General features: G+C 41.9%; 5 protein-coding genes across 5 annotated transcripts; 2 read left to right on the top strand and 3 right to left on the bottom strand.

The window, feature by feature from the left end:
• Positions 1 to 4,611: 4,611 nt before the first annotated feature.
• LOC139302025 (mitogen-activated protein kinase-binding protein 1-like) lies at positions 4,612 to 25,413 on the top strand. The gene is made up of 33 exons (XM_070925577.1): positions 4,612 to 4,713; positions 5,945 to 6,036; positions 7,594 to 7,653; positions 7,758 to 7,815; positions 9,401 to 9,571; positions 9,829 to 9,966; positions 10,120 to 10,302; positions 11,288 to 11,448; positions 11,828 to 12,017; positions 12,501 to 12,644; positions 12,736 to 12,923; positions 13,007 to 13,098; positions 13,210 to 13,335; positions 13,677 to 13,747; positions 15,520 to 15,641; positions 15,730 to 15,805; positions 15,903 to 16,014; positions 16,171 to 16,234; positions 16,610 to 16,720; positions 16,894 to 17,051; positions 17,231 to 17,268; positions 17,984 to 18,184; positions 18,302 to 18,447; positions 18,599 to 18,738; positions 19,516 to 19,698; positions 19,813 to 19,879; positions 21,036 to 21,191; positions 21,700 to 21,872; positions 22,201 to 22,836; positions 22,947 to 23,034; positions 23,223 to 23,311; positions 24,390 to 24,475; positions 25,174 to 25,413. The coding sequence occupies exons 1-33, from the start codon at positions 4,612 to 4,614 to the stop codon at positions 25,411 to 25,413; spliced, it is 4,662 nt and encodes a 1,553-aa protein (XP_070781678.1).
• A 1,474-nt stretch (positions 25,414 to 26,887) lies between these two features.
• LOC139302549 (galectin-3) lies at positions 26,888 to 28,917 on the bottom strand. The gene is made up of 4 exons (XM_070926258.1): positions 28,522 to 28,917; positions 28,219 to 28,307; positions 27,849 to 28,020; positions 26,888 to 27,046 (listed from the first exon to the last, which is right to left on the bottom strand). Exons 1-4 carry the CDS (start codon positions 28,915 to 28,917, stop codon positions 26,888 to 26,890), a joined length of 816 nt encoding a protein of 271 aa, XP_070782359.1.
• Positions 28,918 to 65,999: 37,082 nt separating this feature from the next.
• Positions 66,000 to 99,441, top strand: pak5 (p21 protein (Cdc42/Rac)-activated kinase 5). Its single transcript, XM_070925536.1, has 11 exons — positions 66,000 to 66,218; positions 68,633 to 68,677; positions 86,069 to 86,908; positions 91,387 to 91,596; positions 91,959 to 92,100; positions 92,206 to 92,360; positions 93,598 to 93,731; positions 97,084 to 97,210; positions 97,716 to 97,841; positions 97,961 to 98,095; positions 99,286 to 99,441. Exons 1-11 carry the CDS (start codon positions 66,015 to 66,017, stop codon positions 99,439 to 99,441), a joined length of 2,274 nt encoding a protein of 757 aa, XP_070781637.1. The 5' UTR covers positions 66,000 to 66,014.
• Positions 99,442 to 105,592: 6,151 nt separating this feature from the next.
• On the bottom strand, positions 105,593 to 110,039 carry lamp5 (lysosomal associated membrane protein family member 5). Its single transcript, XM_070926370.1, has 6 exons — positions 109,979 to 110,039; positions 109,233 to 109,411; positions 108,586 to 108,717; positions 108,104 to 108,200; positions 107,347 to 107,535; positions 105,593 to 105,768 (listed from the first exon to the last, which is right to left on the bottom strand). Exons 1-6 carry the CDS (start codon positions 110,037 to 110,039, stop codon positions 105,593 to 105,595), a joined length of 834 nt encoding a protein of 277 aa, XP_070782471.1.
• A 6,451-nt stretch (positions 110,040 to 116,490) lies between these two features.
• LOC139302414 (1-phosphatidylinositol 4,5-bisphosphate phosphodiesterase beta-4-like) lies at positions 116,491 to 143,695 on the bottom strand. Its single transcript, XM_070926092.1, is given in 36 exon segments — positions 116,491 to 116,731; positions 117,410 to 117,446; positions 118,127 to 118,213; positions 118,659 to 118,716; positions 118,841 to 118,942; positions 119,068 to 119,243; positions 119,388 to 119,463; positions 119,789 to 119,904; positions 120,526 to 120,591; positions 121,015 to 121,056; positions 121,139 to 121,303; positions 121,536 to 121,624; positions 122,503 to 122,707; positions 124,363 to 124,527; positions 124,839 to 124,941; positions 125,523 to 125,574; positions 126,650 to 126,774; positions 127,285 to 127,369; positions 127,543 to 127,687; positions 127,846 to 127,874; positions 128,803 to 128,919; positions 129,031 to 129,121; positions 129,221 to 129,305; positions 129,438 to 129,517; positions 129,821 to 129,914; positions 130,098 to 130,308; positions 130,651 to 130,759; positions 131,712 to 131,769; positions 132,210 to 132,310; positions 132,406 to 132,487; positions 132,589 to 132,642; positions 132,822 to 132,901; positions 136,019 to 136,162; positions 138,438 to 138,497; positions 139,168 to 139,248; positions 143,612 to 143,695. Coding segments are annotated over 36 exon segments (3,531 nt in total). The 3' UTR covers positions 116,491 to 116,654.
• Between the last annotated feature and the right edge of the window lie 484 nt (positions 143,696 to 144,179).

Below are 144,179 nucleotides of genomic sequence, written 5' to 3'. Positions count from 1 at the left end.
TACTCGTCTTGCACTATCGATGTTGAATGGACTAAATAAAATACTCCTGCTCATGTCACGTACAGTATAGCTGCCTTTTATGAAACTCATATGAAATTTCACCTTTTTAGGGAAGTCAGATACGCTGATTAAACAGAAGTTGAAGGAGATCTGCGAGAGGCAGAAAATACAAGAAAATATGAGATGGAAGCCTTTCTTTTCCCATCTACTCCAGTCCAGAGCTACTCTTCTGCAAGCCACTACTCCCCTGTCCACACCCCTGTTAAAACTTGACTTCTACGTGGCTCCATCTCAGGCATCTCACACGACTGCAGCCGAAAACAATGTACAGACACCCACTCTCTCGCTACATTCTCTGCCTCAAGCGGTGTCCTCTCCAGCCCAGGCTGAGGTCACTGCACCCTCTCCACAGCCAGGTGATCAAGGTGGTCAGCATCTGGGTCAACAGGAGATACCTGGAGCCACAGCCCAGGTCAGTACGCCCAATTCCCAAACGGATTGCCAGCCTCAAGTCCCCTCAGTGGCAGCTGCACTTGCCCACGATGAAGCCCCACCTGTATTCTCAACACCCATTTCCAACAACTCTGTTGGTCCTGCACAGCCCTTTGCTCTTCCTCTGATTCGCTCCAAGACTGGCAGAATCATACTTCCCTCATCTCTGAAACCAAGTAAGTTAAGATCCTTCTCTGGCCATGATTTTCTCTTCCTTCATATATATTGTTGTATTCTTATATATTTTCTTTTTTCTCACAGTCGGTCAAGGCTTCTATACACTCATGGTTCTGAAAGCCAAGCAGAAAGGAGAGCAGGGCGAGGATATGCAGCCCTCTGATGTGGACTTGTCCAAGAACCAAGAGAGAACTGAATCTGACCACCCGTCAGATTCTGAAAGCAGTCGTATTTTGGAGGACAAAACTGTACAATCCTCAAACTCCGAACAAAACCGTTCAGGTGTAACACCCCCCCTGGCTGAGCTCGCCCTCCTTAACAAATCAATTTCTGTGCCTGCTGCAGAGAAGAGCCGGGAGGGGAGCACAGAGGTGGGTTTGAACAAAGCACTGGCAACGACATGCTTGAGTTTTAAGCACGTGCATCAGATTCCTACTTCTGTGGAGCCAGAGCCTGATCCTAGCCCTCCTGTAGTCCGCCGTCGCAGAGGCAGGCCTCGAAAGAACCCCGTTACCCCTGTTAGTGAAAATGAAAAACGTGCTGTGGTAGAGGACACCAGTGAAAGTGAAACATCTGTTCTGGTTGAAGAGAGACAAAATGAAAAGGATACTTCAGAGGTGACCCAGACACGAGTTGAGGACACCCCAGGAAGTGTTAGTGATAATGCTGAGCCACTCAAACGAGGCAGAGGACGGCCGCCGAAGAAGAAGAAGTCAGCACAACTGTGGAGTCCTCCGGTTACACAAGCAGGAATTAGTCCATCTAAATCCAACGAGGACAGCCCCGTCAGACTCTCTCGCAGTTTTAGAAGCCCTGATGCTAAACGCAAGCAAAGTCCCGCAACAACCACCGTACTCGGGGAGATGAAAACGTCTCGGCCTTTAACACGAGGTTCTTTAGGAAAGGACTTCCCCAGCGCCAAGAAACGCTCCTGGATAGACGTGGAAAAGGAACTGGAACCAGAGCTCGATTCTGAGTAGTCCTTTTATCTTCCTTTCACCACAAAAGCCAATGCACACAGTCATGTGACCTCAGTAAGTGTCAGAGCTTGATGCTGCTCTGTTCTGCACACGTTAGCATAAAACTCAGTGGACTTTTTTCATACTATAGAGAAAAGCTGTTTTTCGTACAAAGAATATAAGAGAAAGCATTAATTGACCTGCTGAATGTATGAATGAAATGAACGGTAACTCCCACATTCAGTTTTGATGTTGTGTTTTCTTAGATTAATTTCTTCTCCAACTGTCACCTGTATTCATGTTTACTTCTCATCAGAAACAGAGATTTATTCAAATTGTGTTTGTTATTGAAAGCATTTATTACCAATCTGTCTTATGCAAATGAAAATAAAACTGTACAGATTGCGTAAATCCAATATGTTAAGCCTTACAGTGTAAGTGAAATATCTGCATCCTGAATAGGATCAGACACATTTGCGTCATTAACTCTGTAATTTGTAAACATTAACTTATGTCTTTTCCATTTTTATTAAGAGCTAGTTTGATGATCTTCCCCTCTGAAATTCTTGTTTTCCGTTACTAACTCAGTGAAAATCATCTGTAGTAGCACTTTATGTTTTTGGTAGAAACCACCCATGATGTCTGATGTGTTTGTGTTTGTATAGTAACAGTAGTGATCTGCATTGTGGGAAGTTATAGTTCAGTAATATGCATTTAAACCTGATGTGTCACAAGCAATCAAGATAAAAAGCTATTAGCCATATATTATCTATGAAAATAACCTCTGTAAATGTTGTATTTCTTTTTCAATACATTTACTTTGTGGATGGTTTTGAAACACTGGTTGACCCGTTACTTCAGTTGAATTGAAAATGTGAAAAATCATGTGGCCTTTAAAATCAATAAAAAAAACTACATGCATTCATTATTATTATCTTCAGTCACTCAAACGAAGGCAAACGGAGTTCTGTGGGTTTGAGACACAGAATTTAGCTGTTTTTATGTAAATGGAGACCAAATATGTACCCAATTGTTTTAAAAAGATCAATTTAGTGATTTTATAACGTCATTGTTTTCTGTTTATTTCAATTAACACTGCATACACATTTTAAACCAATCCCATCTTCACTAATTACTGTGCTGAAAAGCAACAGTAAGGGCCCTTTAGTGTGGACAGGGCGCGCCGTTACCCTGAATAGACCATATCGGTAGTCTATTGTAGTCGCGTTATCATGGCAACGCACCACAGTAACCTGTACTAACTGACAGCCGTTAAAGCGGACCTGTCTGCTGTGATGGGCTACTAAGTTTAAAGTATTTCCCTACATATGGAAATGAGTCTTTGCCTGCCTGCAAGGTCGGAAAAGCAGAGTGAAAAATGTGGATCGAAGTGGTCTGCTATAAAAGGGTCAAAAAAGCACTATTTATCTATTTGTAAATTACCTTTGTAGTAAATGTGCTAAAACATGCAGTCTGGCATGAAACGTTTCATTAGAGAAGAAACTGAATGGAACCTGAAGAACCACATTGAGTTGTTGCAATTTTATATATTATATTATTATATTTAAGCGACAGTACTGCACACCACTACTTTGTATCACAGATGTTTGACACTTGTAATCTTTGGCCCTGACATATAATGGCTGTCATTAAAAAGTTGGACACACTGGGCGGGAGACACTACATGAAGGTCTTATGGTGAAGAGCATGACATGAATGTCACCACAAGCTTATTTTCAATGTCATATTATTTGAGTACAGCTAAGGTGTTCCTACTAATGACTGGAACTAAATGGTTGCTCTTAATGATATATATTTCTTTTATTTTTACAATGAGTTACTTAGATACTAACTCCAGGATGCAATAAGCAGCTGCAGGTTTTCTGCCATATATTTGCCAGACTCAACGAGAATGAAGAGGTTTGAGTTACTGCATAGTTTGATGTTAACATGAGTTAACAAATGTTAACAAACTCAACAACAAAATATACATTCCCAAGTTTAGCAGAAGCTAATGAGGCTAATAAGAGAGGGAATTTTGTACTACCCACTTGATTTGACTGCTGAAGCCTCATGTGTGGGGCAAGTAGGCTAATCATCCTCATAACTCATTTTATTAAGTGTTAATATTTTGTCCTCCACCTTTTATGTCTTTTATGTCTTTTATGTTTATGTTAGATCAAGGAGGACAGTACTTCTCAGGCAAGATTGTTCATACTGAGAAACTATAACTTTTATTGGGGAAAAAAGAAATATATATATCATATATATATATATATATCACCAGATTAACCTTCTGATTGATTGCCCTACAGCCATTACAAGTCAATAATACATCGTAATAAAAAAGAAAAGAAAAGAAAGAAAAATACTTTAACTTAAGCAAATATGCATATAAACGAACAAATGGACCATTATGCAAATATTTTATCTGTCAGCAGCCAAACAAAGAGGTACTGAACACACACCATTCAGCTGCCCAGTCTCTGTGTGTGTGTGTGTGTGTGTCTCTCTCTCTGTCTCTCTCTCTAATCCTATTAAATCAATTAGGTACAACTGCAACAAAAGCACTCATTGATGTAATCATGAGACCGGTGCCGGTTGAGATTAAACTAGTGAGCAAACAGCTGAGCAGCGCCCCCCCCCCCCCCCCTTGTCAGTGCAAATCACAGCGTTGAGACGAGGCGACATCAGTCCAGAAGTGGCGGAAAGCTGCGGGAGAGGTGCGTGATGTGAAGCGACAGACGGCAGAAGACAGCAGAGCAGCAGAACAGCAAACCCACTCAAGAGATTAGCGTCCACATGTCCCTGCACCAGGGACACTGTCCGACTCTGTAAACCTCTGTAGTGTCTCTGGGTGGTGGGAGGATCATTACGGCCGCTCATTAACTTCTGACTGCGGCCAGCACGCACACTTGGCCGGTGGCTTGTCACAGTGGATGGTCCGCTGCTCTCAGAGCAGTGCCGCCGGGCTGCAAACAAGATGCCAGGAGATGGATTCACGATTAAAAGTCGCATCAGGAACTTGCTGCGTTCTCCATCAACCAAGCACAAGAAGAACGGGAGGGAGAACCTCTCCAGCAAGGTATTCATGCAATGTTGTACCTCTCTATTTGTAGTGTTGCAGAAATCTAGTATAAATTCTGCAGTAATTATTGATCCAAACATCAGAGGATCAACAGGTACAACTGTATAAAAGCAAGGCACTCTTTATAAAGGCTGTACAAGTTGTAAGTTATGACTTTATTAATGGTTAATAAAAATGTACTCATGCTTCATACAGTAGATTAATTATAAACCATTTATAAGAACAACTTTTGGGCAGTCAGTTTGCAATCTATAACTGCATTATATATATATAAATGCATTTTTCACAACCTGGCAACCCAAAATTTGTTCATCTATTAAGACTAGTAATTGATTTATAAACCATTAATAAAGCCACTGGTTCCAACTTAGAAACTGTAAATAAAAGGGGATACTCTGGAAAGTATATAACTTTAATATATGAGACTAACTACAAACCCTGCTTCTGATTGCTTGCCTGACTTTGTCTGATTGTGCTTTTTATTATTTGCTATTATAATATATGTGTTAGTAGGACACTGTAGACTCTGGTACATTCATGTTACTCCAGACTAATCAATAGAGCAGACAGCTGCTTTATAATTCCCAAGACAGACAGACAGACAGACAGACAGACAGCACAACCTGCCTTCTGTCACATCTTGTGTTTAATTGCTAGGTTAAACCTTTTACATCTTTTTTTTTAAACATCTCTTTATACCCTAAAGATAAAATGATAATGTTATTTATGATAACAGCTTGGTTTCAAGCTTGTCGTTTGCTCTGCTGCATGTGAGCCTCGTCAATGCAAGACTCCCTAGTTTATCACAGAGAATAAAAAAGTCGTCACAACAAATACAAAATGTTTGTGCAGGTGTGCACAAACTAACTAAATAATAAATCAATATTATTTTACATCTGGCCGCTGTCACAAGTTGGAATAATCACATTCCAGGGAGATGATTGTTTTTTTGTATCTTGTCTTTTGGAGACATAACAGCAGAACTACTTTAAATCATTTAAAGTGGACACATTAGCTGACCCTTAGCCATCGTCTTCAAGTGTTGTAACCAAACCAATCTATTTCTGTCTTTGATTCATTGACGAGGGTGCTTAGTTACGTCACTGCTGGTTGGAGTTGGGTATTTATCCCTCCGTCAACTAACTCTACTTTTACTTCTTTCTGGGATGAAATCCTCAAAGAAAAAAACAAAACAACTAAAAACTTAATCCCTGCGTTGTCTCTCCAGGTGACTTTGGAGAAGGTGCTTGGGATAACTGCTTCAGGAAAGGCCTGTCTGGCCTGTGATCCCCGATCTGGACTAGTTGCCTATCCTGCAGGGTAAGATCTGCATCCTTATCTCGACATCTGACCTGTGCACTCGCAGCTTCCTTATCATATCTACCTCACGCAGATGCTTAGTGTGCAAATTTCTGTGTTTGTGTGTGTTATCTCTGCACTATCTCAGAGGAACTGAGGAGGAGAGCTCTGTGGGCTTTTTCATCAGAGAAACTCCAAAGCCTCTTTTTATCCTTGCCTCAGGGAGGCTTCCTTTGACTCTCTCAGTGATATGCCGACGTAAAGAGCGTTGTGTAGTATTATTAATTCTGTTCAAACAGTGACACTGGCTGTGTTAACTTGCTCAGTGCAGACTTGTTTAAAAATGAGACGTGTGAGCTGCAGGTTGGAGGATTTAGATCTACAGTGGCGATGCTCGGGGGCCACGGAGCTGCTGCTGCTGCACCACGAGGGTGAAAGCAGAGTTTCAAAACAAGCATGTCGGGTAACAGAAACATTGCACTGAGCCTCTTTTGTGTTGTTCTCAAATCTTCTGACAAAGCTGTATTAATACTTAGAAGGTCAATGGCTGTTTACAGTATTGTTGTGTCAAGGAGTGTATGTTGGTGATTGTGCAACGTCTGTGCATGTGCAGGCATGGGCATTTCTGTGCATGTGTGCGTGTGCAGGCTATATCTGGTTCCGACGGCCATTTTAGCAGGTTTTATACTCCCCAAATGTGTGCACAGTTTGGCAATCCACCTACTGTCTCAGTTCAAAGCTGCACAAGCTGTAGCACCAGGAATGCAGTTTCCTGGCACGGAGCTAAAGAACTAGCAGCTCACTAACAGGTGGATCGCTGATCTCTGTGCTGCTCTTGAACAGGATGTAAAGAGGAAGTTCGGTTGGCAGGGAACAATATGGTTGTGGCTGGATAATTTGAATATGGAAAGAACAATTACATAAAAGATGGATGAATCATGATTCAGTTATTCCACCGTTGCACTTTAGTCACACAATTTGGTCACACGCAGTTTGGCGTGTTTGAAGCTAAGTAATCTACTTTGCTTCAAAGTTCAGAAATGCTTCTAATTGGCATTCAACCTTTGTAACTTCAGCACACTGTGAAGTGTTCTTCAGTGTTAATAAATATTATTATATGAATGAGTGTTATTGCATTTGGTGCTGTAATCTTCTGGAAAATACAGGTCACAGAATAAAGTTTAATAATGGATCAACTGGAGATTAGTCAATTTTGGCTTACTTCTGAACATATTAGAGGCTATTAGAGTAATGCTATATGGATTTCTGTGTTACATCAGAGTCTAAATGTTTATAAGGTCTTGGTATATAATCAGTAAGCATCTGTAAGCTATGCCACGAGTATGCACTGTGGAAAGAGAGTTCAATTATTCATTCGTTGATTGAAATATTTGTTATTTTATACACAGTCATGGACAAGTATTGACTAAATAAAAACTGTTACCTCAGCAGAGGGAATACATACCAAACATGACTTTCTAGATTTGTTCCAATTCAAATAACATATGTGTATAATTATTATTATATCATACAGTGAAAAACATGTGGCGAACTTTGATTCTATTTTTCCTTGTGTAGGTGTGTGGTTGTCTTGCTGAACCCCAGAAAGAACAGACAGCACCACATTATCACTTCAAGGTGAGTTGAATACAAATGCGATCTGCATTTAAACATGGACAACACTGAACTGTCGAAACTACCCAAACATGTGTCCACGCTGAGCTGTCTTTCAATTTTCACAGAAAGACCATCACAGCTCTGTCCTTCTCCCCCGATGGAAAGTACTTGGTCACAGGAGAAGTAAGTCGGCCTTATTCTCTGGCTCCGCAGTTATCTGTTCTTCTCAGCTTGCCTTATTTTTCTCTGCATTTGGACGCACACACTGTTCAAATCACACACTAATAATGTTGTCCACAAGAGTAAGCATGAGAGTATCCCAGCAGGATGGAGGCCTACAGTTATGTGTTAATGGTGATCATGTAGGTCTTATTGTGGGCGGGCCCTCGTGTTCCACTGTAATGTGTCAGTCAAGTGTCTGCAGTTATGTTGTGGTTACAGTGTGTGCCTCAACACAACACACTATCTTGATCCGCCCCAGCCAATCAAAACCGATTAAAGACTTCTCTGTGTAAGTGGATGAGCATGCAGTGGTTGCCATGACAGCAGAGAGCAAAGTTCAAAAGACCAAATACAATGAGGGCAGGCTGTTCTGCTGCCATTTAAAAGGAGCCAGATGCCACATTTTATAATGTTTAAACTGATTTTCATATTAAACTACTAAATACTGACGAATACTGAATACTGACTAAGTTCTGACGAACTTACATTGACTTACATTGACAAACACTACTTATACGTTATATTAACGTACATCACCCCTGTCCCCTCTGCGTTACATTAACGCACCCACCCCCTACTGGACACCTTACCTGGATACTTTACTTTATTCTGGTCACTGCACTGTTGTCATTTATCTTATCTTATTTTTAATTTTTATTCTTATTCTTATTTTAGCTTTTATATTCTACTTATTTGTTATCAAAACAATAGCACCTTCAGACCACAGCAAATTCCTTGTAATGTATGTTACTTGGCAATAAACAGTTTCTGATTCTGATTCTGATTCTGATTCTGATTCTGAAATGTATACAAGTTCACAGGTCAACCATCCAAGCCAAATGTTAATATTATAGTCAGCAAGCAGAATTATTATGGTTCTCTTTTTAGCTGCTTTGTGTCCGAGATCAAACTGAGAGTATTGCAGCTCTGTTAGAGGATTTCCTAAAAGCCTTGAAAGAGGAGAAGAGTTAAAGATATTCCAGAGTGAATAATCTGATAAGAAATGCCCCGCGCACACACTCATTCACCAAACAGAGGCTAATTTGCATCAAGGACAGGCCCCACAGCAGACATGCATATCTTTTATTTATTTGTCTTTCTTTCTTCTCTCCGTCTCCTTTGTATGCAGCTCACTCTTTAGTTGAATGTCATCCATTGCCAGCGTCCTTCAGGCCGCCTTTTCCTCTCACCTTCTAACTCTGACCTTCGCAAGGTCGTTCCACCACATTAAAAGAAGAGACTACACAAATAGCCCGCTGACCTTCTGATCCCTGAGAGAGAATTATGTGAACAGGCCGAGGGACAAGTAACTGTACACAGTGAGCAGAGGTCAGAGGACAGAGAGGATAATCTCTTAGAGAGCTGGATAGACTGCACTGACAGGTGACTACTATATGTTGCCTGTTCCAGTGGATTTAAAGCCTGGAGACAAAAACAAAAAAACAGAGCTTAGACACAAGAATGAGCCCTTTTCTTTACTAACAATCAACTGTTTTCTCTCAATTAACTCTGTTAACCCCCCCCCACGTCCCTCTTTCCTCTCCAGAGCGGTCACCTTCCAGTGGTGAGGCTGTGGGACGTGGCCGAGCGGAGACAGGTGGCGGAGCTCCAGTCGCACAAATATGGCGTCTCGTGCGTGGCTTTCTCCCCCAACAGCAAATACATTGTCAGTGTTGGAAACCAGCATGACATGATGGTCAACGTGTGGGCGTGGAAGGTACGTCTGAAGTTCTTAGCCCCAGTCAGCTCCTCTTGCGTATTGATGCAATACACGTTCCTTGTTATGGTAAAGGAATAGCTCAACACTTCTGCTTATTTGCTGTCTTGCTTAGATGACAGGATTGGGGGAAACTGCTAGCTTGGCTCTGTCTGGTGCATTAAGTACATTTTGTAGATTTTGTAGGAAATCAAAATGTGCTTAAACTCACAGATGACTATAATTTGAACCTGTGTTGTTGTATTGTTCTCTTGCAGAAAGATGTAGTGGTGGCAGCCAACAAGGTGTCCAGTAAGGTGACAGGCGTGTCTTTCTCTGAGGACAGCTCCTACTTTGTAACTGTGGGGAACAGACATGTCAAGTTCTGGTATCTGGACCAATGCAAGGCCAGCAAGGTATTCATTTCATAAAGTTTATGTCAATCATGCAAGTAGCAGTAAAGACCGGATGGGGGTGTAATGCCGACATACACAGACAAATGTAATCAGCTTTTTTAACCGCCAAGTCTGAGCTTCATCAGCTAACCCGCACCTCTCGGTGGTATTTAGGCCAGTGCTCCTGTCCCTCTGCTGGGCCGCTCGGGACTACTGGGAGAGCTGAGGAACAACTTCTTCTGTGATGTGGCCTGTGGACGGGGCTCTACCTCTGAGTCCATCTTCTGCATTACCTCCTCTGGCCTGCTGTGTGAGTTTAACAGCAAGAGGATGCTGGACAAGTGGGTGGACCTTCGGGTGAGTTATTCACACAGGAAATATTAAATCCCACCTAATGTGGGTGCGAACATTCATTGCAGTGTTTTAACCACAAAGGTTATATCTCTGAAATAAGAGATCCACTTCTATTAAAATTTTATAGGATGGTGGATTTTGGCATGTTGTTGGGACTTTGAAGAAGTGCATTGATTGGGCTAATGAGGTCTTTCATAAATGATAAGTCCAGATCTTTAGCTCAGTCATTGTCTTTGACTATCAGTCTTTGTGCTAAGCTAAGCTAACAATCTCCTGGCTGTAGCTTCATATTAAACAGACAGATATGAGAGTGGTATCGATCTTCTTATCTAACTCTCGGCAAGAAAGCAAACAAGCATACTTCCCAAATGTTGAAGTCCCTTTCCTATCTTCGGAGCAATCATTTTGCTGCCAATCATTATTCAGTTCATTATTAGATTGATATCAATGAGTGTGGCATCCTGGCATTAATTCAAGGTCGGGTCAGTTTTCTAACTTTGAAAGACAACAAGTGCTCTGCTGCTGGTTTTAATGAAATGCATTTTGTTCTTTATTGATTCAGTAGGTGTCTACATCGTTAATGGGATGTTTAACTCACCTAATTTGCCTTTACGAGTTAAATCGACAGTATATTTAGGTATGCATTACTGAGTGCTGTCCAAACAATAGTGCTTATAATGGTCAGTGTCCAGCTGTGGTGTTTAATCAGGAGGTGAAGATGAAGGTGTGTGTGTCCTGCTCCTGCCGTCTGTCAGAGGATCAAAGAGAGATTAGCTACAGGGACAAGTACAGGATGTGTTTGGAAGTATTCCAATAAGGACGTATTTATGTTCCACTGCAGCCTTCTGTAACCTTTGTCATTACTGGCAGGCAGGACTGTTGAGGACTCACCTACACTTCATTATAATTTCATTTTGTTTATCCATCTGTAAATGCTGGAGCTGTGAAATGAGCTGATGTGCCTGTTGTGTCGTGTCTTGCCTTGCAGACGGGCGTGGCCCAGTCTCTGTCCCTGTCTGAGGATATGATCTTCTGTGGCTGCGCTGATGGAACGGTGCGAGCCTTCAGCCCAGTCGACCTGCACTTTGTCTGCACGCTGCCGCGGCCGCACCCCCTCGGCTCCAACATTGCGGCCGTCACGGAGGCCAGGTGAGGAAGAGCTCAGGGGAAACACAACCTTTCCTTGGCGGGGATCCACCGCAGGATCAAATGTTCTCTATTTATAGTGCTCCCTGTCTCAGGCGGCACCATTTCACAGTCTAAATAACTCCTAAATGTTAAAATCAATAGCAGGATTTGTTTATTTATATTTTAAAAAATCTGATTTAATATCATGCATTGGGTTATGCATTCCTACAGTGTTGTGTTTCTTTGAGTTTGGAAACAAAAAGACTAGTTTAGTGTGGTGGATTAGTGGTTGTTATTAAATGATATGATGTCCCTGCTTAAAATGTTTGACTATCTTTAAGAAAATCATTGCTGTTGTTATCCCATGATCATGATTATATCCCAATCTCTCTTCCATCAGCCACCTGTTCTCCACCAAGACGGACGCCCGTTACCCAGACGCCATCGCTGTGACCTATGACCCCGTCAGCCACTGGCTCAGCTGTGTATATAACGACCACAGTCTGTATGTGTGGGATGTGAGAGATGTCAACAGGGTGGGGAAGGTGCATTCTGCCCTCTTCCATGCTGCCTGTGTCGCGGACCTGGAGGTAAACAGGCAGGAGGAAGTGACACCAGCCCCTGATTCAGTGTGTAGTTAGTAATGATACAGTGGATTGAATGTTGGATTCAGGGAACATTGTGGGATTGATTAATATCACCCCAATGCCAATGGGCCGCTTTGGGCAGTTCATTACTCTACTGAACATACTAATATATATTATTATATATTGGTATTCTTATACATTTGTATTCTTGGTAATTACATTGTAAAAGCTATGTATGTATTATTTAATATCATGTATTATAGGTAGAACTTTGCAGTTTTTGAGCCGTGATTTTGACTTTTTTGACATTTTCACGACCAACAACATGCATTTGGAATGGAGAAATACCAAAGTTTATGATTATAGTTCATGACAATGCTCCATAGTGAGGTAAATATATGGCACAGCATGGGTATTTTATAAATCTGAACTGTTTAGCCTATAAAAAAGCCTATAAAAAACACCTTCTCTCTCGCCCTTCCTCAGATGTTCCCAGATGTTCCCGGGGAATTGGGAGCTGATTTGTCATCAGGTGCATTCCTTAGTTGCTCAGCTGACAACACCATCAGACTCTGGCGCATGAATGATTGGACACAAACTCACGTTCATTCTCAGAACATCCTCAGCAGTGTGAGTTTGGCTTCAAATACCATACGTCTTCATGGCAAAGTACAAATTCTCCCTGTAATGGGTAATTTCTCTATCTGCCATCGCTTTGCAGGATCTCCTGAATATAATCTACATAGATGGAAACACTGGCGCCTTGCTGGATCCAGAGTGTGCGACAAATGCGAATGCAGACAAACCAGGTGATGGACAGACAGCAGAAAGCAGGACGGGCATCAGGACCATCTGCGTCAGTCCAGACGGCAAACACCTGGCATCTGGAGATCGCAACGGGATGCTGAGGTAGGACAAGAAGGCTAATACTGACGCTAACGGCTGACTGAGGCGACCTCCATCCTAAAAAAACGTGAATTTATATTCTGCAGGGTTCATGACCTCAGCAGCATGGAGGAGATTCTGAAAGTGGAGGCCCACGATGCTGAGATCCTCTGTCTTGAATACAGTAAACCAGAAACAGGTCAGTGTGTTTATGGGACTGTGTGAGTGATTATAATGATGGCACGCTTGAAGAATATTTGTGCACTGGCCTTGTATACGATATGTGATTAAGTCGCCTTATTACTGTCAGGTCTGAAACTGCTGGCCACAGCTAGCAGGGACCGTCTGATCCATGTCTTGGATGCTGAGGATGACTACAGTCTGGTGCAGACACTCGACGAGCACTCTTCATCCATAACAGCTGTCCGCTTTGCTGGTGAGCCACTTGAGATACTGTCAACATCTGACAGCTAATCTTTTCTTAATCCTCGCTTTCATCTCCATTCAGTCCCACACAAAGTGCCTCTTTTATTCCGCTTGCAGCACTGCTTGTTTAGATAATACATGACAACTATACATGTGTAGTCAGGTGGAGCTTTGTTGGTTATAAGCAAAGGCTTTTCTTTTGTGTACTTTTTTTATTTTCTTATTTCTTTTTATTTGTAAATTCTTTTGAAAACACTTGTCGTAGCTGATTGATGGAGACTAGCATCATTTCTTGCATTGCCTACAAGCCGTAATAACTCAGTTTTTTAATATGTATTTATCTTTCTTTAGCCAATGACAACAAGGTGAGGATGATCAGCTGTGGGGCAGACAAGAGCATCTATTTCCGCACTGCACACAAGGTAAGAAACGTCTGAGCCAGGTTCAGTCCATCAGCTCCAATCATCAAACGTATCTTTCCACATCTCTTGTAGAATTTCTTATCAACACAATATTGTTACTATAACAATGTTAATGCACTAAATAAAAATCATGCCCCTAAAATGGAATTATATTACTTGTTATGTAATAATTTATTTTGCTTTTTTGAGTTAGATGAGAAGATCAATGTCGCTCTCACGTCTGTACACTAAATATGCAGCTGGAGTCAGCTTAGCACAAACAATGGAAACATGGGGAAACAGCTTGCCTGACTCTGTCCAAAAAGACACGTTAAATCTTGTTTGTTTATTCTGTACAAAAACTAAAGAGACATGTAGCTAGTCAGGCTAGCTGCTTCCCCCTGTTTCCAGTCTTTGTGCTAACTAAGCTAAGTGCCTTCTGGCTCCAGCTACATATTTACCATAGTCATGAGAGTGGTATTGATATTTTCCTCCAACTCCCGGCAACAAAGTGTTTCCTAAAATGCCAATCTATTCTTTGAATATGACAAATTTATTTGCATTCCTGATTCCTGCTTAATTTTGGTACAGAGGAAAACTGAGTAAACAGCAGAGTGTCTTGCTACACCAAAAACATATCACAATTCTTTCTGGCCATAAAGGACACAACGAGGAGCTAATCTTTTCTGCTTCATTGCTTTTGATTAAGATTCTTCATTAATTCATTGAAGGACTCACTGTGCAGCACAACAGTAACACAATCCATTTAGCTTTGTTAGTTAGTTTGTGAACTCCACAGCATGTAGCACAAAAGGGGCGTTTGGACTGCAAGTTGTATAACAAAATGCGATGAAGGAGACTTCTACATTTGCTTCTGGGTTTCTGGGACAATGTTTCTGTTTGGTCATAGTTGCATAAGTTACAACATTCTCCACGATTCAGGCCACTGCGGTGACTCATGAGCATTAAGTTTTGTGGAGCACAATAAACAATGGCTTGTTAGTCTTCAGTAGAACTTCTCCTCAGCGTCCAGACATTTATGGAGTGTTCACGTCAGAAACTTGTTGTGACAGCTCTGTGCTCCTCGCAGAACCTAAATGAGCATCTTCTGTGCTGTCTGTTATCATGATCTGTGTTTTCAAGGATTCTAAATGAACCATAATAGCCTTTTCTGACCATGTGTGTATGATTGGATGTGCAAACACTGACTTTTTATGGACTAAACTTTTAAAAAATGACATGATTTATTTTAACACACATTGGGTCTTTACCAAGCGTATTCATTACATCAAACTTTAACTGAGGCAAATACATCATGTTGTTCCTTTCATGCATTTTAAAGCATATCAGCTATGTGTACAGTATATACCCTTTTTTTAAGATACATATATTGATATTGATTCAAACTGATCACTGCAACTTTTAGATGTCTTAATGCGTGGGCCATCTGCTACAAGATGAGCTGCAAGGTGGTGCTGCTTGGAATAAAATCAAAATGACGCCATTCCACCTAAAGTGTTCCTTTCTTGTGTGTTCCTATAATACTTTGGAAACAGAGACAGTCAGGTGGAATAACTCAACTAATGCTTGTTGTGCAGCTTTACTTGCTGCACAAACAGGTAAATTATTAGTTTTAATCAAATGACGTTAGCCATAATGATAGCTATCAGTATAATGGCTATCATCTATTATAAATAGATTGTAAACATATATGAAGAATGATGAATGTTAAAGCTACAGCAGCTCTTCCTCCCCGGCACAGAACTGACTGAGTGTTTCGTTTTGTTCCACAGACTGACAGAGGAACTGAGTTCAAGCGTTCTCACCACATGGTGAGGAAGACTACACTGTACGACATGAGCGTCGACCCCACCTGCAAGTACGCTGCTGTTGGCTGTCAGGACCGCTGCATCAGGTGAGTGTGTGGGCACGTGCAATGGGAAACGAATTTTAGAAGAAACTCAATTCATTATTTTTGAGGTTTCTTTTCCTTCTGACTGCAGGATTTTCAACATCAACAGTGGCAAACAGAAGAAACTCTACAAGGGATCACTGAGTGAGGACGGCAGTCTGCTCAGGGTAACATTTTACTTCCACACGGTCCACATTCCAAATGCCATTCCCTTCCTATATACACACACAGTGTATTGACTATAAAACTCTTTTGTCCTGGCAGGTTCAGCTTGATCCGTCAGGTCAATACGTGGCCACCAGCTGCTCCGATAAAAACATCAGCATCTTTGACTTCTACACCGGGGAGTGTGTCGCCACTATGTTTGGACACTCTGGTAACAGAACACACACCTACACCTCACATACACAGATTTTATGTTGTCAAACTGAGCTGTGAGTAAATTACCCTTTTATAGCAGTAGGGAATATGATCTTTCACCTAACATTGCCAGGGACCATAATATCATATCACCATGTTTCTTGTTTTGCAGAGATTGTCACTGGGATGAAGTTTACCAACGACTGCAAGCATTTGATATCTGTGTCAGGGGACAGGTGAGAAACAGTCCTGTGTATGGTCCTACTAGGGGCTCCCTTGGATTCACTTAGGCTACAATAATCTGGAATATACTGTGGAAAATCCAGTATTTAGAATATTATAATTCAGGCATATTTCTAAAAACATAACAAGTACTGGTTCTATATTTTAAATCAGAGCTCTAACAACAATGAGATATCCAAATATACATAGTGCACTAAAATAAAACTACTGTAGAAAAGCAGGAATGGAGCAGCACCCAAATTAAAATCATCTTCAGCACTGCTGCCAGAGGAAATGAGCGGGGAAATGTGTTTGCAGACAGTCTCCTCAATAGTCAAGCTGAAATGAAATGTTGAATTTTTAATGCCTGAATGCTTTTTATCTCCCAGCTGTATCTTTGTGTGGCGACTGGCCCCAGAACTGACAATCAGCATGAGAGAGAGGCTCTGCCAGCTTCGACAAAACCCAAACTCACCCCCCTGCAAGACCTCCAGTCTCAGGTGACGACACACACGCTGCCTTCAACTGCTGAGGACCTTTCATTGATTGCATTCATTCCATAAACGTTGCGCTGGTGATAAGGAGAAAGTGTACTCATGTCACATATAAAGGCTGCCAGAATACTCACAGAATGTTCATCATTTTGTCCGACCTTCTGACTGCGTCACTCCAGGCGGGAGGTGTATAGTGCCCCCACCCTGGGCGGTCTGTCCTCTGACAGCGACCGCGAGCACGAGGAGGAGGACGGAGCAGAGAACGACGACCCCAACGACCCGGAAGACATCACGGCCAACACTTCCTCTGACAGCAGCCATGGAGAGGAGGATACAGGTAGACGTTGTCCATTTAGGTGCAACCCACGTACGCTGGAAAGTATCTGCCATCTGAAGTAATCCTGTCCTTTATTCTCCCTGTGGAGGGTAGCTTTTGATAAAAACAATCCAGTGATCAAACTAGTATTATTTAATTATGTTTTAAGCTTCTGGTTGTTGTGCTCTTTCACACAACAGGTGGCTCAGATGAAGGACAGGACTGGGAGCCCACAAAGGTTGGTGGTTATATTCAATGTGAAAAGACTGTTCAGATGAAATGAACGGACACTGGAAATGCCTTTTAATGCATTTGGACCAGAAGTATTAAATATGAAGGCCATTGTCACAGCAAATTATCATTAATTGACATTATGACATTTTTGCATCTTAATATTCCCAGATATTTTTCTTGTGTGTGTTTTTTTCTTATATCATTGGAAGTTAGATCAAACAACGTTACCAAAAACGTTTTGTCCATAATTCAGTTCCTGACAAATACTTAATTATTGTTAGTAACAGCGTATAATAATGAGTACATGCTGCTAAGTATGTAGAATGGACAGCTGATGAACGCTTCAGCTGCTACTGTCTCTTTTAGTTTTCTGTCAGTATCGGTTCAGAAGGACTGAAGTGGTTTAAGGATCTAGGGCTTCACTCTGCCATACATGAGATTAAATCCTCTGTGATGTACCGGGGGGAAATACCCTGCTGAGTCTTAACAGTGATGAAAAGCTATGTGAAATCCATTCTGAAATACACAGCCAGAGCAGGGCTACTAAAATCTAGATCAGACAACCTCATCTGAGATGTGTACATCTGTAGGGAAACTGACACTTTTAGTATTTGTCAGCTTTAATCTCCAGAACTGCTGTTTGACATTTTTCATGTCTTTTACAATAGAAATTACGGTTCACTGTGTCAACTTGTACGTCTTCTGTATGTCCTTTCTAGCACGGAGTCGCCAGCCAGTTGACTCCTGACTCCTCTAAGCGTCCCCGGAGGCGTTGGTCTCACCGTATGGGCTCTCTGGAGGTGATGGTCAAATCCATGCTGGACCTGAGGCAGCTAGAGACCTTTGCTCACAAGAAAAATTCCAACTGCCCCCCTCATGACAGAGAGAGACAGAGCACGTCCAGCCTCCAGGAGCCCATGGTATGCATGGATCTATGTCTAAGAGAGAGAGAGAGAGAGAGGGAGAAAGAGCTGTCCATATGGATCCATGTGTGTGTGTAATTGCACTGCTAAGTCACCTATGCTAATTTTCTGCAGCTGCAGTTACAGGAGAGAGCCAAGAGGCATCGGCCCTGGCCACATGCTGACTGGCTGTCCTCACACCCATCCAAGGGCATCAGGGGGTCTGACGGAGCTGTGCTGTACCCCGAGGAGAACGAGGACGATAAAAGTCCACGGGGCAGGTAGATCCCCACTCAGTACACACAGTTTCACTCAAGTGATCACCGTGACGCTGAAAGAGAACAAAAGCGCTCTTCTATTCTCGGTTTAATGCATACCCTCCACCCCTTGTTCCTCATTGTTTCCCTTTCTCTCTCTGTTTTCATACGTCAGTGATTACATGGTGAAGGAGCAGCACTGCAGGATCCAAGGGCGAGGGATCCGCAGTGAGAGCCAGGAAAGCCGCAGCCCAGACAGTGCCTGCTCTCTGGGCTACAACAGCAGGGAGTCCAGCCCGGATCGTGTCCTGAATGGTGAGGCCTTACTCGGATGGCAACAATGAAATACATTTTAACAAAAACAACTGTTAAAACAACACACAATTATGATTGACATTCATTCCATTGTAATTCACTTTTGATAGCATGAAAAACAAAAATTGAAGATTAGCATTTAAAGCTACTTCCTGTATGTGTACAATCTGAAAATTCGCAACTTTAGCACCCCCCAGTGGCTCTATCAGAAAAGACACTGTGGCTGCCAAGACGGCGCTGATTTCGGTTTCTACAAACTAATGCCTCAAAGTAATTATTAATTTAAGATGCTAAATGTACAAAATGTCAATGAAGGTATGAGCGTGAATATAACAGACCAGTGTCTGAGGAATTTTAAATAAATATCAAAGTCACACTTGTGTGCTACATTTAAGTATTTATATCAGTCTAGATTTCTGTTTCAAGTTCTAAATGTCTTCTCAAAGTGTGTCAAGTGCTGGATTTAAAATGAAAAGCTAAAATGTACATGAAAGCCATGATATCTCTTCAACGTACAGTAAAGCCGATACCCGCCAAGAGGGATTTGTGCACACAGAGGCTTCAGATTTTTACAGTTTCAGACCTGATAGAAATGTGTCAGATAATACTACCACATAAGCCGCAGTGTTCTGGCTGGTCATTTGTTTAGGATTATCTGGCACCTACCTGCTGTATGCAGTAGATGTACCAAGGTCAAGGAGTTTTTGGAAAGGGTTTTTTTCTCTTCATTGTGCCTCGGCTGTACCTTTTTCTCCTTCGTGACTTCAGATTCTGCAGATGTGGAGTCCCTGAGCCAGGACAGCTCTGATGAGGAGAATGAAGAGAGGGAGGAAGAGGAGCAAAAGGCAGAAGTGACAAGTATGGACGAGGCTCTGAGGACAGTGACTGGCACTGCTGACCGCAGTCGAGAAGATTTCCTCAAGCAGAACTTTGAGACGCTGGCAGAGGGATGCAGCATGGGTAGGAGAGGCCAAACAGTCTCATCTATGTGTCACTGTGTTTTTCGTCTCTCTCTCTCTGCGACTGTCTCCATTTTCCTTTTTGTTTTTTCTAACGCTTGATGTCTGTCCACAGCTGAGCAGCGAAGAGTCCCAAGACTCAGTATGTCTTCACGCTTCCTGGCCAGAGGACATAATAACAGGTACTGTTGACCACTTCAGACCAGTGTGGACTATAAGCTATAATTACAAACCCATGTGGACTCACGCACATTGCTCTGCTAAACCATCTGTGTACCTCCCCGATCTAGCCAAGCTGTCAGTTCAAATGAGATTGTTAACTATGTTTGGGCAATTTTGTGTGTGTAGGAAGATTGTTTTTTATCCCTGGAAGTTTTTAACTTTTTATTTGTATTAACAATGAATGTGCAGCGAGACATTTAACTGTAAATCACTGTATGATTTAAGGATTTTGAGAAATATGCTTCTTTGCTTTCTTGCAGGGAGTTAGATGAGAAGATGGATACCACTCTCATGTCTGTGTGCTAAATATGAAGCTACAGCCAGCAGCTGGTTAGCTTAGCTTAGTACAAAGACTGGGAACAGGGGAACAGCTTTCACTACGTTTGTACAGATTAAACAAATAAGATATAATGTGTTATTTAATGAGCTTTAGAGGGTAGGCAGATTTTATTGCCTTTGGACAGAGCCAGGCAAGCTGTTTCCCCCTGTTTCCAGTCTTTATGCTAAGCTAAGCTAGCGGCTCCAGGCTGTAGCAACATATTTAGCGTACATACCTTTAGTTGACAGGTTAAGCTTAGCTTAGCATAAAGACTGGAAGCAGGGGGGAAACAGCTAGCCTGGTTGTGTCGAAAGGTAACAAAGTCCACCTACCAGCACCTCTAAAGCTCACAACTGACATGTTCTATCTTTTTTTGTTTAATCTAGACAAAAACTACATTATAAAAACAACATGCTTTGGTTTAGGGGGGGCAATGAGCTGGACTATTTCTTGGTCGAGCGCAGTAGGTAGCCAGGCTAGCTGTTTACCATTTCTAGTCTTTGTGCTAAACTGTGATAAATGGCTAACTGGCTCAAGCTTCATATTTAGCGTACAGACATGAGAATGGAATCAATCTCCTCATTTCACGTTCACTGCAAGAAAGCGAATAAAGTGTATTATGTTCAATTCAATGTTACATATATAGCACCAAATCATAACAGAGGTTACCTCAGGGCACTTTTCACATAGTGCAGGTCTAGACTGTAATAGTATTATATTGTATATACTGTAGAGGAATACATTGTGCCTTTTACTCGCCTGCTCCCCAAACCCTGTAATGCCTTCTGTCTCTGTAGGGGCATGCCTCTGTTTGCCAAAGTGCATGGGAAGGAACAAGGCAGCCACTTTGCTAAGCCCCCTGTGTCAAAAGTACGGCCTTTGATGGAAGATAATCAGAGCAGAGACACAGAACACAAGACCCCTGTGTCCCCTGGCAGGAGCGAAGGGCCAAAGTAAGATGAAAACACAGACTGGGCGCTGCATGGGGTTTCTTTTTAGACAAGTGCTGCTTTGGCAGACTTAGATTAATGAATCATAAATGCAAAAGATGAAAAAAAAGCACAAACGGTACTCTGTTTGCATAAATAAATGATAAGAAAACATTAATAAGTCCACATGGCAAGAATGCAATATAACAAACAGGACTTTCCTGAGGTCACGCTAGCCTACAGTGTTTTTTATGCTGTTTACAACCAGCACATTTCTGCTGTTACTTACAGGTTAATAATGGATAAAGGTAAACAAAAGAAGGGAGAAAGTGAACTCTCATCTAAAGTAATTATGGACATGCAAATAAACAAGACTGATTTACTACAGAATGGCCAAAATGTAGCAAAGACACAAACGAAAATGAAAACACGAGTCAATACAACTTTTTACTTTGGCTTGTTTTTGCTACGGATTATTGTGACTGGATTATTGAATGCGAAGTTACCTTAAAGCTGCTGTGTTGTCTCTCAGCAGGGTAGATGCTCCAGAGAGAGACTGCTGTCCTACCCTGAGACCCCTGAAGAAGAAGACCTCAGGGTCCCACCTGTGGAGGGTGTCCAATCCTCCATCCAAAGCTCTGTTGCTGATGGACAGAGCGACGTGTTTACAGAAATCGCACTCTGCCCAGAACCTATCTTCAGACTGTAGGTTTCATCATCATTTTGTGAATTTCTTACTTCATATTTTCTGCCTTTTCTGTAATACTTGGGTCTTATTATTCGATGAGCTCCATTAGTTCCATTAGGTGTCCATTGTGAGACAGTTAAACTGCCTCAAGAGTGTATTTAAACATAATTTGCATGGGGTTCTTCTGTGAAATATGTGGAGAGAAGTCAGAAGTAATTAATTTATATGATGTAATTCTGAAAGTAATTCAGTTAATTCATAACAATTTGAAAGAACATAATAAAATGGACCTCTATTTTCTGAAAACAAGTCTTTAATCTCTACTTTTACATTTTTTTTCTCCAGCTCTGAACTCCCCTGTGCCCTCTAGTGACGGAAGGGAGTTGCGCAAGAGACCTCAGCAGCTTTTCCTGGATCAGGACACTACCATGCCTTCCTTCCACTTTTCTTCACCCTCCTCTGGGTCCCCACAGACTCCCCGGTCGCCCCTGCCCTGGGAGAGCCCCAAACTCAAACCCCAGCACTCCTACATGAACCCCACTGCCAGCTCCATGGCCAAAAGCAGCCGCTCCTCCTCGGTGGGAGAGTGTATCCAGATGGGCTCCCCACCTTGCTCCCCCTCCTTCCACAGGGCCAGGAGGTCGTGCGGGGAGCTGGAGGTCGAACCTCCCCTCCTCGCCTCGTCTCCTGTTGCCGCTTTCCCCTCCACTGTCTCATCAACATCATCCGGCTTGTCATGTCCTCTATCAAACAGTACCTCCCCAACTCCTCCCCATCCTACAGCTACAGTTTCACCCTCTCCTTTTACCCAGAACATCCCGCCCTCTCGCATCCCGCTCCCCAAACAGCCTCTCAGCCCTTGCCGCAGCCTCTGCCTGGATGTGGCGCCGAGCTCAGGTTGTCCTGGAGGCCCGCCGAGGGCCTCTACTCCTACCATAGACCCTGAATGTGACGTTAAACCTACTCCAGGAAACAGTCAAGGTTAGACAGCCGGCCATATACTGTAGATGTGACACAAGGAACTAAAAAGCAGATCGCCAAATGTGTGATATTGTATATGTATGTGTGATTATGTATCTTGTTGTCTTCAGCACTGGGCAGGACTCTGTCGCTAAGTTTGGATTCTTCCTTTCCAAGTTCACTACCAGTCAAGCTGAAGAGAGGCTCGGTTTCAGAGAGGTACAAGGTCTTTTTTTAACTAGTCACTTATTGTCTTCAATTAGCCATTACATAACTGCCTTACACAGGGGGGTGTTGCAGTATTGAGCAGATTTTATTTGCTGTGTCTTTTCTACTCTTTCAATCTGATTTCTAAAAAATCAGCATTAACACAGTAACTGACACACATGTCTGACGTTTCTTCCCAGTGCCATGGAGCCGGGACAGGTGGCTGTAGCCAAAGAGTGCCCTCTGGTGCCTGAACAGACCCACACATCGAGCGCTGACCCCCAGCCAGGTCTGGCCTCACCAGAACTCTGTCATTAACCTATCCTCCTCTTCCTCGCTGCATGTCTTCACATCCTGAGTGTTTTGGCTATTGCAGTAATCAAGCCGTGAGGAGATAAAAGCATGTAAAGTGGTCTCCGTGTCTTTGAAGATTAAGATAGATTGTGTTTTTGAAACATTTCTAAGATGATGAAGAACATGATTGAACAAGCTTTGTGCCACGCTGCTCTAAACTTAAATTACTATCCAACAAAACAGCGAGATTTCAAGCAACAGGTTTGATATTCCATTTGAACACTCATCAAAATCTAAACAGGTGATTGCTATAAAATTTGCTAAGCACATTCACACTTCCTCAAAGGACAGACCCTTTACATGTTGGACCCCTCACGTCATCCATGTCACAGGATGCACACAGGATGTTGTACCTCATAATCTCATAGAAAGATTTTAACACATCAATGCTCCCTTTTGATGTTAATACAGTATTTGCCTATTATTTAACATTGTGCTATGATATATAGAGTGCCACTGCAGATTGTTTTCCTCCCATTGCTCACTTACTCAGTAAACAAAGGTATCTCGTTGGAGTTCAAATGCTGAGCTGAATCTTAAAATAACTTCCTCATCCTGTTCTTCATGCTCCTGTGCCTGCTGTTCTGTGGATGATAACTGCCTCGCAAAGGCAACAGACTTTATTTCAATTTGAAAACAGAGAAACCGTAAATGCCATTAAGTGATATCCGGTCCACATTTGTACCTACAGCTGTGTTTTGCCGGAGGATGTAAACTGTGAAATCATTTTTCCCCCAGTTTCACAGCTCACACAGCTCCTGCTCTCTGGCTTTGTACAGCAGCCTCCTCGTGGGCTTTTTCTATAGTTTTCTTTTCTGCCACCAAGTTTATTCTTGTTTTTGTGTTGTTTTTTTCTTTTAATGCTCTTCAACCTTTTGCTCAACATTTACTGTGGGCCTACTCCGCTCGATAACTGTGTGTTTGTGTGTATAAGTATGTGCGTCTTTGTGCACACTGCTGGGCTATACTTGAAAGAGTCCCCTCTCTCTCTCTCTCTCTCTCTCTCTCTGCAGATCACTCTATCACCTTGGAAACTTGTAGGCAGGCTGTTTCTGAGCTTCATAACAGTCTGAGGAAAACCATCATGCTCTACACTACGGTCAGTGAGTGTGTGTGTGTGTGTGTCTTTATGTGTGTATGAAAATGAGAAAGAGGGGAGATGTGGGGGGTTGAGAGAGCCTCAAAGGAAAATATATTGGGAAGAAAGATAGGGAGGATAAAAGGGGAGTAGATACATGGACTACATTTACATAGCACTTTTCTACCTTAACAGACAAAGCGCCCCAAGTCAGGGTTCAGTTGCTCGAGGACTGCTGATCATTTCCCCGTTTCATCATTTGGTCCATAAAATGTCAAAAAAAAGTGAACAATGACCATCACAAGTTCCTAAAGTCCAAGTTGACCTCTTTAAACGTCTTCTTTTGTCTGACTAACAGTCCAAAACCCAAAGATATTCAAATTACAATGAAATAAAACAGAGAAAAACAGAAAATCATCATGTTTTAGAAGCTGGGACCACAAAACGTTTTTCCTTGAAAAATGACCTAAACAATTAATCTTATTATCAAAATAGTTTTCAATTCATTTCTGTTGACTGACAAATCTGTTGACTGATTCATCAATAATGAAAACAATCGTCAGTTAAAACCCTGCTTACATAGACGTATGTTTGAGCACTGGCCGTTTTATCTATAATCTGATGATCAGATCAAAGGGAAAGACACTGTCTGTCTGTCTGTCTGTCTGTCTCACTCGCTGCCTGTCTGTTTTTTATATGCATGTATTCATTAAAACCAGGTGCTACAATCCGGCCAACAGCCCTGTGAAGATCAACAAGAAATAAGGAGCATCCTGTCTGAAGCTCTGTTCACGGTCAAGGCTGAGCTGGACTCACTGCCTCACCCCACCACACAGTGTGAGGGGCCCCGAGTGGACCAAGGGGTCACAGGTGAGGGAGACAAGGCCCTGGCTCTCCTGGAGCAGTACGCTGAGCTGCTGCTGAAGTCTGTGGAGAGGAGACTAGATACCAAGACTTGAGACGGACTGATGTTTGCTATGTGTTTGTACTGTATGCACATAACCTAGTAGGAGCCCGACACATGCACATACAGTAGCACTGTGAATTGCACACTTGTTATTTGCACATCTTTTTTGGAGCTGTATTCATGGACTGAATGCAGATGAGATGTCATTATGTTTGGAGAAGCTGAGAAAAAGTGAATGTTGAGTATTATGCACTGAAAGAAGAACGAGTGAAAAAGTTTGCCTTATTTTTCAAGTTGCCATAGCTCTTCTTTGTCTGTTCTCCACTCTTTGAAATCAAATTTCATAAGTGTAATGAATCACGATTGTTAAGAAGGGAGACACCAGAGGGACAAAGATGATGAAGTTACACGAAGAGCAGAGGTTAGCTAAAAACTATGTTTGGGTCACAAAATTCATCCTGTTTAGGTGGTCATGTTAAAGATGGTTTTGTTTTGGACAAGGTTAAGTAGTCTAAAGCCTCATTAGCATCCCCTAGAGGCTGCAGGCTTCAGTGATACATTCCAAAATGTAACAATTAAAGGACAGAAATACTTTTCTAATGATTTTTCCTATAATTTGAAATTTGTCGTAAGGTAAAGTATGTAAAAGTGGGATGTTAGAGGAAGTTAGATTAAGGTGTGAGGATAGAAATGGTCATATTGAGGTATGAGGTAAGTGTCAGATGACGGACCTGGGAAGATGTTTTGTTTAGGCTGTGTAATTCATGTTTTTGTGCCGATGGTGTCTCCCTGATTGCAGAGTACTGCATCGGTGACTTTAAAGCAGTTTTCTTTGCTTTAAGCAAATCATAACTAGTCTGTTAGTCTTCTGTACATTTATGCAAGTTTTTGTAGTGCTGATTTTAATGTTCTACTGGGATTTTATATTTCTCTGAAAGAGATTTGTCTTCTGCTGCTGTCATACAGTTTCAAGCTGTTGCACTGTTCTTTAAGCTCTCTTTAAAAGAAATAAATAATGAAAACATTGGACCAGATTTCTGATGATTTTATTCAAGAATCACTACAGTTAACAGAGCCTAATGGCCATCTAATAGAACTCCTCATTGTTGTTTGGCAATATAGTTACATTTATAATTCTCAGTTAGTAGCACTTTAATTAGATGGAAAATATTGTACTCAATAAATACAGTAGCATCTTCATACTGAAAAAGAAAGCTTTTGTCAAATGGTTAAAATGGTAGGAAGGAGTTTGAGCTTATTGAAGCATATTATAGAATGAGCTCAGCTCATGTCAATATCAATATTACATCACATACTAACACACATAGTAGTTCGAACTTTAAGCATTGTGATAAATACATGGTAAAGTTTAAGTTCTTGCAAGATCCTATAGGCGGTGTGTGTGTGTGTGTGCAAATTTCTATTTGACTTTGTATGTATTTCTGCTCATATGCATTTACAACACACTCATATACATCTGTGTCCTTGATGTGTCGGTCCATGTGCTGTATGACTAAATGTGCTTCCTATGGAAGTGTCTCCACATTGACGTATGTGAGAACGACGTCGTGCAGGATGTTGATTCTGTCAATCTGGTTGAGCTCTCTGACGCGGTATCGGAACTCAAACAGAGGGATGTTGTTCACTGCCACCCTGAACGCCTCACGAGTGCACAGGATCTTCATCTGTACCAGAGCAGAACATGAATAATGTATTACTTCCATCAAGACTGAATTGGCTTACATGCAGGGCACATTTACAAAGAAAAAAATTAATTTTTTCATGATTTCATTTAGGAAAAGTCATTCTGCAGGGCCAAATCTTCTAACTGAAGAACCCCCTAAAAGTATATGTATAGTATAATTAGGGTGATTTAATATCAGTGCAAGTTCCAGAAAATTAAACTTTACTAATTGAAAAATACTAAGACTGAAGGAAAAGTGTATGAACCTAGTTGTAATTGCTGTCAGTAAACATGGACACAGAGACTGTTTGACAGAATTAACCTCTTGGCGATGCCTGTAAAGCACACTTGTTATTGATGTTATTGAGCAACATGAGACCCCCACTGACCTCCAGGAGGCATCCTGCAGTACAGCAGTTCCCTTATCTAGGACCCGCCTGCACATACGACTTTCCAACCCTTTCCATCTTTTCCAAACGTTAGCCTGACGTTAACCATGAGAAAGTGACCTAGATTCAGTTAAAGGCCCCATGTGTAGCATTTTGAAACATCAACACATCATTGTGAAATTCTTACCACAAACAAATGAGACTAAAGAGAGTTAAAAGGATTAGTCGCTTCTGTTTATGTCATTTATTTGTGGTAAAGCTACGGTGGACACTCACACTTTCCTTCAGGTGAACATATGTCTCCAAATGAATGTGGTAATGATTTATTGACGCTAACATGCTACACATAGCATCTTTAAGCATTAATCACTTTTCAATCCCCCCCCCAATCTGATTCCTACATCTTACACTCACCTCAAATGGGCTCCCAAGAGCAAAGGGAAAGGGTCCCTTCAGGTCCCTGTCCTCTGAGCCCCAGCGCTCCCCCATTTTGTGGTTACGGACCAGCACCTGTTTGCCCCCCTCGCTGAAGCGGGGGTTGATGTGAAAGGCAATGTCGTTGCCTCTCAGAAAGTTCACTGTGAACCTGTGGAACATCAATGCTGGTTAGACCTTCACTGACGCTGTGTCGTCACTTTTGTGTACAATATGTCTGTCCTTCACCAACTGGTCAGACTTTTATATTTTGTATGAATTTTGAGACTAAAATGTAACAATATGAACTTGGAATATGGAAACAATGAGTATATAGGAAAAAGAAGCAATCTAAGTACACATAGTTTACATTTTAGCATTAGGTTTGACATGGCCCAAGATGGTCATCATCATCTTGTCGTAGACTCCTCGGGCCAGGTTCAAGTTGTATGGCACACTCTACAAAGCAAGAGAGAGAGAATACCATTAAAACAACCTGAATTGTAAAGCAGCAAGTGCGCAAACACACATCTCTTTAAGTCTCTGTCTTTCCTGCATGTTTGCAAAGAGGATTGTTTGACTCACAAGAGGTCCAGATGTGGGTGGAAGCCAGTGTTGAGGCATGAAAGATGGACTCTGACCAGGCCATCCTGACTGTCCTGGGTTATAAGGCCAACCAGGGTGGGCAGGCCACCCTGGTACATTTGGATGGATGCCGGCAGCAGGAGCAGGTGCTGGTACTGGGACTGGAGTTGGAGCTGGAATTTGAGCAGGGACTTGAGCTTGAATTGGAGCTGGTGGCTGGGGAGGCTGGTACTGGGTGCCTGGCCAGCAAGGCTGGCAGGGTTGCACTGGAGCCGGAGCTGGAATTTGAGCTGGAGCTGGAGCTGGAGCCGGAGCTGGAACTATGGTTGGGGTAGGTGCAAGGGCTGGTGTTACAGCTTGAGCCGGGGCTGGGACTGAAATTGGTGCAGGGTAAGAGAACGGAGCAGGTTGTGTCCCAGGCCAGCAGGGTGTGTTCGATTGGCCAGTCCAGCATGGTGGAGGCTGGGTGGGCTGTCCCGGCCATGAAGGGAACCCAACTCCAGACGGCGGCAGGCTGGGCCAAAGGCCGTTAGCCTGTGGGGCAGAACCAGACGGGCAGCTGCCACACAGAGCATCAGAATGCTGAGAGGGAGGAGGAGAGGGGGAAGATGGAGAGGGAGAGGGTTCAGGGGCCAGGACGGAGATACGGGGAAGAGAGAGGGTGGACAGGATGGAGGACACCAACTTGCATTTGCAAACATGGCCAGTTGACATAAGCAAAGATTTACACATTTATATTTATATGGAAAAATGTGGAGAACAATGATTTGTTTCATTCTCACCAGAGTAGAGATCTGAGGATTTAATGAGGTACTTACATCCATGCTGCCTGCAAGAACAAGATCACTTTTATTTAGTTTACAGCTTTCGTTTTATAACAAACAAGTCTCAGAGGACTCAACAGAGACGGAAAACTAAAGACAGAACAAAACCTAAATAGATCTGAGTCTGTGTAAAAAAGGAAATAACATGCGATGGAAACTAAAACTAAAAAAAGCTGCTTTTTAACTAAGGTATTGAAACATATTCATTTATTTATTTTACAAGACACAGAAAATGCACTGCAGTCAGACTGAGCTGTGATGAGCTGCAGAGGGAAGAAATTGTTCTCTAGGTGACCACCAGAGGACTCTACAGCTTTTCAAGATGTCAAAGTATCAGCAAATGGTGCACTGGATGACTATCTGTCTCCATATAGATATACATTGTTAACTAAAGCTCATTGGATGCCGTGGAATGTACCAATTGAATGATGAGCACAGAAAACACCCTGAGTCATGCAGGAACATAATGGCATATTGATTCAGGGTTATATCAATGACTTCTGTGCACTTAGAGAGGAATGTGCAGTAACAATGATTCTTTCGTGTCTCGGCCATACCACTGATATATATTTGTTCTTGTGACTGCAAATTAAATTACTGTTACTACATTATTGAACTACCTAGTCGTGCTATTTCATGCTTCTTCTTAATGTTTGATAATATGAAATACAACTCAACGCAGAAAATACGTTTCTTTTTTATCAAAGGTGTTTTACTTGCAAAATATTATTAATGCAAAAGATCAATTCATATGTTATAATTAACTACAGTGTATATTCATCAATGAATGTAGATTAGGGCTTTTTAAATACACTACCAACCAACCAATAGCAATCAAACTGATAAGCATCATATATGCACATTAAGATAAATGATATTCTCATATTTAGATAAAATGTTATGACCCATTTGCTTAGTGCACCATTAGCCCACAAACCAGACTGGCAATACATTCTTTCCCTGGTACTATGAAGTCTTGCAAAGAATATTTTTGGTTCTGATCCACAGAAATATAAATCAATATGTATAAGCTCCCGCAGAAAAGATTAAGACTAGAAGTTACCTTTTGTTGTCTTTAGTCCTCAGGTGCACACAGGAGCAAGCTGCAGGCCGTGGTGTAGTTTACGTGAATCTGTCGGCTTGTAGCCAAGCACATCGAAACACTCTTTTATAGCCCCAAACTCTCTCGCCCCACTTGGCCACTCCTCACCTCATCACTGTGAGAAACAAAATGTCACACCCTCACATGTCTCAAAATATATGTAAATAAGATATAGTTGGTGTTCGATTTCTAAATATGCAACACCATTTTTTTGCTTTTTCCATATTTTCTTTATTGCCTTTTCCCCAGGAGACTGCATTCCCAGACCTCAGTTGGTTATTAAAGTTATGATGGTGTGATGAAATAAAACTAAAGGGAAAAAAACTGGAAGAAACTGGGAGAGTGTGTGAGTCAAACAGTTGGCTGGGTTGGAAACAATATCAAAACATTAAAATGTTATATTCTCCCTTTCTTTACCTAAACTAGATTCACTGACAGCACACTGACATGTTTTTGTGCTGATGGTCCACTTCACTGTTGAGCAGTCATGGGACTGTGTAAAACTCATGCGACATCTGTCTAGGCCACACAGAGTAACACAATTACAGCAGATAGACAAAGAAGTCAGGACTCAGTGCTGTTTTCTGTACGTTCCGATGACTCAAGCATTGACAGCCAGTCAGACATTACTGCTTGGTTCACCCTCAGGTTAAGTCCCTGCTTAGGGTGTGTTGTCAAACTTCACATTAAATATTCCTCTCTGGACGATTGTTGAATGAATTTACAGCAGCAGAGCTAACTATCTGACCTCTAGCTGCTATTTTTTGATAACATTAAGCAGAGGAGATGTCAGCATCAAACTCAGCCAAATAAATCTTCAAATAATCATTGAATAAATCTCCGGGGCAACAACTTCACAACAAATGATGCTCACATGTGTGGATTCTCACAGTTACACTGGTTGTCCTGACACCATTATTAGATTAGCCATCATCTGAGCTGAAAAATGTCAGAAATGGCTGAATCTCTTAGAATGCTGAGACTTAATCCTCCAAGAATTCAGCGCCTGACATTTATCCAACTGGGTCTTTAATTTTAAACTCCATCTGGAGACAGAGAATTAAACGCATCTTTTATAAAGTATAAAACGTATACAATTCACTGTAACTCTTGCTAGCAAGCTTGACCCTTTCCTTTCACACAACTAGCCACTTTGGGTTACAGGTAAATATTTCACTTAGTAAAGTACAATTTATTGCTGCAACATAGATAGTCAATAGACAAGATGTGTAAAAATACACTCATCACTGTATTGTATTTGGTCCAGCTGCAGCCCATTCTACTTCTCACAAAGGTTTTTTTTTCTGTCCACGGCATTTCTGTGGGCCAGTAGTTAGCTGTTTTAAAAATAGACAACTTACTGTTAGCAGGTTATTGGTCACACACAACAATACAAGTAAGAAATCATATCTGTTATTTGTATTCACCAAACACCTACACTCTTTAGCAAACTGTGCTTTTGCTAACATTTTTACAGTGTCTTATCAAAACCACTGGGCATTGCTAGCTTTAAAGCTAGCATACCATTTTTTCTTTTTGGCATTGCTGTGTTCGTAAACATAACAAATACATTACAAATGCTGTGACATTTTCAATCTACAGTACTGTATGTCCTATGAGGCAACTATTTTGCTATTATGGGCTAATAGATTGACCAATTAACCACGGAACATCTCTGCTGTTGTGGCTCTCCTCTGTTGTATTTTGTTCATGATGCTGTATGGAGAGGTCTGACTCATCTTAATAATAATCAATGCCTGCGTTTCCGCTACCAGTAAGTATATACACCGCACTAACCGGCTAATACTGTATTATACTGTGTTATTTCTTCATGTAAGGCACATGTGCACACACACTCATTAATTCTTCATGAGTGTATGAGAGCACCCGGTAGCCTGACCTCAGGAGGCCAGCTGTGGCTCACAGTGCCACACATTAGGCAAGTGACGGGTGTGGCCACGTTGGAAGTCGGAGCCTCTGGCTTTGTACATAGGCTTGTGTTTCTGTGGCAGCGCTCGAATCTGTTAAACTGAGCATCTGGGTAGATTATATCCAAATGTCTCATCATTTCCAGTAAGCCGTTACAAGGCAAATCGTGTTCTTTAATTGTTTTGTTTTTTTTCAATTGATTTTTAATTGTTTCTGGAATTAAATGATGAACATGTTTGTCGTTTTCCCATGCACAACAGGGACCTTTGTGTATTACCGCAAACAGCAAAATGTGTGGAAAATGTAACAGCAGTGATCATATAGTTGCCAGTATATTGATTAAATGATATATTTACCACTATATCAAATATGGCTTATGTTTCACTTGTGATGATTAAAACAGCATGACATTTTTGTTGAGTACAACTTAAAGCTTCACTAATCAATATTTATGTATTAACAATGGATCAAATCACGATGCATAATGTGAATAGGGTTGCATGTAGTGCCGAACAACAGAAAACTATCAACAGACTTTGCAGTTCCCCTCAGCTGCTCACGAGACAGTCAGACATACTTGCTCTTTGCCACTGAATCCCTTAATGAACTTACTGAATTGACAATATTACTAATTTATGTTTGCCCTATATCATCCTATATCTTTATCATGTTTTGTCCAGCACAGTGACCAGGCTTTAGACAACCACAAAATGAAGCTTCCTGTGAGGATGGTAGGGAATTGTTTTGCTCGGGCTGCATATTGTCATATTTCTTGCCAAGAAACAATCCAGAACATTTGGTCCGTGGTTTGTCTCCAGGTTGGCCTGTCAGCCTGTCAAGAGCTGGAACTGGCAACACTTGTTTCCTCAACCCTTCTATGCACTCAACCCAATCTGCTCCTATTGAATAATGTGGTAATAAGTTGCAATAAAAAACATCATACATGTGCAACAAATAACGCTCAAGTAGAACGAGTTGCAGTGCTTTATTCGAGTGGATGTTTACCATGTGGTCATGACACATTCTATCTGATGGGAGAGGGAGTAATGACATCACTTGAAGGAGATCTCCTTTTGTAGTTTCAACCAATGAGGGAGTTGAGGAAAAAGGAGGCGACCGTGTGGCGTGCTGCTGTTAGGCAGAAGAGAGCAATCTGGCAGGAGCAGGGTTTTCCAAAGCGACAGCGGTGGCATTAGGCTCTGATAAGCTCTGGGCCTTGTTCCAACACTTGTAAACTGCAACCTCCCTTTTCCCCCGTTTTTTCCCAATCCTCTTCACCACTTCTTTCCTATTAGTGGAGTATAAAAGAAAGAGTTCTACATGGTAATCCCCATAATAGGTAAAATTTCTGAGCGCTTACCTGAAATCAAAGCAGTGGTTTTCTATGAGAAAGTGTTTTTCAATAACCTGTGGCTGTGTCCAAAGATGCTTTTGTGCCTTCAAAGAACGAGTGAACAAGAGAGATACAATCAAAGAGAGTGTGTAAGAGAGAGTAAGAGTGAGGGAGATGGTTTCAAAGAAAACAATATTGCTACGGTTGCCATGGGGACAGCAGCACGTTTTTACAGGGATCTGATTGTGTTCATGTGTGTATTTGTGTGTGTGTGTGTGTTAAAATCCTTGTCATATCTGGACCACTATGACATCAATCTAATATCAGAAAGGATTATATTATTCACCCAGAGATGCTGTCGCTTCTGTTTCAGACACAACCAGCACCCACTAATACAACAGTTGGATGCACTATAGTAACCTGTGTGCTCCCACAATGCACCACTAGATGGAGATGTCAAATTCTCACAGGGAGATAGTGGTCATGTGGTAGGTACTCCTTCTTCCATGAAAGGCAAAAGGATTGTATGAGTCTGTAATCTATGGATATATCTGGTCAGCTGACTCCTTCATAGACATCATAACAAACCATAGTGACCATGACCAGGCCCACATGCAGCCTAAGGAACTGATGAAGCACTGTGACCAATTAAAGTAGTCCACGCAAAATCTTTAGTTTGAGCCTCTAAACAGGTAGGCTTGAAAGGTGTAAAATTTTCTTCAGTAGTTACAATAATCTTGTAGTTTTAATGGTAGAAGTATCAAAAACCACTCATGTAGCATAATCCACTTCAGCAATCATCTGTATGATCATCCAAATACGGCTTCTGCTTCTGTGTCAAGCTACCAGTCTCCTCAAAGCTTTGAAGGAACTTTTTAATGAGACCTTTCAGCAGGGTGTCTATTTTGTCTCTCAAATATATGTTTTGGGTCACTTCACAGCTCTTTTGTATCCCACAAACATTTCTAAAAATGCAACATGCTTCATCTCAGAGAGGTAAAAACATTCACAATCACAATACACAAAGTATATTGAGCCCGTTCACTAAAATGCCTCACTAGGCTTCCCCACCTCCCCCCTATGTGGCTATATGAGACTGGTAGATGTGGCTGTCCATAAAGCCCATAATAAGTGTAGCACAGCCTGGAATAGTCCAGAGCTGAAGGGGTGTTCCCACTGCGTACAGTCTGGGCTCACATTTCCCAAGGGGATTTATGGGTGGTAGGGAGGCTGCAAAGGGAGACAGAGCAGGCGAGGATAGTATCATCACAAGAGGATGACTTATTGGAGCAAGGAGAAGATCCAGTAGTGAGGAAGAGTGTGTCTGTTTGCAAAGTGCATGCCTACTTTTGCAAGCATCTATCTATACTGGTTATGTTGCACATGTGTGCATGAGAGCATTTCTCTCCACCTGTATGGCCAGCTGGTAAAAGACAGAAGGGAAGATGTATCCTTGCAAGCAAGTCAGCTGGTGAGATTTATCAGGCTGATGAGCCTTAGGGAAGATGGTGAAGAGGAAGGACATGTGGTAGCAGCTCCCTCATTGATCTCTATGTTTAACAACAACACAAAGAGCTAGACCTTGGCATAATAATGGATACTCAGCTCACTGCCTCCCCTCTCATTTTCTTCCTCAGTTAACCAGACAGTCAGACATGAGGGCTTTCCTGTCACAGTGGGAGAAATTGACTCGTGCCCTCGCACATTCACTTACTGTAGTCTGGGGAAGAGCCCTGTGCTACAAACAGCATGTCAGAAACAGAGAGGGGGGATCAATGAGGGCTGTGACACTGTCAGAGCTGGCAGAGGCTGTCACACTGTGTGTACCCCCAGTGCTCTGGGCTACAGCCTGTGTCTGGCTTCACTTGAGATACACGTATACTCACAAATGCTTTAGAAGCAGAAAAATCACAACTTGATAGAGTAATGCACTTAAAAGAATGTGAGGCTTTTTGTCTGAAGCAACAGATCAGTTAAATATCAAGCCTCAGCAACAAAAATACATCAAATATTTCAAGTACTATTATGCCTTATTATCTAATCTTGAGATCCTGTCATGAGGAGTGTCTGTGTCAGTTGTAAGACCTCTGTATTTACGTGTTGCAAATTCTTAAATCGGTGTTGTCAGTGTTTAATCAAATTACCACAAAGCAAATCTGAGGCCAGATACTATTCCAGCATAAAAAACTGTACACATTGCAAAGAGATTGGGAGGAGAGGGGGGTAAACAGGCACCCTACTGCTCATTTTTGCCCTGGGACCGCCTAGCAGGTCAATCCAGCCATGTGTGAATGTATACAAATAATCTAAATCATGTCCTGTAACTATCAGCCCTACCCACGTCTAGATTTAAGATTAAAACAAAAAAAAGATATATGAATTGTTGCCACATTTTGCTGTCCTTCACCCTGGAGTTCCCTGAATTATCTCTGGGGGTCCACAGGCCCCAGATTGGGAATTACTGACATGACCCCACAGACCTGTCAGATGTAACCCTTTATCAAAGCACTTTTTAAACTGGATGTTATAAAACACTATTAATTATATAAAAGTGTATTGTTACAATATTTCAAACAGTGAACTGCCAGTGTTTAGGTTGGTTTAGTTAAGTTTGCTTTTGTACAACTACAACCTGGCGTGGCTGAAGCTGGACGTTATAACCATTTAGCATCTATTTCAATTACTTATATTTTATTTCAACCATATATCCTTTACTTTTAGATAACTATTTCAACTGTTTATCCATGACTTTGAGCTAACTATCAATGTAAACCATTTATTCATTATCTTTAGTTATTTCAAGCATTTTTAATTATCCACATTAGGTTTAGCTATCTATTTCAACCATTTATTCATCACTTTTAGCTAGCTATCGCTTTCAATCCATCAACACTATTTACCCAATGCTTTGTCCTATGGTAAATCAACTGTTTTTAACATTTGGCCATCTATTTTAACCATTTATTTACTTTTAGCTTGCTATTTCAACAATAGACTATGACTTCAACCATGTATCTAGTACTTTTAGCTAGCTATTTCAACCATTTATCTATTGTAGCTAGGCTATCTCTCTCCATTATTAATCCGTCATTCAACGTTACGCCATTTAATTTACCCAATGCTTTTAGCTAGGCTATTTGTATGGTAAATCCATTATTTTTTAGCAAACGTTTCTATTTCAACCATTTATTAATTACTTGTAGCTATCAATTTCAACCATTTATCAATTATTTTATCAATTTCAACCATGTATACATTACTTTTAGCTATCTATTTCAAGCATTCATCTATCCATTACTTTTCACATAGCTTAGCTGAGTGCGTTCTCCGTTAGCTTGCTAACTACGCACTCCCAATCGCAACACTAGTGTTCAGGTGCAGGTAACTGTCACTGTATTTTCTAACGTTGAACGAACGTTACTCCATAATATCTTCTGGTATCCCCTGGAAACGGCAGTTCTGTAACGGACAGTGAAAAATAACTCTCAGGTGGGAGTTCCCCAGGAAAAGGTCTTTATTACAAATGTAAGTGTGGGTCTGATTGAGGCACAGCACGTCGACGTGACTGAAAGTTGTCCCTGCTCTGCTGCACAGGTGCTCTACATATCCAGAGCCCTCTCCGCCCTCTCCGCCGCCACGAACTGCGCTCATTCGCTCTCCTCAACAGCCCGGATGTAGCGCACAGGACCGCACAGTCCTCCTCTCAGTGATAATAACATGGCGCTGGCAGACACATAGCGGTGCCCACCGTAATAATAATATCCACAATAACAGACCAAAATAAGCGACGGGACATGTGAGCTCTTCGACCCCAGGACAAGCAGGTAGGTGCAGGGCTTTTTATTCGACAGACGCGCTTTGACGATGCAATTTGGCAGAAATGTGGCTGCTGCTGCTTCTTGCAGGGGGCAAAAAAGCCGCTCTGGAAAGGCGAAATGCTTGTCTTAGGGTTTAGTTTGTGTCTCTGTCTCTGTGTCCGCGGGTTTAATGCCTCACACTGAAACAGTAGTGTCATTCAAGGCAGGTTTGTGTCGCTGCTTACGATGCATCCGTGCAGAAATAAATCTGTCATTTTGTAGTGCATGTGTTGTCATGGCTGTCAGGCTCGCCGCGCGTCGACCGCTGTCCTTGGTATTGAACTGGGTGGGCATCACACCTATATATGCATGTTGCAAAGAGATTCTGAAGGCCTGTTTGTGCCTGGTTTTCTTAAATGCTGTGATTGTTATTTATACGAGGAGGAATTGTTGTCGATGGATAGTGGTCGAAGGAAAAATCACTGTAATGCACCTACAGCCTTATAATCTGGCAGGGGCTCACAGTGTGTGTACGGTGCTCAATGGTGACTTTATAGCCTTTTAGCTCTCTTATGTTGTCATATGTCTTTATTTCTACCGTGACAGCATCTCTTTTATTGCAGCACTACTCCTTATTTATCGCTCCACTGTATGACTGTGATGATGACAGCGCAAGACATTAATTTGCACTGCCTCTGTTTTTTTGTTGTCTTGCAGCCAGCCAGAGTTTGTGTGTGCTCAGGCTAATGTAGGCCAGGTAAGGGCAGGAACAGATGGCTTGTTTTCAAGTTCAATGTGGCTCTCGGATTAGAATGTGTAGACGAAAATGAAAAGTGGTGGCTAGGCCCTGTGAGCTGGGGTTCCCCTCCTAAGCTCATAATCGCCCTAACAGCAACACTCTATTAATAGGGGTAATAATAACATGTAGCACAAAACCTCTAAAGCTGTCAGGATGCCTACATTTTGCCGTAGAACATGGATCAGAGGCCAGTGTTGCATACTAGTGTTAGGCCTATGTGCCTACTGTGATACAGTTTGCAGTATTTACCTATTTGGCAGGACTGTATGTATAAAGGGTGCTAACTATGACCTCCAGGCAACAGCCATCCGAATGCAACGTGCTGGGGCTGAAACAATTAGTCCATTAGTCGACCCATGGAAAAATAATCGACAGCTATTCTGATAATCAAAGTCAAAAATGCAAAAAAATATCTTGATCTTGCTTCTCTAATATGAGGAGGAGGATTTGCTGTTTGTCTTCGCCTTATGCGATAGAAGCTGAATGTCTTTGGATTTAGGAACAAAACGAGACGTTTGAGGATTTCGCCTTGTGCTTTAGGAAACTGTAATAGTTATTTGGCAAACACTTAATCCACTATAGGCTGGATAATCATACCTGGGGTTGTATTTCAATAGTTGGCCATTTTTGGTCTGGCACTGCTGGAAAATGTGTGGCATTTTATCTGCAGATTAATGGTTACTGTCAATTACAGTATATGCTATAATATATCCTACTATAACTTACAATATCAGTTTATATACAATAAATATACATCATAAAAGCCTAAAATGTTGTTAAACTCTATTCTGCAGAAAACTATGGTGGCTGAACTGACCTTAAGAGGTGTTACCTTCCACTAAACTGCTGCTCTTTTGCCTCTGTTCTTATGCCAACTTATTTTTTTGTTTTTCTGACTTTCTGTAATACATTTGTCTCCAAACCAAAGCTGAAATTATATCATTATTTTCTCAAAACTTAACAAAAGCCCTCCAGAACCGAAATATACATTATACAACTGTTTCATAGGCTGTGTAGTACTTCTTGTGACTAGTACACTGATCCTTGTGTGTAAAATTGGTGGAGTGCCCCTTAAATATCATTGATGACAGTGTACCGTCTCTCAATCCGTCTGCATCTTCCTGACCAGATCACACGTCAAGGTGAGATTAGATAAAAGCTTTTCTTTGTTTGTCCTTCACAAATATTGGGATGGGCGTTATTTCAAAATCAGAAGTAACTTAGAAGCTGAGTCAATGTGTTGGTCTGTGTGGCGCTCGCTCACACACTCCCTGGTTACCCACTCTGTAATGTATTCAGTGCCAGCACCAAGCACAACAGCTTTACATAATGATCAAAGCTTGAGGGATGCCAGAGCATGGCTTCAGCCTGCAGTAATAATAATAATAACCTTTGAAGTTATCACAATCCCACATCCTCATTCCCTTCCTATTCTGCCTCTCTCTCTCTCTGTTTCTGATTCTCTCTCAACCTTGTGCGCACACACACCCACACACACTCGCACACACAGACCCACTCGAAGGTCCTCTCCTGTTTAATGTTTCTGGATACGGGGTGAGCACTTAAAAGAGGATAGCGATAATGAACACATGACTAACTATTTTAGTCCTCATGGCTCTGCACTAGACTGCTCTCGCTGTCTATGAGGAGGCAGCCTCCATTGCCTGCACAAATTCACAATTACATAAGAGTCAGAGGGACTCGTCATCATTGAATAATTTGACCAGAAGAAGAAAATCTTGCACACACTGTATTACGTCTTCTCGATTGGCGTTACTTCCTCAACCTTCAAGACTGACCTCATGTGCCGTGGGCCAACATCTCTGTCGCACTCTCAGTCGTTAAATAGTGTTTGAAATGCAAGGGTGGGAATGTGTTATCTGTAATTGAAGGGTCTGATTCAGCCCTCTGTTTATATAGGAGCCTCTCGAAAGGCTCATTGACCATTTTAACCAAGTGTCTGGCCGACTTGCGGTGGTCGATCTTGCTAATCAAGGAGCGGAGTGAGGGGGCATGCAAACAAGGTTTGGATAAAGCAGAGGAGAGGAAAGATGAAGAAGTATAGAGGGGGAGGAAGAACAGCAGAATAGATGAGACGTGAGAAGAAAGGTTATGAGAGGACAGGTGACCGTAGGAGAGAGGGGGGATGAGGATAGAGATATAAGCTGCAGTCCAGAGGTGGGGGTGGTTTAACAGAAGGGGAGCATGAAAGGAAAATACAGATGGGTAAAGTATTGGGATAAAAAAAATGGGGATAAAGGGGGGAGTGAAGAATAAAGATGAGGGGAATAGAAGGGGGAGAATAAGAGGATCAGAAGGCCAGAGACTAGTGAAAAGAGAGGAGTCAATAGAAGGAATGAAAATATAGGAGTGCCTGTCTGTCTATCTGTCTGTGTAGGGGGTCTTGCTTTCCCGCAGTCTGTCGCTCATTTCAGCTGCCAGCGAACAGTCTGTCTGAACGCCAGGCCCATCTTCAGATGTCAGCACTTTTGTCCCAGGTTATTGCATTTTGCTGTTTTTGTCCCGGGATTAAAAAAAAAGAAGCTTCCCTTGTGTTTTCTGCATGACTTGGCATGTCAGTAACAAAATGAGGTGTGTGTGTGTGTGTGAGAGAGAGAGAGAGAGAGAGATAGGAAGACAGGCAGAGATCGAGCATATGAAAGAGACATTATGACAGAGGAGAAGAGATGAACATAAAGCAATTTAGATGGATATAGGAAGATATAATGCGTGTGTGCATAGGCTTCATGTTAGAGTCTTTCCGAGCTGTAGAGTGGATAAATTCCACCAGTACGCTACCACGATTTACATGTTACATATACATCATGTCTTTATAATGTGATTTATAAATCCACCGTGTAAACTGGTGGTGAAATTACGATTAAACATCACAAATCAAAGTAGATCTGCACAACATCTGATGTTATCTGACATCCTGCATCCCAATTAAAACGCTGTTTGTCATGGATCTGAAATGTTGTGCTGACCGTCTTTGAGCTGTGTCATGTCTGTGTCCTTTCCCAGGCATAGAACACACACACACACACACACACACACACACACACACACACACACACACAGAAAGAGTTAACCTAGATAGTCCCGTAGCATCAGAATTAGTAGAAGAGACACAGTCCACCATAACCCACATCCTCTACAGTCTTTTCAGTCTAACTTGTGTGTGTCTGCGCTCAACGAGGCTGTTCTATTTCTTTCCCAATTCCCCTCTTGTACGAAAGGCTGGAAAGGCCTGACTGACTCTGTGCTCGACATGTGTGTGCGTGTGTGTGCTGTTGGTCATGGGGCTAAGGCATCAGAGGGCACTGATGAAGAGGCCCAGTGAAGCTTGAATACCCAGCGATGCCCTCAGGCTACTGAGTGCTGCATCTGCCTCTGTTGCTGCCCAACACAGAGCTGGCCCTTACAGCTCTGTCACCCACCCTCCGGGCTGAAGGAGTTACGCTATTTCTGTGGAAGTGTGTGTGTGTGTGTGCGTGCATGCGTAGCGGTGTGTGTTTGTGAAGTGTTAACATGCCTCAGCTTCCCTGTATGTTGGCAAAAAGGAGGGTGATTCGGCATGGGTCTAGGTGTGCAATAGAGGCCCAAATCTGTTGCAAAGCATTTCCTGTGTGTGAGTGTGTGTGTGTGTGTGCTGTACTAGTAAACTGCTGTAGTAACCAGTTGGAGCCTAATTCCAGTTTAATCGCTATTAAAGCGATACCTGTTTAGCATGGGCAGCCTTAGAAAGCCAATTGCTGTGTCTGACTATGAATGGTGAAAGTTTTCCTCATCTGTATCAATGCAAAAGAAACTCAGTATTTCATATTCACTATATTACAGAGGCCAATTCTGCCCTTTTAAGGACAGTCCATAAAGAAATAAAGAGGCAGACTGGGAGTATAATATATACTATAAACCCTTAAAATGAATTTAAGTAAGTGTTATATAACAATATGTTATTAAGATGTGAATGAGAAGTCATTTTAAGGCAATGAATGACTAGAAGCTGACTGAAAGCTTCAATCTGGTTCCTACCTTGTTATATCCCTAATTCTCAACTTGACTCTTCTTTTGGTTGAACTCTTAAGTGTAATCCTCACACAAACCTGATTTTCACTGTGGCTTAAAAGGTAGTTTTACTGCAGTGTTACAACTCCAGTTAAACACCAAAAGTTGCATAGCAAACCGTCATAAACACAACTCATAACCCGAAGCAGCAGCAGCAGCAGCAGTTGCTGCTATGCACAGCTAAATGCTGTTGGCAGTCTATTGCACGCTTTGTCTATGAGATCCCTCTCTATAATTACTTACTTCTTTTGTTACTCCTGGCGGTCTTTTCTACTTACCTTGAATACCGCAGGCTTCCAGATGGGCCCCAGACTTCCACAAAGCGTGTCGACAGTGTGGCTGCACTTCATCTCATATGAAGTGTGAAAAAGCCATTTCTATGGCCTAATGCAGCACACTGGCAGTGATTTTGCAGTGACTTGTCGGATAAGCGATATTGCAGCTTGTAATGTATTCATTAGGTAAACTTTGTTAACAGGCTTATTGTTCTACAGTGAAGATGTTTCAATGTGTTTGATGTATTCACACAATGTACTGTTGAATGGACAAGGCTCACACTTGGTAAATCACTCTATAGGGCTCTTGAACATCGTAATTGCTGGATGTGTGCATATTTGTAACACCAGGACCCAGTTCAGGATCACAACAATAAATAATGTCTCATTTGTTTAAATTCTCCTCTGGGTGTATTGTATTATAGATGCAAAGAGCATCTATATTGTAGAGGCATGACAACCATGCAGGAGTGAAGACTTAAACATTAGTGCAAATGTAGACACTCTCATCAGATTTCATCCTACTCAGTGGTCACAGAGGAAGTAGGAAGGAAGCAAAGAAGAAGCAAAGGGAAAAAACAGGGTAAAGTATCCTGAAGGGATCCTTGAAGTTGCTCAGTGCTCTCCATCATATTGCCAGCCAGTATAGCTTTCATAACAGTTATCAGCAGGCTCTCGCTGTTTTGTTCTGTGATTTGAGATCAGTCAGGTGGAATTTCTTCAAAGCAGACTTGAATAAGGACATTCATTATGGCTCAGCTTGATTCATTACCAACCCCCAGCTCCCACACCCCCATGGGGAGACTTCAAAGGAAACTGAGAGGTTGAAGATGCAGGCTGCTATTGCATGGAGGCTTACATCACAGCATCCTCTCCCCCATCCACACTGTATCCACCATCTGAGAGGTATTTATGAGACGATGTGCAACAGTGGCCCAAACCTGACCCTCAGTCTGACCTTTAGACCCTCTCACTCAAACATTCAGTAGCACATGTGCATTTTACCGTTGTAATGGTGTCACTTGTACCACAAATTCATAGTGATTTTTGAATTGGCTGAAATGACAACTGCCACTGTCAGATTTTAACAGCTGTACCCAGCTAGTTAATATTCAAAAATATAAATTTAAATTTAGCTAATGTTAACTCCATTAGCAAGCTGAAAATGCTTGATGTTTCCAGCTTGGCTTCTGGGGAAACTCCAGGTGAGGATGGATTTGGTGCAGAATTTACAAATGCTTTAAAAAATCCCCCATGCTACTTTTACAGTATGAAGAGATTGTCGAATGTGAAACTATGCCAAGACTAATGGCCTAATTCCTGAATGCTTAAATGTGGTGTAAGGAAAGGGTCCCCTGTCAGTCCCCTACTATTCATCATCACTCTTGAGCCTTTTGTCTTTAGCCTGAATATACATGGCATGAACCTATATGGATATAATTATAACTTGAACATGTATGCGGATGACATATTACTCATCCTTAGTAGACCAGTATCTTCCTTATCAGCAGTTCTCAAATTAATCGATACCTTTGGAGGATTTTCAGTGTATAAGATTAATTGGAATAAAAGTGAGGTGATACCCCTCTATTCCAACACATTTAGGACTGATCTCGGGGATACACCTTTTTTTGGCAAATGAATGGAGAGGGGATCTCTAACCAAAAAATGTAGTCGTAATGGTTCTGTTATCCTCTGTGCAGCAAAAGACGACATTAAGAGATGGACAGCTTCACCACTATCTCTATGGGGCAGAGCTGAAATTTTGAAAATGAACACATTATCTAGGCTTAAATACAAAATTTCTTCCTGACAATTGGTTCAAAGAGATACGTTCCCTCTTCACTCAATTCCTTTGGAACAAAAATAAACCCAGAATTGCATACAAAAAATTATCCCAAGAACTAAAGGGGGCCTAGGAGTTCTGGATGTGTTTAACTACTACATCTCGTATAATGCTTGGTATCCAGGAACACTAAGTGGGCAGTTTGGAGAATTTTGGCTCAACATAAGGGCATAACACTGGCACAATTATGGTACCATCCCAGACCACCTGTTGCCTTGGATAACATTATTATTAGATTCTCATGCTCCATTGCTAGAATTCTACATAAGAGGTTTAACATTACCAGTGCGCTATGTCTTCCATCTTGTCCTATTTGTCACAATCCAACTCAGCAATAGACATTTGCAGCATCATAATATTAAGACAGTTGGTCAAATCATTGATGGAAGGAGTGAAATCCAGTTTGCTTCTTAAGGGAGTCATGACTGGAGGATTACCTAGACTTGCTTAATATGGAGAGAGCAGCCAGTTTACGGAAGACTTTGATAAAGGTCTGAGAGTGCACTGAGTGCGCTGAACTTTGTGTATAGTTCTTACTACACCCCCCGCAGTACTTTCAACAGAAGTCAAAAAGATGATGGTTTCTGAGCTATGATTGGATAATCGCTGTTCAGGGGAGGGATTTAGTGAATCGTCAGTAGGACCAAAGCTCACTACTGTTAACGTCTGATTTAAATAAACATCCCACCATAATTAATCAAATCCTCTGAGCTTAAACTGGACAACTGTATTCTCTTATTGACCAGCAAGTGCTTGGAATCTCATTTGTTCTGACCAAATGAGTGAAAGTCATTCAATCAGCATTACAGAAGACAAATAGCATCCTGTTTCTAAGCTAATTATATAGAATAGATGACTTTCTGATCGGACGCAGTCAGTTGACAATGATTTATATGAGCCAAGACAATCTAATCTATCCTAACATTTGGTTTGTGGCTCTATAAAACCTGGCTTCAGTTCCCAGAGTCAATTTCGCAATCAAGATTCCTGCCGTGCTTTTGGTCAACACAGTGGATGTGTTCATGTATCAGCCGATGTGGCATTGCAAACACAGACATGTTTTACTGGACAACTGTGTCGAAACAGTATTAACACTGGCGTTCTGGGATGAGGATGTTGTGGCTTGTGGGGATCTCCTGTGGAGCTCCATTTCTTTTCTCACCATTTCTCCTTCCCTCCTCCTTTTTTGTGACTATTTAGTAGGTTATTTCTCATCCCTCGTTAGTCAAAAGCAACAATCCGGCCTAAATTTAGCACTGCTTGGAAACTTTACCATCACATAGATTAGTGTCTGTGATGTGATGTCTTGATATGGCCTTCAGCCGGGAACCCAACACAACTTGGGGCATAAAAAAGTCCCTCATTATCCTCTCATGTCATCTTCTGTGTGTGTCTTTGTCAGTGTGTATATTGCATTTTTAGCCTGGTTCCTGCATGAGAGCACACGCAGACATGTGAGAGCACATATGCAGCCAGACTCATACATACTGTATGTGTGCATGACTGAATGCACTCACATGAATAGTCACATAACTTTAACCAGCCACACACACACAAATACAAAAAATACACATATTATGGCGGGCGGCTAATGACGTAGCACGAGCACACAGATGCGCTGGGTGAATAGATTAAAGCATTCATCCAATGACACAGCTGTGCTCTCTTTGATGCCTGGGCATGAGACTGCAGGAAATTACAACAAAAGAGGGATGCAGAGACTTAGCTGATATAAAAAAAAGAGAGATCCACTCTGACGTGTATGGCATGTTAACACTGTGTAACTTGTCAGAGCAGCAGCTGCAGGCAAATGCTCATATAGTGTACCCATTAGATTGATTGATATACTTCTCTATTTGTGGAATACTTGTAATGCTATGACAACAATATGACATCTTGAACTATTTGTTATTATATTATTACTGGCCAACTATTCAAAATTTACAGCTACATTTTGCACCTATAAAGTCATTGTTTGTCGTCTTAAAGCATTAAAAAGCAAGATTGTGCATATGATGCGTTTGGACTGACTTGCTAATTCGTAGATGGGTTAAATGTAGCAATCTATTAGTGTAAGGAGAGGCTAAATGTGCAACATATAGGCTTGTTAGCTGTATGTACTCCTTAGGGGTTTGTTGTGTGCCTGCTTGCCAGGCTGTTTTTTTTCGCAGGAGTTCCAGCAGCCTTGTAGGGTTCTGGTTGTGCAGCATTCACAGCGCTGCCAGCGTAGCTCTAATTAAGCCAGGCACGAGTTTCTTTTAAACCCCCCGTGTGTTTAAGAAGAAAAAAGACAACTCCCTAAGTCAGCTGTGAGATGCAGGAAAAGGAGGAGGAGGCGGAGGAAGCCGCATGCTGCTGAAATATAAATGGGCTGCACATCTTTGTTTGTTGTGAGTTTTACTGCAACAGAGCAAACAAAATGGTGGACCCCTCTAATGGCAAAAGTTGAGTCCAGATTTTTAATTGGTTAACAAAGGGATCCTGTAATTCTAAAGTGATTATCTTTGGATTCATTTGGGTAGATTAGGCAGTTGTGTTGTCACTCATGCATTAACATTCCTCATGTATCACCATATACAGTGGTCAGTTGTTTCTGTTTACATTATCTGGTTAATAATAGCATGACCTCCTTTACCTAAAAAGCCAACAGCAGAAACTAGGTCCTTCCCCTCTTTCAGCCCTGTAAGCAGCTGTCTCGTCTCTTTTGTAATGCTCCAGGAAAAAGGCAGTTCTCCTGATTGTGCAGTTATGCAGCATGCTGCAATGCATTATGAATTATTTGGCTTTGTTTTCCCCCTGTCGTTCTATTATCCTTCTAGCTAAGCCTCTTCATTTCCTCTGCCTCGGACGGCTGTGCCACTGTACATTTCCCTCCCTGTAATTTATCCATCTGCAGAAATGGACCATGAGTGAGTGTGTGTGTATTTGTGTGTGTGTGTGTGTGTGTGTGTGTACTGAGTAATAGGAAACGTGTTAAAGGGTGATGATTGCTCTGGTTTATAAGCAGACAAGGTAATGATGGCTGCTACTTTCTCAGCTAGCTCCAGTCAATCCCCCTGAAGTGAGTTAGTGTGTGTGTGTGTGTGTGTGTGTGTGTTTGTGTGCCGTGTAGTAGGAAATGAATCTAAGAGCTGCCTTGGTTTACACACTGTAGCTTGTGATATTACTGGACATCTTCAGGAGCAACATTGTTTCTGAATGTTTCTAGCTTTACCGGCTATATCTAGCTAGCTAATTAAGCTAACGTTAGCTTCATGACATCTCCAACTGACTTTTTTATGTGTCTTGGGACTTATTTACGTTGATGTAACCTGTAACCTCACAAGCTACTGTAGATGTTAATAATGTCCACCTGCGTCCTTTGAAGTAACGCTTTCTAGGAAGTAACAGTTACTACTGTAGGTAGTAAGCTAGTTAGTGGGACATGCTAAGGATTGCAGTGTATGTCACAGCAGATAAACACAGTGTTTGATCCATTCCTTACATTTTTGCTGTTGTATTTTTGATTTTGGAAAGGCCAAACAAATGTGGAGAAATCTCAAGCTTGACAGACTTGTTGTCTGTGTGATCTCTTATATTATCAAGGATTTTAAGGATCTTTCTTTTAGATAAGTGGCATTAGTTAAGTTAGTTAATCTGACATCTCACAGGAAAGAATTTGAAGTAATTTGTTGTACCTTTAGATGGCTCGATATTGACATTGTAAAATCAGTACATTGCTCGTAGCTATCTTTTCCAGTAGACTGTCCTTGAAAGAATAGACATGAATGATGCCTGCTACATCTCATCTTGCTCATGCCAATCATTGTCTGTCAGTAGATCTGTATGAAGTGTATGTGGATGTGCTACAATGTATTTATAGCATGTTTATTAAAATCCTGTTTATGTAAAACATGTATTTGTATATACTTTGTAGTCAGATGTTATAGAGAGACTCCAGAGCACAACAGTTTCATAAAGTCATACTTTAAATACTAAAATGAACTGATGAGACAGGCGAGAGTGAAATGATGAGAAGAAAGAGAAAGACAGAAAGAAAAATGAATGAATGAAAAGTAAAAGAGATATAAGCTTAGTTTTACTGTGTGATATCTGAGACTGATAACACACCCAGTGTCAATTCGTTTGAGTTGCACATCTGATTTTAACAGGCTGTGACTGTATTATCTGCCTCTACTTCTTCTTCCTGGACACAATGAGTTAGGCTGGAGTAGTTAGAGAAAAATAGAGCCAAAGCAACCAGGCAAGTACAGAAAAAGATTTTACTCCTTTTATACTTCAATACCATTAAGAGAGGTTAAGAGCCGCTACAGGACACTTTTTCCTACACTTTTTTACTCAAAATTAGTGCTTCACAGCATTTCAAATGTCTATTTTTGGCCTACATCATTTTGCATTTATCTTTTGTTAGCACTGAGCAGTGACCTTGTATCTATACTTTTCATTTACCTATTCTTTCATAGTTACTTTCTTCAGTGATGTAAAGCTTTTTGTCATTCTGCCATCTCCATCAAAGGTCAACAGTCAAGTTGGTTTGTGACCCTTTGATACAAAAAATGCCTACTTCCAAACAAGAACAAAGAAAAGTCAAGTCTAACAAATAAGCCTAATTTTTTGTAGAAGGATTTTTTTTTTCATGCCCTGGTAAACATCTCGTGACCCCTTAGATTCATGTTGCGACCCCTTAGGCCAGACTGGGAACCAGCACAATAGACACTCACTGGAGCTGCTAGTGGATGTCGCTGACAGGAATCAGTGGCTAGATGGGGTGTGCATATCTGTGGCTTTTCCACGGATCTTAAGCCTGAGAACTGCACTCGGACACACATACACATTCATGTACACACTCACATATCGACACACGGTGGCCCTAATCCCGGCCCGTTATCAGTAAGCATCAGTGTGTGAAGTCATGTGGACTGGTATGAATCAGCGGCTGAGCTTCAAACTCTGTGCAGCTGAGATCCGCTGATGAGAGCATCTCCACTGGACACATGTCATCCTTTCACACCCCGACTCACCACTGCCTAGCAGCCCACATTAGCCCAGAAGCTGTTTGTTGGAGAGTGAAGACTATATATATAAGGCTATATTTAGCATTTCCTGTAGACAAGCGACTCTGTAGTCAGGAGACCAGTCAAAAGTCACATGTAGTCAAAAATCTCAGCTTTTTACAGTTATGACTGCTCCTGCCCTACTCAGCTGTTTCATAGAACAAGAATGACATATGCCATTTGTTTTATCTTCCAGAATACAAAGAGATTCTTTGTTACATGCTCTGGAGACTCTGGATAGAGAACAGATTTTGTTAATCCACAAAAGTTTGTTTCAGCTTTTACTACTGAACTTTATTTCATTGTAGAATATGTTGGCACAAACCACAAAATGAGCCTGTCTCTATCAATGATCATTTTGCCATCAATGGAGCAGGTCCAGGATTTGTTCCACACTAATATTCATATTCAACTGCAGCAGTTCAGTTTATACCAAGTTAAGTATTTGAGAGCGGATTTTATTGTTTGAATTGCTCAACATGGGACACAATAGATTAATCTGAAGGCATTGTCTCTTTCATGTCTGTCTGTATTTGTTTGTTTTTTCTGGAACATGACTCACTTTGTGTGCTCCACAAACCCCAGCAATGTAGACCTGTCGCCCAGTACATGCAGGTCAGTTCAGGACTATCAATGACATTTTTGTAAAAATGTGCTTCAGCTTTGCTATTCTATAGTGCAGCTTTATATAACGCAATAAAGTGTCAAAATGTACCAATGCATTCAAAGTGCCTACACAAACTAACAGTAAAGAGACAAAGGGCTGAAGCTCTTTTAGAGAAAAGCAAGGCTGCCGAAATGAAAGGGAATATTTCAAAGACAAAGGTAAAGTGAACATCAGCATTACGTTTTCCAAGATGAAAGGGGACAGAGGGGCGATGCAGATGTGTCTTAATGAGTGCTGCTGAATCTGGTGCTGTTTTTTGGAACTGGTTGAGTTTGCTACTTAGTTGTTAGTCTGCACTGAGTGACTGCATTATTATTTTGGGCGAGTGCCTAAATTACTGCTTGTTAGATCAATAGAGCTGATGCTTTTTCTCAATGTCGATGTAAATGTTTCTCTTTGTCTTTTTCAGTATTGCTTGTGCCAAATCCACTGAAATATATTACACAGTATGTTTGATACATCTGTCTAATTTACTGTACATATTACAGTCTCTGTAGACATAGTTTTATATTTCCAGACCTGTATTATGAATCTACACTGAATTTGCACTGAAGAAAGGTCTTATAGAACCCAATATCATTCTGATACAGTTATGTCAGACAACAGATAGAGCCTGTGGGGAACATTATAACAAACAGAAACCAATGAGCATTGACGTTCTGTCCATAAATGGCACTGGACCTTGTTTTCATAGCGATCTGGGAGATAGTTTCTCCTCTTATGAGAGTCAGTATAGATGTAGGTCAACATTTTTAGGGTGCTGAGCAATGTTCGCTGCCCTACAACAGCTACTGTGGCATAAAATGTGTGAAAGAGCATGTGGATAACTGGTCTTACTAACTGTCAATTACTTTTTAATCCGGTCAGGTGTAAACATTACAAAATCATATGGATCTTACTCCAGACACTTTGTTGGCTGAATCTTTGACTCTTGTCGATGAAAACCATCTTACCATTTGTCATCCTCCGAGCTCTCACTCTAGATTCATTCACCTCCTGCGGTACCAATCTTACCTGCTAGTTTGTAACACAGCTTTTCCTCTTTGCTTGGTCATGTTATTTGCTGGAGGGCAGTTAATAGTGGTGCATTTTGCACATAACTAACTATACTGTCTTGATAATCACTTCAGACAGGAGGGGCTTTGAAAAAGACAACAGTAAGGAAAGCAGAAGGAGCCAGAAAGTGGCCAGTGGGAGGCTTATCCTGATGGTCTTTTGTTTAGTTAGACTAACTTTGACATATTTCTAATGGGCAGCACTGAAATTCACCTGTTATTTCATTTGTAGTTGTTTCTTGCCTCTAAGAAAAAAAAGCGTACTTGTCATACAGTATGCGCTTCATTGAATCCAATAAGTCCAGTCAAAGGATGACCCGTCTCCTATACATTACTGGGCTCTCTATAGGGTAGAAGCAACGTCCTCTTTTCAGGCCCGGCAAGACAGTGGTAATGTAGGTCAACAGGTATAAGCTTCCATCTACCATTCTCGGCTAAAGACAAGCGGGGTGGAAGAGGAGGCAGTGGGAAGTAAGCATCATACAGAGAGAATGGATAGTGGAGGGGGAAGAGGGAAAGAAGGCAAATGATTGGTCCACGGACTGTAGTGGTGGTCCGATCAATGTTTTATCAGTATCACTACTCTGTTTGCAGGTTAGACTTATCTTTCCTCTCCCATGTGTGGGCTAATGGAGGAACTGTGCGTCATACAGGGCTGTGTTGTTGAGATAACCCCTTTTTCTTGTATTGTGTGTGTGTGGGTTGTTTTTCCAATACAATTTACCAGCAATACAATCAACCAATATTACTTTTAATTTAGAAAGCATGAAACCATTTAATTTATGAAATTTGAGGCTGTTTACGTTGCTATGGTTGCAGTCCTGCTGTAATGTAGAGCAGACACAGATGTGTTTACAGATGCCTTCCTGCTGAAGTATTTTTTTTATTGTTTTAGCTTAAGGTTGCAAATGACTCAAGACTTCTATGTAAATTATTTCACATCAAATGGTTGATATATTTGATAAGTAGCAGTGTAATAAGTCAGATGCTGCACATGAAGCTGGTCATTGTTGCAAAATCAAGACCAAGATGTCCTGATTCACCTGCTTGCTTGCTGAACATTATCTCCTCATTATTCCCCTGTTTCCTCGTGTTCTTTATGTTTTCCTTTCTGTCCACAACTGCATGGCCACATGGCCTTTTGGTCTTTAAAACGAGGTCACACTGGTGCCTCTCTGCTGCCTGATGTGTGTGGCTTTCTGAGGATTAATAGTGATACTAGAAGCAGTGGTGTAAACTGGATAGTCCTCTGCTGTTATGGTGAAAATTCCAGGCTGCATCATCTGTCAAAGCTGACGTTTTTCTTGGTGTCCTTGGCTGAAATGTGAGGGATTGATATGCTGTCAGAGCCATGTTATCCAGCTCATAAACAGCAGGCCTTGCCACAGCTTTTACAGAGGCATGACCCCTTGTATATATATGTCTCACACAGAAAAGACAGAAAAGCTGTCAAATGGCTGTTGGATGAAGGGATGTCTTCCTTATCAATTGACAATTCGCTAAACCTCTCCCATGAATAGCAATTTTCCAAAGCATAGCAGCTATGCATGGCAGGCCTGTCAAGTACATGGCAACACATGCTGAAGTGGTGTGCATGTGGCCATAGTTAGAGCTATACTCAGCATTTAAAGAGTTTGGAGGGTGGTGTCCGGTCAACTAGCTTACTGCCTACAGTAGTAACCTAGCCTAACTTCCAAGGCCAGGAAAATTTTATTAGGTAACTACATATTGTGGGGTTACTGGTTATGTTATAATATGATATTATATTATATTAAATCTAACCTCTGTCTTGCTTGTCCAAGTAAGCTAGGCAGCTAACAGTTATACATGAAATACGAGTCCGATCTTAATTGTTTTTTCTTATTATACCAATACCAATTAGCTCTACATTTCCATGTCTTCTACATGGATCATGGTGAGGATGCTGACTTGCCTGGGACATGGAGCTAGCCTCAGTCTTTTGAGCTCGGTATGATGTATGTAGCCATCAAGTGCATATTTAAGATCCCTTTACAGAGTTCTCATTAACTAAGGGGGGTGGGACTTAGTGAACGATCAATTGTAAGAGATTATTGTGTTCGTATAGAAAAGACTCAAATGATTTTGACCTCATTATAGGTGTCTTACTCCAAGCACCTTGGGCACTATACCTCTGTAAAACACATGCATGACTTCCTTATCCACACACACACACTTACAAATTACAGGAAGCATGCTGGGCTGTCCACTTTAACGCACACCTTACCCCTGCAGTTTTCAGCTGATGGATATTCATGCACAACAATAAGTCCCACACATGAACATGGCTCATGCAGCTCTGCCCAGTCGACGGCTGCCATGCCGTGCAGTGGCTGGATCCACAAATCCTTAACCTACATCTTTTACATCTCAGCCTTAACCATTTTCCCATAACACCAGGAGGGAAGGCTTCTTGCCGAGCTATCAATAATAAACGATTAAGTCGAGGGTTTAACATGCTTGTGTAGATAATGGGGTGGAAAGGAGGAGGCTTTCAAAGAACAGAGTGCTTTTAGTCCAGAAACCCACTAGCAGGAAGCAGAGAGTTTTTAATGGTTAGGACCTGTAGGCTGTGGGTTACTTTTCAACCGTCATCTGTCACAGATGGTTAATGACTTATTTAAGGTAGTAGTCATTACCGCTAATGTGCAGTATTCTTTGAATGTAGTTAAAAACATTTCTTCCAGTAAATATGTAATTTAATATTAACATGAAATAAATGTAAAATATACGTTATTAATTGTTTTTTTTTGGAACATGACTATAAATCATAAATACACTGATGATAAGAATTTTGTGCGGTTCCATGTATGATCTTTTATTTATTGATTACAAGAGCTTAGTTAATCAATACCCAAAACTGGTCAGTGCATCTTTCTCTAATGCAAATCAAGTCTGTCACATTTTTCTAGTCCAGAATATCTACGGTGAACACACTTTGCTCAGCTTCCCTGAGCTGCAGACTCATATTTGACTCTGGTGTAGACTTTTTTGCCAGTTTTTCTCAGATTTTCCTTGTTGTGAAGACAGGTATATCTCTTCTTCCTCTTTGGTTGTTCAGGTTCCCTTCAGTTGACGGAGAACTACTGTGGATGTACTGTGTGATACATACCCAGTAAGAGAGGATTTTGTCATTACCAGGTAAAAAGCGTCCAAGTATCTAGGTTGACTAAGATTGGTTGGAAATTAAAGTATTTATACTTCTAGATGGTATCTAATGATTTCTTCAACATTATTTTAATGACTTCATTTCAATGTGTCATTAGGACCTGCTACACGTTGAAATATAGTCATTTAAGTGCTTTTGAAACAGTGGAAGGTACTTTTCAACCAAATTTAGACCAGTTTCAACCTAGACATCTTGACCTTCAAAGCGTCAAATCCTATGTACCTGGTGACTGGAGGGTCTTGGGTTAAATTTGTAGGACAGTTGGGAAAAGTGAGTTAGGCAGGGCAATCTTATGAGAAAGACTGGCGAAAAGAATGGCATTGAGATATCCCCCAGGTGTGAGTGCTTCAGCCTGTCTGTTGGAGGAGTATAGCTTGCTGTAGTTTATTGCTCTAAACACCATTTGAATACTTGATAACAATGTGCACTGGAGCAAATCAGCAATTGTAATAAAACCTAATCAAGGGCGCTGGATACTTTTGCACTGTGAGTGGATATGTACAGTGCAGGCAGGTAATAACAGGGAAGATTCTATCACCATTAACACATATTAATAGATAAAGAACACTGAGCTCTTATTGAAGAGAGGATGAAGTTGCATTGTTTCACCAGATGCCATTTTGTTGTAATCACACAATCTATAATCGCATCTTATCTGCCATCACCTGTATATTGTCCAGGTTTATAGACATTATAGAAATGTAACCGCTACAGCTGTGGTTCAGTGGGCATCAATAACTGACCATCACACAAATCCACACAGACAGACATACCCATACATACACACACACTCACCCAGATGCTAACATAAACAAATAGTCACAGAGTGCCCTGCAGCGTTGCCAGTCAGTCTCTTTATGTCTGACTGCTTCTCATTGAAATTGCAAGTCTATGAAAAGACTGCTCTCAGTTTTTGAAAAAAGAAACATTTGTCTCTTGAGTCTGGATGTGGACGCTGTCTGCATACAGATGTTCGCCCTGGGGCACTGAAACTAATACCATATGGCAGAGCCTTCTTTTCACGTGCTTGATAGTGTTGATAGCAGGACTGAGTAATGGTTATTCCTTCTTTCTTTATCAGTGTAAAGGTTCTGTTGTGCAGAATAGAAACATGGCTTTATCTAGTCTTGCTTCTTGGCTAAGGCATACAGTGTGGTTATTTTATATGCTGTGTGAATAACTAACAACCACAAGGAACAGCAGCTCTCACAACAGGTGTTAAGGCAAGATATACTACTGTACATACTGTGTACAATTGCATTGACTTTTATAAAAAAAAGTCTTCCTTGCTGTTTTATTTATTTGGTTTTTTTTTTCATTTTGGTTCACTGTGGAGGTTATTGTTTCTGTTGTGGCATTGTGTTATTATTCCACGCCTCACACCCTGCAAATTCTTTCTGAATGAATGTGTTGGAAAGCTGCATATTTCAAAGTCTGGGCCCCGACCAGGAGGTGGGTTGCAGGGAAACAATGCACCACTGGAGAATTGAAAAAGAGAATCTTTCACAAATAGATGCCTTTAGCTGTGTTGCTGTTTGTTTCAGTGAAGTGTTGGCTGTAGAAAACATTGTTGGCAATAGGTAAATTACAATTAGTTTCAAGTATAGTAAACCTCAGAAAAGGTCAATGCTCCCCAAGTATTTTTTTATGGAATTGTGAAGTGTATGTAGAAGTCATGCAGGACTGAACCTCCAGGGTCTGTGTGAGTCAGGAGTTATTGAAACAATGTCCAGACAAAGGGTATCTATTCTGTAAACCAGAAATTTTCAAACTGTGAGACACCCTTCCCCCATGATGTCGTGGATTAGTTAAAAGGGGGGTGCGGAGGGAGAGACTGTGTCAGGTGAAAGGTACAGGTGTATGCCGGTATTCTAAAAACAACAGGAAGTTAGTTATTGTAGTTTGGCCCGCATACGGTCAGCAGTTGGAGCTGCAGCAGTGGATGTGGCACACAGCCCATGGAGGCAAATAAGGTGCTTTAAAACCATTAGTGCCTGAATTTGCTTCAAAAATCATACTCATACACTTTCCTAGTATTATTTCTGATGTCCATCGTAAATAAACGTTGATTAATCTGCTTTGAAATCATAGAAAAACAACCCTTATAATTCCCGAACTTGCACAAGAATCGTTTTGCTTTTAAGTTTTCTTCAGTATCCAAGTGCTCCAGTGATAGTTGTCTGTACATCCATGGGTACATTGCAAACAGAGGCTGCTAATAGCCAATTCAGCATACTTTTAATGTTGCCAATTTGCCAAAATGCACAACAAATATTGGCTAAAAAAAATACAAACATAGAGCGCAGTTGTCTTTGAAGACCCCTGCTCTAAACTGGTCTGTGTTTTTCACTGAAGTCGCTTAGAGTGCATTCGACTGCACAGTTACACTTCCAGTAAAGAATGAAGTGGAAATGAATCATTTGAATGATGACTGCGACAGTGAGGTTCATGACTTGACAATCTGTATTCCAACCTTAGTGAAAGGGTTTGGAGCTTGGGTATCTGGAAGTGAAAGTGCTGCTCCTTCGTGTTGAAAGGTCTGTGATGGTATTTCAGACACTACTAACTGGAAGCAGACCCAGAAACATGCTGGAGGGATAATATATTCCATATAACCTGGGAACGCCTCAGGAGGAGCTGGAGGATATGGCTGGGGAAAAGGATGTCTGGGCTAATCTAGTGGTCTAATCTAACTAAAGTGTCCAGCAGAAGACCAGGACCAGGATAAGTGGCAGAAAATGGAGAACACTGGTCAGCCATTCTCCATTTAACAAAATCCCAGTCTCTCAAATTACATGTGTAAAAAGCACGAGCCTCTCATCTGTGCCAAAATACTGAAACACTGTTACTCCTGTGAGATTTCATCTTAGATCCACATGAAACTCACACATGAAACATGAATAGAAGAGACACTATCAGAGACTTAGTTTCAGTGTGCTTTCGTTTGCCTTAATGTCCTTTTTAAAGCCAGGACACACAGCTGCACACGTACCCATGGTCACACATGTGCACACACTCTTTCTCAGACAGTGACACACACTCTTCTGTCCTCAGGACTGCAGAGATCTCATTTAGATAGCTCTCCTGATCTCCCAGTACCTCCCAGAGTCGCCCTTCCCTGCCATATTCATCCATTATGTTACCACATGAGGAGATAGTAACAACTTTAGCTGATGTGTTCACTCGATAGTGAAAGATCAGTGTGAGACTTGAAGACAGCGTCTGAACTGGATATCTCCCTTTCACAAATTCTCTGACTATCTTTTCCAGTGATTTTGATGTTGCTAAACATTACGCCGCCAAAGAATAACAGCCTGTACTTTGCAGTAAAATACTTTGCAGGAATTATCATTAATCTCTCTAACAAGCATTCGTCGTGTGACAGTTATGGTGTAGCTGCCCATTAGCCATGTGCAGGGTGCTGTATTGATGCTTTTAAAGAGTGGGGTACTTAGCATAGCCAAATCAGCCTCAACTGCCATAATTCTAGTTGTCTCTTTCTCTATTTAGTCTGCAGCTGTCCCTGCAGCTCCCCACCTCCAGAGCACTTACATTAGCCCTCTGCATGTGTGTTTGTGTTTGGCAGAAAGAGGGAGAGAGAGAGAGAGAGAGACTGACTGCCTTGATAAGACCCTTGAAGGTGGCATGTGTATTTATATCCAGTAGTACTTGTGGAGGGGTGTGTCTGTTGCTCAAGTCTTTTAACCATCAAACACATTCTCTCTTCCCATAATGCTAAAGTAGCTATAAGACACAGTAGGTCAGCCACAGGCCACCTCCAGATATGCATTAAGATTTTACACTATTTTAGATTTAAATTATCTTAAATTATGTTAGTCATTTATCAATTTGGTCTTAACAGAGGATCTCTACAAAAACATTCATCTTTTCTTTTGAATCAAACAAAGAGACTTTCCTCTCCTAATGTCAGATGGTGTGTTTAGGTGTTTGGATGTTACAGAAGAAGTAGATTTCTAACTTTTATGTCTCATGCAACATGTTTTGCTTGCAAGTGCTTTACGGCTCATTTATGTTGATGTTTGTGGATTTTAAAACATATAACAGCCGAAACTGTCAAAAATCTGTGGTCTGGTCTGGAAGTTCATCATAATGTCCTGTGTGTGTTTTAGTTTGCCACTCAATGTTTCTTACGATATGAGCCGATAAATGAGACAATGTAAGACCCTCGTAAACTCTATGTAGCTATGGAACCTGGGTTCTGTACAGAAAGCAAACTCTTCACTGCAGTCAGGTTTCATTCAGAAAAGCAGATAAACTCTTTCTGCTTTGCTTTTATCAGTGCCTTAACAGGTAGTTATCCAACTACCTGTTTTGAACAGGTGATTGACTGTTCAATCAGAATGCTGATTGGCTAGAAAGAAGGTCAGGCGTTCGTACTTCTTGTCAAAACATAGACAATGCCAGTGACATCGCTGGCAGACAAGACTGTGAGTAACTGTTCTTTTATTTAGTTTATCAAAATAAATATCTTCCAATGTTTTATTAATTTGCTTTATTGTAATTGTATTGTATTGTATTGTAACCGTGTAATTTCCCATGCACCCTCTTCTCACCAACACTCTCTCTCTCTCTCTCTCTCTCTGTGAGGGAAAATGCGTCCAATGTAATCCTTGCAGCCCAGCACTGCTTGTGTGAGAGTGTGTTTGCCCTCAGCACAGAGCCCGTCCCTGGCTGCCACCGCTGAATGTCCCCTTAGCATCGGCAAATGGCCAGACTCTGTCACAGCTGCTGACTGGACCAGCTGTTGTTTCTCTTTCTTCCATCTTATCTCCTTCGTCACACTATCTGTCTTCCTCTCTGTGAGAGAGGCAGTGATAGGGCGCCCGGTGGTGCAGCACTTGACACCAAAGTTGATGTCCACACATGCTGGCATCAATGGGAGACGGTTGTGTGTGTGTGTGTGTGTGTGTGTGTTTGACAGGGTAGCCAGGACACAAGCACCATCCTGTAGATTGTGGGAACAGCGAGGATACTTACACTCTGTGTTGTTTTTTGTGGTACTGGTGACAGTCCGACAAGTGGGAGGAGGACAGTGAAGGTCAGTGGGTGCTCAGTTTCGGACGAGGCTGGTCAAACCCAGTTAGACAAACAATGAAAGTGAAATGGGATTGGTCCGGGCTTAAGCTGTCTGGCCGTGCCTTGGCTCAGGCTGCTGGCGTAGGCACTTTTTTGTGCCCTGTGCATCTCACATTGGGAGTTATCAGAGCGTGCAGGCAGGGAGAGTCATAGCAGCAGCAGGCTAGCAGTAGTAGTAGCAGCTCGCTGGGGGCTGCAGAGGGTCCTGGATCTGACCTGATTTGTCAATTCAATAACTTCACTGAAGTGTCGCTCCTCCAGGGAATCATTGGCTTGTATATTCAGCAATCACAGTTCGTGTAGGGGACTCGCTGTTTCATGTTTTGTTGAAAGAAAATTGAGGTGCATAATGGATTTATCAGGAGCGCAATTTGACATCAAAGCGCAGCATCTGAGGAGGCTCTGATTGTCCTGGACTGTCTCGCCATGGCTTATCCAGAGCACTTTGATTGGTTAAAAGAAACCATCAGTTTTTTGCCAGGTAAGAGTAGTGATTTAGTGAGTTTGCATATGGGTTGAAATAAAAATGTGAGAGTACTCATCAGAGCTATGATTTAACATGCTGCAGCTCCCTGATCGTCCCAAGTCTTGAAACATGATTTGAATGAGGGATGTTACGAACTTCTCAGCGTGTTGTACACACTGTTGATAAAACGCCTCTTCTTCAGCTGAAGTTGTTTACTGCTCTACAAATACATCTATGGGGAATGGAAGATGAAATGCATGTCTGTGTAAACAGTTTTTTGAGCCAATTAAATTATCTGAAGGAACAAGGTCTGGAGAGAACAAGTGAATGCAAATGGGACAGAATTGAACAGCAGACAACAGAACAGGGCAGGACAAAAGAGGCGAGGATGACAGAACCAAGACACTATTGATGAGGACGTAGGAACACATTTTGTCTGTCACTCAAACTAAGTACAACTGCAGTCAAGAACATTGGGGGGAAAAGGATAATACCTTGAATAAAAATGGTAGCATCAGGTTTTGGTTTTTGCCTGTGAAACATTTGACCTTTTAATTTAATTAGGAACTCCTCCTCTTCCCTGTAGGGGCAAATGAAGCAGAGAACATTGCCCCTCCCACAACTTGTTTATCAGAAGGAACTTGTGTCCTTTTCATGTTGCATTTTAAATTATGTATGAAATGTATTTGCATATTTGTGCATGAGTGAATGCTCTGCATTTCAATATCAATTTATGCTTCTAAATTACAATCTAAGGGATACAAAATTAATGTGTTGTTTGGAAAACACATCAATACATCATGCTGCCGCAGAACGTTAACATGCGCTTAAGAACCAAAAATAGACACAATATATATATATATATATAAACACCAACACACACACATGCACAGAGTGCCTGTTTTTGCTTTAACGTGAGGCCGGTTTCAGTGAAAGTGTGTGTGTTGAGGTGTTGTTGTACAAAAGGGGAAATGCCTGTGGAGGCTCAGATGGTGACAGATGGTTTGGAGACAAATCAGCCTGGGAGTCAGGATCTCTGCCCTGGGACTAGTAGCCCCTTTAAGTATGTTTGTGTCAATGTGTCCGTATGTATGTGTGTGCTCTTATAAATGTCATGCTTGTCTATGCGTGGCTGAGCATCTTGCTGTTTTGTGTGTGCAGTACGTTAAACCCATGGTTTGCTTATGTAATGCGCACCGAATGTGACAGTGACATCAAAATATGTTGCTGTCACATATTCAAAGGATTCATGTGGCAGAACAATATGCATTTTTAGTTATTCAAGCTTCACTCAGCTCTAGAACAACTTAGAGCTGTGGTTTATGGGTGAACACATACAACACACTCCCACACACACAGTCACAGCTCACTCCAGTTCTCACACACCTAGATTAATGGAGTTCATAATCTCTGCCATATATTACCAGGTGCAATTTCTCATCAGAGTGACATTGTTACTCTTTGGCAGAATAACCTTGCAGGCATTAGTCTGAAACTTCATAAAGTGCTTTACAATCTGCCCATAAATTACAGCTCAAGAGGTGCTTATGTGGCAGCCAGGAGAAGCTGTGCAGGAAGTAGTTCCTCTGGCCTCTGCATGGAGGCAATTCCCAGAGGCCCCCACACTTCAAGTACATCTCAGTCCAAACTTGTTTCGACTGGTGTGAGAGGCCAGCTGCTAAAAGCTCTGCAGAAGTCAGTTTGGACTGTGTGAGTGCAGGAACATGCACCTCCATCTGCTGTCTTACATGCATTCAGTGGTGTGTACGTGTGTGTGTGTGTGTGTGTGTGCATGTGTTGTTGTGTCTCGTAGCAGTTGAGCTTGGCCTAGACGACTTAAGCCTTACTAGCCTTTAATAATCTCATTCCCAAGACGTACCATCTAGGTCAGGGGTTTCCATCTTCACTACAGCTGCTTACAGACCACAGAGAGGGTGAAAGGTGGAGTCCCACTGTCACAAAAAGAAAAAACCACTCAAAATGATGTAGTTAGCTAATGACATGCCCCGTGCCTTTGGAAATAACACTAAGATTGCTATTAGTGGTAAGTAGTAAGCTAGTTAGCTGAGCATGCTAATGTTTGCATCAGATAAACTCATTGTTTAATCAGTTCCTTACACTTTTGCTCTTGTGTTTTTGGTTTTGTGAAGGCTAGCCTGGTTGGAGCACACCTACAAACATCAACAGTTTCTAGACCCAGTCTGATTAACACTTCCTCTACACTTCAGATCTGGTTCTTAGTTGGATGTGGCTTTGTGGGATGTGTTTTTGTTTTTCTTTGTACATTGCTCTAACGTAACAAGGGCTTCAGCTACCGCGTGTGTCAGCTGATGATTCAGTGCAAGACTGCGATCAAGCCCCGTTTAGTCACTGTGTGTGTTCACTGCAGTGACTGCAGAAGGCAACTTTGTAGTCGATATTTACAAAATATTTGAGCATTGCCTTCTGTCAGACTGTCCCTCTCCCAGGAGCTGCTTTTCCGCTTCATCCTTGGCCTTGTCTTCATTGACTTTATTTTGGGAATGTCATTTCTAATCAGCATAATGCCTGCATGTCAGTGTTTCATCTTGCAGAAGCCATGTTGTGTACACACTCTGAAAATAGTAACAAGGTCAGAAATCTTGGGTCGATTTGTAGAGGTTTAAGTGGACATCAGCCAAAAGTGGAAGGGGTGGCTGATGTGTCCGCATTGCATAAGAGATTTGCAGCTCAGCACAAAAGGGAAGAGATAAGGGCTCAGGGTTGTTAGGTATTTGTTTTTGCTGGTTATCTAAGAGGATACCTATCGAGAGTCTGAAGTCATGTGTTTTTGTGAATGAGACCATGTGATGGATCAGGAGAAAGACCAAGAGCAATCGTGATTCTTTTGTGACCTAACCCTCTGCTAGATGTGTCTAAAGGTTTAAAATGTGATATGCTGCTGTGGTTCTTGTTGGATGCATCCTACACTTGGATGTAGTTTTCTGAAAATGTATACGTCTCACAATTTTAAAGATAAAAGTTATATCTCAATATTTCGCACACGTGAATTTAGATCACATCATGATAAATATAAAATGATGTGCTTTGATTTATATGTAAACCATAAAATTGATGCAATACATCCTTGAGTCTTCACAGTGTAAACCCAGGCTGACAGGGAATGCAGCGTAGAAGGCAGAGTTGTGTAAACACGCCTGTGGGATGAGGTTTCTATCTATGACTTAACGCCTTTTTGATCCAGTATTGAGCTTTCTAAAGGCAGCAGTGTGCTGCATAATAATCTGTTGTGCTATGATTGTGCATCACAAAAGCCTTAAGCCTTCTCAGCTTCCCTCCTCTCTCTGTAACTGTACATTTTTGTCTCTTTCTCTTTCCCTCATTTCCTCTATCTGTTCATTTCTCGATCTCTCTTTAACCTCCCCACCATGCTCCGCTTCAGTTCTTATCTTCTGCCCCCACCCACCTTTCTCTCGCTGCCATCAATCTATCTCTCCATCTTTCCTGTTTGAAGCCACTAATTTGGTCTGTCTGGCTCTCCTGCAGGGCAGCAAAGGAAATGATTGAGACAGATTTCCATGATTAGGCTAAATTCTTTGCCTTTAAAGTTACATTTAGAAATAGACTCTTTGGTGACTTCTGTCATTGCATCTGCTCAGGAGGTACTGCCAAGTCAAAAGAGTCTTTTTCACAACTAAAATGGGTTTAGCACAGTGCTCTGCAGACTTCATTAACACTTTTTAGCAAATAACCTGCATGTATGTAATGTCTTATATCAATTTAAGGAATGGACTAAACATTGTGTTTATGTGCACTAACATAAGCTGCAAATTTTAGGATTCCCGGCTAGTGTAATTAGCTACCAAGGCTAACTAGCTCTACACTGACATACACAAACAATGTTTTCTTATTTGACATGTCTTCTACAGAGAGCATCAGTTGGTGAGGATGCAGATTTTTTGCCTGGAGCATGTAGTTAAGCCTCATTCTTTTAGCATTATATTATGTATGTAGACATCATGTGCATGTTTAAGACCTTTTTGCAAGGTTCTTGTTTTAAAGCTCAGCTGGAAACATTAACAATACAGCTGGAGACGGAGTGCTCAACCAACTCATATTGTCAGTGTTAGCATTAGCTACATCTCATAAAATCTGCGAACATACAGTTTTCATTTTAGCAAACAGCCAATCGGCCAGAAATGAGAAGCCTGCTTTTGTTTACTTCTGTCTGAAATTGAAGACCCACTGTTTTCAGAAATGATGAAGTTGTAAATATACCACCGTTATCATTGTAAAGCTTGACAGCTACAGTAACTAAGGTGGTGGGGCTTAGCCAAATGCACAGTTACACAGTGTTTGCTACGGTACAGCCAGTGCAAATTATGTATATTTTTTCAGGAGCACTGTATGCTTCTTTTCCTTCAGACAAGACATTAATCCTCAAGTGGTCTTCCAATGTGTTTGCTTAAAAGTGAAGATTTCTTGCTTGTTTTGTGCACAATGCACATGTACTATACACATATGTAAATTAATGAATGTTTGGTATGGACCGGCACAGCAAACATTATCTGTGCAAGAGCCATGACAGAGGGGGAGAGAGAAAATAAGAGGGGGGGGGGGGACTTTGTTTTTGTCTGAGGACAATGCCTCCTAGAAGGGAACGACACAATAGACTCCATTCACAGCCACACCAACAACATCATGACATTTTGTTCCTATGACTGGACATCATGCATCCACCCAAACCACCAATACCACAATGGGATTTCCAAACACTTCCTTTTGGTGGTGGAGTGAAAGCACAGACAGGAGCAGCCGCCATGCACGATGATTGTGGCTACATAATGTATCTAAATCACCATGAAACCTTATATTAAAGAAAACACAGTCCTAGCTTGGCATCATTTTTCTTTTTTTCTCTCTTCGCTTCAGTGCATCGTTGTTTATGTTACGCAACCAAAGTGGACACTTTGGACATTTTTGCTTGTTCTTTCCTTGTTTGTATCCTGCAGCATTAGAAGGCTGAGTTTAGCATGCTACAGAGTACATAACAGCACAGCACAATATGGAACATCACCAACCAATCAGTCTGACTTATTTGGGATACTTCAGCAGCTTGGAGGCATGGCAAAACTGACTGCTATACTGATTTTATAATAACCAGGGTGATTATCAGGTCTTATTATTGTCTGCTTTTAAATTTGATATAATTTGCTGTTGTATAAAAGTTTTAGTACCTTTATAGATGGTCAAAGATAGATCATACAGTGTGCCATATGTAAGGCTCAATATTGGATTTAAAGGCTGGTGAGAGATGGTTGGTGAGGTATTGAAAGATCCTGAGGCATATTTAGATAAAGGTGTATTTATCAACTCCGTCAGCTGCATTTACCGTAAACAACTCTTTACTTGGAAACATCATTAATCAAAGCTCTGAACATCAGAGCTTCAGTTTAGAGGTTCAGTTTAACCTGAAATGTGATTATTCACGTTCTCATTTGGGAACATTTCATAAGGTGCTGATATTAACAAACAACTGTTCAATCTTTTGTCAATGCAAAATGGTTGTGAGTTAAAGCAATGCAGTCTTTGTCGACTTTCTGATAGAAATTAGAGCCCATCACTGGTTTAAGGACGTACCGTAAAGTGTATTAAGGTTTATGCATGGCACATTTTCACCCTGCAACTGAAAGGCATCTTTAAAGACCCTTAAACAGTGCATGCTAATTTAATGTATGCATGCCTTATGTTGTATTGTGTTTTCAGAGGAAAAGTGCACTTTTGATAATGCAAACTAGATTATTAACATACTCTTCTGCATCCACTCAACCTGATGTAGTGTCGCACCTCCCATATACATGTAGATATAATTGAATGCATTCAAGGTCATAGTGCTACACGGGCTGAAGTGGAGCACAGGCTGAGGAAGACAGATTGAAAAACAAAATTGCAAACCACTGAAAGGCAAGAACTTGCACTGCCCTTCAAAATAAGAGGATTCAGCCTATAGTCCACATTACAGACAATGTAATCAATGCTGCACTTAGAGTGTTAATCTACAGCTATCTTCTTTGCTTTGCCAGGTTTGCCAGGGTTTTCCAGCATGTTTGGGAAGAAGAAGAAACGGCTGGAGATCTCAGCTCCGTCAAACTTTGAGCACCGGGTACACACGGGCTTCGACCCGCGGGAACAGAAGTTCACCGGGCTGCCGCAGCAATGGCAGAGCCTCCTGGCGGACACTGCCAACCGCCCTAAGCCCATGGTGGACCCCTCCTACATCACCCCCATCCAGCTGGCACCAATGAAGGTAAAATGTGAATGGACAGAGGGCATCGAACTGGGGACAAATCATTATCATTTTCTGTCCTATTGCTCAACCTCACCTTTCATGCATCTTTGCGACTCTCTTGTTCTCCATCCCTCTGTTTCTCCCCCGCTTTCACCCACATCCCTGCTCTCTCTGCCTATATGAACTTATATCTGTACATTCCCTTTTTTTCCCTCCCCTGTTCTGACAGTCTTCCTTTAACTTTTCTATCTATGCCTTCTCACTCTGTATAGTTATCTTTCACTTCAATGTCGCTGCATCTCACCACGCCATCCTCCACTTGTTACATTCTGTTGTCTTTCTTCTGAGGCAAAGTAGATCATTCTCCAGTGCCATCTGGCCACTTCACACTATTCAAATTACCCTAGTATATGAAATTATAGTCATATCATTGTACATTATATTGCTTTAAACCTGCATTAAGCAATTTTGTGATATTAAAGTAACACTGAATGACTCCCTCGTAGCACCAAACTCCCTGAGAATTCAAGTAAGACTAAATAACCTTTAAAAGAAGAAATAACAGTCTTCTTTTTACAAACGAAAGGTTGAATTCATAAGCAATAAACTGAACCCTTGATCAATGCAATGCCCTCATGGGTTTAGCTGCTACAGTTTTACTTGGTCTGATACTATGTGACCAGTAGCTTATGGTGGCTAATGTTAGCAAACTTTAGATTAACTGTGTAACTGAGGCAGTTTGTTGACTTTGTGACTTTTCTCTACTTGTGCTACTGTTACATTATACTTTAGCATGTCATATTTCAGTAAAGTGAGAAGTAACACCCACCATATCTCACCAGGAGACATGTTTGTTGTTTCCTGCTTGTGGTTCCACTCCCTGCCTGCCAGGTCCCATGTTGATGATGTCTTTAAAGTAACTGACTCAAGACAGTCTTGGGAAATGAAGGGAAATTTATTCTCTGTGGCTTCTAGTTTTCTTTTAGCTCATTGCTTTGGTTCCACAGCTTGTAACGGTCAGACTTTAGTAGTGTGGCTCTGCTGTGATTCCCCTGCACCAGCCCACTTTACAGGCTGCACTGTTTGGTTGAGTCTCACCACTCTCAGCATCCCACCCTATAAAACAAGAAACACCAAACAAGCTGGCTGTGCGGTAACTGCCAAGTGCAAGGCGGCCAAGAACAGAGGTAAACAAGAGTGTCAAAAATTAGAAAGTTGAGCATCTAGCAACGAAAGACAGTAATATGTGTGTCACTCAGACTAGTGGTCATACAGTAGAAGCATATCATTTACTGTAACATGCCCCATCAGCCTTTGTTGCATGTTTATACCCCTAAAATTGTACAAAATAAAGACCTGGATCATTTTTTTAGCAGTTGAGATTAAACCGTAGGTCAGTGAATATGACATAGATCTTATGATCACAGACTTATGACACACTACATTCTCAGACACATGACTTAAATGGGATGCTCCTATTGTTCTGTGTCTGTATATGTAAGTAGACAGAACGTTTTCTAACATGTTAGCCAGACGAACTTGATAAACCCATAGACTTTCTGTCCCCTGATGGTCAAAAATTGCTTAATGCAGTTTCAAATACAGTATCTTATTTAACTTTTCCATTAAATAATGTCACAATCTCAGAAACCGTAATGCAAACTGATGTTTCTTTTTCATTCGGCTGTGTGATTTCTACTTCTTACCTCCCCTGTGACTGTGATTGTGTGTCTCCTCTTGTCTCCGAACCTTCCGAGTGTCTCCTCTGATGTGTTGTTGTTCATTGGTTCTTCTTAACATATCGCATCGACACATTTGATCAACTGAAAAAGGGGCTACAGCTAATTATAGTCATTTATACAACAAGCTGTTTGATAAAATGCTCCTTAATATGTCTGTGCACCTTTCTCTGGGTTGTAGCAGAACATATGATTGTTTTTGCAGCCCGTCTCATGCATACTGAAGATATTGGAGGTTGTATTAGGCCTCATGGGTCTTCACAGGGGCACATCTTAAAATGTGGTGTTTTTACTCTTCCATTGTACTGTCTGTGGTCCCATCATACTGCATGTGTGACCCACTGCCCTTCAGCTTTCAAATCTAGGACCCTTTCCTGTGTGTGTTACAACACCTGCTTACACCATTTCTGTTGACCTTGATAATACTTAAAGAACACTCGCCTCATAAACATGTCAATTTCAAACAAATTTCTAGTTCTTGATGTTGAAAGTTGACATAAGGCATTGATTCGTCTAAGACAATAAGACTAAAGGCACTGTTGTGAGCATTAATTGTCACTTACAGGTACCGCTGACAGGAAAATACACGATCAGACATCCACAAACATCCTGTAACAGAGAACAGCAATATGCCACAGGAGATATCTCTGAAGAGGGGGAAACAAGAAAATAATTCTCTTGCTCTCTTCACAGATATCTCCCAAGAAAGTCCGGTCATCCGAAACGCCGTTGCCCAAAGTATGACTTCCTCTTCCCTTCTGTTTTTAACCCCCCTCTTTTTTTTCTTTTTTGGTTGGTCGCTCTCACACAGTCACAACTCCGCTGTTTTGTTTCCACATCTCTCCTCCGCTGCCTGCTGCCATGCGTTCAGGTGGAGGTGGTGTGTCAGCAGGAACAGGGAGAAGCACTGAGAATGACTTCACACATGACATAACTACATCGCTCTGCCAAGTCTTTACTTAGGCCTCATCTCCACTCTCCTTTTGTTTCATTCGCATGAGCCTCCCCAGAAATGACAAAGATTGACTGTCGCGGCATGTTCCCTTGTTTCTCCCCCTTGCTATGGAGCGCCATTGATAATGACAGTGATGATGATGATGATGATGATAATCATGATGATGATAATGATGATGGTGATGATGATGGGTGCTGAGATGTGAAGTGCATGTTGCCATGACAGCTGATTCTGCTCTGCTGTAGGCCACCACTCTGTAGAACATAGGTCAGAAAGGGTCTGCATGTGTTTAGAAGGACCCTTTCTGCAATCCACCTCTTGATCTGACCCAAACCAGCGTAGTTGGGCTGAGGCAAACTTCCTCTCCTCTCCTCTCTATAATCATCAATCAAATAAATCAGACATGATGAAGTTTCTCAGTTGTAAAAGTATGACTTGGTCTGGATAGTTTGAAGCTACTATCAACACTGAGTTTTTGCAAATGTAAAAAACAAACTTGGGTACATCTGGAATCTTTTTAGGGGGAAAAAAGTACATTTATTAATGACAGAACTATTGACCACGCACAAAACAAGTCACTCAAGTCAAGCTTTGAGAGTGTGGCGCTGGTGCAAAACAAGTTGTGAGAGTAAAATTCAGATTTCTGTGCTCAGTTCTTCTCCAACTGTTTGCTGACAGTTTCTGAGCACTTGACATAGTTACAAGGTGCTTGCCAACAGTTTTTAATTAACAGACTTAAACAGGTCATATCTTTTTATAGCTCAATATTAAAAGGCCTGATAATCAAGGAGGTGGATGATAAAATATTTGTCATGCTCCTCAGTGACTAAAGGCATTGCGTCAGACAACCTTTGAGCCACTGCCAACTTTCAGGAGGCAGTTTGTAATAGGCAAGGATATTTCAAGGGGAAAATCAAGTGACCTTTGTCACACAGAAGTGATGAAACCCAGCAGGAAACAAAAGTCTTCATGTGTAAAAACTGAGAGATAATCTTTAAAACACAAGGAGGACCAACAGTTAGCTGATAAAACTGGGACTGTAATTAGTACTGGGGGGTGGAACCACAGACATATGATCTCTGCACTGATCAGCACATGCAAATTTAAAATCACCCAGCCTCCCCTAGAGGAAAAAAATAGGGCTGTAGTTGAAGTCTTATAGACAAATAAAAAAAGCTGATCACAGACCACTGTGGAAAGTAGTTTGATGTTACTTAGAAGTCGGGGTCAGTTCACTCCCACGTCAAATCCAGAGGAATTTGCTTTTCTCTCCCTCGGAGTGTGCATGAAGAATACAAACTAACACATTTGTGTGTGTCGTGTGTGTGAGTGTGCTAGTTTGAAGAAATGAAGGAAGCCCTGCTGTTTGCTCTAATTTAGAGACACTGATGACACAATTCAGGCTTTGCCTTTAGTCCACACCTGTTCTTTGACACTCAAAAAATGTTGACTTTCAGATCACTTTTTTTGGTGTTTTGTTGCTTCTCTGACCTTTTGTCAATCTAATGAGAGTATGTGTTTATGCACATGCATTAGTGTGTGTGTGTGTGTGTGTGTGTGTGTGTGTGTGTGTGTTTGACCCTGACTCCCAAGGTGGGCAGGGTTATTTATAGGGTCTCACCCATGAACTGATATACTTCTCCCCTGGTTGCCCTGACACTTGATTGACATAAGGCTTCCTCTACTTGGCAGACTCCCCCATCTCTGTCTACTAAGTGTGTGTGTGTGTGTGTGTGTGTGTTTGTGTGTTTGTGCACACACCAGGAGGCCATGGATGAAGTGGTCTCCAGTCTGGCAGACCTCCAGTGCTGTCCTCATCAAACAGTACAGAGGGACAGAGTGCAGTAAAAGGTCGACATGGTGTGTGTGTGAATGTTTGTCAGATATATAGATATATAGATATCTTGTGTGTGTGTGTGTGTGTGTGTGTGTGTGAAATAACTACTACCTCTGCCCTCTGGCTTTATGCGCTCATCGTTTATTCACAAGGCTTGTAGCCTTGTTGTCAGACCGCTCATCTCAGCTGAGCATTAGTATTGCTTAAAGCCTTGATTCTCACCACCCCACCCACCCCCCCACCCCCACCCTCAGCAAACATGCTAATCCAGAAGTATAGGCTAACACCATGCCCTAACAGCATTTCCATGTTTTAAACATTGTGCTCTTAAAGCTTCTGCAGTCTGACAATTTGAAGTGTGTGTGTGGTGGTGCATGAGTAAGTGCACTATAACTTCCTCAGCGCAAAACCTCTCTTGTCTCTGTTTTTACGTTGCATGTCTCGTTTTGATGTTGATGGTATAGATGGTTCAAATGTGTGTGTATTTGGGTGGGTTGTGTGACGCGAGGCTACATGTGTGTTAATGTGTTGCATTCATTAGCACTAGCAGGGGCAGTGCCGTGGCTGTTATTAATGGCAGTCTCATGTTGCACCTTGACTTTGACACCCTCAAATTGCCTACTCCTATGGAGCTGAGGAGGTAATTTACCATGATGGTGTGTGTGTGTGTGTGTGCTTGGAGATGGGTATGTGTAAGCACAGTGTGTGTTGGCATGCATGTGTACGTGTGAGTGCCTTGGCCTGCTAATGCTATCTCCTTGTTGCTATTCTCTCATGTTTCCTCAACCGCGGGCCAACATTAGATGTCTGGGTTCTTGTAAATGAGAAACAGAGTAACCTGTGTAGGAAAGGTGACACATGTAAAAGCAAAGATGTTTCGTGGAAGCAGATTCCACTGTTTCTACTGTATTTCCCGCCTCAGTTGAACACTTTGCTGCCTCTGTTTACAGGATACCGCTTTCCTCTGCTTGTGTCTTAAGTATTACTTTGCATTTTGGGCTTTTAGACGGTGCAGAGAAACTTACAATGTGTTCAACAAAAGAATAAGACTTATTTATACATAACCTACATAACCAATTCTGCAATCAATTAGTAGAGTTTAGAGAACGGGTCAAAGCCAAAGTAACCTGGAGTGAATTAACAGCAGAATTGTTATAATGGGATGCTATTAAACAACAGCAGTAAAGTTTATATCCTTTACACAAGCTCAGGACATTGGCAGCCAATGCAAGACTTTGCCAACTCAGACAGAAAATATGGTAAAATCCTGAACATATGTACATTATTGGTGTCAGTGTGTTGCAGAAAGAGTAAAAAAGCTAAATAAGAAATGCTAGTTCATTTCCACTTTTACCCCAATGCGTGTTTTATTTGAAAGCAGTTTCAATTCTTTGTCTTGATCCCAGGGTTGTCAAACAGCCCTGGAGGCATGGACGTCAGCATCAGTGGGCCAGTTAGAGAGAAGGGAAAAAAATAGTTTACAAGTATTTCATAGAAGACCGACCCATCATGATTCCTGAGACCAACTTCAAAGCTTATTCCTCTTAATTCTACACTAGCTGTAGAAGATAGATGTTCATGTTCGCAGATGATAAGTGAACCTGGAGGGATCGCAGGAATAATAACCCCCCACCCCCCCATTGTATCTCCTGATATCTGAATTCCTCTTCCTCGTTCCTTCTGTCTGCAGGACAACAGGAATAAGCACTGACTGCTTATTTTCTGAGAATGAAATGAACATTAGAGCGCTTCATATTGCCACCTAAGGTAGTCCATTTTCAGTTTGAATTAAGTGTAGTATGACACTTACAGTATGGCTTCATGATAATATCAACTTCAGTCTAGTTTTAATGTCTTGAGCTGATCCACAGGTTTTCCACAAGTTAATCAGATAAAGGCAGCGAGGAATGAAGACATTTGAAGGCAGCTGTAACAAAATCAGACGTTTGAGATTAATATTATAGACAGATTAGATGCAGGCAAATTAAAGCTGCCTGTCTGCATTTAGATTACATATTCAAAGTAACATCTTAGACAGTTTTCTGATTCTTAGTGAGGCTCGGGGAAGATGGCATTAAGGATGATGCTGGTGCTTAGGGATAAACTGGTGTTTGAGTCAGGATGTTGTTACTGCTGCAGGGGCTGCAGGAAGGGAACCATGTGGCGAGTGAGAGTACGACGTGCAGGGTGTGAACATCGCTGTTTTGCATTAGAACTAACATTTACGCATGTACTTTGGTTCAAAGCCATTGGAGGCACATGCATATGAATCAGATATGTGCGTAACGATATAAAGACTTGGATAGACACATTTTCAGATATATCAATCCATGCTGAGCAGTGCAGTCCTGGAGTTATTATGCGATGAAGATGTACTTTCTTTCATGTGCCTTCCTCCCGTCAGCATGCCTTGTCTTTCTCTTCTCCTGTTTGTGATTCCTTGCATTTCCCAAAACGACTGCTGACAGCCCCCAGAGTGCGTGCCTAAACTTCTTGCATTCAGCTGTGGGTTACATGTACTGTAGGTAGTGTAGGTGGAGAGAGCTCTGTGATATTTTAGGTAGCTGAACATCTCTGTGCTGTCAAACCCATTATAGCTGCACCAAAAGTATCTCGCCCTTACATCACATTGGAAGAAGAAATAATGCAACAAAATGCACCCATTGCCAGTAGCTGTTATAAAAAGATGTTTAATGTTTTGGTTGATTTGTTCATTTTAGTTTTAGATGTTTTTTGCACAGTTTTGGTGTCAGATGACATGACATACAGTCTTCTTTACTGTAATTTATCCACATAAAATATTTCATTGACTTAAACGAATCTTCATAATTTGACATTGGACATGTATTCCAGACAGTAGCAAGCCTATCACAGTGTGTGTGTCACAGTGTATGTGACAGTGAGACAAAGGAATGGACTGGCACGGTGAGAGTAAAAGGCGCGTGACAATGGGCATGACATGCAGGGTGATAACTGGTACAGTGCTGCTGTAAATGTCAGTGGGTCAGTGGTAGCAGAGCACAGCCGCCCACCTTCCCCCACCAGCTCTTTGGCAGGGGACAGAGGAGGAAACCCGATAGTTGGGTCTCTCAGAGGGTAGTCGCTTTGAGTGCAGAGGGCCACACTTCTAGTCGATCCGAGCTGGATGCAGCTGCAGCAGTGAGTTATGATGGCGGGGGGGCGAGGAGCGGCAGAGATCGAGGCCGGAGTAAGCAGGAGGGCCGAGTGGCGGACTGAGACAGGGAAGCTGAGGCAGCTGAGGCAGGTGGTGGGAGCGGTGAAGACTGAGGAGGCGATGGTGTTCCAACCCCAGGCACAGACGATTCGTAAACAGTTACAGGTGGGGCGTTCGACTGTTTCTGTTTCTGGTGAGCCAAGACTGCATGCTGGTATGCTGGCTATGCAGATTTGTCTGTGCAACAGGTTTTCAGCTCTCACTGCCAGCAGTTCCCAGCACTCAGTGAAAACATATTAGACCAAACAGTGATAGTGCAGGTGAGATAGTAGCTGTTCAATTCAGCATTTGTTCTGTTGTTTTGTGCTGTGTTTATAGGGTCACATATTTGGTCACATCTATTTTTGCTGCATTTTTAACACTTAACTGTGACACGCCATGAATTATAGCTGCACAGAGTGCAGGTTGTTTTCTCATGTTTCCGGAGAGAGGGCAGGTTTGTGCTCCAAGCACTGCATGGCCGAGTTATTTTGGTAGCTTTGCTGGGTTTGCTGTATGTATACATATGGAAATGGAGCTTAGAGAGATAGTGTTTCTGATTGAACAGGGTCACCCAGTCCTTGCTTCAGGGGCAGGAATGCAAACCTGTGTCTCTATTGAATAGGGAAGGCAGGCTATTATGGTTCTGACATGTACATGCAGAGAGTCGCTAATTTGAGGAGGCATTTTTATTGCACTGTGTATTAAAGATATTGGGTGAGCTCCAAGGCAAGTGGACTGTCCAGACTGAGAATGAATGAGGTCTAGACAAATGCTTAGATGTGGAGCAGGTCCAGAATCTGGAACATGTCCCCTCGTTACGTTAAGTTGTTGTAACTCAAAAGCCCGTCAGATTTTTTATTTTGTTTTGATGGACGTTTTGAAAGAACATGAAATGAGACGATTTAGCGACGAGTGCCTCCTCTATCAGCGTATACATACAGATACACACATACAGTATTTCTTTGCTCCAAATCTGCCAAACTGCATTCGTGCTCTAGCCTGTCACGCACAATGGCTGTGGCGTTCATTCAACTTCTTAATGGACAGAGAAGAAAGTTGGACGCTGTGATCGACATGCCTTTAATTTCAAGTTTAATTTGAATTTGACTCAGTATGTATTCCATCCTACATTGATCTAGGATTAAATTGGTCAAAGCAGAAATAGACTTGAAGGAAAATAACTCCTGATTGATGTGTGTCTGTACAGGCATGCGCCCTCTCACACACACACACACACACACACACACACACACACACACACATACACACACACACACACAAGCAGACAGAGAGAGCATCTGTCTTTCTTGGCAGTGAGCTGAAGTGGATGGCATTGATTTAGGCCTCTCTCATTCCTTCCTCCACTCTGCTCCTCCTCCTTTTGCTTTCTTACTTTGTCTCCTCTCGCCCCTGCCATTCACAGTCACACTCTGCAAATCACCTCTCGCGGAGGCTTCGGAGCCACAGTCAGCGGGGGAATGTTGGCTTTCGGCAACGTGCGCCGTGCTTTGCCAGGGCAGCTCAAAATGTCCTGGCTAACAACCATCCTTCAGTGTCTGAATGTGGGTTTTTTTGGAAGGACATTTAGGCTGTGAATTTTAAATAGGGAAGGATTGAAAAAATGATTTGAGATGACTGGTGTGTCATACTTTAAAAAGCTGCAAGTTTGAAATGGATTGGAAGTGCTTTCCAATGTCTTGATGAGAAACTGTAGGGTGACTTTTCAAAATCCTGATCTTCTTGAACACGTTAATACTTTGTGCCCTGTGGTGTGAGCATAAATATGCTTCTTTTTGTCCCTTCATCACTCTAATGTGGATATTGGCATCCTATTGAAGTGAACCACTGCATTCAAACATCAGTATCATCACTGTGGACAAGCTCAAAGTCTCTTAAAGTAAAACAACATGGCTTTTATAAACATAATTTGCTTTCTTCATTACTCAATCAGCAGATGCTGTTTTACACTTGGTGAGAGGTGATTTAATGACTGGACCTGCAGTATCCTCGTGTGGCCAAATAGTAAACTACAACTCAGAGTTCAGTGTTTTCCAAGTCTTTCATTGTGGACGAATACTGAATGAAAATCATGTTGTGATCCATCTATCAGCATGTTAGGGGGCGGATTGGAGTGAGCATCATTTTTATTATGCCATAAGCCTCATCTGCACTATTTTTAGATCTGTTTTGATGGGCTATACCAGACCAGAAAACTAATTTTCATACACTCAGAAATGTGCAAGGATAATCAGGGGCAATTTAACAAGCAGATTTGTTAATTTTCTCATATTTTCAAATGTATCACAGAAAATAATATAATTAGTTTGGCTTAAACTGTGACTTTTTTTTAATGAGAATTACTGTGGAATATAAATATTACCCCAGGATTGAATGCGATATTGTTTTTTGATTCACATTTACTGTCCAGAAGACAAGGATATCCATGCTTTAGAAATAGAAATATGAGCTAACTCCTTGCTGACATGTATATTTTGATGCTTACTACAGGACCTTTACTGTTTCCATTACCTTTTTTGACGTTCAATTACAAGCTGTGATCTTAGTCTACTGTCGTGCTAGCAGCTCTGCTTGGCTGTACTTCTGCACAGCAGTGCGTTGAGCTGAACGCTAATGCCAACTTGCTAACATGCTCAGAATGACAATGCTAACATGCTGATATAATGTTTACCATTTTAACCATTGTAGCACAAAGTAGAATTCATAATGATATTGTACAAACTCATTCACATTCATAATGTAATATGGCTTCAATCTATCTTTTGATAGTGACCTTGACAAATGTATACAGGATGAAAGTGTGTGTGTGAGTAGAAATGAGAGCAGGGAAGACAACAGGAGAGCAGTTTAATGAGTGGAAAAGGGAGTAGAAACTGAATGTTGAATGAGGATGGTAGGGGCGGCGATGTGATGCATGGGCCTATAACTGGCTGACGGGGCTCAGATTAATGAGCGCTGGTGTGTAATTAATCTATAGTGGGCAGCTGTCTGTTTATCTGTCTCAGAGTTGACAAGAAGATAACTGAGGGACATCTAATTGATCCTCTCTTCTTCTTCTTCTTCTTCTTCTTGCTCTCCGTCTCCACTCCTCTCTCCTCCTTTAGATCTGAAAGTTTCCTTGACAGTGACAGACTCACTCGCTAAAAGGAAGCCCACACCAAAAACCATTTAGATCACATAATTAATCACACTGGCGAAGACACTGCACTGCTTTTTATTTATTCTGCTTATTATTATATTTTCTAGACATTTCTGCCGGCCATGTTTCTGAATCAGCCTAAATCTGCCAGTGCTTAGAGGGATGGAAAAAAGAGAAGGGTGTCCAGGCTTTGCTGCAGTAATATGCTTAAGGTCGGGGATTTGGTCCGACTGTATGTTTGTATTTCATTATGCTTCCACCACTAATCCATTTTGCTGGAAATCATTCCTCATTTCATGCGTTGCACCCTGTGTGACTCATGGATCCTGGAGCTTGTCGTTGAGGCTCTACCCAGCTGAGGTCAAAGGTGACTGGGTCACGCTGGTCTGAGCTGCTGGCTGGGGGAGCTGTGGGGGTCGGAAGCATCGCGTCAGAGGAGGAAAACATAGCTGCAAATACTCACCATCTTGTGTGAGGGGCTCCACAGTCTGCCTTCAGCAGCATGATACACATAAACACACATACACACGGTACATTGGCCAGTGCCATACAAACTGATACATGTGCACACACATTAAACCCATTGAACCCCACCAGAGTCACAGGCTTCCTTTTTGCTTCTGACCCCTTAAGATAATGTCTACTTTTGACCCCTCGTACCTATGAGTTGTATTAGCGGTTTAATCGACTGGTTTTCCGTTTTCAGACTGTTTCATTTGAGTAGCCCTGAAGAGGTAAAACTAATCAATATTTCAAAAGAACAAAACAGAGATTAGTTAATTGTTGTCACAATTGAGATTTAGTGCCATGCATAAATGGTTCTATATGTGTTCAGCTCCCAAATTACTTAAGAGAGCGCCAGAGTCAGTTTGGAGTGAGTGGTTAAAAGACACAAAAGGTCATGACATGATGGATTCAGCATGACTACAATCAAAATGTGCAATAATTATTACATTATTTTTTGTTAGTTAAACTTAAATACAAGGATTCTGTATTGTGACAATAGAAACTACAAATTAAACTGATTCTAAATAGTGTAATGTTTCATTTTAAGGTTGACCCTTATGTTCTCTATTTTGACCAAACAGAAACTATTAAAATATGTATTTGAAGAACATAAAAAAATAATTTACCAGACCTCCACAGATGAATATCACTTAAAATGGTTCATACAGCCTTCTTTGACTCATTTAAGATTTTTATGAAACAGCATATATTGTTAACATGTGTTTGGGAAAAGGCTTTCCTCTTGCATGTTACAATATATAATGTTGGATACAATGAATGATGGGTAGTCATTTTTTAGACTTTTTATACATACCAGCCCTGTTGTTGCCGTCCCTCATGTTGAAAACCACTGCAAAATGTAATAACAGTGAACCCTCTTGATCTCACTTTATATTTTATGTTTTAAATGTTTCGTTACTTCCCTTTTCCATATTCTTTTATGCATACAAACATTTGCTGTAAGACATTGTAATCAGTTTTTTGCAGAATCATTTCCAAGTCAACTTTCATTATTATGTATTGTATGATGGTATCCACCTATTCAATGACACCCTCATTGTAGAGCCTCGTCTCAGCACGTTGAGATGATGGTTACTGTAACTAACAGGCAGCAGGATGGCCTGAGGAAACAGGTCAGCTCACAGCCTATTAATCATGGAAATGCTCCAAAATCCGCTCCTTGAATAATCCTGTTCATGTTTGCTAAGAACTCATCTGTAGCTCCGCTAATAACATGTCAAGAAATCAGTGAAACTGTTCAGTGAAATCCTCTGCTAAGTAATACAGGTGGGTCAACCTGTCAGCCTGCGTACTGATCTGAGGTCATATTCGACTGGGTTTTGAGGTCAGGATTAGTCGTTCTAATTAATAACTGAGATCCGAGATATGTGCCTCAGGGAATCTTATTACCAGAGGCCTCACTGTGCTCTGTCCCTTAATCAGTGAAATTAACATCCACATCGTTTTAATTCACGGTTATTTAATTGACAATGAAATGTGCTGGTTCAGATATGAAAGACCAAGTCAGACCAGCAGAGAGCAGCAGAGCACAAACAGAGAGAGCACAAGACACTTCCTGCTTCTCCCACATTACCACACACAAAACATTGCTGCTCAAGATTTTTGACACTAAAACATTTAGTTTAGGTACAATTACATTTATTCCTGGCAAACTGCCGTAACTACTGTACTGATTAAACAATCTGGTTTTAATTGTGTAGCCAAAGCCTGATATAGCTTCCACCTCTGTACTGTAGAGCTCCATTGTTGTTGTCCAAAAACTATTAAAACACATGAGTGAGTCTCACTGTTGCACTGGGTGACACATATTCCTTCATTATCATAAACAAGCGCACCAACTGTGTGTTATTCCACAGCTGAAAATAGTCCCCAACAAATGCGCCATTTACTCATGTTTGAGTAGCGGTTGCTAAGAACTATAGTGCCCAGCTGTTTTAAGAAAAATAGGAAAATTAGCCTTTTTTTTTTTAAATTCTGAGGTGTATGTAAAGATTTACGTTTTCAGTAGTAACTAATGGGCTTGGAGAACTACAGCCAGGGCAGAGGAGTCAGAATTTTGGTCTTTTTGTGTGATTTATTGACAACAAGAAAAATATAAAATCCCACCAGATTTATCCTTTAATATTTATTTATTGTATCATGAATTATTATTTATGTCCCACCACTATGTCACTTGGTATTACTCTCTATTAGAAGTCATATGTTGAAATATTTGCAAATGAACATATAAATTAATTTGATAAATGACTTTAAAAAATATTAATTTTAATATATCATGCTGACTCTAGTGGTAACATTAGGCTTCCTTGTAGACTTACCTTAAAGTGTTTTATTAAGTAATGGTAGTAGTGGATAGTGGAGCAAAAATAACATGTTAGTTTAAGAAGTTTTTTTGTTTTTACCACTTCTATCCAGCAGAGGGAGCCAGAGGATAAGGACCCCTCAATCTTGCTGCTTACCTGAATCATGTGAGATTAGATTTAAATCCATGTTATGTTTGCATGTTATGTATTATTATAATTATAATTATTATAAAGACACGAGTCTTGTACAGTATCACCTAGTGGAGGCTGATGCAGAACACTGACAATACACAGTTGTTGGGTTTTTTTTCACTCTGTGAATGATGGATGTTTCATTTTGAACAATATCACTCACTCTTTGTTTATGCGTCAGCTGTGGTAGTTGCTTTATTTGATCATTCATCAGTCAGTACTGTAGGTCATGTTTGCTCCTTAAAGAGACACTCAAAGGAGATTCGTGAGTCATCTCTTTGTCTGCTGTCTCAAGGGCTCTCTGATGTTATCTTTCTCAGACGGCCGTGAATAAGCTTCTGTTCACAAATTGGTCACTGATGCAGAAGGATACTGCACTTCAGGAGCAGCGGTGACGGCAGTAGTAGTAGAAGTGTGTGCTGACCGTGTTTGTGTGTGTATATAAAAGTACCCACCGTGCTTGTTCTCTGCAGTGTGAGTCGTGACAGAGAGATTCACAGAGTAGAGATGGGATTTAATACAAAAAGAGGGAGAGCGAGTGCGATGTGGATGGAGGAAGAGAAATGTTTTCTGTCGCACTAAGACATGTACAATAGTATATTACAGCATGTCAGCAACAAACATGACCCAGTCAAAAAAAGACGTAATTTCTATGTGGTCGTGTTCTGGCAGGACTGAGAGTTGAGAGTGGGTGTGTTGAGTAGGCGATGTTCTGCAGTGTGTGTGTGTGTGTGTGTGTGTGAGAGAGAGAGAGAGAGAGTGGGGGTATGGTAGGTGATGAGCTTTCATGTTTGACTGAAGTTACAAATCTGCCTCCATTGTTGTGCATGTGTGTATCTTTTTAAATCTGTCAGGCTATGTACTGTATGCAATTGTGTGTGTGTGTGTGTATGTGTGTGTGTGTGTGTGTGTGGGTGTGTGTGTGTGTGTGTGAGAGAGTGTGTACAGATGGCTAGTTCCCATCCTGTGTTTAGACCATGCAAGTGCAGGTTAGCAAAAGTAAAAAGTGGAGAATATCCACACACCAAACATTACTGGACCAAAAGAGGGAAACCTTTCAACAGGGGCTGAAACGATTGGTTGATTAATCAGTCAGTGGCTCAGCAGAAAATTAATAAATAAACTATTTTGAGAATCGATTAATCATTTAAGTCACGTATCAAGCAAAAAAGCCAAACATATGCATATTATAAATGTAATATATTTTGGGTTTTGGACTGTTGGCACTATTTTCTGACATTTTATTGACTAAACCTTCAATCAATTCATGGATAATGGATAATGTTAATTGCAGCCCTAGTTATGACCCTCATCTTTGGACAAATAGCTAACATGGTAACAATGGACAATGTCCATAGGCCCAAAATTGATTACATCTCACGGACATCATGGTCATGTTCTCCTAATGAAAACCTGATAGGGTCAAAATGTTGCCTCTTTTGGTGCAAAGAAGTTTAGGAGCTGTAATCCAGTGTGCAGTGTGTACTCTCTACTCTGTCCTACACTGTAACTTTACGAAACCAATAATCCGACATCCACACCCACTTCAAGCCGTGATTGGCCAGCTGTGCGGAGGTGAGAAAGGAGCCAGGGTTTGAATGTCACTCTCTCAATCCGTAATGGAGGGTTTTCAGTTAAAACATGTAAATCAGCCAACCGTCACCTGATGGATGTGAATACTTCTGCTTTAAAGTGTGGAGAAAAGTCTGGAAAAAGCAGCTTCATAAACTCAAATGAAACAGCAGTGCGGAGGAGCCGTGCAGCAGAGGAGCAGAGCCGCTCCTCCTCCTCCTCCTCCTCCTCTGGCCCCTCAGTTGTCCCGGGACCCTGCTGGCCAGTGAAGCGCAGCCTCCAAACCAGGGTTCTAGCTGGGAGTCACAGGAAGGGCAAGCTCATTAATTATCTCTCCCTCTCTTCCTCCCTCCATCCTCCCATCACACCCTCCCTTCATTACCAGCAAGGTTAATCCCCCCTTATCTCCCAATGAGCCTCATTTTTCATGGCTCCCTGTCTACGACACTTCCTCCCTCCCTTCCCTCGTCACCCCTTCTCCATCCTTTTCTCTCTGTGATTCCTCTTTCTCTTCCTTCACAGCTGCTTTTCAGAGTTTCTTCTTCTGCTTCTCCATTGCTTTTTTTTTTTTTTTGCATTTTGCATCAACCCACCTACTTTGTTTTCCGTCACCCACCCATACTCTTCATTTCCTTTGCTCTTCTCCCATCTGACACCCTCCCATTTCCCTCTCTCCTGTGCTTACCTTGAACAGGCCGTAGTGAGTGGAGAGAGTAGATCTATTACAGCTTATCACTAAAGGACAGGCCAACGCCGCACGCCGGTGAAATATGGCTCCTGTCACAGCTGCCGCCAAACACGACCCGTGCACAGGGCTCGCAGAGCTGTAAGGACAGGGGGAAGAGGGAAGGGGGAGGGGGGCCACGGACGCCAGTATCAGCCCCCTAATTCAAATTAATGGAAAGATTTTCAGGCTTGATGCCGACCGTTTGACAGTGATTTGGCACACAATTAACCTTGTCTCCCTCTCCCCTCTGCACTCTCTCATCGCCTCCTCGGTTTCATCCGCCGCCTTGTTTTCTCCGACTCTCTCTATCCCCCTGTACCTGTCACGCTCCTTGACACAGTCTTATTGATTATGAACCAAATGGGGATGATGATGTTTTATTAGATAACTGACACTCCCTACTGTTGTATGCCAATTGAATTAGCTCTGAATCACCAACATCCACATAGCGTAACACGATGTGACTTGGCCTCATTTTAGGTTTCACACAAAGCACACTCATTCACAAATTCATAGCACAGTTTAGAAGAAGAGTGGGAATAATTCTCATGCAATACCAGCAGCAATCATTATTTATAGCAATAGTTTTATTTGCATCGGTTAACAACATAAATGTCACATGAGTATTATTCTTAATGAAAATGCAGCTTAACAACATGAAGAGTAGACCTGTGTGACTTATGATTTATTTGTCAGCCCCAGCCCACTCTATGTACTGCCACATCTGTCCAAAGCATGATAGATTTCCGCTCACCAACCTGTTTAAAAGACCATCCGTCCTGCAGCCTCAGCCTTTCAGCTAGACTTTACTCACTGCTTTTATAGGCCATTTCACCTTGGGTTCCAGGTCACGGCACCAAACAGCCTATAGCTCTCAAACAGGGGAGAGCAACTGGAGTGTTAAAGAGGGAGAGGGGAGGTGTAGCAAGTAACAAAATAGAAGGGGAAGATGATGTGTGAAAGAACCAGCGTTAGTAATAGTCAAGATAAAATCCAATATTAACACTATTACAATTGATTCAGCTAATTTTATACTGTTTGTATGTGCTTCACTTGGTAACGAACTTCTACGAATGTCTACACGTTAGCAGCTGGCAGGCTTTAGCTTCAAGCTAAATGCTACAGTGACAATGCTGACATGCTGATTTTAAGCAGGTAATATATTTTTACCAGGTTCAGCCTGTTAGCATTTCCTAATTAGCACTAAACATAAAGTACAGTCGAGGCTGATGAGAATTTGTCGTTAGTTAGGTATTTGGTCATAAACCACAGTATTGGGCAAATTGATGATGGCGCTATATTCAAAGTCAGGGAATCACCAAAGTCTTTAAAATTGATCCTCTAGGGACCTTGAATATATGTAGCAAATCCATTCGATATTTATTGTGATATCCCAAGAGCCACGCCACTAGCATGGCTAAAAATGTGGAACAATATGGAACAATCAGGCAACAAGGGAGGTTGGCGAGCCCTCAGTCAACACCTCTGTCAGATATTTATTTTGGGGGAAAACTCAGACCTTCTTTGATGGGTGAAATGGAAAAGAGAATGTCCTGAATGATAAGTGATAATGTGATAATAGTAGTTATGATAACTGTGGTAGCCTGGATGAGCCGCAATCTCATAGATAAATGATATGAGTGGAAGGGAGTGTGTTTGCACTTTGCAGGTAGCTAAGTGAAGGAGTCGAGATGTATCCCTGTGTCAGCACAATGTTGAGAGTTGATGATTATCCCGGCTTTTCTGAGACTGCCTCAGCACATGTGACACGGACAAACTACAGCGGAGACAAGTATGACAGTTATGTGACAGACAGCGAGGCATGAGCGCTGTCAGTGGGTGTCAAAGAACTTGCTGATGTGACATTGCCGGATCTAAGAGTTCAGCAAACACCTTCAGAGGTGGAAAAGACTAACAAGTGTACATGCGAATAATACAATGGGTTTACTAGTGTGAGCCTTCTCAAAATTAACATGTTTTTATCTCTGAAGAATCGCACACATTGTGGTCAGTTTAAGATTTTATTAATTTCAGTGACATCGTTTCAGGTCTCAGATCTTATTCAGACTCACTTTGAAATAATAAAAAATCAGAAAACACACACCTCTAAAGTGAAGCTTTAGCATCAGTATTTGTTCTTTTATTTAATCTGTTGTGTACTGGCAAGTAGCTTCACCTACCACATACCCTATACTACACTACCAAGTGCCTCACATTGTGATGAGTGTGCGCAGTACATTTCTAGCAATGACCCCCCCAGTGGGAATTAAACAGCTGTCCCTGTGGAACAGGCATGCTGGGTTACAGTTAGCTAATTTGGCTAAAGCCACATGAGTTAGCAGTGACAGGTGGGCGGGCCATTTTTGTGGATAGGGAGCTAAGAACTGACTGAGACCATAAAAACATCAAGGTGCAAATAGACTAAATGCCTAAAGTATGATGGGCACTTTCATGAAGTACACCAAGGATATTAATCCAGGTAAAAGCAAGGAGAGGAATGGAAAAAGCATGCAAGGATTTGTAAAACAACTGAAAAATATAATAAATGAAAAGATGTTGACGAGAGAGATGGATTTGATGCTTGAGGAAAACACAGAAGAAACACAGTCAGACATACGAAAATAAAATTTTGCGGTTTTGTTTGATCACAAAAAAGCTCTCAGATAGATTATGTAAGAGTTTGAAATTTAAATAATAATCTCTACAGCCCGGCCGCCTCTCAGCACTCAGTCACGCAACACGTTTCCATTGTTCTAATGCAGTGTTGTGGTGGAGAGACAGGTAGATAAAAGCTGTGTGTCTGGCGTTTGCCATCACTCTCATGATTTTCACTGTATGGAGGTGGTGATCCTCCCAGTCCGCACCACGAAAACAGCATACATGCACGCACACATCATGCACGCGCACAGAGTGTAGTTCAGCGAGTGCTGCTGTAGCACCAGTTCCCCATGACTCACGACACATCCGTGTAAAGGGCTTAACACAAGGTAGGAGGGGATAAGCAGCACCCCTGATGTTTAAGCTGCCTTTGCTTTGAAGCAGATGTGAGCATGTGTGTTCGGTCTCTCTCTCTCCTCCTCGCTCTCCCTCTTTTGTGTGTGGACGCGCATGCTGGTGTGCTCATGGGCCTCACGAGCGCTAAACCAAACATCACGACTATTAATGTATCCTGATCAGCCCACTGAAAATGAAGCTAATCTGTTGCGAGGGAAATGGGGCAGGAATTAGCTCCTTCAATCCACCACTGGCTTCCTTCTAGCATCTGAGGTATCCCGCCATTTATCTCCATGCATTTTCCAGCTGCATCCCAACTCACAACAACTAGTGGTTGTGTAGACTGATGCCTGCCGTTCTTTCAGATGACCAATACCGGCATTCATTTATCGCAAGTGATGATTAATTTCATACTTGTTACGAAGCCCTGATACACATGAATTGAAAATCCAGCCTGAAAATTGTTTTTAGTTAACTGAAGTTGATTAAACAGGAATTTCAATTCATGTCTTTCAGTTTTCAGTCAGGAATGATTAAACTGAAATTGAATGCACTGCAACCTAAATTATCAGGGCTATCTCCATCAAACTCTCAGGCAGCAGACTCTCTTGTGTGTTTAAGTGTAAATGTGTTTGTTCTTCTCGTAGACCATTGTTCGGGGGAACCGGCCACCCAAAGATGCGTCCATCAATGGCCTGCTGGAGGAGTTTGACAACATCTCAGTAACGCGCTCCAACTCCCTGCGGAAAGAGAGCCCGCCAGGCCCCCACCAGGCTGGAAGCAGCTCCAAACCCTCCAGCAGTGGTCATCCCAACGCACCTGAGGAGAATGGATTCAACCATTACTACTCCCGCTACTCCTGTGATCTAGACACCTCCAGCAGGGACTTCTCTCTTGATCCCAGCAGGCCAGGCTTCTCCATAGATGGGGACTGGGCAGTTGGGAGGCACTATCGATTCACCAAGCAGAATGGTCACTCACACCCCATACGCAGCCCCTTCTATCCGGACGCCATGCCCCAAAAATCAGACTATGGCAAGCTTCCCCCGGACTACCATGCCTACTTGGAGAGCAAAGGGCGCTCCGCTGATGAGGTGGCCTCCACGGTGGGGAGTGGGGTAGGTTCCAGCGGCTACTATCGGGCGTCTGTGGGTGGCTCGTCCAGTCAGGACTACCGGGACACTTCAGTGGGCACGCCATCTCGTGCCTCGCTGCACAGCGAGCAGATCAACTATCCAGACAGCGAGTGGAGCTACGGCGGCCTGCGGGACGAATACGAAAAGCGACCCAAGAGTTCCTATGTGACGCAGACCAGCCCCACGCCTGCTATAAGGCAGCGATCTCGGTCAGGCTCTGGGCTGCAGGAGCCAAATGTACCCTATGCAGCCAGCGGGGCTTTCAAGAATCCTCCACAGGCCCACCCATACAGCTCCTACACCTACCCTCGCCTCTCGGAGAGTCTCGGTAACTCACAGACCCTAACCAAGGTAACTACACCAAACACAAGAACTATGCATTCTAGTCATAATTTCAAATAAAAATCTATTCATCCATCAATATAATTGTGACAGGGACTGTCTACAGTGGCTGTCCAGGAAGCATGTTTCCACACAGCACTCACACACACCCCTGACAAGCCTGTAGAAACATTTCAGAGAAAATTACACAGACGTATCTCCACATTTAGTCCCACCTCCCATCCACCTGCAGTCCCTTTCCTCTTTTCTCTCTATCTATCTCTCGTGATGTGTCTAGTTCACTCCCATTCTTGCTCCATACTGTTTTTTGGCCGTCCTGCCAGATAGATGGTGTCAGCTGTTAATCTACTCTTCCTTGAAGGAGGCAGTCGCTGCCACATACAGAATTACCCCTCTTCAGAGGCCACTGTCTCTGCACACAAATCAATTAATGCTCATGCTGACCATCGACCAGAAAGCTCTGAATTACAGAAAGAGTTACAGAGACTAGACACAGGCACAAAGGAATCTAGATGGGATGTGAGAGGCAGTGACAAAGTGGGAAGTAAGTGAAGAAGAAAAAGAAAATACCAGAAGCAGGTAAAATCAAAGTAGAAATGACTAAACCAGAGCAGAGCCTGAAAAACTGTGTAATAATCTGCAAGATTTTATTATGAATTGTGTGGTTTTGCTATGATCAAATGATATGAACCTAAAAGTACTGAAACAAGAGCATTAGACAAAAGTACATTTTAAAGAGTCATTTACAAGAGAATATGCATTTAGCTAGCTTAAGTTTTGGGGCATGGTGTTCCTAGGGTTCCACGAGCAAAATGATTTATAATAATAATAAAAATAATAATAACAAAGAGAGACTTAAATTGGAGTAACATGTCTTGCTTTTCAGATTTGTGCAGAAGCCTTGCATTTGTATTTTGCACTACCTTCCCACAAAAGAATGATTTCTGGCCACAGTGGAAGGAATTACAATAATAATGATGCGAAGTGATAAAGGCATTGATAATCTTATCAAGGCTTGCAAAAGATAAGAACATCATTTATTTTATATGCTGAACATCCTTTCTACATTAACTGCCATGGTAGTCCATGGTAGGATTCCAGCCACAGACCTTTGTTGCATGTCAGCCCCACCCCACGTTTCCTGTCTAGCTCTGGACTTTTAGCTATCACATGAAGGCACATGAAGGCAAGGTTAACCTACAGTAATTAATAATTAAAGTAATCTTTAAAAAAATGTATATAAATATTTATTTTTTCTTTAATTATAATTCCAACAACAGCAAGACAATTATATTTGCAGTTACTTATGATGTGAGCTTGCATCAGAAAGAACAAAAATTGCTGCTGTTACTCAATGGCAATTAAATATCTAACAGGCAAGCCTTTGGTCAGGTTAAACTGTTGGAATCATAATGATAATCATCTGTATAGAAGTGATATGTTGTGCTTGCAAATGATGGCGAGAGGATACTTGCAGTGTTCTGGGTGCAGAGAACAAAACTAGTCCTCCTAATCAAAGATGTCACCAGAAGACAAAGAAACATGCAAATTTCACAGCACCTCAAGATGATGAAAGGGATGTGCAGATTTCCAGGTTAAATTATACTCAGCAGATAGCCAGTAAAATATTATTGACATGAGAAAAAAATGTACAGTAAATATTACCATTTTGATTGTTGGTAAAAATGTTGTGTTTCATAGCGTATAGCTTCCCGGTGTGTATGCGACACCTGCACTGTAAGTATGTTGGAGAGTGTGATGCTCCAGTGGAGCACGTCACAGGCCATGCATTAGTTGCCGTATAATGTAACCACATGTTACCAGTATAAGTTACTCGTGGTGATTCTTTTATGTCAATATTATTAGACAGAACTGCATTTGCTACAGTTGAAGATATTAGAAGAGGTTATTCTGTAGTAGAAGGCAAAAGAAGCTGTTAGTCAATGCAACAGCAGGGGTAAGAGTGGTCATTCTATAAAGTGTTCTTCATATCATTTCTTTATATATTCTTTATATCATTCTCCAAAGCTTTCAGAGCCCCATTAGGTCCATTACACAGGTGTGTGTACCGCTAGCACAGCTCTCCACCACCCCTCCTTCACACACACACACACACACACACACACACAGTGAGTCCAGCAGCTGAGAGGAAAACTGGGTTTGCTGATGTAGATCCCAGGGTGCCTTGATGAAAAACCATTTAACCTGCATGCTTCAGTAAATAGCCACGGAGAATGCAAGAGTAGCAGGATTGGAAGTGATGCAGGAGAAGGTCATTTTTCTCACATATTGTTTGTTATTACCACTTTCTGAGTTGTTGTGCTTGAGGAGGCACATTTGCCTCCCTGGAAATGTACAGTATGTGTAGGAAATGTAACGATTTAAGACTTGGAGGATGCAGCCTCATCCAGAGTTTGCATTTTGATCCAAAAAGCTTAAAAATGCCAAAAGATATGAACTCCGTCAGACTATATTTGGTGTATTGTTAATATTTGATATGATGTTCTATGTATTGTTTTCACAAATTTTACATCAAATTAAATATAGGCCATAGTGAGAGAGCTGAGGAATCAATGCACCCTAATTTGTCTTGTGATGTTTGTAGATTTTGCAGCAGTGGTAAGAAAAGAAAAAAGAAAAAACAAGGAATCATCTGGCAGCTTAAGAATCACAATTCTTCGCGGCTCATGGACCTTGTAACAAACCCACCCCTCTCTCTCCTCTCTCATTCTCTACCCTTTCTTCTCTTTCCCTCATTCAGCCCACTCACACAGCTGAAGTAAATCCTTCTTTTTCCCTGCTGTTGTCGGGAGCCGGTGGGGATGTAACAGTAGACAGCACAGAGACTTGGCCACACACACACACACACACACACACACACACACAAAGATACGAACACACACACTCCCTCTCTCTCTCCGTTCCTCTCTCTCTGTGTTTTGTGGGGAATGGGAGCTCAGTGCCGCAGCTCTCGGTGACAAATTGATGTTGCGGCACTTTCCCTTTCTGCAGCCTTAGCATAAAACTGGCCGAACGATGTTCCACCGCGGAATTCAATTTCACAGTTGAGTTAGGTTGTTGATTACCCTGCCAAACTCAGATTAATGCGCGTTTAACCAACATGGATCAGGAGACCCTTGGCTGACAGCCAGCCAGCGGTGCCGGCCAACGATGGGGGGGGGGGCTCGAGACTGGGCCATCCCAGCAGCACAGCCCCCCTCCCCCTCCCTACACCTGCCTGAGAGTGATTGATTAAAAGAGTTCACACCATGTAATTATACACCATCCCAACACATCAGGGCTCCTCCTCCACCCCTGTCAATGCATGTGTGTGTGTATGTGTGTGTGTGTGTGTGTCTCTTCGTCTAAGTGTGATAGTGAGTGATAGGGACAGAGAGAGAGAGAAACAAATAAAAGGAAAGAGAAAGAGAACTCCCTCTCTCTCTCTCTCTTTTATCATCCTCTTCATCTCTTGAGAATTTATGAGAAAAAAAAAGAATGCTGGTTGAAGAGCATTTTTGTGGCAAAGTTAATTTAATCTCTGCAGGGTGGAGGCAGCTTGATCCACTACTGTCTGTATAGTTTTTTCTGTATATTCTGTATCGTCCACCCATGACTATTGATATTTACACTTTGACTTTTAAACAAAATGAAATACGTGTAAAAATATTTTTTTTATGCATGCCGTAGCTTCATTTCTCTGCTAGTGTTAATGCGTGTGTTTATATAGCTGCTGAACATGTGAGATTGATTTCATTACTTCAACCAGTCCAGGCAATCGGGCCATCCATTACACTGTGCATTAGACATGCCAATGAGGATTGAATACCATTAGCTTTTTCCACACATTTTTAATGTTTTTAATTAGCTAGAACATGTTCCACGTTTATATACTGACATAGTATGATATAGTACTAGAGGGTGACTATAACATACTGAGTTATGAAATCATTTATGGTTTGAGATTCTCCTTAAGGTTTGTCTGTATATCCGTGTGCATGCATCTGTGTGTGTGTGTGTGTGTGTGTGTGTGTGTGTATGCCAGGCCTATTATGAGTCAGACCAGATCAGCTGAGTCATACAACTCAGCTTTTAATAGGTCTCTCTGAGTTAAGCTCTAGTATTCTTGCTCCTGCACTGCTTTAAAGGAGACTCAGGTGTTTGTAGGATCTTAAGGAAGAGGTGTGTCCCAGATCCGGACGCTCCCTGGGCTCCTGGTTGATGAATGGAGTAGTTGAGGAGCATTGCGGGGTGGTAATGATAAAGTATGGTCCCTGTGCTGTGGACTAAATGTCCTCTGTTAGATCTGTCTGAGGCTAATGTACCTGCAGACGTACCTGGAAGTAGAGCTGGCTTTTTACTGTGGACAGAGTGTGTGGTCATGCATTTACATTGATGCATCCAACGCAGTATACACAAGTCTCAGAGCCTGTGTTAAATTGTGATCCACCAATAAAATAACTTTGTCCTTGTGCTGTCTTCTCCAGGGTGACTACGAGCGTCCGCTACGTGACGGCAGTCCCCAGGTTATGGGTGGTGACACCTACCCCCGCGGGCCTCTCAAGCAACCTCAGAGCCACACCAAGCCGCCTGGATACCCCCCAGCACACCTGCCCTACCCTCCTGTCTTTCACCATTACAAACCTTCACCCTACCACCATCCCCCCTCTCAGCCCAGCCCACCGTACACCCCTCAGGTACAGTATATTCTCTGTGTATACGTCATACAATTGATGCTCCTGTCAAGCTTTTTAGTTCCGATACAGTTTGAATACATTTAATATCATTTGAATGGGATAAGTCCATATTAAACTGGTTGTCTCCTGTTTGTAAAAACCCATTGAATTGTCTGACAAAATGCATTTAGTAAAGCTGAAAATAGGCCTGACAAAGCTGATGTTTTGGAGATGCATTGTTTTCACAGGACGTCGACGATTGTACTGTAGATTAGGATATAAGTCATTCATTTTATGTTGTTTTGGAAGTCACTGTAGTTTAGTTAAATATAGCCTCTGTCTGTTTCTCTGTCACTGTACGTCTGTGTGTGTTTTAAACAAAGGGGGCCTACTCACAGCCTTCATCACCCTACATCCCCCCGGGGGCCTACCCACCTCCTTCCTGGGGGTCCAGCTCTGACACTCAACCCTCCAGAGTCTCTCATGAGCAGTTCAGAGCTGCACTTCAACTGGTGGTCAACCCAGGTGAGAACCGGACAGCAGAAAAGTGACACTAAAATGCCTTACATAAACATTTCTGGGGGGGGGGTTCTGGTGTTGCACCAAAACTGACTTTGTGTTTGCCTACAGGCGACCCTCGGGAATACCTGGACAGCTTTATCAAAATCGGCGAGGGCTCCACGGGTATCGTGTGCATCGCCAGCGAGAAACACAGCGGCAAGCAGGTGGCTGTAAAGAAGATGGACCTCAGGAAACAGCAGAGGAGAGAGCTGCTCTTTAATGAGGTGTGAGGAGACTGACAGAGATGGGGCGTAACTGCAGTACACTTATCTCAAACATGCTCACACCTACAGCAGTACATTTCAACACTAACATCCCTTGGTGTTATTGGTTTATACAGCAACACATTTCACTGTAGTTCTGGTTTTGTATGTGAGAGTATGTATTAATTTGGAGGCTGGATTAAAGAGCATGACGCCCACTCCCCACACGTGAGATCAGACCTTTGTCACCGATTGTTGATTTCTCAAACAAGCAGCGGCAGCAGAGATGAAACTGGTTTAAATAGCATCATTAAACATGGCTCATTTTGTGCCAAATAGATAAAAAATAAATCTCACCATCTCACAACAAAACAGTAGCTACTTATTAACGGAAAAACAAGTTCAGTTTGCCTCTATATCCCTGACATATATCCATGGCTATCAAACCACTAGCACATTTTTACATCCCTAGTTGCATTTATTTACTAAAAATGTAAGTAGTGTTCACAACGAAAACCCTCAGCAAGAAATATATTCATAGCTGTTTCTATTCACGGTATGCTAACTATTGAAAAATGAGCTCCGTGTCATTTGCACTTGCACTGAAATAAATCATATTTGCAGACAAACTATATGATCGCTTGTTTAGCAGAAAAACGTGAAATGAGTAAAGGGCGAACCTGGGATCTCCTTTGTCGAGCAATATTGCACTGATTCTATTTTGGGTCTGTGTGTGTGTTTGTCGGAGAGAGAGAATGAATGCATGCATGCATGTATGTTAACACGTGTGTAAAGTGATGAACACAGATGTGACGCAGTGGGTGTTCAGTTGGGGACTAATTTGCGTTGTGTAATCCTATTTATTTCTGAATGTAACCCTTTTATAGTTAAGCCTCCAGAACATGTTCACATTAGACAAAGGAAAGTTAGATTAATAAATAATTGAAATTACATGAATACATTTCGTAAATAATTTAAATATTTGATTATTAACATATATATATATATACATATAACATATTCAACATGCGTCCATACATTTGGTTTGTACAAGTAAATACAAATAAGTCAATATTAGCAATTGATAATGATGATAATAGAACAGATCAGAATATATAATGTATAGGTCAAAGTTCGTGATAGCTCTGTATCATGTGACATTCCAATAGAAACAAATCGCGTCAATAGAAATTGAACAAGTAAATATATAATGAAAGCAATTTCCTTCTCTCTCTCTCTGTCTCTCTCTATGTTTTAGGTGGTGATCATGAGGGACTACCATCACGAGAACGTGGTGGACATGTACAACAGCTACCTAGTGGGAGACGAGCTGTGGGTTGTCATGGAGTTTCTCGAGGGCGGGGCACTCACTGACATTGTGACTCACACCAGGTAACCTCTCTTGAATATAGAAATATAAGATACTGAAGTGCACCAAAAACAGCAGTGTAAAATACCACCACAGTGGTTCAGTGTTTGTTTAATCCGTACAAAAAGTGAAGTGCAGTCTCTGCTGGCTGCCTGGCAACCTCATGAAAAACCACAGCTTGTCATTTTTACACTTTTTTGAGCTTTAGAGCTGCTGGTAGGTGGATTTTGTTACCTTTGGACAGAGCCATGCTCGCTGTTTCCCTGTTTCAAGTCTTTATTCTAAGCTAAGCTAACCTGCTGCTGGCTGTAGCTTCTTATTTAACAGACTGGTCGAGAGTGGTATCGATCTTCGCATCTAACTCTCAGCAAAAAAAGCGAATAGGTACTTTTCCCAAAATGACAAACTATTGCTTTAAAACCCTAACAGTTGTGTTTTGGGCAAATTGTATGCAGGATGTATGAAAAGGGTGATAAGAGCTAAAATAAAGAAAGAAATAAAATGAAAAGAAACTGATATAATGTATTTCTGATACCAAGAAATAAGGCTACAGCTTTATGTGTGCCAGTTGTGTTGAATGACAAGACAGACAGAGGAAGCAGTCTCTGAATGACTTACTACATGTGATGTTCTGGTGATGGTGGTGACATCAAATGGCTTTAACTGGTAACCGGCAAGCAAAGATGAGTTGAAATCACAAGGTCATTTAATTGGCTCTACACATCAGAAACTTCTCAAAGATGGATGATTTCACAAGACAACCAGGAGAAGCGAGCAGATGGGCTGTAATCCAGTCCTGCGTTTGATAGTTTCAGGATTATTGTTCTCCAACTTTTCCTAATTGCTTCTCTGTCGTTGAGTCGTGTTTCTAAGCTGCCGCCTCATTGTTTTAAGCTTACTTTGTGCTTGGTGTTTAATTACAGTCATTTGCGTGGAGTGTCAGCATTAGCACTGCGCGGTGTCGGATGCTAATAACACGCTTTGGTGAGGCTGAGCACCGCTGCTACCGTGAAGTATTTTGAACAGTCTCCCACACAGATGTTTGCCTGTTTGTGTGTTCAATGTGTGTGTGTGTGTGTGTGTATGTGTGTGTGAGAGAGAGAGAGTTTCAGTATGCACATGAGTGCTCTTGGAAGTACTAATGGAAATCTCAGTAAAGAGGATATTATTGTGCACACATGTTCTCTCCTGAACTCCCCTTTTCTCTTTTTCATGAGTTTGTTGAATTTTAAGTGGAAGTAAATGTGTCATTTCTTTGTGTATTTTTTCAATATTCTAATTAATATTCTTGCAAATATCACCAATCAGAACAAAGACACAAAGAAAGAGGGAACCAACCTGTTTGTGAAATAGATATTAGTAGCTAGATTCCATTAAAATCTAAATTTAGTTTGGTTAGTAACCATACAGATTGACCACTTGATGTAATTATTAGGCATTATATATATCCAAGGTGACAATAAAAGCACTATTGCAGCGTGTCTTGGTAATCTCAGCCATATTTGTCCAGGTGAAAGCTTTGTGCTATTTCTGTTATGCCTTTTGTTGTAGAAATAACTGCTGCCTGCCTCACGTTGTGCAAGCCTCATCAGGTCGCTGGCTTGTTGGCAGCAAACACACACACACACACACACACACACACACACACACACACACACACACACACACACACACACACCGAGATACGTGAACACACACACATCTAACACAGTCAGCAGTGGCAGAGTGGGCGTCCGTGTTCCTGAACTATTTCAATCACGTTCAAATTTCAATTATATACTTATATACTAGAGTTTGTTAATGAGCTGCACTTCACAGGGGTTTTATCCAATGTAAGTGCAAAAGCTTATGTATTTGTGCTTGCTGGGCTGTGTTGGGCTATGTGTGTGTGTGTGTGTGTGTGTGTGTGTGTGTGTGGATGAATGCCTGCACGTTTGTGTGTGGGTAGGTGCGTGTGTAATTCTCCTCCCCTCGGCAACCTTTACAGGCTCATTAAAATTGTTTTTCACTTTGTGTTTGAAACAATTTTCTATTTCGCTGATCCTGTTTTCATCTCAATTGTGTTTGTGTGTATGAGGGATGGAGCAGGGGGGTAAAGGGGGGGGGGGGGCAGCAAGAGGTGAATTGTTTTTGCGTACACGTCTCCATCCTGTTCACTTTGAGTTAGCCAGTTGTTTCTTATTAGCAGAAGGCTCATTTATCTCTTGTGATTGTAAATGCATGCATGTGTGACAATAAAATCTGCTGCAATCTGTGTGTGTATCTATATATATATGTGTGTGTGTGTGTGTGTGTGTGTGTGTGGCCTGGGGGTTGTTTCTCATAATACAAGTTTGTAAGTGACTACTCCAACAGTTGGATCTTTTAGATGGAGCAATAAGATGAAGAGAGAGGAGTATGTGTGTGTATGTGTACTGTATATGCATGAACATGTACATGTATTACATACTGTATATGTACGTTTCCTTGGTCTATGCCTGCAAATGAGCGTGTTCCTATTTCTGCACATGTACTGTATGTGACGGCAGCTCAGAGCACACACACACACACACACACACACACACACACACTCATAAACACACGGCCTGGCCTGGCCAGCTGGGTCTAGATGTTAATGTTCAGTGGAGCTGTGAGTTTCTGTGTGAGCTCAGTCAGACGCACTGCATCGCCCCATCTCTCCATATGGGACCCTCCTGCCCGCTCTGCACATCATAGCTACAGCCGCTGCAGGCTACAGGGGGATATTTTCAAACCATAGTTGTATTGAACTATAATCTCTTTAGAATGCCAAAAAGTCATAATAATCTGGTCTTCGACCCTCACGGCCACCCGTCTTACCTTTCTCTTTCTTTCCCACAATGCACCACGGAGAAAGAAAAGTACAGAGAAAATTACAGAAAACACATAAAAAGGAAGAAAAGGAAAAAAGGAAAAGATTAATACAATGGACTACAATTTGATAAATATTGTGTATATGTAAGTGAGAATAAGTGATTAGAATTAGGATGGCATGACATAGGCTAATACAGTTACTATTAACTACATCACAGGAGAGTGCTACAATACAATTCAGCGTAAGAAAAAAAAAACTAATATATAATAGTATAAAAATAAAAAACAAAGAATTAAATAGTAATAAAAAGACCCTCCGCTGCTCTTCCATAAAAACGTTTTTTCTCTACAGTCCCTATATGCTTCTCACATTTTCAGTTTGTAGGTTTTAGAAGGCATGAAAAACATCCATTTCATGTCCTTTATAAGTCGTTTTTAAAGAAAATCTTTTTGCTCTTATTACATTTCAACATGTCAAATATGGTCCTACATACTCTTCTACTTTCATGGTCATTGCTGACATGTATTCGTGTCTCCTCGCAGGATGAACGAGGAGCAGATTGCGACAGTGTGTTTGTCGGTGCTGAGGGCTCTGTCCTACCTGCACACACAGGGCGTCATCCACCGCGACATCAAGAGCGACTCCATTCTCCTGACCAGTGACGGCAGGGTAAGTGCACATGAAGAGTGTGTGTGTGTGTGTGTGTTTGGATATATTATTCATTCACACTCCTCCCTTTGGGATGTTATTAAACCGGAAGATCCCCGTATTAACAGGGATTTTTCTAATACCCCAGGTATTAATAACCAATGCTACCACCCTTGTTCCCATCACTGGTGATTTCAGTATAACACACACACTCTCACACACTCACTGACCTTCTCCGTGGTTGCCACTCGTCAACAGCCAGTGCCAGAAACTCATCATCATCAATTACCTCTCGTGCCCCAGTAATTAAATCCAGCCTAATGCCTCCTAACGAGCTGATAAGACATGATTAATTGAAGGATGATTAACCGCTAATACAGGAGATTAGTGTCTTCTATGAATGCTCTTCATCACAATGGGTCAGTGCACTTCTCGACATCAAACACAGAGGTTCTGAACTAATACAAGCGCTACTGTATGTCCACACACAGGAGTGAGACAGCATGGTGTTTGTGTGTGTTTGCAGATCAAGCTATCAGACTTTGGCTTTTGCGCCCAAGTTTCCAAAGAGGTGCCCAAGAGGAAGTCCCTCGTGGGCACACCCTACTGGATGGCACCAGAGGTCATCTCGAGACTACCTTACGGGACCGAGGTGAGGACGGCGCACACATGGATTAATGTTGCTCTGCATCAAGTGACAGAGAGTTTGTATTTTTCACTGTGCTGAGTTCAGCTCCAGTAGACAGAACGAATGTTTTCGTGTGTGTCCAGGTGGATATCTGGTCTTTAGGTATCATGGTCATCGAGATGGTGGACGGAGAACCCCCTTACTTCAATGAACCCCCTCTGCAGGCCATGAGGCGGATACGAGACAACCTGCCCCCGCGGCTAAAAGAGTCGCACAAGGTAAGAAAGACTTCAATCCAGGCTTTTTTGGACAGTAAGTATAGAGGAAGGAAATTTAAAATCCAGGATCTTTTGACTCTTTGTCCATACCTGTGATTGAAGTGGGAATGCATTAAAATGACACATGTAGGCAGTTTGTATGGTTTCTCTAAAACACCAACATTTGTGTTGACATAAACATTTGTACTGACATTAACTAGTGGCTGTGTATCTGGTCATTTCTGCTGCATGATACACTGCATTATCCCCTTCTGGAGCAAAAACAATAGTCAGTATTTTGTGAGGGGCAAAGAGAGTGGAGACAAAAGTACTTTACTTACTGTATATTTGCATTTTAAAGAAAACATTGAATGATAGCTTTTCAATATAACTCAACACAGAATCACAGGTTTCTTCTTCATAATTATGGCTAGGCATATTTTTATGTTAAGGCCATTACTTATACATTAAAATTTCAGCTTCGTTGTGAGAAATCCTGTTTTTTCTGTGAGTTCGGTATGTCAGAACCTGAGGTGGAAATCTGCTTCATCGCTGAAATCTGCAACAAAACTCTGAATCAAAGTGGCTCTATTAACCCAGAATCTGAAAAGATTAAATTTACTGGATGTATTTAAGAAATTGTAATTAACAGAGCACTGAACTGAACTCAAATCTCAGGGATTGCTTCTTACTGGAGTGCTGCTTGGGACTCATAGTTTTCTTCCACATTAAGGTTTTTCTGTACACAACCTTGCACTCTTTATCAGTGAACCAGTGTCATTAAAGCTTCGTCACTCTTATTAGTTTACAGCCACACTAGCAGCTCTGTGACGCTGTACTTAGCTTTGAGTCAAATGCTTATGTCAGCATGCTAACATGCTGATGATTATCAGGTATAATGTTCACCTTCTTAGTTATCATGTTAGCATGCTAACATTCGGTAATTAGCACAAAACACAGAGTAAAGCTGAGACAGATGGGAATTTCAAATAATGTTGGTATAAACCAAATTATTGGACAAATTAAAATTTGACTTGATTATGGAAAGTAACAGGATCACCAAAGTGATTACAATTCATCCTGAGGAGGACATGAATGTGTGTCCCAAATGTCATGGCAATCCATCCAATAGTTGTTGAGACACTTCCCTTTACGATCAGTGATCATAGATCAAATGGGACCAGAATGAAAGCATTTCATTTTGTCTTCAGGTGTCTTCGGTGCTGCGGTCCTTCCTGGACCTGATGCTGGTGAGGGAGCCCTCGCAGAGAGCCACGGCCCAGGAACTCCTCCAGCACCCCTTCCTCAAGCTGTCTGGACCCCCTTCCTGCATCGTCCCCCTCATGAGACACTATCGCCACCGCTGACCTGCTGGCCCAAAACCTGCCCTCCTCTACACTTAAAAAACACACACATACACACATTAGCAGGGTGGCACTGCCCTCACCCAGCCAAAACACCCCACCGCTTGGTGGCGCGCCACTAACACTCACACCTGTAACCGTGAAGTAGATTAGCTAGAGGAATATCTAAGAAATACATTTAAAAAAAAAACACGACAGAGAAAAGAAGAAAAAAATCGTCTACCATTTTGTGGGCTGGCTCGCCCTGCTGCAGTCTTCTTTTGTCCTAAACTGTGAGTCTTCAGCTCCATGTAGAGTTGTAGAAGCCATCGGCAAGAGCTTCAGAGGGGTGTCGCGAGCTGCTGACGAGGCAGAGGGACCACGGGGCCCGGCGCTCTGCTCCAGACCAGAGCAGCAGAGGGCAGAACAATCAGATGTGTGCAGAGAGGGGTCTTTGGCTGGTGGCTGGTCAAACAGAGACGAGCTCTGTTGTGTCTCTCTTCTCACACACTAACAGTGAAAATGTATTTTAGAGAAACTTGTAAGTTTTTCTGTACAGTTTTGATAATTTGCAGTATTTTATCGTGTCGTAACCATTGTGATATGAGCAGTATTAAATAGAGTTTCTGCAGAGATCTTTCCTACTGTTTATAATCCACTTTTTGCTTAAAGATATAAGAGATCCAAATAAACCCACCTTAACCTAACTGTTACTAAAAATACTAAATATATTTATTATCTTACATTTGTAGACAGAACTTCCATTAAATGTTGGGAAAAAAGGGGTAATGTCAGAATTTTGTATGACGTTTTAAAGTATTTATTTATTTATTGGAATTGAAGGTTTATTTTTTGGTAGTGTGGCCTTTTTTTTGTTTATTTTGTTTTGTTTTTGTTGGGTTTTGATTTACATTTCTTAAAGCTCATCGGCAGACAGTGACATCAGTTGTTATATCATCCAAGCAATACCCCACACCTATTTATGAAACCATGAAGCCCTGTATTTATGATACTGTAATTACACCATGCATTTAAATGTAGCACAGATTGAGTGGATTTGATGAGAAAAAAAAAGACGATTTATTCTACGCAGACCTGTTTTCTTTTATATTAGGAGTCTCATCCTGTTTCTCTAAATGCTAAGAGGCGCCCATCCAAGACGCCTGCCCGCCCGCCTACCGCGCAGATTTTAGGATGCTGATAAAAGGTCTCGTTTTCTACTCACATCCTCATTGTCATCATCTCACTCCTTATCCCACCTCAGTCAGACACACTCGCTATCACTGGAACTGTGCTGCCATTCTCATCTCTGGTCGGACCGGGAGAACAGTGTAATCCTCCTCCCCACATCGTTTTTTTTTTTTTTTACCCATCATTCACTGTGATATGTAAATATGACTGTGCGTACGTGAATGTGAGTGTTTGTGGGTGCGCGTGTGTCTGTGTACGTCAAAGAGCAAAAGAGGTAGAGCGTGTTTATCTCTGTACAACATCTGAAAGTGTGTGTGCCTGCGTGCGTGCGTGTGTGTGTGTGTGTGGCGGCTAATCCTTGACAAAGTGTCAAGACTTGAATGAGTAACACTTATCTGTGGTGTTGGCTTGTACAGTGATATTGCATGTTTGTTATCAGTGAAGCTGGTTTCAATTAAAAAACGCCCATAAAAACATTGAGATGTGTTGCATGGATTTTTCCTTCATCCCCCTCTACAGTCTTCTTCTTCTCTCTGTGTCTCATATCAAGCAGAGATTTTTTTTTTTTTACCAAACAGCACACTGTCAGATTATTCAAGGGAGTTTCGTTCAGTCATCAACAGTTTATTTTCTCTTTTGTTGTTTTGGGTCTTCCATATTCTCTAAATTCAACAGTTCTCATTTCCAACTATTTCACCCTAACTTCACCTCCGAACAGAGAAGCAGAAAGACACATCCATGGATCGGTGTTGCCATAATATATGAGGTTATTTCTCTTTCTTTCCTCTAAGCCATTTCCCTCTGAAACACTATAATGGGATATTGATTCGGCTCGGACAGAGAATGAAGCTTCTTTCTCAGAGAAAGATACCTCTGCCGACGGCCCAGTAAATAAAAGCACAAGTACTGGGGCCAGAGGGACTGCGGGGCGTCAATGAGGATCAAACTCAAGGCTGTAGAGTCATTGAGTTACCATTAAGGTGAATAATGTAATACATCCACACTCAACTGCTCCAAACACTCAGCATCACATTAGAGGTACACAAAACTGTGAATTTGTACCTAAACAGGTGTGTTGTGGTCTTCAAATGGCATCAATGACTATTAATTGCCCCTATGCCTTTTATTTTTTATCATTTTCACAACAGACCTTCCACTAAAGGAAAAGCACAGGTGTAACTGATAACAGTAATTAATAGCTTTATTCAGCGTCATAGCAACCATTGAGGATAATGAGGTCATGTCCTTTGATTTTAACAGTGGTGGAAAAAAGTACTCCGATCCTTTACTTAAGTAGAAATACCAATAAAACAATCTAAAAAATATACTTGAGTAAAAGTACATAAGTATTATCAGCAAAATGTACTTAAAGTACTTGTTTTGCAGTAAAATGTCCCTGTGTTTTACTGTGTGACATTATTAGATTATTAATACATCAATCAAAGCTGCACCTAGTTTTAACTACTTTATTCACAGTTAGCTAGTTTAGTCCAGTGGTTCCCAGTCTGGGGGTCGGGCCCCTCCAAAGGGTCACCTGATGAATCGGAGGGGTCGCGAGATGATTAATGGCAGAGGAAAGTGAAAACATTGGATCATTTGAACTGTTATTGAAATGAAACCATGTGTGATGTTTAGAGCGGACGTGTCTCTTTGGTGAAACTGCTAACAACTCATAGACATGACAAACCTCTTTTTTTGTATGGGGCCACGGTAGCCCATTTTATAAGCTTTTTTGTCTAAAGTAACTAGTAACTAAAGCTGTCAGCCAAATGTAATGCAGTGAAAAGTTCAATATCTCCATATGAAATGTAGTGGAGAATAAGTATAAAGTAGTAGAAAATGGAAATACACAAGACAGTACAAGTACAAGACCCTCAAAAGCAGTATATGATTTTACCTTCCACCACTGGATTTTAACAACCTGAGGAGGTGTTTGCGAAATGTGACTGTTTGTAGGCAAAACAATTAAGTTAAATTAAAACAAAATGAAGAGATTTTGTATTTCTTCATCAAAATTATATATTTTTTTTTAGCAGTGTGGACAATTCGTTGAGGCAGGATTTTGACCACGGCTGTTGCTTAGTGGGTCTGTAGTAGTCTGTGTAGTGTTAAACAGCAGCAAAGACTATTGCTGGAGAAAACTGCCCACGTGGCTGAATTATTTCACCATTTAAAGTCCAAAGAACTTCTTTCCAAAATGAGGAAGAAAACGGATATTTGTATCCAGCGCGTATTTCCGCCACACCCGGAAACAAAACAAAGTGGACCGGCAGCAGCAGCAGCGGCTCCATGTTGGACCTTTTTGTGAAGCTCAGCAACAGGTGAGTGTTTCCACATGAACTGTGAGTTGGCAGCGACTCTGTGTTTCTTTATTTATTGTAGTTTTTTTGGGTGGACATGCAGGCTAAGTTCGTGGTAGCTTGAGCAGCTTGTTGGCGTCTCTAAATAATAAGAGTAAAAATAACAAGGCCTTCCTCTCTCTCTGCTACCGTTTGTTGACAGTCATGGGTTGAGTATAAGCTGTTTCATTTCTCAGGTGAAGTCTACAGTATTGTTGCACAAAGCTTTGGTTATATTTGGCAAGTGGTTCAGGCTGGTTCATCTCTGGCTGTAAGCTAGCTCTGTTGGCCTCTGTGCGCCATTGTTCATGTATTGTCATAGCAACCAATGTGTAGTTTTGTGAGTACTTCAGGTCACCTGCATTTCAAATGTCTGTGGACTTCTTGATTTTATTGACGTTTAATGAATGCGCCCCTTCTGCTGTCTGATTCTGAGTAAGCGCTTGGTTCATTTTATTATTTATTTTATAGTTATTTGATGGTTTTTGTGTAGCATTAGATACTACATATATATGAAGCTGTGCATGTAATGCTACACAAAAATAAATTTAAAATGCTACACATAATTATCCAACCTGGTATACTGTAGATTTTCCTGTTGTTTTGGCAATATACGTGTTACACCGTGATGTTTATTGGTGACAAAATGTGTAGGAGTCAATCAGCCGATGTGTGTCCACATCATATAGGTGAAACTGGGGAGGGTTGTTATGTCTTACCCCTGTCACTCTAAAACATTACAACATAAATCATTAAAACATTAGGGTGAGTGCTAGCTGGGGATATAGAAATATGGCCCACTTTTGGATAAAAGTACTTGAATAAGCTACATTTTTACTAAAATGAATACGTTTTTTTCTTAAATCTGTAAAAAATATTTAGTATTTTTAGTTGACTGTGTGTTGACTGTCAGCATGTTTGGTATGGAAGTTAATGTTACATTCAATTTTAGTAGAGAAGATAATTTACTGATGATGCCAAACAATCTACAATCCTGAGAGTACCAACTAAAGTATTAGCCGTTTTTAAAAAACAAAACAAAAAAAGCACCTCTTACCTCAATCTGTTACAACCCTGCAGATCACACACAGCCCTGAAGCTATAGTGAGCTCACAACACAGATGTGCGTGATACAGATGTTGTGGGATTAATCTGTGCTTGGTCTGATTTTTTTTTAACTTGACAATTATAGACAAATGGGAGATCAGAAAAAGTTAGAATGGGCGTCTCAGATCATTTCCAACTTTGACGTGGCCAGTCCGAGTGAAGAACTTGGATTAAGGGCTCTGACTTTAATGTCCTGTGACTGAGGATGATGTATGACGTCCACGCTGCTGAAACAAATAGGTGTAGCCGACACAAATGCTCTATTTATTTTCAATTAGACTTGTTCATATTGCGTTTCCTTCGAGGGCCCGGAGTCAGGCGACAAAATCAATACCTCATCCCTGCAGTGTCTCCTCTGACAGGAGTATCAGTCACCTTTTTACAGTCGCCCTATTTCATGTGAACACTGTAGTCTTGTTTGGGTTTTTTTTTTTAACAATGTGTAGGGAGGAAATTGTGATTTTTATTAGGTTTGAAAGATTGAAGAGAGTGTATTGTAGTAATGTGATGGATAATAAATCACTTGACAGGTGTATAGAGATGATTCCAGCAATTTATTTCAATGAACAGAAGAATACTGCACAAGATTGCATCAGCAGAGGTTTATGCATAGACTTTGATTCTGAAAATATTATACACATATAACTTTTTTTTTTTTAATTGAATAACCTCTTTGCATTTTCATAAACACTCTCATATGGCATTCTGATAAATTCTTCACTATTTAGTACAGAATTTTTGTCAGATGTTTATGTATTTCTTCCTTCCTTGTTTTGATATGTTCCATACATTGGTGTGGAGAAAAGATTTGTTGAAGTCAAAGCAAAAACATTGCAACTCTGAATGCCACTGCACTGCACACACTACAAGACTTCCACTGTGAAACACTATGATTGCATTCAAAAATGAAATAAAAGGGACTCTTGAACAAAAAAAAGAGAATATCAAGATTAGCAAATACAGAACTAACGATAGGTATTGAAATTATTTAGCAGCAGTTTCAGAGAGAGAAAGAGAGGAGAAGACAACAAACTCTTGGCAAATGACAGCAGAAGCTCTGGCAATTTTTTCTGAAATTTCTTTTAAAGAGAAGTTGGATAAAAATGGAGTGATAAACTGGGTCCCAGTGATGTTATGGAAAAAAATAGGTAAACTGTAACCTCAATTTGGTGATCCACCAATCTGAACAAAAATCAATTCTATTTTCATGAAAGCAAAATTATTATTTATTTTTTTCATTAAAATTCTAATAAATGTAACGCAGACTATGAATTTATGGCATTTAGATTAAATTCAGCAGCCGGGTAAATATGTTTTGGTGGATTTACCCTCCAACTACATCCATGCTAGGCCCCAAGCTGTCCCATTAAGTGGTTCCAGTGGGCCTGCAGTACAGGCTACACACATTTCTCCGTCAGGGATTCAGTCCATCGCGCGGCACTTTCCTCTGTGGTGTTAGGCCTGGGACATCGAGGAGACAAGTCTTTTTATCAGGTTAGCTTTGGAGAGAGCTGAGGGAGCCGCCACTGTGCCACCGACTACATGTTCTTGTACATGGAGCGGTCTCTGGGGAGCTGGGGCTGGCTCGCTGTCAGCTTCAGGTGGAAGTGGTAGACCGTGAGCGTGATGACGATGATGAGGGCCAAAATGAAGCCCAGAATGAGGGGGAGGGTCTCCTCCAGGCGCTCCCGCTGGTCGGTGATGCACTTGTAGGCTGCAAAGAGTGGAATAATGAACACAGTCAGCATGTTGAGGTGACTGAACATGACTGACAAGGGTCCCCAAGGGCCTCGGGTAGTGTGGAGATTCATTCAGAATTCATGGGTATTGTATTTTTGGGCTCAAGGGAATCGTAAGGTGATGATATGATCATATCATCTTATCATCTAACAAAATTCTGTCTAAATTATGGTTGAATCTGCCAATAGTTTTCTTGATTCATTTATTAATTGTCTATAAAATGTGTTTTTTTTTTTGTCCAACAAGTGGTCCAAAGCCCAAATATATTGAGTTTAGTATTGTGAAGAAACCAATAAATATTCACATTTGTGAAGCTGGAACCTGTGAATTTTGGGCATTTTTGCTAAAAAGAAATTACTTAAATGATTAATCAATTATCAAAATAGTTGCAAATCGATTTCCTGGCAATTAACTACCGATTAATCGAGTTTGTTTCTTTTAGTTTGGTTTACTTTAATGATTCCAATGAATTTACTAAGTAACTAAATGAGTTGTTAAAGTTTTTGTTACATGTGTAAAGACTTTTTTTCTGATGTAATGCCTACAGTGGAACTAGTTGCATTTAACTATTTGATAATTTTGTACAGGATTTAATTTCAGTCATATCACTCAGCCCTGCTGTCTTGGTTACCTTCAGCAGTTGTAGATTGCAGTATGAACCGTACACTCACCTTGTGGCGCCTTACAGGTTTAGTCAGGCGTCAGTATAGGCCGATAGAGGTATGTGTACCTCATGTGTAGCGTACATAGTTGTGGTTTGTGCTTGCATATCTGTGACTAGCATGTGTGTGAAAAATGGAGGTAGCATCTGTGTGTGTTTGCACAGAAGAAATTTCCCACAGATGCTTCTTCTCTCTTTCAGTTATACAATCAGTCAGTTTTTTTTCCCTCTCTTTTGTGTTTTAAGGGGGAAGGAGGACACCTAAACCACAACTGGCTGTACAGTATGTGTATGTGGTTTAGAGCTGAAGGTGTTTCTCCCTGTGGACAGCAGTAATGCACATGAGGAGGGAAGGCAGTGAAGCATAGCACAGCCTAGTTTACAGCAGCTCAGAGCAAATGATTCTTCCAAGGTGATTGGCTTCAGAGGACGCTCCAGGTACATTGAGTAGGTCTATAAAAGCTGCATTGAGGACAAGGATATGACTGCACTCATAAAGTCCTAATGACCCCCACCCCTTCTTTCCTCTCTCTCCCTCTCTTTGCGTCTCTTTCGTCTCTCTTGCATCCCCACCTCCTTTTCTCTTGTTACCCCGTCTCCCTCCCTGCAGCCCTATACTCCTCATACTGCAGCATTATGTGTGTGTGTGTGTGTGTGTGTGTGTGTGTGTGTGTGTGTGTGTGTGTGTGTGTGTGTGTGTGTGTGTGTGTGTGTGTGTGTGTGTGAGAGAGTGAGAGAGAGAGAGTCAGAGAGAGATGTAAAGTTGTACACCCTCACCCCCCCCTCATCTGTTTTTTCATAATGTGGGACTTAAAAACAGTGGCAGTGTGTGGCAACGGTTGCTTTTTCGTGGTGTTTCTCAAAAAGGTATCGTAGGGAAGTTGTTCTTACGTTCACTGAACATGAAGTCAGAAGCGATGTCGAAGGGCTGGATCTGGATGTCGTACATGGAGACGGTGATGCCCTTCTGGTGGTCGCTTGAGATGAGGGTGAGAGTCTGCTGCGCCGTGCACACAAAGGAGTGCCCGGCTGGGGTCACCAGGGCCGACAGGCGGTGGGTGCTAGCTGTGTGCTTCCCGGCTGGAGAGAGAGGATGAGTCATGAGTGATTATGAAGTAAGCATGTAGGCATTATGATGTTTAAGGTGTGTTGTGTGTGTGTGTGTGTGTGTGTGTGTGTGTGTGTGTGTGTGTGTGTGTGTGTGTGTGTGTGTTGGCCTCCATTTAGGCCTATGTGAAAATGAGACCACGACCAGAAGCAATAGAAACAAAATAATAAAATAGAATTTTACATTTTTCAAGTTGACACTAAAATGATTAAACCTGATGAATTTTAATTTATGTAAAGGTCATGTGGAGTGAATGACGGATGAATGCACCCGTTTTGTTTTTCACATTGTAGGAATAATAATGAATACAGTTTTGTATATTTTATTTTTCAGCTGAAAGGTATACTGTAACTTAACCCGCACTATCCAAACTCTTTAATAATTCCAGTAAAAACTCTTTAAAATGCGTGCGTCATAAATCCTCACAAATCCATGCGTGAATCACCCTCTGCTTCCACCTGAATGCAGATGTGAGATGAATGATGGCGCGTTGGAAATGTGCTGAGTAGCTACTGTACACAGGCTCGGCGGGAGACTCACGGTTGTATGCGTTGATGAAATGCGATGTCTCCGAGGTGTCGTAGACGAACTGGACCTTGCTGATCTTCCACACCTCGATGTCCTTGTCGCGGAGCTCCTGCAACACGCAGAGAGACACACGCGAGCGTCAGAGTGGGCTTCCCCACAGCACGGAGAGGCCAGGATGGCCTGCAGCTCAACATGTCCAGCTGGACGAGTCTGTTTAGGCTCCTGTTGAGGTCTTAAGGACACGAATATGCCTATTTTCTAGCAATGAACTCAAATATTTCCCTTTAATTCACGACGTCAATGTGCTACAAAGGAAAAAAAGCTCTTATTTGAAACTCAAAACTGTATTTCCTCACGTCAGATTGCTCAACAAAAAAAAGATTCTAAGTGATTCGTGAAAACGTATTTATTTAGGTGGCGTGTGTTTTTAATTGCATGTGATGATACAGCATGATATGTTACTTTATATGCATTTCTGTCGCTTTCTCGCCCACCTTAGAGAAGTAGATGCGGAGGGTGTAGGCGTTGTTCTTCCAGGTTATGTGGATCTCTGACTCCGTGCTCCCGCATTTCCCCTCGATTTCTGCACCGCGGGGCAGAGTGAACGAAGCCTGCTCGGTGATCAGCTGCAGAAAATACAACAAGCACGCATTAAAAGTTGACGACATGGACGGATTACGGACCGTAATGTCCGTAAAATATTCCATTTTTACCCACGACCTTACACTGTAACCAAAGCCAGAGCTGGCAGGATTATTTGACTGATTCTTACAAGCAGAAACAAAGAAAAGTCAGTTGAATTCAAGATTAAAACGTTTGATATCGAAAAATGTTGATGGGTCTAATGCGACGTCAGCATTTTACGCACGACTACACACTAGCAAAGCAGCCTCCAAATACATTTCTGATGTGCTCAAAATGCATTTTCCTTGTTAATAAGAGAGAAAGCAGTCAGTTTAAATAAATGGCGAAATATTTTCCATGTAAAACAACATTTCCAGTGCAGCAGCCACCTTTACGCACAACGGATAAACCTTGAATGTCTACACTGTCTGCAGCTGACACGCTTCAAGCCGCCAGGGCGTTTTATTGTATTTTTTTAAGCATCCACATGTATTAAAATGCACGGGGGATTCCTTACGTCTATCCCGTTGAGCGCGAGCACGTCATATGGCACGAGGAATTTCACGGCGAACTCCACCATGAGGCATGTTGTGCCGTTCTCCCGGACCGCGAAGATGGCTTTGTCTGGGTTGTTGGAGAGACCGGACAGGTTCTCCCCTTCCTGCTCCGCCAGCACCACGGACAGCGCCAGCACACCTGGCCACAGAATGGAATAGAAGGGACACTTATGTCAACGGGGTAACAGATGGGGAGCACACACACACACACACACACACACACACACACACACACACACATACTAAAACTTGCAGAATCAGCAGAGATAGCGGGGTAAGGGGCTGCTCTGTGTTTAGCGGAAGGCCCCCACATGTTTTGATCACTGGCACATCACCTCTGTTTCCTCACGGCAAAGTCAAAATCCGCTTAAAAACACTGGAGAGTGAAATCTGCAGTATCAGGGGAGCAACAGCACGCCACTGGCTGCAGGCTGAGCAGCGTCAGGAAGTGATGGACTGCAACTCTGATCATGTTTGAAACACTTTTCTGTTCATGTGAGGAGGAAATAACAGGTGAAATATAAGAACACACACGCACACCCCGTCATGCCTGAACACGCACAGAAGGTGCGCACGCATGCACGCACACACAGACACACACGCACACAGACACACACACACACACACACACACACACACACACACACTCACCGCAGTGAGGAGTCACGACAACTGCGCACACACACACCCACACGCTCTCTCTTACCAAACACACAGAGCAGCAGAAGTCGGGCGCTCTCCGTGGTGCTGAAACCGAGTCGTCCCATCGCTATCAGCTGAAAAAAGGGGGGCTAACTGACCGAACAGCCTGTGCTGAACCCACGGAAAGAAAAGAGAGAAAGACAGAGAGGGGAGGCGGGGGGGAAGAGAGAGAGAGAGAGAGAGAGGAGGGATGCCTCTACTCAGCGCCCGTAAGTCACGCTCAGATCATCGTGAATGCAGCAAAAAATGTCTCCAGGTTAGACGTGAGATCCGGTCTGTGCTGCAGAAGCAGCCGGCTCCGAGGACTTCTGGCTGTCCAAACCGACCTCCCTCTCCAAGGTTGACAGGTTTTAACGCAGTGGCAGCTGCAGGACTGAGCTCCTTCTACGCATTATTAACACCAGGAATAATGGTCCTTCTTGAATGGGGGGAAAAAGTCCGTCACCTGAATGTGTCTCTTGTAAGGACGGACTCGGCATGCAGTCTCAGTTATTCCCGCAATGCTGTAGTCTCCATCTCTGTGGTAGCAGCTGTAGGCTGGGCTGAAATGATGTATGTCTGGAGGAAAACGCCGACAACACCCCCTCCCTCCCCCTCTCCCAAACTCCACTTGTGTAAGGTTGCAGCTGAGTTTGTGAGACTGAGTGCTGCAAAAATCACTTCATCTCACACAAAGACTTCAAATCTTCTTTTAAATGTGTTATTCGATTAAGGGAGTTTTTTTAATACCATTTCCTTATAAACGTGTCGTGTAGAAAGATCTTTATTGGGAAACATTTCAGAAGTTATGATGTAAGTGAACATGACACTGGATCATAATTCTACCTTTACGAATCGTAATTTTGAGACTAATTACACACTCAAACGGCATGTAAGATCCGACTAAACGCATTCAGGCTTTGGTGTAATTCTACCAAACGTGTCAATAAGCGTCATGTCTTAATACTTTCTCTCTCCTGCTCACCTATAAACCAAACCCCGCAATCAGAGAACAAAATCGACAAACTGATCATTTAAAAAAAAAAAAATGTACTGTAAACACTGTACAAAATAATGGACCCTGAGTGCCCCCCCCCCTCTCTCTCTCTCGCACACGCGCGCGCACTCCTCAAACACAGGACACAGTGTTCATTTCAGATAACTGATTTTATTCACTGTCAGCAACTATTAAAATCAATGATTGCAGATGGCAGACCACCAAACAGAAATCCACACTGCTGTGAAACAGAGACGTGTGAAATATTGCAGCACAACACAACTAAACACCACGTGTTAAATCATTTACAATTTATTGCACCTTCGTTGTAACCCCCACCCTTTCCAAAGGAGTGGCAAATGCTGCTGAACACACGAGCAACCACATACACTGAAACTAGAAGTTACACATTGCGTTTCACTCCGCAGCTGCAGTGTCCAAGGTGCTGCACGCTTTACGCACAGAGTTTACGGAAGTTCACGCACTTTCAGTCTCGTTTGACTCCCTCTGTCCGTCGGTAGCGTCCGGATGAACAGTGGCAGAAACTTTTGCAGGGCGGACTGTCACCACTCATTAGACATCGACGTTGTTGGATGCTCTGATCTGAGGTCAGTGAGGATCACAAGACACATTTTGGAGGTGAATTTAGGAAAGTAGCGTAACTGAGTGCAGCAGAGTATCTCTGGTGTAACTGGCTCTGAACTAACGTTATCATCTGAAGATTAGTGGCCGAGAAGAACACTTTTTTTTACGCATGACGCACTGTGGTTTTTAAGAGTTTGGCACCCTGAAATGAAAGTCAAACTCGCACTTGACGGAGCTGATGCTGTCGATGCTGGGTTTACTGCCCACCTGGGGATGTTTTATGCACTGAGGGAAAGTTTCTGATCGCGGCATGCGCCCTGAAGTCAACACGGGATCCTCCTCCAACTCTTTCAAGTCCTTCTTAAACTCCGGGGAGGTAAACCGGCGCAAGAGTTTGTTACTCAACACCGAGAAAGTCGTGCTTGAAGTGGCGGCAGCAGCTGGTGCGGTAAGCTGCGGAGGGTCTTCACGCCTCCTCGCGGTTCTGGATTTACGCAAGTGCGCCAGTGTGCGCTCCGGAGGTGTGGGGCTGAGGATGCTGGTTGGCAGGCTCCATCTTTTCTGATAATAGCTGTCGTGAAATCTGCGCACGCCGAAGTCTAACATTCTTGATCTTTCTGTCCGCGCTTCATTCTCGCTTCTGTTAGCAAGAATGGGAGTCAGTAAGATGCCCAGGGTGGACGCGCTGGGTTTGGGGGTGTTTCTTCTGGGCTGGGGTGAGAAGAAAATACATGTTTGAGCCTCACTCTGCATTAGAGGGGGGAGGTGATCGTCAGAGTTTTTAGGATGTTTAGAGTTTGGTGAAGGGTCGGAAGTCCGCGGAGGGGGTTTAGGGGTTAGGACTCCGGAGAAGACCAGCTCATGTGGAGGCGAGAAGGAGCCCTCACTCTCTCTTTCAAACTCCTCTATAGAGTCCATCGATGGCAACCGACTCTGCTTTACCCGAGGCCTTGGTTGCAAAGTGCACTTTCGAACCGATAGGCAGTCTGTATGGTTGCACGTTTGGAGGACCTCAAGTTTGTTCACTAAATGTCCAACTTTCCTCTCAAAGTTGTCATCTACATCCTCACATCCCAAACTAAGTCGCGGCTGCGCATTTCCCTGAGCGCCCCCCTCGGCCTCCCGGCCCTTCTTGGAGCTGTTGGTGAGCGCAGAGATGCACTCCGTGTGGCCGAGAAACTTCGCCACCTCAACAGCAGAGTTGCCAACTTTATTCTGCCTGTCTATCTGAAGACCCAGCCTCTTGAAAGCTCGCACCAAAAACTCAACCACAGGGGAGCGACCTGCTACTGCGGCGTACATTAGCGCAGTGTTGCCCCAGGCGTCCACAATCTCCGGGTCTGCGTTGTTTCGGACCAGGATCTTCACAGCGTCCAGGTAGCCTTTCTCACAAGCGTGACTGAGCGCGGTGCGCCCGTCCCTGTCCTGACGGTTCACATTGGCCCCCCTCTGCAGCAGAAGCTCTACAAACTTACACCGAGTCTGGCCATCAGGCAGCAGGATAGAGGAGATGAGGGGGGTCTGAGCGCCCTCTGTTTTGAAGTCCACGATTTCCCCATCCAGCGCGTCCAGAACGAACCTGGCCAGGTGGACTTTGTCCTTGGACATCGCCTCCAGGAGGATCTTAGTGCCTGTTTGCCCATCGGACTTCCCCTGAGCTTTGAGCATGATTCTGAAACGGGCCAAAAACTTATGGGAGAAATGTCATCTTTCCAGAATCTGGAGCAGCTTTGGAAACCTCTCCCCCAAACGAGTGCTGACAACACAAAGCCAGCACCCCTGTTATATAGTGAAGGGGGAAGCCACGGAGTTGCCGGGCAACGCGACATAATTACGGCGCTTTGTTCGTCTTTCTAATGGAAATACTTTGCTTATAATGACAATTAAGAGCTACAGCGCTGGAGCCGCCTGTGTTCAAGAGTGGACCTGGGATATGAATTCATCCTGCACTTGTTGAATGTGATTAAACAGCAGTGGTCATTGTCAGGGAAATAAGTACGGGGGTGGTGTGTGCACGCGCTCTGCGCACTCCCGCCATGAACTGTGTGACCCCACTGGAGACATTTTCAATACACAATGATCAGATCTCCGCAGGAACAGACTGAGGGGTGAACAATCTCTATTGTTGGCGTTAAAATAACGTTTTAATGAGTCAAAGAAAATATGAATTTTCATATAAATGTGTGCTGCTGTTGAGGTACACAAAACTTTATTTAAATAAAACCCACAACTGCACTTTGAAGAAACACAAACGAGTCATGTGGTTATGTCCCATTTTACACCTGGATTTATTGGTACACATACTATAAAACAGTATTAAAGGAGCTGGATAACAACAGTATTTTCATTGCTTTAAGTTCAACAATACAATATAAATACAAAAACACGCACAGAATGGTTTGTCGACAAGCTACAGTTCATATAGAAAACAAAGAGGAGATACAGTAGAAACCGAGGAAATCAAATCGGTGATGTTGCTCTGCAAAAATAATCTGCTTTTTTGACAAACTAGAGAGCCAAAGGTTACATGTAATCACACAACAGAAACATTCAACTAGTGCAAAAAAGCCTCTAACAAACATAATAATCTTAAACTACACATAATATCTAATATATATAATATATATATTCATTTATTTATATATATCTTCATATAAATAACCCCTTAATTTGGCATTTTATCATTCATAAAATAATTTTAACATCCTAACAGACACTGAGTGGCACATTTGAAAGCGATGGAATAAAATTTAAAAGCACTTTTACTTGTTTATCTCTGCACTAGATATGTGGTGAGAGCTTTATACTGTGTTGTGTGGTGCAGTAAGGGCAGACTGGAAAACAGAAACAAAAAGAACGAACAAGAAATCCCAGTGGTTGATTAAATGTCTTTCCCCAACATCCAACAGACCCACTCTATGCCCTGAGCCCTTGTATGACAGAACACAATTAGTCAAAAAGTAAATTAAACTACATACATTCCAGTATATACAAGAACATCCCGTCTACCCTTTACGTGTTACAGCAGAATAAAACAGAAAAAAAAATCTTTAAAAAGGCCCAAATACCTAGAAGTGCTTTTATCCCCATGTTAATGTGTGTTTTCATGTCATTGTTATGACTTTTGTCGGTTCTTTGTCGATCTTTGTTAGTGGTATGCCATGCAATGTGAATGCCCGGCATGATCATATGTGCACACTCGACAGCACCCACAGGATTACTTCATTATAGTACTTCATGTCACATTTCTTTCTCTGCAGTGGCTTTTTTTTTTGTCCCGCAGTGTCACCGGGGCTGCGTACAATAGCGCTTCCTCAAGCCATCTGTAGTCCCATAAACGGTAACATTGAGAGGGAACCTGTTTGGGACACCGGCCTCTTCTGAAATCCCTGGTTTGGATAGTGTGTGGCAGCCATGTCACAGGCTTTGTTACAAATCTGTTATAATTATTCAGTGTGATCTCCCCCCTGACCAAAGGCCAGCAGGGAAATGATGAAGATTACAAGCTGAGGTTGCTAACGTGCAGCCAAGAAGCTATTAAGGGAGCACTCCACTTAAACAACGCCTTAATGAGTGGGAAACTGAAGAGACGAGGCGGCTGTCTGCCAAAGTTCTTGTCTGATGGTGATGGGCCGCTCAATTAAAACAATGTATTACAGCAGAATTAATATGCTGCCAAGAGTGGATTCATTTAGTTACCAGTGTATTGATTTGGCACAATTTTCACAAGCATTTCAAGTGCAAAACTCCTTAATGCAAAGACCCATTTTAATCCTACTTACTGGTAGATGCCCCCTTTATTATATCATCATATTTTCAATTAGGTTTTGTAACTACTCATGTCATTGCCTTGGTTTGTAGGGACACAAGCAACCACATGTTGATCAGCCTGATATTACTATAATACTTTTACCTATGCTTTTTTTTAGGTTACTGTTATTGTCTTACTGATTGTCAGTATTTTACATACCTTAAACTTTGAGGGAATCATGCGTTTATCTTTTTCTTTGCTTAGTGTACATGATTTTGAGCCCAAAATTAGGAGTATAAAATGTTGAGTTTTGCAGGTGTAAACTTGTGATGATTGAGCACAAGCAATTGTTAAAAAAAAGGCATCCCTTTTACTTGAAAATAACATGCTAATATTATTTAAGAGTAAAAGTGAAGCACAGCAGTTACACAATCTCTTGGGTATTTCTGAGTAATTAAAAGAGAATTTGACTGAGTAATCGGCCATAATAATAGTCTTTATAGTCTTCTGACTCAGCAACATAATAAGCCTTTTTACAGTGGGCTGTAACATTGTTCAACAACAAAAGGCAGTAATACATCTTTGTGAAGTCAACAACTTGCATTGTAGGAATAGGTGACACAGTGGGTTTTTGCCACTCCTTCATACAGTGATTTTCTTCTTTTTTTTTTAAATACATTCTTACTGAAATACAGAAAACCTACAGTAGTGCACTGCTACATTTTCCACATTGTTATGATGGCCTATCACATACAAAGTGCTCAGGACAGGACTGTTGTGTAGCATACAGTGTATTTCACAAAGTTTATTCATCTGTGCTGAATTGACATTAAATCTAACATATCCCCTCTTCCATGGGTACCGATTTTAAAAACAAAAACAAAACAAAAAAACCCCAAACCAAACAAGTCAAAAAGGGAACGGATATCCACTTCCCGTGAGTGAATGTGTTTGTGTGTGCGTGTGTGTGTCCATCAATAGCTGCAGCTTGTGTTGCCCATAGGACGCAGAGAACATTGAAGGTGATAGAAAATGTATATTTACATACAGTGGAGGAGGGGATGGGTCTGACTCTGTGTTCACATTTCCTCTCTCGATGAGTGGTTAAACCCCCTGTCGTACGAGTGACGAGCGCCAGTGGCTCAGTGGTACAAAGTTAGTGGGTGGGGTAAGGGTGCAGAAACTGAGTGGTGGGGAGGGGCTACTGTGTGTTTGTGTGTTAACATGGCAGAAAAGTACAGAGACAACGATGTTGGCAGGGTTAACGTCTCTGGGTTGCAGAGGGCTATCCGCGGTGGAGTGTTTCTGCACCCGTGTGTGTGTGTGTGTGTGCGTGTGTGTATATGAGTGTACGTGTGTGTCTCGGTCTCAGTCGCTCACACCACCGTGGCAGGTCTGCGGTCCATCTCCTCCTCCAACTTCACCATCTGCTGCATGTCCTTGGCCTTCGAGGAGACAGAAAACATAGTTTGCACACATGTAGCACTTGCAGCGGATCCTCCTTTTGTCTTCATCATATTTCTAAATGTTATGTTACTCTAAGAGACAAACATGTTTAATAAATACAATATTATTAGTAATATAAACCACATACGTAGTAGGACTGATGTGTAATGGTTGCGACAAAATGTCTGCAGTGGGACACTGTCACAAACTATGAAAGCAAATGATTATGAGCTGGAGTGAAAGCACAGCAGGGCAGGTTGGGAGCTGGCAGTTTTTGCTTAGTAATAGCTGGTGAGTCATGGTGATAAATGACTCAAGCTGCTAGTTGGCACTGCTGACACCCCGAGAGCTGCAGACTACTAATGTGGGAATGGGATTTCACAATACAAAGAAAAATGAATCACTTTCTTTAATCTTGCAATCTCTTCAAAGAGAGGCCTGCCGTGTACTATTTCCCTGCTTCACTCTGTGGTGAGTCACCTCGAGTGATCATTATAGTAGTCGTATAAATGGCAGAAAAATACAGATTTGAACAGGCTCAGCAGAAACCTGAGGTGACAAACAAATGAGCAACATGACAAAGAGGTAGAAGGGAAAGAGATGGAGGGAAACATGGCAGGTGGTACTGACAGAGAGCTAGTATCAGAGGCAGAGTTGAGTGAGATGGAGATGCCTACCTTGAACCTGTTTGTTTGCATGGTGTGATTTCAAAAGCTGTGCCGGAAGAAGCAAATCATATTAAAAACAAATGAATATGTGCATACATGTAAGACATGTACAGGTAACGGAGTGTGGCAGATGGCAAAAGAAAATGGAAAGATGGAGACCTGAGACCTTCATATGCAAATTGAACTATAGTTTCTACTATTTGCAGTGTACACTTAATACATGTAGGGCAGAGGGATACTGTCCAGTGTAATAATGAGGAAACACTTCAGTATAAAGCTGTGTGAGTTGAGACTTTCATTCTTTAATATGGACTGTTTATTCTTTGGGACCAGCGTTGATGTTTGTCTTTAGCCCCTTGAGGCAATTTCTGATGCCAGCAATGTGGAACACTTCCTGCAAAACTAATTACAGTTTACATCACAAGTGATACAAACTGCAGCCATTATGTGGGGGAGAAATCCGTCAGAGAACTGCACTAGTCCCCAGTTTCATTTACACTTAAAAAGCCAGCGGCGCACAAAGGACCATAAACTGAGAGATGTTCTGGTTTATGCAGGAAGTGGGTCTAATAAATGCTGTGGTTAAGACGTTTCAGAATTTTAGATGGAGAAAAGCAGTCAGCTAATGGCAAGTTGGGATGGCAGGCATGCTAGTTATCTTTAGTCATTTCTACAGTATATTAGCAGTGACATTCTGACTGTAAGCTTCATTTTCTTTTGTTGTACCTGCTCATTGAACTTCTCCAGTTTCTCCAACTGTTCTCTCTGGTTTTTCTCTAGCTGCTCCATCTCCTTCTGATGCTTCATGGCCAGCTGCAGACACACAAGGGACAAAGACAATACAGTATGACCATTGAATGAGAGGCCCTGTACACCACAGGACAGGCTGTATCACATAGTGTTAATTAATTGTGCAACATCAATATAAATTCAGGTTTTTTCAGGTTCAGGTCAATCACGCTTAGATTATTGTCTAGACACCTGTTGCTAAGAAAGCAGAACATATTTATGTGCTTAATATCAATATAAAAAACAGTGAAAATGCCTGGTTTTCTTTTAGACCAGCAACATATTTTCTTTAGAAAGTGTGAATGTTTGCTTGTTTTTATGTTGTAAAATGAAATCAAACTACTGGAGTAGCATTAGACATCCAAACATTTGTATGGCCTTAATGCATTTCCATTATGCATTTAAATGGGAGGGTCCCTGATATATTTTTCAGCCAAATATTTAAAAATGGAAATTGTAAACAACGTACCCTCTTCCTCTCATCCAGGAACTTCTTGGTGTTGCTGCTGTTTAATTCTCGCACTCTCCTAAATAGCGAAAAGGGAGCAATATTGTGGTATTAGAAACAATCAAAACATAACAGTTCAACATTCAACAGCCAAGTCAACTTAGCACATGATCATAGATAGATGCAGTACATGTGTGACCCACCTCTCTCTCTCTGCCTTGTTTTTTATGGTCTTGTCCTGGCTGATGGCTTTACTGTTTTCCATGGACATCTTGGCCTGGTTGGCACGCATCTCTTTGCTCTGCCTAAAGTTGTGGAACAAGAAACCTGATTACAACCAGCCTTTATAACAACAGTAATAATTGGTTATAGGTCCGGCCACCTACAGTGAATGGGTGTATACACATGCTTGTGTGTGTGATGCTCTCACCGTTCGTGGATGAGTTTGAGCTGCATGGTCTGCTGCTCCTGGACAGTGGTCAGGAGTTTCTTGAGGTGTTCACACTGCTGTGTGACGTGGCTGTCCTTCATCTCCTGCTCCTCGCTGCTGTGACTACTGATCAGCTCAGACCACTCTTTAGTGTGCTGTGCTGTGATGTCCTTTACCTGCAAACACACACACACACACACACACACACACACACACACACACAGCTCAATCAATTATCCACAGCTGAGGCACTTGTCATCCTCACAGCTAATAACTTTGTGGAAAGGATGTTGGTTTGGGGGTAAGAAGTTTTGTCTTACCTTGACTTTGTGATCAGCAACCAGCGTTTGGATCTTATCCTCTGTCTCCTTCTTCAGCTCTTGGCAGTTGTTTTCCCTGTGAGGAAAGCACAAACAGAAGTGACGATTTAAAACAATGCAAGTCAAATTTAGTGCTAAAGGAAGGAAGTCAATTGGATGGTTCAGGCCTGTCATATTGATCACAAACTAAGTGCCTTATCAGTTTTCCAAAAGCTTGTGTAGAAGTTTCGTCCTTGGAATTATAATTTACTATAATTAAAATAACTGAGGATGGAAACTGAAACTAGCACACACAGCAAATGTGGGCAATGCAGTGATGTCAATCCTTAATACTCTTTAAATTTTTTCCCCCCTATTTTCTTTCTACAAATATGTTTGTCTCTTTTTTTCCCCCCACTCACCCTCTTTTCTTGATGGCTTTCTCTAGTAGTTTCTCCAGGGTTATCTTCTCCTTATCATGCTGAGACACCATCTTGTCCACCTGGGTGCAGTGGGCTTTCTGCATTGTATTTTGATCCTTTTGAAACAAGAAAAAAATTTATTACTTGAGTATTTATTTAAACTGTGGAAGTGAATTTTTAACCTTTATAAACCTCCTCCATGAGCAGATATGAGAATGTAGCCTAAAACAGATTTTGAAATCATTGCAAGACACAACTGTGATTATTATTATTATTTTAAAAACATTCGAATGTTGTTGTCTACATTGAGTAATGAGCCAGCAGTCATCTTAATTCATGGATGGTACTATTATACATGTGTTACGCAATATGACTTAATACTGTGATAATTATTCAGCCACTACGAATGAGCCAGCACCCGTCATGGTCTCTATGGTGAGCCGTGGTCAAAGAAAAAGCAACTTTAGCAAGTCTAATTTCATGTGGCTGCGTGTGTTTACGTCTGTGTGTGTGTGTGTGTGTGTGTGTGTGTGTGTTTACGTCTGTGTGTGTGTGTGTGTGTGTGTGTGTGTGTGTGTGTGTGTGCAGGTGAATACAGTGATGAGGCAGTGGTCAGTGGAAGATGAAAGGCGGAGCCGGCCCCCTTGCTCTGTTCCTCTGAGCATCAATGGCTGTCTGGAATAAGCAGCAGCCTCTTTATTACCAGCAGACAGGTCGGCACTAAAACAATCACCCACCTTTGAGTGTTTCTTCTTTAAAGTGGTGAGCTCCTTCTGTTGCTTTTTAATCAGTTTGAGGTACGTCTGCGGTGGGAGAGAAGTGTATTTATTGATCTTGTGCAGGTCATGCTAAGAACAGCCTTTGAACATACCAGACATCACAGCTGGCAGCATGTATATAGTACAGTAGTTACGCCTGTGAGGTATTTAAGAGGTAGAGAAAGCATACAAGTATTTATGAAATAACTACGTAGTAATTAGTTGTAGATAATAAGAAATAATACTTTATCAGGTGCTTGTAATCCCATGTACATGGTAAAAACCTGATACTTTCTCAGTACTAACTTAATAACATAACATATAATAACATAATTATGAACAAATTCCTTTTGAACTAACAATTACTGCACTAGTACTTCTTACATATTCTGTAACTCTTCCACATTGAATATGGCTTACAAAATCAGCCCTGTTAGCATGTTAAGAGTAAGGAGTCAGGTTACCAACCTTCATTTGTTTTAAGTCATCAATGCTGACATTAGGCACGAGAGCATTATCTGAAACAGCAGAGAAAAGTGAGGGTTAACTCTGTCCACATATTGTAAATATGTAAAATGTTTGTTTTAAGCCACTCTATACCCTTCTTGGTTTCTGTTGTGTTATTTTGGGCGGAGTTGGAGGTCTGAGCCATGTCTGAGCTGGCCTGTGGTGTCACACTGGCCTTCACAGTGTCTCCTTTGCCCTTTCCCTTCTTGTCGTTCTTTGAGCTTCCACTGGGAACGTCTGCTATGTCGTTCTACAAAAGGGAAATCATTAATTTAGGTGGTTAGGGATGCTGTTTTTATTGTATGTATGTATGTATGCATGCAGTATGTATTATCAGAGTACAGAGTTAAATGCTTAGTTGTTTTCTCACAGAGTGGTGGTATCCAGTCTATCAGGTATAATTCTTCTAACCAGCATGGAGCTCAGCGTTTCTAATAACTCATACTGAAGCTTCAGATGTGTGTGTTTGTTGTCATGTGTACCGTGTCAATCCCCAACGCCTTCATCTGGTCAGCTCTCTTTTCTGCAATGGTCAGGAACTTCTTTGGGTCTGATAGGGCATCCACAATTGCTGAAACATACAAAACGATTTGTTATGTTAGTATAGTATAGGGGAAAAGAGAATATTCACTGATAAACCTGGTGGGTGTTTATCATGTATCCCTTATGACTGACTTCAACCTACTTTTATTTTACTTTATCCTTATCTGAGATAATTCATTCTTAAGAGCCACCTCTGAAGTAGTTAAAACAATATTTCTTTTGACTATAGTAACCATGTTATTTTGTAATAAGAAAGGCAGTAAACAAAGTGTTGTCATTCCACTCACACAGATCGACAGAACAATCACAAAGGCTATCCTCCACAAAAGCGTGATTAACTGCCGCCTCAGTATGCTGAGAAAGTACACTAGTGAAGATGGGGGTGTGATTTTACTTCTTGTTTAAATTTCTTAAGAAAAGGATTTTATTTTGAGCTCCTAGTATAGTGCTGTGTGTCTGCTAGGGAAGTGATTCTGGCAGCAGATCTTATAGTGGAAAGCTAATGGTTACAGTAATGGTTCCTCAGTGCAAGCCCCTTGGCTTTATTTAATGACGACTCCAATTGTCCTGCTCATTTGTATGCTTCTGCCTGTTTTAAACTGTCTATTACTGCAGATTCACTGTCATCATCATTTGCACCATGCCATTACTCTGAATGTTCAAACCAACCCAAGGCAGAGAGTAAGTGAGCGAGAGAGACGCTCGCCTTGCCTTCCTTTTTTTCCCTCTCCCTACAGGCTTACAGAAGCAACTTTATTATCAGCCATGAATAAACTAAGCAGGAAAACAAAGTATATCAGTATGAAACAAACCTGCAACGTAGCATTTACACATCAAAGAACATAAAGCAATATTCATAAAGTTTTGTAATTATTGTTTGTGTGTGTGTGTTCCTGTTCCCCTCACCTCCGAAGCCGTCGGGCACGTAGGTCTTGAGGATGATTTGGCAGAAGATGGTGGGCAACGACAGGGGCTTGTTGCCCTCGTTCCTCAGCGAGATGTGACGGTAGCCAGCCTGCAGGCCGTCCAAAGGCAGGATGCGCTGGCCAATCAGCTTGTTGTTGTCGTCGTAGACGGCGATGCGCAGTACGGCCAGATCCGGTAAGATCACCTAGGAGGGAGGGATGAAGGGAAATGGAGGTTGGGAGGGAGAAGGAGCCAGAACAAAAGGGGGGAAAAAGATGGGTTGAGAAACAGGGGAAGCAAAGGGGGTGTGAGGACAAAAAGTGAGACGGAAAATAAAAGTCACAGTTAGGAGTTGATCACCAGCCCTGTGGGACTGTGGGAAGTCTACTTAACTCATTTTGGTGTGAAAAAAGGTAAAAGACTAACTATGTGGCAGCCATTGCAGTAAAATAGTCTCTTTTAAGCTAAAGCTGAAATGGCATCGGGGGAAGGTCAACAATGAAACTGCAGGGGACACTATCAGGGGACGGTCACAGTGTGATACAGGAAAAAGGCATGATAGCGCAGCAACACACAGCATATCTGACTACTGACAAGGCCATCTCCACAGCTAGTACGCATACAGGGAGTGGAGTATATCTTGTGTGTATATGTGTGTGTAGCTTATGTGTGCACACCCTTGGAAAAAAAAAAAAGAGCGAGGGAGCAAGAGTCTTAACTGGCCTTGTGTGTGGAGATAAGTGAACGGAGAAGAGGATGATTAATACCTAGACGAAGGGGAAGGTAAGAGATAAGACCGAAGAATACTCACTGGAGATGAATGGGTGGGAGTGCCCGTGTGTGTGTGTGTGTGTGTGTATGTGCGTGCTTACACAAACGTAGCCTTGCTGATGTACTGTATGGAAGTGCTGCTGGTGTGTATCGTTCGCTCTGAGTCATCTTGTGCTGTGCATGCATGCAAAAGGTGTGGCAGTTTTTGAGGGCATTTGTGTGTGTGTGTGTGTGTGTGTGTGTGTGTGTGTGTGTGTGTGTGTGGAAACGAGTCTTGCCAGCAGCTCTGCTTGTGATGCCCCTCTTTGATAGCACTGTGTAGGTTTATATATGTGTGTGTGTGTGTGAGAGAGAGAGAGAGCAGAGCAGCACTGCGGCAGGCTGTGATTGATGGTGTGTGTTAGGAAGCTGGAGTCACAGTCATGGCTGAGAGACTCCTCATTCTGCTGAGAGCAGCACTATTACACACACACACTCCTCTCTCTCTCTTTTGCTCTCTAGATCTCCGATCTCTCCCTCTCCCTTTTTTCTCTTCTTCCATCCCTAATTGTTTGTTGCTGTTTGTTTATGTTCCTTTCTTCTTTTGCCCTTTGTTGTTTCTCCTTTCTTCCTCTCCGTGAACCAAATCACAGGCTTGTTTTTCCTCCTCTTGTCCCACTCTCTGTTTTGGTTTGTGTTACTTTTTGCAAATGACCACAATCATTCCTACCCTCTCTTTTCAAGAATATCACCACCATCCTTTGTTCAACAGTCTTTCCTAGTTTTTAATCACCATTCTATTTGTCATTACGTTTAAATTACATTCTCCGTCTTCCCTTCCCTCCTCTCTTATTTTTACTCTCGTCTTTTCCCCCCTTTCTTTTCCTTTCACCCTTCCCTCAGACAGAATGAGTAGCTTCCATCGTCACTGAGACCTTTTTTCCAACCCAAATCATGGCTGTCCTCCATCCCTTTCCTTGTCCTCTTCCTCCTGCTGTTCAAACATCACACTGCAGACAGCGTTCGAATTCGTGCAGTACATTTGTTTCACCTCATAGTATCTGTTATCTCACCTCACCCAACAACCCCTTTTCCTGCCCTTTGCGCTACCTTTCTGAAGACGAAGGGCTCCTCGTTGTAGGCTGGGTTCAGTCCGTTGTTCATCACCATACGTGTGCGGAACTCCTTCCGGATGGTGTCCGTCGGCAGCCCGTACATGTCGACCTCAACGTACGTGCCGATTTTCTTGTCTGACAGGAACTGTCCTGAGAACACCTAAAGTTCAAAAGAGGACATTATTATGAATATTTATGAAGGTGTAGATTTCACAGGAATAAAAGGTATTATTTACTGTGGTTGGATCTTGACACAGTGGGTATGAGGTATAATCAAGCACCATCTGAATCACTAAAATACCACAAATTGAAGTAAAGATGTTGTAAGATATCCAAGCCTGAAACTACCCCTTGTATAAACATGAACCATTTACCTTTTTATGGAAATTGGTTTTATGCTAAAATACTGTAATTTTCTTTTTATTTAAAGGATTTAACCTCCAGCGTGACTGACGTGCCAGATGACCTGACCTGTACGCTGCAGGTTGCAGCAATGACGCCATCCACCGGTGTCTCTGAGAAAGGGTCAAACATCCTGTCAGACCGTCGCATGAAGTCGGGCTTCAGCAGGTACCTGACACACGCACAAAAGATGAATAGGAGGAAATTACACACAGCAAAACCTTTTACATCGAATGTGAGAACACTGATTTTATGAAAGATATCATCCCAATAATAAAATACTACAATGTTTCTAAGACATTTTCAGTTTCAATTAAGCGCTCTAACGATCTATCGGGAATAGGAAGGTATTAAGGCTTCGTATGTGCGTGTGTGTGTGTGTCAACCGGGGGCCCAGCAGAGTGGCATTAGTAATGATGGGTGTCTGCAAAAGCCCTGATCTTCCCACATATGAGATTTCCAGCATTAGCAGTAAAATCTGCCCTCAGGGACAGTATTAGAGCCAAGGGACGGAGACAGCGATGGAGAGGGGAAGAGATGGATGACTGCAGAGAGCCTCAGAGGCGGGTGAAGAGGAGCTTGCTTCCTCAAAGCACTCATTGGCTCTCGAGGCAAACAGTAGCTACAGTCGCCTCTGGCAACCACTAATGAGATGTGACATGCTTTAATTGATGAGCTTCGGAGATGGGTGGAGAAGGGAGGGATGGGAGGGATGGGAATGGGCTAAGGACAGGAGTGAGGAGCTGTTCTCACCCGCAGGAGCCGTTGTACTCAAACTTTCCCTGGTTCAGCTGCATGGCCAGATCTGAGGGAGAGAACGAGGGAGGTGTTTAGGAACTGGGACACAGATGTCAGATTCTCACATTACTCACACAAACATCAAATCCTAAATAAAACAATTAACAATTCAGTTCATTTTCATGTTTCTGTGAAGCTTTTTCTTGGCTGAAAAAGAGAGAGACTTTTCCCTGACATCTCTCTCTCTCTCCCCTCTAACCATTTATCTCTCCATCACAGAAGCTCCTGCTCTTGTGTGACCCCCCCTCCAGCCTCGCACATGTTCCACTCCCAGCGAGCCATATGGTCCGACCCCTTTAGCCTCTGGCCGTGGGGCAGCAGCTGTTTTCCAACAGGCATCACTCACTGTATCGGTGTGTGTGTGTGTGTGTGTGTGTGTGTGTGTGTGTGTGTGTGTGTGTGTGTGTGAAGTAGAGTAGGAGGTTGGTGGTTTTTATGTCACAAACATGGTAAAATTGCTTTATATGCCTGATCTAGTATGTAGTGGACATCGTTTTCTTTACTGTTCTGTTCTTCTTATTTGCTTAAGAAAATATGGGCGACTCTGCGCAGAAAATCAACACTTCTGAAAGACGCAGTTTACCCAAATCAGACCAGATCACGTATTTTGATGTGTACAGTTTTATTTGGAACTTTTCTTTTTAGTAGCGGTGACATTGTTTCTGGAGTGACATGTTGCTGTTGAGTATTGGAGTGGTTTCAGGTGGAGATATCTGAAAACCTTGGCCCATAAAATCATGGCTAGATACCACTTGGCCGCAAGTAAGGAAATGTGGGGTGAACTTTGGGTGAACTGACCCTTTAAACTAACATTTCAATCCTAACTGGATCATAAAAGTCAAAATGTCCTCCATGTTCTGGTTATTCTTGGTATGTGTATATTTGGATGTGTTGGCTGGGCGAGTGAGGGTTGTTGATTAATGGATGAATATGTGAGGTGAGAAGTTCACGTTCTTAGATCAGAAGGTTGACTAAGTGCTTGCATTTGTATAAGCATGTGTGCTTGTAATATCTATATGTTGTATGAGTCCATGATATGGGTGTGTGTGAGGTCAGAGGTCCCATGTTGTGTGCTGTGGTACCTGGGGTCTGGAAGTTGAGTGAGACCATCTGGCAGCCTGCGTTCCAGAAGATCTGAGGCATGTAATTACTGGAGTCCACCCGGCCCCCTTTGGGGTAGATACGGCTCATCTGACGCTTGTTGTAGCTGCACTGACGCTCAGGAAAAAAAATTTAAAGAAGGGAGAGTGTGTGTGTTCCAGCACATGTGTGGGTATGCATTTGAGTGCTTGTGCGTGTGTGCGTCAAACAGACTGCAGAACTATTTTTAGTATGAACAGCTTGGGTCAAGCAGTCCCATTGGAGAGGGAGAGGCTATGTGTGTGTGTGTGTGTGTGTGTGTGTGTGTGTGTGTGTGTGTGTGTGTGTGTGTGTGTGTCAGGCCAAGTCACACAGTCCAAAGGCACACTGGCCTCTGGAGGCCTCCAGTTCTTTTCCGACAGCAGAGTGGAAACAAATATGGCTGAAAAACATCAGCTCTGACCCGTCATTCAGCTCTCATTTAGGTGACCTCAATCTATTAAGTTAAAACTCTGAGCAGTGAAAATCTCACCAATGGTGATCATAACAAAACACCAAAGGTGTTTCTTTTATTATCTAAAACAGCTATAATCGATATAAAATGACAATGTGTAAATAGATGAAGCACAAAGGATACTTGACGAACTCTATGGCGTTGGTCTTCAGATAGCCCAGACCGACAGACTCGTTAAAAGACGACATGTTATGGTGGATGTTCCTTTCTGAAAGACAAAAAAGGGAATGAAAAGTGTTGAAAAGATAATTTGGGACTGACCTATTCATTTAGCGTCTTTGTACAGTTTTATTCTTTGTATTCATGAACAATAAGCTTGCAGGATCACAATAGAAGCAAATTAAAAAGTTGCAAAACACATACGGAGGAAGTTAAACTCACCCTCTGCCACATCGAAACTCTGGAACTTGACAGGCTGTGCGTAGTTCACCATAGCTGAGAGATATGGGTGGATGTTGGTGGTGGCTCCTACGTAGGTGTACTGAGCTATTAAAGCCTCTTCAGAGTCTTCTGCATCCTCCCCTCCCTGCACAGGACAGGTAAAAACACACACTTAAAACTGGATTGGTCTGATGCATTAACCTAGACACAATGTTATGTTTTTACTAAGTGGTTGTGTGTGTGTGTGTGTGGTGTGTGTGTGTGTGTGTGTGTGAGAAAGTATAGTGACAATCATGTGCGTGCCTTCTTGTTATTGTCTTGGTCAGATGCTTCTGAGATATCTGTGGCGTCTGTTACTTCTGTGGCTTCTGATATCTCTGTCACTTCATCTTCAGGCACCTGAACACAGACAGATAACACACACACACACACACAAACACATACACACGCACACAAAGATCAAATGTTCCATTAAACCTCCCCTTTCAATATCCATGTCAGCACTTTATTTCTTAAATGATAATGACGGTTAAAATAATTATCATTTAAAATAATAATTTTTCCTTCATTAAATAAGTGTATCTCTATTTTAGAAAAAGACATTCCAGATAATTCTAATTTTGTTGTTTTTGTTTCAGTCCATGGATACAAACTTTTTTGTTGTGTGTTTTGGATTTCTATTTGTAATTTACAGGTATTTGACATTAATATATCCAAATTTTGAGGTAGTTTGTATACAGCAATGTACCAGGGAATTGACTTAATATTATTTATAACACAATACCACCCTGTTATATATTTAGGTAAAGCGACTGAAGGAAGCAACCATTTACAGTTCTGAAGCCATTTCTAAATGTCATTGCCCGTATAAATAGTTAATGTTAGTATTTCAGAGGGCAAACAATCCTCTAAATGACAACCCACCTTCTTGATACTGTTGCTGCCTTCTTCCTCTTTCCTCGAGCTGACAGCGTTAGTCTGGGAAACACTGTTGGCCTCTTTCTCACTGGTTGCCTCTGACACGATGCTGGGGGCCTCCGAATTCAAATCCTTGTCCTCAGCCTCCTTTTCTCCTACAGGCGCATACACAGAAACACACATTCATTTTGAGTTTTCTCCAAAAATGTTTTTTTCATTACTTGGTGCATTCAGAAAAAGCTGTAACACTAACACTAATCGTACTTGATTGACTGAAAATGTTTTAAACATTGTGATTTTTATGAAACACACACACACACACACACACACACACACACACACACACAGAGCCATTTAGCTTGCCGTTCTCTGTGTCTTCTTCATTCTCCTCTCCCATAATGATTGCAGGGGTGTTGGTCTCGCCTGCCTCCATGTGTTTCTTAAGGGCTTCTAGCTGTTCTGTATGACACACACACACAAACAAACACACACACACACACACACATTAAACACATAAATCATATAATGGACAGAGCTTTAACAAATCAACAGGCCGAGTTGTGTACGTACTCTGTTCAACTTCAGGTTTCAAGCGTTTGTTCTTGATGAGGATTTTACGTTTGAGGTCATTTGGAGAGGGTAAGGGACGCGCAGATTCAATCTGCCAAAGACAACATAATCGTACATTTAAATACAGATGACTGTCATCCAAACGCAATTAACTCTGAGAGACATTGTGAAACGGAAAGAGAGCGTTTACCGGGAAGTTTTCCAGAGGCAATTTGAGAATGAAGTCACCAAAGATCTCCTCACAATACTTGGCCATCTTGTACTGCTGCGGTTTACTGGTGATAAACACACACACACACACACACACAAACACACAGAATGCATTGGGTCTGTATCTATGAGAGATGAATAGTATCAAAATAATTATGCATCAACAGTCTTGTGTGTAATACTAGTTGTACACACACCTGCAATGGTTTTCGAAGGACAAAATAACAGGGTAGTCTGAAGTGACAAATGCTGTCTCCTTGATGGCTTGGATAACATCCTGTTGCAAGAGGAAGAAGAAAAGCAATGAAGCATGAAAGAGAGAAGAAGGAAAAGGAGGATGAGAGGAGAAAGAGGAAGAAGCTGTAATATATGTAATATCAAACTCTCAACACAAGGGGGCAGGCATACCTTATGCAATAATATTGAAACAGCCAGAAAGAGACTCTTGCAACTGTTGCAGTGAACAGCAGGACTATGCTGCTGTGTGTGTGTGTGTGTGTGTGTGTGTGTGTGTGTGTGTGTGTGTGTGTGTGTGTGTGTGTGTGTGTGTGTGTGTGTGTGTGTGTGTGTGTGTGTTCACCTTGAACAGGATGTCTGTGCACATGGCCTTGCCATGAGTGATAATGGGCTCCTGGTCCTCTCCTTTCCCATCCCAGCAGTCTAGCTCCACACATCTTAACAGGATGGAAAGGACACAGAAACTGTACATGCAGGCTTCCACTAATATAAATTACATGTATAACTCAGAGCAGCTTTACCGTAGCTACAGAAACATGCTCTGTTTAGTCTGGAGTGTACGAGTGTCTACGCCTTCACATGTATCCACCATCTTAACAGACCATGATGCACTTACGTACCTGCATCCAGACAGCAGGACCTGTCGGTACATCTCTACTGAAGACTTCCCTCCAAACTGTCGCCCCGTCAGGTAAGTGTTGTGGGAGGAGCTGATGAAGTAGTGGGCCAGCGGCTGGTCCATTTCCTGGTACAGCTCCAGCCGGTCCAAGAAAACTGGAGCGTTTTCGTCTGACATCAGGTACCGGCAGAAGCCATCACTGGACATGCACCCTGGGGGAGAAGAAACGAGAGAGTGGAAGTTAATAGGATTGAAGGTGAATTTTTTTTATGATATTGGAATAATTAGCTGAATGATGAAGTGGTGGTAACTAAGAACTTCCTGAAAAAGGGCATTTATTACTTACCTGATCAAAATCATTTGTATTCATGAATTGAGTATGAAACATTGAGTATATTCATCACTTTTGATAAGAACAGGGAAATAAGACAGAGATGATCAACTATCTATATTAGCAGAGAACTGTAATAACCTGTTGTAACATACTGTAATTTCAAAGGCACACAGACAGATGGCAGCACAGCCTAAAATCTCTCTCCACCCATCTCTGTTACCTTTCTTCGTGAGCTCTTCGTCTCTCTCGTATTTCTCGATGATCTGCATGGCTCTCTTGGGGTCGTAAAACGGGAACAGGATCTCATTTAACCTAGGGTCACGCTGGTTCTGAGGGGCAACACATGCACACACCAGATACTTATTGCAAGATGTTTTTTGTGCAAGATCCAGTTTGTTTGGAAATGACACACAGGACAGGGGCCAACTTAATGCAACACGGGACAAGGTACCAACAGTGCTCATTTCAACTGTCATTTCCTTATTTGGAATAATATCAAGTAAATGAATACATTTGCTTTTAAAAGCTTAATTATTGTGGCCTTAGAGAGCACTCATGTATTAACAGGATGTAACAAACAGAACGTAATACTAAGATGTCAACAAGAAACTGTGAGCCACGCAAACAGGTGCAGTGGTTAAGTGTTTGCTTGAAAGCAAGGAAGTTATACGTGTTGGCGAGGTTCAAGGCAGCTCTACTTTATCACAACACCATCAAAACATCATTATAAGGCCACTGCCCACTCACAAAAACAGGGATTCATCTAACCAAAGCTTTGGCTCCATTGGCTGGTCTAGAGCGACGTGACGCACAGGATTGGGCATGAAGCAGCACACGCGACTGCACAGTGGAGGGACTAAGCAGGTATTCAGCCACACAGAAGAGCAAGGCCACAGAAATCAGACAGGGGCAGCAGGAAGCAAGACGAGCAGAACAGGAAGCACAAGGATGGAAACCTCTACCCTCCCATTGCCATGGCAACACCAATCAGACACGGGGAGGCAAGCCGCAGTAGGGAGAACACAGGGAATGGGATGAGGGTGGGAATGCAGGATAAGGGAGTTGGTTTGAAGTTGCCCTTGCAGGCTGTACTGGAAGTTAAATATTTTGTCCGTCTTATTAATGGAGTTTTACTGAGGGGTTTGCTGATGTCCAGTCTGGGCTGGAGGGCAACTTCTACCCAGAGCAGGGCGGGGGGGCGGGGTAAGGCAGGGCAGTTGCAGAGAGCAGCACGGGCAAACAAAAATACACAGAGAAGTTAATGAATGATAAAGAGCTTACTTCATTCAGAAAGCTGACTAACTGGTCTACAGTTAAATAATCAGTTTTGTTCCCATTGCTGCAAAGGAATTAATTAGAAAAAACAAAACAAAATGTTATGCTTCTTAAAATAAGACACCCTCACAGTCATTCACACAGTCAGTCAGTCAAAATTAGAAAGCAGTCTCTAAAAAGAAGATCATAGTTCAAATGTTACACTTTTAGTAATAACATGTTAATCATCACTCATAATTAATGTTGAACTGTGGTAGCAGGTTAGGCTGTCCAGACATAGTTAGTGCAGCAGGCGCAGAAATATTTGTCCTGATCATTTCCAACGAGATGCAGTAGCTCACACTTGGGGGATATTTTAACATTGTTCTATTTAGGCACAGGGGAACATGGGTATAATACAAAGCAAGAATACTACTGTTAAGGATTTATCATGTTCTCTCATTCATTTTGAGGTACAAAATCAATAAAGAAAGAAAACTGAGGGTTAAAACAAAGGAGACTCACATCTTCTTGAAGAGCTCCTCTATGTCCGTGCGGGGGCAGATCTTCTGTGTGAGTGCGTAGAAAATGTCATATGTGAAATCTGATGGTTCAATCTCGTCATTCTGTGGAAGATACACAAGCCCGCCAGTCGTTAACATGAGGGCTATAAACCCCACGGCTTAAAGACCACTACAGTCTACAATCAATGCTATCTGACCTTTCCACTAGGAAGGCCAAGATCCTTTAGAGCCTGAAAGATCCCCTTCTCTGTCTTTCCGGATGCAAATGTTCGAGTAATGCTATAAAAAGGGAGAGAGGGGACAAGTGAAGGGCAAATGTGAGTGAGACAAACTAGAGCAAAATAGAAAGGCATAATGGTAGACCATCAGTTTACTCTCACCCTCTCACAGGAATCTTCCCATTCACATTGGTCAAGAAGCACATTCTCATCCAACTGCATGAGAGAAGGAAATGAGAGAAAAACAGATTAGAGAAAGGGCTGGTTTCTTACCAGAGTTATATGACACACATTTGAGAGAAAAATAAAAACGGAACTTAAAACAGTTTCAAGCGCTGTTCAATATCATTTAGAGAATTAAGACGAGCTGGGAGTGTGCTGCAAGATGCACTCACTGTTTCTTGAGGCAGGTCATTGGACAGACGTTGTTGGCCTTAAAGTTGTGAATCACTGACCTCAAACCCTCGATCCATTTCTGCAAACAAACACAAGCACAAGTGTTCAGTGTGTGTGTGCGTGCATGTGCTGAACACGCTGACCGAACCGAAAGCCCACACATACACAACAGCCAAGAGGGTCTCTTCAGAGTGTGGACAGAGTTTAGAAGTGAGTGTCTTTGGGGAAATAAACACAAGCAAATTAATTGCCTCTTAATTTACACACACAGGGCAACTGCCTTGACAGGACAATCAGGAACGAACACACACACGCACGCACACACACACACACACACAGATAAACACTATGAGCTGTTGCAAGGCTAAAAGCAGTGACAGTAAACAAATAGCAAGAGAAGGCCTTGTAACTTTACATGAATACACTGCTGACGCATCAACAGAAACGTCACTGAGGATGATAGCGTGAACGTTTTTGACCCCTCCATTTTTCCATCTCTGATTCTAACTCTCCCCCCTTCTTCTGAAAATGATTACTGACATCATTATAAAAACATTCAACAAGATAACGGGTGCAGCAGGGGTAGTCTGTTTGGGCATGTGTGTGTCTGCTGATGTAAATAACTCTGTCATCACCCGAGGTCTGCTACTTAGGGCCACCTGCATGCTGGGAGGTGGTGATGGTGTCATGGTGTGTGTGTGTGTGTGTGTGTGTGTGTGTGTGTGTGTGTGTGTGTGTGTGTGTGTGTGTGTGAGAGAGAGAGAGAGAGATAGAGATAGAGGGGGACAGAAATAGCAGGGATAAATGTGTTTTAAACTGTGGGGGAGCGAGGACGTGTACCTGGATCTGTGTATATGTGTGTGTGTGTGTGTGTGTTTGTGCTTTAACCATCAGGCCTCCCTGCTGAAGGCTGCTGCATGAATATCATTGGCAGCCCTGTGGCAGTGAGCTCTCTGGAGCACAAACATCATTTATAAACACCCATCACCACAAAAACACCCCCTCATGGGAAATGCATAAACACCAACACTGTGGTGCCAAATAACAGATCTGTGCTGGAACAAAACATGCATTTTCAGTTTGAAACTGGGTGTGATTTTGAATTCTGGGGGCAATTTGTTTTGTCAGAACTGACATCTGTAAATACACTACAGTACATCAAATATTTCAAGGCTGGCAGTGTGCGGTGACTTTTAATCATTCTAGTTTGCGTTATGTCACTGACAGTGGGCTCTTTTTACTTTTGTCAGCCCCTGAATGATCGGCATAGACAAACAATTGTGGATGGCAAATCCTGTGCAAGTCTACGTTAAGGTAATATCAGAAACTATTTGTGTGTTATTCATTCTGGATTGACAACCCTGAGGCTGAGAAAAACTACACTCACTTTAAGTGTGTTTTCATGCTTTGTCTGTCAATTACTGCTGAGCCTTTGGGCCACGCTGGGTTTGTCACTAAACTGAAGATAGCTGAATTTTACTGATTTCTTCTTTTTCTCCACAGGTTTTCTTTGGCTTGAGGCTGCCTGTAATCTTTAGTCATCCTAACCTTTGCCTCAAGGTCAAAAGGATAAAGCAGTTTTTTATATTCAACAAATCCCATGAAAAGACTAAAACCAACAATGAATTTGCTAATAAGTTTTGGCTGTGTAGCCAAAGCCTGATGAAGCGTATTCCTCTGTGCCATGGACCTATGTTGTTGTCCAAAAACTATTAAAAACACATCAATGAGCCACACTGGTGCACTGGGTGACATGTTCCTTTATTATGATGAACATAAATCCTGTAGCTAATCCCACATATGCCATCCTGCTGCCATAAATACTTACTAGCATACCAAATGTGTATTAATCTGCCTCTAAAAATAGTCCCCAACAAATACTATCAGTACTGTTTTCTAAAAACTGCAGAGCCCAGCTGTTTTAGGAAATTACATAAAAATGAAGCTATAAAGTTGCGACTCATTTTAAAAGATAATAGGAACAAATGGGATCGGAGCCGAGTGCCACAGACAGGTTAGGGAAGTCTGAAAGACTTGAGAGGCCGACCAACTATTATTGGTGTTGGTCTTTTTACAGGATTTGTAGTTAGAATAACACCAACCGTCTCCTTTAAAGAAACTGGCTTTAATTTCTATTATGCCACCACTGACACTGCAATGTCTTGGTTCATCTGAGTAAAGTTGTGTATTGTGGGCTATACAGGGTGTGTACAATGTTTGGAGGTTTGCCAGCAGGGGTCAGCAGCAATAATAATCTGCTCATTAAAAGAGAAAGAGAGAGAGAGGAGGGAGGTGTCACCTGTCTGGGCCCCAAACAAAAATTAAGTAAAGGTGAGAAAGAGAGAAGTGGAGAGGTTTCTCTACTCAATAAGGCAGTCAGATTTCTCACAGAGCTTTTTTCCTACACGAGTGGGAAGAAAAACAGAGGGAGAGAGAAAAATGAGAGAGAGAGTAGACTAAGACAAAAAGGACCAGAAAATAACAGCAAAAGCAGGAGTGCAGGAGGGACAGAGGGAGATAGAGATGGTGTGAGACAGAGAAAAATGAGTCATTCCAAATGTGCCTATTTATCAGAGTGAACCAAGGCCAGATTCGCCTTGTGTAGGAGTTGGCATATGAACCATTCACCTGGTTCACCTGTTTCTGAATTAAATATTTGCTGTGTCGGGGTGTTCTTTTAGCCTTGACATGATGTGGAAATGCTGAATGAATTAGGGGTGTACTCAGCACAGTTTGCAGACCACATATATTTTCTGACCATCATAGACATACATGTAAATGTAAGCCATAGTTGTAAAAAGTGCCATGTGCATTCTGGGGTATGAACAAACCTGAAAATAGGTATATTTAGACATGACTGTGTTAAGCAGACACACAGACTAATTCCACTTATTTTGTCTAAACTGCCAACTAGGGTGACCCAGTCTTAGTTTATTTGATCTTATATTTTACCAAAACATTCAGATGAGATAAACAGATACCTGTAAACCAATCTATTATGAATAATTATTGCTCAGAGGAAATGTTGCCAGTATATACAGATATACAATACCAAGTTAGATTTTTCCTTGTTAAAATATAAAACAGTGTTAAAATATACAAACTGCACTGACTTTGGATATGAAAAACATAAAAACGTATTCTCAAGGTCTGCGCGTCATCTGTATCGTCCACAGTGAAACATGCATGTATTTACCCTGGCTGTGTCTGGGTTCTCTGCCACCATGAACATGAAGTTGAGGTTGACCAGATCCGTGCCGCTGCAAATGCAGATGATGCAGCCCTCTAAGTCGGCCTCCGTCTTTCCAATGGCCTCGAACGATGACAAGATCTTGGGGTCCTGAGGAAAAGAGAAAGCAAAACATTTAGTAAGCACTCTGTCAGACACATAGGTAGCATGCCCAGACAGTCAAAAAGAGAAGAAGACAGAAAGAGGCAGAGAAAGATCCTCAGACAGAAACAGAGAGAGAAACATAGAAAACAAATGAGAGGTAAAGCAACAGTATATGCTGTATAGGTGTCGAATAATCTCAGAAATTTAGAGTTAGTAGAGGAAATGAAAAAAATCTCAGGGGAGGTTTTAAACTCCTACTCTGGCATTGTTGTAGTAAATAGTCATTGACAAGAAACCACAATGGGAAAGGGGCTTAGAGAGAAGGATGTTGAAATGTTTATTGCTGCTGTAGAAAAGCCTAAGGATGCTGAAAAGTATATCTGAAAAGGATATCCATCATGGAGGAACAAATGACGATACTAAATTCAAAAGAAATCTTAGCAGCCCGAAGAGTTCCACTGACTGCAGATTTGAATGTGTTCAGCAGTACTGGAAAGCAGCAGTCACAGAGAGTCACTGTTCATGCTGGACGTGACCAGCTAATGATGTGAGGCACCACAGGAAAATAAAACTGACCTTATTATTGGTCCAAATTACATCTGTTGGTGAAACTACATTAGTCACAGCTTTTGTCTTATTTTGTTCATTTCATTCCAAGGTCCCTCCACCAATAATCTTTCAACAACATCATCTAATTTTACAACAGATAAGAAAACCAGCATTATACACTTAACATAAGTATTATATTATAAATAGGTATTTTAGATATTTATATCTATATTTATAAGACTTTAAATTGAAGGCAAAATTTATTACAATAATCTATATTAGATGTTGGACTAGCCAATACTTTATATGACATTTCAGATATTTAAAGACCTGTAGTTAACCTGGTTATTCTCCTCAGAATAATCTACAGTCCTCACCACAGTTCAGCCTGACATGCTGACTGCAAACTCTTGTTCAGTTGGAGAAACAGAAAATCCATGAAAACATTCTCTCACTATCAAAAACACAGCACGACTCCTCTCTTTTCAGATTTCAGTCTGCCACCATCGTCACCATGGAAGATAGTCATGTATTTTTTGTCATACGATTGAATTAACAGCAACAGGCAACAGGCAGTCATTTTAAAACCCCTGCCAGCAGTCGTCCAATGCAACTCATCTTTTCTCACTCATTGGATTATCTGAAACAGCTCTTGGGGCTTGTGTAACCACGTTAGCCTCTGAGGAGAAGCTCTGCTATCAGCTGTTCCTAGTCTGCTACTTACAGAGCGGCATAGAGCGTTTGAACAAACAGGAGGAGCTGCTATCTAGCTGCAGTATCTGTATACGTGCCCCTGTACACATGTACATACACACACATCCACACGGACAAGACCAAGCAAACAGACAACCTCCTGCTGTCAACAATACACACACAACCTGGTAATGGTTATGTACACAGTAGACACCGGTGTCACCTGTCAGCCATCTGACTTTTAGTGGCTTGACAGGCTTGCATCCTAATGAGAGGCACATGGGTATTCCCATAAACAGCTTTCATAATTCATCCAGTCTGCATGATGCCAAATACTACAACATAATGTGTCACTGTCGAGGCTAAACAGCATGAATCAATATTTAATATATAGACAAACCATACAGGTTTGTGTGTGTGCCCCATATCTGCTAAATAATATAACTGAATGTTTGCCAGCTGTATTGATAACACAGAATAATGCTGCCGGTAGGTACATATTGTCTATTTCAAGATCAGTTTCCTATTACAGGATCAGGAAAAGTAATTCTGACAGAGACAGAATGTCTTCTACTTGTGAGCTTTTGATCCCCTTTGAGTGTGAACTCCTTAACCCAGTGGTCCTCTGACAGCCCATCATAATACAGCTGGAAGCGCAGTTTTTCATTATTCCTCTCTGGGTCAAAAGCACGAGCCAGGGCTGCAAAAAAAGTTTCAGGTACAACCTGTGGCTAAACAGCCATAAATATTGATGAGTTAAATATTTCATGTTTGTATGTTCTGCTAGTGCCCCTTGAGAGACGCTCAGCAGTGAGAACTCAACTGAGAGTCCGAGATCAGTCAGTCGATCGATGGAATACGCTGCTATAGCCATGGCTAATTAAAGCATGAAGTAACGTGCCGGACGTGGTGGCAGTCTCCCCAGATTTTACCAAGGGTGTCACTGTGGAAGCGAGGGACTGAACATTGGGTGGGGCGGGTAGAGAGCGTGAATGTTGTGGAAACAGAAGTGAGGAAATTGTCTTTCGCGAGGCCTCACCTTTGGGACGCCACCAACGCGAATACTGTTGATGAGGGAACACTCAAGAACCTGGCCTTCCTGCAGGAAAGATACACAGAAAAAGAAAGAGGTAGAGGGAAGAATATTTGAGGTGAAGAGAGAGACAGAGAGGGATTTTGTTTGGGATTTTTGCAATACTTTCTAATACTCGGTACACAGCAGCAACATCACAACCTCTCAGCAACACTTATTAACGTAGGTCATCTCCACGTCTTTCTCACAATAAAGTTTCTAAAACCTATAACATTTCCTACTTTGTATACAGGATGAGCAGTTTTAAAGAATGGATGGAAAGATATTTGTTTGTCTGTCCTCCAGGTTTTGGTGTTGAGCAGTGACTATGAGTGGGTTACCTACAGTATATTCTCTCCTAGTTGATTTTAATACCTTACTGGCATGCAAAACAACTGGCTACCTCTAAATATATGTTTTGGAAAATGGTCATCAGTAAGGATTTGTAGTTAATGTCACATCAACAGTACGGTCCTTTAAAGCTCAACTATTTGAGTCATAGAAACACCACCTCATTCACAACAAGTTATACATCCAGGTCGCTGCTTTAAATTCACTTGTACAGAAAGGTTAACAAAGAATAATGTTAACAAACATGCCAATGGACATTGAACCTTTTTTTCCTCTTGACTAATAAACATATTTTCTTTAGAAGACCTCCTGGCAGACAAAAAAATACACAAGGTGGAAGTTGTACCTTTCCTTCACTCTTCCAGGTGATGAAAAAGCCGAACTCGTCCACCCTCATCTGACAGTTGGGCTCAAAGATGTACGGGTCCTGCAGAGGGGAAAAAATTGTTAGAGGGAAGAGGGGGCTTCATCAATCACAGGGCCTTATTTGACATGGGAAGACTTTCAACAGCCAGCCGGTTTAACACACCAGACAAACAGATTTTCATCATTATGTAAGAAGTACCTGCCTTCCTAAGGACACATACAAACACAAAGTATGTGCAATACATTCAGTGTGCACACACGTTGCGTGCAGAGGAGATGAAACCTATTGCTAAGGCAAACACAAAGTGAGATAAATGTGACTGCCACAAACTGTTGAATGAAAACATCATCTGACTGGAACACAGAGCTGTGCGTTAAAGACAAGGGACAACCCTGGGTGAGATGCACATGTGTGTGTTTGAGCACAATTCAGAAGTGTGCTAGCCTAGCTACTATGACGCCACTGCACACACGTGCTCTAATGTTCCATCTATCAGCTCGTGTACATCATGCAGCGACCCCTATTCAGTTCAACAAGAGTGTCGGAGCAGAAAATCTACTGACATTAGCCGGCTTATCTTACCCAAACATTTTCCACTAAATTCAATCAGCAGCTGCAACCTGTGATTGTGCTGATGAATGACTGTGATGAAGTGTGTGTGGTTTTTTTTATCCCGCTCAAATCCCACATCTGAGTAGGATAAAACATAAGTGAGAAAAAATAGAATAGGAGGTGGCTGCTGGGTCACTCTAACTCTAATATCAACAAAAGGGAACAGTGTGACACACTCACACACACATAATTTATTATTTCAGGATGTTGTTTCCATGACATTCACTGCAGTAAATAGGACAGAGTTGGCTTGTTATTTGGCTACATCATGTCATCTAAAACCATCATAAAAACCAATTGAACAATCTTATTTCCATTTAGGAAATAGTGAGACTGCTGTAAGTGCAGTTAAAAGCTTGACAGAGGGCTGACAGAGGCTTCAGTTGCACGTAGTGAGGCCTCTGTGAAACGCGATGAAAGAGATGGCCCCAAATGAGCCCTTGCGGTTAAGAAAGAACATACAGCAGGCTACTGTTACACTATCAGACGGCTTGTTCTTGTAAAGCTAAAAACGTTTATGAGAACACTCAGTCCTTCCACACGCAAAGGAACAATTAGCTGAAGGTCTAGCCATCTCCGGGTGGATGTGGATGGAGATAGAGAGCCCTAGTTATGGTAGTCCAGGTCCCACTCAACATGTATACATTCTTTCCTAAGTGCCTGGACAAGTGCAGCTGCCTCTCTTGTTTCGTCCCCTCTGATCTTTGAAACAATAACAGAAACCCTAAAACCAGACTATTTGATTTGAGAGAAATAAAAAAAAAAAGGAAAGAATGTAGAGCAGGTAAAGCACATGATTCATGTTACTATATCTGCAGAAGAAGAGAGAGAAGGGGACGTAAAACACATATCCAAAACAACACTCATCCACATGCCCTCGAGCATTTAACAAGACAGACATGAGCCATTGGCTGGGTGATGAAACACAGGAAGTGCTGCATATCATGCTGGTGCTCAGTGAATGACTTACAGAATTCAGTATTATTCAGGTAATTATTCTCAATCTCTACTCTCCTTATTTTAGGCATGCTCTTATTTGCCTCATATCCTAATTTTGCTGTTCATGTTCAAGCTAAAATTATTTTTTGTAATGTTTTGTAATGCAAATACCCACACGCTGCAAGTATAATAGGCTTATGTTGCCTCTCAGTCAACTTCAAAAGCTTCAACGTTTTCTAATCTGTTAGCAGCAACAAAGTACAGCTATATTCAACAGCTACTTTATGGATGGAGCGGATGATTTTTTGAGTTTATAAAACTATTGTAAAATTCTGTAAAAAAATAAATAGTTAGGATGAATTAGAAAACAACAGAAATACGTGTTTACTTGTTTTTGGTCTCACAATTCTGACCTGTTTTTCTCTGCCTTCATCAACTGTCAATACGGGACCGTTCAGTCCCCATGGAAACCAAACACCAGCTAGATCTTAAGTGATTGATTTCCAATCAGTGAGACAATGAATAAAACACACGCACGCACGCACACACAGAGAAAGAGGAAGCCCTTTGGCTGTTAGCATGACTGTTCACTGAGGACCACATTGAACTCTGACCTCCCTGCCTCTGGAGGGAAACTCATCTAAAATATCTCACTCCAAGACAAAAACTAGCTCTACTAGGTACAAGGCACCACTGCTTCTATTCAAAGAGGGGAACAATATCATAACAAAAGCATTCCAGTCATGAAAATGCTCTTACAAATACTCCATGTTCAATATTTTTTAATTTGGACAGAACAATAATAACTACATGTAACGATGAGAGACTTCATGTAATGATAGAGGTCCCCATCAAGCTTTGGATTGCAGAGAAGTATGTAGGAACACACACACACGCGCACACGCACATTACCTGCCTCTACCATCTGTCACTCAATGGGGTTTCAGTCAGTGGAGAATGTTCTGTGAAAAGATCCATGCCGTTTAGCATATTTGTGTGCATGTGTGTGTGTGCATGAGAGGGACAGATAAAGAGCATGTCTGTTATCTGTGGGTGGACTTGGCGTACGTCATTTCAGTCGACGCAGATGTCCCCTGCAGGCTGTGTATTTGCCAGGAAAAAGAGCAACTATTCATTCACAAACACGCACAGAACGAAAGAAAGTTATTTGTATAAGGAAGACATTCCCACTGACATGAGCGATGGGTCAGAGGTTAACAACCAAAAACCCACTTTGTTTATGAATGAAGGACTGTACCTCCATTCTTTTTTACCTCCTGAGATTCACTAGTTTGAGTAAACTGCCAAGCAAGACTTGAAAATCATACAGATTCTTGCCTTTACTCGTCAGATAAAAGAAAGTAATATCAGTAATTAGTAGTGTTAAGGACTAAATGCAGTGGTAAGAAGGTAGTGGTATGTCCCAGTTGACATCATTAATTCTAACCTTTCAGGTGACTGGCACGGGTCGACCTTATTAACATTCAGGCCAGGCCTAACCCTGTCCTGCCTAAGCCTGGCTCATATTCACAGCAGCAACACACTGAGGGCTTCCATCAGAAGCATGCCGGCCCAGTTTCATGCCTCACTTTGACATGGCTGTGGATTTGATGATGCTTTTCCCTACGCTCTTTCAAGTTTTCTTCTCTGCCTAAGAGGGATCCTCCTCCCCCGACTGATGCCCACATAAACGGAGAGGACTGAGGGGATTTCCTGATGTGTGCAAGGGTGCGTGTATGTCTGTGTGTGCGCGTGTGTGTGTGCATGCGCGTGTGTGTGTGTGTGTGTGTGTGACACACTTTGCCTTTGCTCGGCAAATGTCCTAGCTAAGTGTCCTGATTAAGTTAGTCAGAGGAAACGTGGGCCAAAAGACAGGAAGATATACACAAGGTCATATACACACACGAATATTTGGTGACTAATATTATTGGTAAATATTACCTAAATCTTTAATTATATTGGTATTGGATAGGCAGGCAAAAAATTAGCTTGCGGCTAAGCAATATTTTAATATCATTCTGTTTTAAAAATCGTCTTTTTACAAATAGCTGATTTTTAGCTCAGTTTTTTATTTATTGGAGGTTCATTATGTTTGTCTTTTGTGCAGCACTTTATAACGTTTGATAACCTGATGTATATCTCAACTTTGTGATAATGCACAGTGAGCCCTTCAGGATCTCACATCTCAGGATTTATATACTTCTTGCTCTCTGAAGCTGTATTTTGCCACATTTTCCACCGATTTCAATCGTACTGCTTGACTATACTTGCACCCATCATAAATCGATATACCAGTGAAGAAAATTATAAATGGTCTACGTAAAAACAAAAAACAAGTTCACTCACACGGATCGTCTTTTCAGAGTGCTGGTTGAGACTCTCAGCGGACGTGTTGCAGACAAGCAGTCGCCATGCCGAAGCTTCTTAACGAGGCTGATCATTACTATAGCTGGAGCTCTGACTACAACACTGACGTATCAGGTTATAAAGGAGACGCCTCTGCTACGTTATGTGTGTGTATGTGTGCACGCTAATGACTGACCCGGGGACAGTCATTAAGGTTGAAGGATGATAATAGGACAGAGCAAATAACCTATGTCGGTATCAACAAGGTTATTGACAAACTGATACAGCTTGCAAATCAGACTAAGCCTTCAGACACTCATCGAGGATATCAAACTTAAATCTCCACTTTATCAAAACGTGTGTGGTGGTGTGCTGCAATGTATCATGAATCTGGCATAAGCAGGTCAGGAGGCTGTTTATTTTTACATTTGGAGCTGCTCTATATTTATTTATTTATCTATTCATTTATTTATTAAGTATGCATTGCAGAAAGCTCTTTAGGAACCAAGAAATGCATCATTCTTACCTCATCAAACCTGTCGAAGGAGGTGCCTTCCTGCATGAACTCAGGCAGGTGCTTCTGCCAGTTGAACTCGTAGGACTTCGTCATGGCTGCTCACAAACCTGAGACACAAACAGAGGAGAGAAAGACAGATTCAGAGAGAGACAGTTCTGATATGCAGGCTTTTGGGTTAAACACGAGTAGAACTTGGATGTTTCAGAGAGAAGATGATCAAGTGCGCATCCCTAAGCCACTGGGCCAAAACACCTCCAGAACAGGAATTTGACTGTCCTGAAAATGTTTTGATGACGAATACTGAATCACAAATAATAAACAATTGGTCTTGTTTTCACTAAAGAGAATGAATATTAATAAACAGGTCACAGCATTGCAACAGTTGTATGTGGGCTTTCAATGAGATCCAATGCTTGAGTGACAACAACAGACCAGGGACGACAGTAAAAACATTCTGGACCAAACTTCAAAACCCCCTTCAGCCAAGGAAAGACCCCAACAGAGCGCAGGGTTTAACAACTGATGTCTGCATCCACAGCAATGTAATTACCTCATGTACAAGGTAAAAAAGCACAAC

Source organism: Enoplosus armatus, chromosome 19 (assembly GCF_043641665.1).
Source record: "Enoplosus armatus isolate fEnoArm2 chromosome 19, fEnoArm2.hap1, whole genome shotgun sequence".
Lineage (NCBI taxonomy): Eukaryota > Metazoa > Chordata > Actinopteri > Centrarchiformes > Enoplosidae > Enoplosus > Enoplosus armatus.
Note: the sequence above shows the minus strand (reverse complement) of the source record. Positions and strands in the feature narration are given on the sequence as shown.

Bases quoted from the DNA above. Each gene is read 5' to 3' on its own strand.
- lamp5 (XM_070926370.1), bottom strand. From the start codon at position 110,039: ATGGGACGACTCGGTTTCAGCACCACGGAGAGCGCCCGACTTCTGCTG. The intron at 108,718-109,232 runs GTAAGGAATCCC...TATTTTCTGCAG, and splicing joins TCGCGCTCAACGGGATAGAC to CTGATCACCGAGCAGGCTTC. The intron at 108,201-108,585 runs GTGGGCGAGAAA...TGCGTGTTGCAG, and splicing joins TCCGCATCTACTTCTCTAAG to GAGCTCCGCGACAAGGACAT.
- pak5 (XM_070925536.1), top strand. From the start codon at position 66,015: ATGTTTGGGAAGAAGAAGAAACGGCTGGAGATCTCAGCTCCGTCAAAC. The intron at 68,678-86,068 runs GTATGACTTCCT...TTCTTCTCGTAG, and splicing joins CCGAAACGCCGTTGCCCAAA to ACCATTGTTCGGGGGAACCG. The intron at 98,096-99,285 runs GTAAGAAAGACT...TTTTGTCTTCAG, and splicing joins GGCTAAAAGAGTCGCACAAG to GTGTCTTCGGTGCTGCGGTC.
- LOC139302025 (XM_070925577.1), top strand. From the start codon at position 4,612: ATGCCAGGAGATGGATTCACGATTAAAAGTCGCATCAGGAACTTGCTG. The intron at 12,645-12,735 runs GTGAGTTTGGCT...ATCGCTTTGCAG, and splicing joins CTCAGAACATCCTCAGCAGT to GATCTCCTGAATATAATCTA. The intron at 21,192-21,699 runs GTAAGATGAAAA...GTTGTCTCTCAG, and splicing joins GGCAGGAGCGAAGGGCCAAA to CAGGGTAGATGCTCCAGAGA.
- LOC139302549 (XM_070926258.1), bottom strand. From the start codon at position 28,917: ATGGCCGGGACAGCCCACCCAGCCTCCACCATGCTGGACTGGCCAATC. The intron at 28,021-28,218 runs GTAAACTATGTG...GATGTTCCACAG, and splicing joins GTCAAACCTAATGCTAAAAT to GTTCACAGTGAACTTTCTGA. The intron at 27,047-27,848 runs GTGAGTGTAAGA...GCTCTGGTACAG, and splicing joins CTCTTGGGAGCCCATTTGAG to ATGAAGATCCTGTGCACTCG.